Source organism: Aplidium turbinatum, chromosome 18 (assembly GCF_918807975.1).
Source record: "Aplidium turbinatum chromosome 18, kaAplTurb1.1, whole genome shotgun sequence".
Classification (NCBI taxonomy): Eukaryota; Metazoa; Chordata; class Ascidiacea; order Aplousobranchia; family Polyclinidae; genus Aplidium; species Aplidium turbinatum.
The window spans coordinates 15,094,237-15,221,631 of NC_137489.1; the positions used below are offsets into that span (position 1 = coordinate 15,094,237).

At 38.2% G+C, this 127,395-nt stretch overlaps 6 protein-coding genes and 1 non-coding gene across 9 annotated transcripts; 4 read left to right on the top strand and 3 right to left on the bottom strand.

The window, feature by feature from the left end:
* The first annotated feature begins 12,128 nt into the window (after positions 1 to 12,128).
* LOC145788013 (U6 spliceosomal RNA) lies at positions 12,129 to 12,240 on the top strand. Its single transcript, XR_014291475.1, has one exon. It is a non-coding gene; the product is annotated as a U6 spliceosomal RNA (small nuclear RNA).
* A 10,021-nt stretch (positions 12,241 to 22,261) lies between these two features.
* LOC145787635 (calmodulin-like protein 6) lies at positions 22,262 to 33,483 on the bottom strand. Its single transcript, XM_082599416.1, has 5 exons — positions 33,331 to 33,483; positions 31,034 to 31,211; positions 26,875 to 26,990; positions 25,262 to 25,397; positions 22,262 to 22,665 (listed from the first exon to the last, which is right to left on the bottom strand). Exons 2-5 carry the CDS (start codon positions 31,203 to 31,205, stop codon positions 22,625 to 22,627), a joined length of 465 nt encoding a protein of 154 aa, XP_082455542.1. The 5' UTR covers positions 31,206 to 31,211; positions 33,331 to 33,483; the 3' UTR covers positions 22,262 to 22,624.
* Positions 33,484 to 39,100: 5,617 nt separating this feature from the next.
* On the top strand, positions 39,101 to 57,319 carry LOC145787526 (troponin C, skeletal muscle-like). Its single transcript, XM_082599284.1, has 6 exons — positions 39,101 to 39,220; positions 44,181 to 44,232; positions 44,767 to 44,910; positions 49,010 to 49,124; positions 52,363 to 52,505; positions 55,103 to 57,319. Exons 1-6 carry the CDS (start codon positions 39,218 to 39,220, stop codon positions 55,138 to 55,140), a joined length of 495 nt encoding a protein of 164 aa, XP_082455410.1. The 5' UTR covers positions 39,101 to 39,217; the 3' UTR covers positions 55,141 to 57,319.
* An 8,246-nt stretch (positions 57,320 to 65,565) lies between these two features.
* LOC145787641 (uncharacterized) lies at positions 65,566 to 70,159 on the top strand. Its single transcript, XM_082599423.1, has 3 exons — positions 65,566 to 65,663; positions 68,629 to 68,844; positions 69,232 to 70,159. The coding sequence occupies exons 1-3, from the start codon at positions 65,628 to 65,630 to the stop codon at positions 69,550 to 69,552; spliced, it is 573 nt and encodes a 190-aa protein (XP_082455549.1). The 5' UTR covers positions 65,566 to 65,627; the 3' UTR covers positions 69,553 to 70,159.
* An 8,997-nt stretch (positions 70,160 to 79,156) lies between these two features.
* LOC145787204 (zinc finger BED domain-containing protein 5-like) lies at positions 79,157 to 79,648 on the top strand. The gene has a single exon (XM_082598927.1). The coding sequence runs from the start codon at positions 79,157 to 79,159 to the stop codon at positions 79,646 to 79,648; it is 492 nt and encodes a 163-aa protein (XP_082455053.1).
* A 2,714-nt stretch (positions 79,649 to 82,362) lies between these two features.
* On the bottom strand, positions 82,363 to 86,725 carry LOC145787600 (uncharacterized). Its single transcript, XM_082599371.1, has 3 exons — positions 86,505 to 86,725; positions 85,607 to 85,760; positions 82,363 to 84,036 (listed from the first exon to the last, which is right to left on the bottom strand). The coding sequence occupies exons 1-3, from the start codon at positions 86,684 to 86,686 to the stop codon at positions 83,785 to 83,787; spliced, it is 588 nt and encodes a 195-aa protein (XP_082455497.1). The 5' UTR covers positions 86,687 to 86,725; the 3' UTR covers positions 82,363 to 83,784.
* Positions 86,726 to 99,947: 13,222 nt separating this feature from the next.
* Positions 99,948 to 119,893, bottom strand: LOC145787689 (heterogeneous nuclear ribonucleoprotein A/B-like). Of its 3 annotated transcripts, XR_014291430.1 has the most exons (11): positions 119,606 to 119,892; positions 114,363 to 114,514; positions 107,331 to 107,371; positions 104,984 to 105,111; positions 104,601 to 104,753; positions 103,885 to 104,019; positions 103,733 to 103,796; positions 102,963 to 103,211; positions 102,547 to 102,653; positions 101,494 to 101,794; positions 99,948 to 100,291 (listed from the first exon to the last, which is right to left on the bottom strand). XR_014291430.1 is itself a non-coding variant. In XM_082599488.1 (10 exons), exons 2-9 carry the CDS (start codon positions 114,458 to 114,460, stop codon positions 102,553 to 102,555), a joined length of 966 nt encoding a protein of 321 aa, XP_082455614.1. In that variant the 5' UTR covers positions 114,461 to 114,514; positions 119,606 to 119,893; the 3' UTR covers positions 99,948 to 100,291; positions 102,547 to 102,552. The 3 variants fall into 3 exon arrangements, 2 of the variants coding, with proteins under 2 accessions (XP_082455614.1, XP_082455613.1); XM_082599488.1 differs by lacking the exon at positions 101,494 to 101,794 and having other exon boundaries at positions 102,547 to 102,650; positions 119,606 to 119,893; XM_082599487.1 differs by lacking the exon at positions 101,494 to 101,794 and having other exon boundaries at positions 119,606 to 119,882.
* Positions 119,894 to 127,395: the final 7,502 nt, after the last annotated feature.

Below are 127,395 nucleotides of genomic sequence, written 5' to 3' on the forward strand. Positions count from 1 at the left end.
CAAACGAGTCACATTTTTGAACATGATAGATTTTAGACTTAGAGCGACTGCTTTGTTTTCAGCGTAGGTTATGGTTTCCATGCATTGCAAATCTGACTTGTAAATTGAAAATATTATTAAACAAAACAAAGTTTTTGGAAATTTAATCTAGCCTAAGCAAACATTCAACCTAAAAAAGATTAAAAAATGCATTGAAGGAATAACAATCTAGAAAGCAAAATTTGTCATTTTTATATTAATTCAGCCTCTGTAGACGTTGAATCAATGTAAAAATGAAGGACTTTGTTGTCTAAGAATCAGTTTACATACAACTGATCGCATTTATAAAACTTGCACACACACGAACACCTTGAATTTGCTCAAGCTGTTCATTTATGTTTCGTTGCTAACAGACCTACTGCTTGAAACAAAAATATTTTTCAAAGTATTTTTAAATTTCTAAATGTTTCGTTTCGAAGTGAAATTGGTTATCTTGATTTCGTTTCATCTCGACAAAAAATTCTTAGTGAAAGTATTGCTCCATTTCGAAATTCAAACAATTTTCTTGTGATGCTTTCCAAACAAAACATAATTAAAGAAACAATACCAGTTTCAAAAGGCAAAAAATACCGAAAATTTATATTTGAAGTAATCGTGCACATTGATCTTTCAGATTCAGCAATTTAGTTATCACTCAATACAGTAGTAGAATATATGTTCACATGAACCTCTTTCAATAATCATAGGTTTGTCGCTCTGATATCGTTTCCTACCCGCAAAGCGGATACATAAAAATTCTGCGTTAGTTAACCTACATCAGTTGTAGCCAAGACCACAACATATTATCCAGTGGCGTATGCATTGAGCCACGGGGGAGGGCATTGAGCCATGAATTTAGTATTTGCTTAGTTTAAACACCATTTTTATTTGCCACACTCTACTTCGTTAAATTATTGAAACTTTTTCAAAGCGGGGAGCAACGTCCAATACCTCTCCCTGCGTACGTCACTGATCTCATCCTTTCATTGATCTTCAACAATTCAATGGTAATCTCAGTTTGTTACTTTTGATAGGGTTTGTTGACCACACGGACTGTTGATTGAGAGCCTTGCCACTTGGGTAGCGAGCGCCGAGCAGAATAAACCTGGAGATGAACCAAAACGCAAAAATGTTGTTTTTTTATTGATAATATGGTCCAGAAGAATTGTCTAGCTTGAAGTGACCGTAGCAGAGAATATTGCAGTGGAAAAGCTGATTTAGTAAAATAGTCAGATTTATTTTATAATTCTCAGTTTTTGTATTGCAGATTTATAGTAATTTTTGTAATTTCTGATGAGGACACGAGTACGTGTCGAAAACGTTGAGTTTATTTTAGTTATGTTATATTTCTTTGTGTAATAAAATATGTTGAACTCATTGAAGTTACTTTGGTTTGTCTGTCTGTGGTTCAACAAAGCAAACTCTTTACCAAAGCTTTAGTTTTCTTTTACTTTTTAAACTTATTTTTCTTTGAATAAAAATGTCGTTGTGTTTCAAATATTGTCATACGAACTGTAGGCTTATACTTTACAAGATGATAAAGGAGAAAGTTGCCCTGATGCATTAAAACCGCAAGTTTGATGAGCTCATCTGGAAATACGGACTTGTATTTGCAAAGCCGTCAGAAGAGCTGGAGATTGTTGCAATTTTTGCAAAATGTCATTGCAATCAAGCAGGTACATTAACACCAATGAGTTGAGCTGTGACCTAACAGCAATAGGCTACAAAATTCTCAAAATCTATGATAGGCCTACCGTTACCTGAAGATGTGCTATTGTTTTCAGTGCAATGAAAACTTTCAGACAATATCCAAATGCTTTATAGATTTGCATATTTCACTGACGCTTTCAATATCCGTGGCAAGCCCTGAGTCTTTCAAAACTGAAACTCATCAAAATGACAGTACGCTCTACGATGGTTCAGGATAGGCTTACCTAGTCAGAAAATCAGTTGTTTTTTTACGCTGATTCAACGTCAACAGAGTGAACAAATGAAAAAAATCCAAGGTCTCTGCTCTTCCAAACGAGCACTCCTTAGGCCTTATGACTAAATCAATACACCCATTCGTGCCAGCACTTAACTTTTGATCAACTAAGTTGATAGACAAAACATCTCTGCGGCTAATTGGGCGAACCATAAATCTGAATGACGCTAGCAAACTTACCAGTTTTCTCCCACTGCGTTTAAGCTGCAGAAAGTCATGCAGAGAAGCTGTGAAAGCCATTTGTAAAGTCTTTGGTATGAAATGGCCTAACATTAAACGTTTACTCCAACAACGTGCTATTAGGTGAAAGATCGTTGGTCTGCCACGGGGGTGCCAGAAAATATTTTTCTCTTCTGTAGGGTGCCGTAAACCAAAAGTGTTGGGAACCACTGGATTAATGGATTGTGGAATAGGCCTATAGCAATTGTAATAACAAGTTTAAATACAGCAGCAATACGTGTAGCCTAATTAGCCTACAATACAGTATATGCAGCACTGCGTATATAACTGGTTTGATTTTGTAAATGTTGAATGTGGAAGGATGTATAGAGGCTAAGCAATATTTTCTCTGATCATCTCCACAAATTCTGAAACATAAAAACAAGCAATTAGTTAGACCATGGGTTCTTAACCTGGGCGTTACCACCTTTTAAGGGGCGTTGTGGACTTCTAGAGCGGCGGAAATACTCGAGGGACACTATATTCAGAATGTGTAACGATTTTTTTCCTCAACTGCAAATGTGATTTAATGCGATAGTTCTTCTAGAATAAATCAAGATCAATGCATAGGCTAATTAGAATAACAAACTGGTACCGGTACATAAAAACATACGATCGACTGGATTGGCAGGAAAAGGGGAAGGCTTTCGCTCAGCAATGAGCTACCACAGGTAGAAAATGATGATGATGTATACGCCTGTTAGCCCTATGGTAACTGGATAGATCTCGCTAGTAGATCTAGAAGCTATAAGAAGTATTTTTTTATCTTTATCTATTATTGTCGCACTTGATTCCAAACATTGACTGCCTTTTGCATGAAAAGTTTCCAAGATTTTCATGTAAACTTTTCATCGAGGTATATGTGGCCACTGTAGCGCACCCAGCATGGGGCTAAGGGGGATCAAGCCCCCCCCCCCAAAACCAGCCACTAAAAATAAAGTTTTTGTATGCTTCTCATTATACATTTTGCTTACAGGTTAGGTATGAATAAGACACAACAATACAACAGGGCTGAGCATTATAACAATATACTTTACATATTTAACTTACAAATAGTTTTAACAAACGTTTTCGGTTTAACTTTAGCCCTCATCAGGAATCTAAAAATATTTATAAAAATGCAGTAAATTTCAACTTCTTGAAGGTAAAATTACATTAGGAAAAGGCAACTACATAAATAACTACGAAAAAATTTGCTTCACAGGGAAGGTGATACATCAAGTAAATGTTAGACTCGCTCTCCAGCAAATAATTGTTTGTTTAAATTTGAGTTATAGCGTTTGATTAACAGTGCTTCTTAAGTTTTGGTGTCAAATTGGGATTTGTCTTTGCGTAAAATTTTAAATGAGTCGGCAGAGAATTTTCGATCAAAGCAAAAAGAACACTATATGATATCTTTAATGGCACTTTTCTTTAACTTCCTAAAGTTCAGATGCTCCTGTACTCTCGTGGTCAAATGTCTGGTGAACATACGTAGGCTACCGATGTAGGCTACCGTACGTCAATACCGAATCACTCGGATATGTAAAACGGTATACGACGTTTGAGCAGAGAGACAAAGGCGTCTGGAACTTTAGTTGAAAATACAAACTAAATTTGAATGTTTTGTAAGTAGAATAAACGTCCACATCAAATTTATTGTTTACAAAATTAGTGTCTTGTTTTAAACTGTTTTCGTGCTAGTTGTTGTTTTCGCACTTATTTGTGTTGGCAAACGGAAAGCTAATTCTATTTTGTCATACATGACGAAAAAGTCGAGATCTACAGAAGATTGCAAGAGTAGACGTAGGGACAAGGAAGCTGATGGGGCCAATAGCATGGAGCTCACTAGAACGAATCCAGATGTACCGGCAACCGGTGGGTTGTGGGCTGTGAACAGTGGCGTAGCCAAGGGGGAGGGGTTGGGGGTTTCAACACCCCCCCCTTTGGCACGCGTGCTACGTCACGATATTAAAAATGATGCTTTGGTGTCCGACGTTTTTTTCGTAAACAGGTGTTCGTAAAGCAATTGTTCGTAAGCAATTGTTCGTAAAACAATTGTTCGTAAAATTAATTCTTCGTAAAACAATTCTTCCTAAAGCATTTTTTCGTGCATGCAGTTAAAATTTGATGTATACGAAGAAATGCTTTACGAAGAATTGTTTTACGGATTTCATTTTACGAAAAACAGTTTACGAACAATTGTTTTACGAACAATTGCTTACGAACAATTGCTTTACGAATAATTGCTTACGAACAATTTGCCTATAACCGATGCTTTCAGTCTCTTTATATCCCTAAAACAAAGTTTTCCTAGTTTTGCCAATACCAAACATTCAAATATCTCAGCTTGGAATTAGCAACAACAAAACATGGAGACTTAGCTTTATTTCGGAAAAATGCCGAAGAAAACATGATCTTATCCTTTTGTTATGCCAACAGACAAGCACCATTTTACAGGAATATTCATACCCACATTTTTGTTGAAAATGCTCTTAGAATGCACCAAATTCAAAGTAATTTTTCAAAATTTTCTGCGGGAGACCCCCCAGACCCCCGCCGCTAGGTGTCCTTTTAGGCGAACACACCATCGGCCTTCGCCCGCTGGCCGTCAACTCCCCCTTTCAAAATTTCTGGCTACGCCACTGGCTGTGAGTGCCTTTTATTGTCACTGTCACTATTGTGGCAAATCACTCGGCCGACATTTCTGAATTATAGCCCCCCTAACTTTTTTTCTGGGTGCGCTACTGTGTGGCCAAGAGTTTACTGTAGAAGGTCGGCCAGTCCTGATCTATAGTGTCTGACCATCTTGGCTGCTTCGGGTTAATCCTCAGCATTATTAGTTCCGCAGTTGGTATAGAGGCTATATGGTGTTGGACTTCGGGAACCTTATTTTTTATAGAATGTTTATAATTTGATGTTTGGCGAGGCTCATCTGATGTAATGTTTATATAGTTATGTCATAATCCGATACAACTTCATTGTATCATTCGGTAGGCACTTTAACATCCTAATATCCAATTCAGCCACGAACCATCAGATGTTACGTTCTCCGTCCAATTGTGACCATTCCAGCATTCAGCCAGAGAGTTGATTATTACTTTGAACTTTGTTTGGTAATTACAAAAGAAAAAAGAGCAATAGCAATGGTTGGAAGTTGCGTTTTTCTTTTTTTTTCCGAGAAACGCAACCTTGATGACGTCATGAATAGCGTAGCTTCTGATTGGTTGATGGTTTGTGATTAAATTGGATATCTGCATGTTATAGTGCCTACCGTACTACTCATCATCTTTAGTAGAATCCTTACGTTATGGAGGGCGCCAGACTATGGAAATCTCTGAAAAGGGGCGCTGGAGAAACAAGAGTTAAGAACCACTGGATTAGGTCTTTTGTAAAAAGTGTAGGTTAGCCTACATAGGCTACAGGGGGTGTTGGAAACATTTCTTTTTGAGGCGAAATTCATTATTTCTTTGAAAATCTATTTCTTAAATTTCATTCGGTTGTTCGGACAAAAAAATACCGTTTTAAATAGCCCTAGTAGGCTATATACAGTAGCGTCGAAAGGGGGGTCAGGGTCAGCTTACAGGGGGTCCAGGAGGTACTTTTGGTTTTGGATCCGGCCCAAGATAATTTTAGGGGCCTGGAACCTTTTGAAGGGGCCTGGAAACATGAAGAAACCACAACGTATTCTTTGGATACAGTGCATTTTTGTTATTAGCAACCTGCACAAAATCTTTCCTATAGCCTATACCAGTGATGCCAGTTGCTCATTAGATTTCCAGCAAAAATCCTAAAATCTAGTTGAACATTGGCATGGTAACAGTATCACAAAATAGCTTAAAGTCACGTAACTGACATATAGATACTTTTTATGAATTAACCTACTACTCAGGTTATGATTTTATACTGGCGATTTTGAAGACCACCAAGCAGATTAGCTTCCAGTCAAAATTAAAGCTTGCACCTTGACACGGCTTGGGTATGTGGGTCATTATGCTTTCATAAGACCAAATGATTTTGACAAATAGAGAGTAAGAATGTGAATAAGAAATTACAAGCCGACATCGCGTCCCAATACAACAAACCAGACCAAAAAATCAGGCCAAAAACATGCTCCAGACTCTGGACGTTCACCTGAACTACATCCTGGAAGAGTGTCGACCAGAGTACCTGGAAAAAATCAATAATTTCTACAATTACAAAGCAAGCGGATTTCAAATCAGATCCAGAACTACTCCAGTAAGCGATGAAGAACCATCCAAAAACTTCTTCAAAGCAGACGAAAAATACTGTGAAAGCAGCTCTATCACTGAGATACACGACAACTCTCACCAAGAAAGACGACATTCTCAAAGAAGTAGCCTACACAGTACACAGCTTTATCACTTCTTATGGGGTGTAGAAGACGACATCAACCTTGTCAGAATCAATGTGCGAGGTCTCACGACGGGCTGCTGTGTATCTTGATCGAGCGTGCTGTTTTGTTTGTGAATTCTTATGCTATAGGTTATTGTCGGTTATTGTCCTGTAGTAACCTTTGATTGCGAGATCTTTATTATGCGACGTGTTTCTACGTGCGAATCTGGAATGTTCTTTTGTTTTTCACAATTGCCAAATGTCGTTTGTCATGACGTCATAAGGATGTTTACCAGTAGATCTGTGATTGCAAAATCTTTATTATGTAACGTAATTTCTAGAACCTTCTACCCTACGTGACAATCTGAAAGCTTCTTTAAACTTGCTTGTTTGCGTTTAGTGCAACTCAACAGAACAATGAGTCCTTATGATGTAACATTACGTAACCTTCTCGAAGTTACTAGACCGAACAACTTTCTATAAATAGTGGTGTAATTTGCGTAATCATTATTATTATTAGTTTATTATGAGAGTTGTGTTATGAGTTGTAGATTGGTAATAATAGGTGCAGAGATTATTGCTGATTGAGAGTTGAAGTAATTGAATACAAGTAGATGAAAATTGGTGCTGATATAAATTGCGTTTGAAATTAGAGTTATTTGAGAAACCGTTCGTTAAAGTCCTTCAAGAATTTTCATTATCATTTCACCAGTAGAAATATTCTACATTTAATTGACTGCCTTTCGGTAATATCCCATTAAACTACGTCATTGAACCTTTCCAAGTCTCTTTCCTGGTAAGAGATAGAAAGAAACCGTGACATTCTGGGGGCTCGTCCGGGAACAGAACAACAGAACAACCGAAAGAACAATAAATCAGCAACAAGCTGTCAAAATGGCGGATACTGTCAAAAATGAGATGATCGAAAACTTACGGAGCATGGCTGAACGAATGGGGCTGAGTGGAAGTGAGAGGTCTCAGTTTGTGATGGAAGAGTATCACAAGATAATGGACCAAAAATCTCAGCAAGAAGCTGACGAAAGAGAAGAAAAAAGAGCTGCTCGTGAAATAAGGAAAGCAGAACTTGAAGCTGAAGAGAAACAACGGGTACAACTTGAAGCTGAAGAAAAGAGAGCAGAGCGTGAAGCCGAAGAGAAATGAGCACAACGCGAAGCAGAAGCTGAAGAGAAACGGGCACAGTGCGAAGCTGAAGAGAAACGGGCGCAGCGAGAAGCAGAAGCTGAAAAAAGAAGAGCGCAATATGAATTGGAAAAGTTAAGACGTGATTTAGAAAGACAAAAACTGGACATTGGTGAGCGATCTAATTCTACTAACGATGATGTTCGAGATGTTATTGTGGCGCAAGTTAGACGTCCAGACTTGCCATCATTTGTTGAAGAAAAATATGATTTGGATAGTTATTTGTTAAAATTTGAAAGATATGCTGCAATAGAAAAATTAGAGAAGTCGACGTGGGCTACCCAGTTAAGCATGTTGTCATCGGGACAAGCTCTTGATGTATATTCAAGACTTTCACAAGAAGATGCGATGGACTACGACAGATTGAAGTTAGCTTTGTTAAAGTGCCCCTGACAGGTTGGACCCAAGTATAGTAACTTTTGTAAGCATTTTCTAGCGCAGAACTATGCTTAGCAAACTTTTTAATCTTAACCTCGAAGCTCGACTGGTTAGGGCGAAATTTATACAAAACGACAGTTCCGCAGCGCCACCACAGACGAAACTCCATATTTCACTGCTCTGGGACGACTTTGGTGGTGTTACGTCATCCTGGGTGGGCGTCGTTAGCGACGGATAAAACAAATGCTTTCGAGATGTAATTGGTGGATCACAGTTTGGTCGGAGTTGGTACAAGCGGTTGCTTTTTTCGAAGATTTATTGCTTTTTGCAGTTTAATAAAACTGTACTGGATACGTTCCTACAAAACCTAAAATATACTTGAAGTGAAAAATGAAGAAATCGTACGAATCATCATTCATATTCACTATTAATAAATAAATAAAAGTTCTCTCTCTCTCTCATAATGTGCCTTTAGTTGGGTTGGCCATTGAAATCCGGTGTAACGGCCATCTGGACTTTAAAATTGTTTCGGATTCGCCAAACAATGCATGACGGCAGCACAATCCGATTGTTGCTTCCGAGAGCACCACCTTGTAGTATCCACTCCAATACATGCCTGTAAGCGACTAATTACCGATAGGCTACTGCCTGCAAGGAAATAAAATTACTTCATTTAGTGTGCATTCTTTTGCGTTTAGGGTATTTTTAGCCTAATGAAGCATCCTTACTCTTTTGATAGGTCTCTGTTTTCTCCTTTTGGTTTATTGCTTTTTCTCCAGTTCTTCCTGCTCCTCATAAAAAAAGTCCTCAGAACTGCAGGATGTAAATGTGCCTCAAAATCGGTCAAATTGGTAACACAGCTAGATGCGTCTTTCTTCAAAAGTTTTTTCGTCTGTGGCACTTCATGGCAACATACACATTCATTGGGCTGGGACATAGACTCGCACTTGTGACAAACGCACCACCTACAGTTTCCAGCACGCCAATCATTGCTGAGAAGATCCAAATCGGGTTGGTGGTGTTAACAAAATCATCTCCATTGAAGTGAAGAGAACATATACGACTGGTTTTGTATGGTCCATCCCACTTTCGAACACTTGAAGAAAACCTTGACTATTTTTTTCTCAGCACCTTGTTTTGTTTGAAAGCATGAAAAGATAGCACACGTCTTTGTCACTGATTCTGTCACATAAACAGGAATTTCCAGGCATTACCTCAACCATAAATTAAGGGTACTGTCTGAGATACTGCTGTTACACTGCAAATGGCTATAGCCAGATTAGGACAAATAAAAAATTATCCAAATTGTAGCCCTACAAGAGTTTAGAAAAACTGCAATTTCAATTGAATTGAGATGCTGTTTGATAAAAATAAACTCAATCTATTTGATCTAAACCTGATAGTAATAATAAGTTGACTTTTTCTTTTCGGTAATTCTCATTTTGCACATGCTTTAAACCAATAGAGCCCCACACATTGACGTTTTGGAGCAGTCGTACCATACCTTACCAACTCACCACAGAGAAAGAATGTATCCTTCCCACCCATGGTGACGTCACAGCGAGGTTGCCGTTTTTATTTTCGCAATTGAATGAGTGCCAGATTTGCCGAAAGTGAACGAAAGTTTGCAAGCGTGTAACTTAGTAGCCTGTTGATATTTTTTACTATTTGCTGGTCAGGGAAGTTTGTTAGTGTCATCTCTTTGGTATCTTAGGTAAATTTAGCAAATTTATTTTCCTGTCAGAGGCACTTTAAAGCGATACAATTTTACCGAGCATGGATACCGTCAAAGATTCCGTGAGGCAAAGCCTGAACGACACGAAAGCTCAGGTCAATTTATTGAACGTCTAAGAAACCCTTTGTTAAAATGGTTTGAACTTTCTGGGGCCAAACAATCATTGGACGGATTGGCAAGCCTTATAGTTAAGGAACAATTCACAGATTCATGTTCAAAAAAGATCTGTCTGTTTATTTAATGGAGAGAAGTCCAAAGACTCTAGAACAGGGGTCACCAACCTTTTTTGCATACGGGCCACTTTGGCACTTAGGAGAGCTGTGGTGGGCCGCACTAATAAAATTTTAGGTAGGTTGACTCTTATGATGCAGCTTCGGTAGAGAGTTTGTCTTGTTGAACCATAGGCATACGAAGCCGAGCAACGTTATCAAGTTTAACATATTAAAGATTATTATATTTACAAAAAACACAAAACTACGCAACAATTAAATATCGAACGTTTTCGACATCACACGATGTCCTCTTCAGGAATAACATATAAACAATTTTTACTACATCTGAATAAAATACATTGGTTATTATAACTATAAACAGGAAAAAACAAAAACTGCAGAGTACTTCTGACTAGCTCAAACTCAACGATATAGGCTTTGCGAGTATGTCAACAAGACATTTATCGACTAGAGCTGGGGAACACTTGAATTCCATACAGAAAAGTGCCATTAAAGATCACATTTTCTCGTGTACAGTATGCAAAAACAACGTTTCTATAAAACAATTTGAGATCATGTCCAGAGGCAGGTCTGAGTATCAAACTAAAATCTTAGAAGCCTTGTAGCCTACATAAAACGTAACAAGCCACCTTTGAACAGACAATTGTATGCTTGCGGCTCATCTTTCTTGCTCTCTGTATTTTAAAATTAGTTTTTTCGCACCTTACCTTTCTACCACATCATGTGATCTGTTCAACACCTTTTGATGCAGTTACCTTGGATTTTCGCAAAGCCTATATCGTTGAGTTTGAGCGGTAGGCACTTTTACATCACCCACTCGTCGAAGAGCGCCTGCTTTTCAATGTGAAATTGCTTTGTGTTTTGTTTAGTCACAATTTTCCTTATAAACTCCATTGATTGCAGCCATTAAGATCCTTCTTGCACTCAGTTCAGTTGCAGAAGAAAAAATAGTATTAGCAGAGGGTGGGAATCGAACCCACAAAATCGAAATTACTACTCCTCTGCCCTAACCATTAGGCAACGGTGGTTGTGGGAAAGCATTGACTTAAATTTCTTTGTATCAAAATTTTTCGATCAGAATATCACGTGTCGAGTCACATGACTGAAATCAGCTGAATCGCGAGTGAACATGTCACGCATGATTGCGTACCTCTTCGACGAGTGGGTAATGTTAAAGTGCCTACCAGTTTGAGCTAGTCAGAAGTACTCTGCAGTTTTTGTTTTTTCCTGTTTATAGTTATAATAACCATTGTATTTTATTCAGATGTAGTAAAAATTGTTTATATGTTATTCCTGAAGAGGACATCGTGTGATGTCGAAAACGTTCGATATTTAATTGTTGCGTAGTTTTGTGTTTTTTGTAAATATAATAATCTTTAATATGTTAAACTTGATAACGTTGCTCGGCTTCGTATGCCTATGGTTGACTCTTATGCTAGAAAAGAACGCATTCCGTACCCAGTATAGGCTATCCAGCGTTACATGTCGTTCATATTTGTGTTAGAATACCGCAGCAACAAAATTAATCGAACAACGCTACTGCCAGGCCAAGCTCTTTTCACAACACTTTTGACTTTTTTAACAATGCCTAATAAACGAGGCCACTTGTTTTGCGCACTTTTAGCGAGGCGAGCGGTTTTATCAGAATATTTATCGCCAAGCAAGAGTGGTGTTGTCACTTCGCTTCACAAAAGATATCTTGCAATTAACAATTTCAGTAAACAAGGAAATGTTTGACACATCGCAATACAGGCAACAATAGTGACCTGCAAACATATCATCCAAAAATAGGCTCCAATCACAAGGAAAAAGAAACCAGGCACCATGAAACAAACGCTTGTGGAAATCACCGAAAAATCGTAATTCTATCGGAATTCATGAACAGTCTTCCCTCTAAAAAAGCAATGAGTTGGTTTTTCATCCTTTTTGTGAGAGTCTATAAAACCGTCTTTTTTTTATTATAGACAACTGTCACTTGCGGTGCTTATCAGCGTTGCAAGAATTTGTTGATGAACAACATTTTGCAGTACTTGCTTCGGCAGTAGGCTACATATACTAAAATTGGAACGATACAGAGAAGATTAGCGTGGTCCCTGCGCAAAGATGACACGCAAAATCGTGAAGCGTTCCATATTTCTTAAAAAAAACATTTTGCAGTAGGCTACTAAGCTAAATATTTTCATAATAGCCTACAATCAGAAAAAGTCTTTAAATTTAGATGCAATATTTTGCCAATTTATTATAAATTGAGTAGACACACTAACCTATTTTGCCAAGAAAAACTTGCATAAAGAGAACTCCGCTCGTGAAACACAATAACGGTGAAACGCACACTAGTGTTCACATGACATTTGTAAACTTAAAATAAGCAATCCTATGCTCACAGACAATTTCGAAATTCGAAAACAGACGTTTTAATCAACCACTGGGACAGTGTGGCTGGACATCGCATTGGAATACCTTTAAGCGACCCCCACCTAGAACTATAATCTGATTGGTCGGTCGGTGGAATCGTATGCAAAGCGAAAATATGCTTCCCGGAAAGTATTTTTTGCTTTCGTGTTCTTTAAATCCTCAAGAAAAGTATTTTTGGTTATACTTGTACGCTGATACCTTCCGCGGGCCGCAACGATACAGCGTGACGGGCCGCATGCGGCCCGCGGGCCGCCAGTTGGTGACCCCTGCTCTAGAAGATATAGCCAGTGTGGCGGAACAGTATTTAGTTGCCCATGATGAGAAGTTGTCGATCGAAGAGACGTTGTCATGCGATAATGACGAGGAGCAAACAAATAATTTTAAAGGAGGTGCTGTTCCAAGAGAAGTAGGGGAAGACGGGGCAAAGCGGGACGTGGGGCAAAGCGGGACATCGTGATTTCTCACGTTTTGTATTCTTTGGCTCCCTCTAACCGGAAGCACTAGTTAGGCAACTATAAACTGTATTTGGTGTGTAAAAATTGCGACTGGCAGAGCACAACGCGTGTCGTGAGGAAGTAAAATGTGTTTTGGCATGGTTTGTTATAAGAAAGAGATGGAAAAGTAGCTACCACATTCGTTAGCATAAGCGAATTTGTTGGTAGCTTTGTTTTTATCTTAGACATTGAGACAGTATTTGTTGGTAACAAAAGCAACTTTTACCTAAAACTTAACAGGTTTCAGCAGAGATGTTATTTTTCAAAGGCCATACTTTGGGGCAAAGTGGGACAGCTGTATTAGGGCAAAGTGGGACAGTGCATTAGGGCAACATGAAACTCTAGAAGTCTAGATTGTATCTGTGGTTCTTCTGTTGACTGAATTTTTGTTTATAACTCTTTTAGCCTTCAAGATTGTAAAATATTTATCAGCATTCATTTATATTTTACCGGTAGGGCTACACAATTTAATTCTGACAATGGTTCGTCGCTATAAGAGAAAAACTGCAATAGGTAAATGGACGGATAGGCCATCAATATTAAGAATGCAATAGAAGATGTGAAAAGCAAGAAATTGTCTTTGAGAGAAGCGGCTAAACAGTACCAAATCAAGCAAAAATGAAGTGTCCCGCTTTGCCCCACGGCTGGGGCAAAGCGGGACATTCAAAAACAATTTTCTTTTTGGATTTGTAGGCCTACTATAACAGTAGAAAGATTCCGCTTGATCTTCGAACCAAATATGCTGACCAACTAAGGCTTTCGATTAAAAAAGAAATTAACTAATCCAACCATCACTGTTGCTGAAATTACGTTTTTACGAAAAGTGTCCCGCTTTGCCCCGTCTTTCCCTAAGTTGTTTTAACTGTAATGGCGTAGGTCATAAGGCTGTTAACTGCCGGAGTAAGACTAACAGATATCATCAAGATGCAAAGAAGTGGTGCAATCGTTGCAGTAGGCAAGGACACGAAGCGAAGGAATGCAAGGACAAGTCGTTTTCCCTATCCAATCAGTCTGGGAAGAACGAAAAAAACACAGACGTTTATCGAGGCGGTTGTGCGATAATGATTCATGAACCACAGCTTGAGGAGAGACCGGATGAAGATGATCAGTTGGAGAAGAAAACGGGAAAGAAGACAAAAAAAGATGCTTGCGAAAAAATAATACCTGAAGATTTCCTGCCAGTAGTGAATGGAACAGTTGGAAACAAAAAGGTAAAAGTTTTACGTGATTCTGGTTCTACGGGTATAATGGTGAGGAGAGATTTAGTAGAAGACAGTCAGTTAACGAGAAAAACTGGCCATGGGATGTCGATAAATAATACTTCAATCCAAGGACCGTTAGCGAAATTATATATCGAAACTCCGTATTGTAGTGGGACTGTGAAAGCGTTATGTTTACAAAATCCTTTAGTTGATCTTATAATCGGAAATGTTACTGAGAGAGATTCTGAAGTTAGGCTACTTGTTATTCTTGTGGCAAGAATGGTCACTTTGCTCGAGATTGTTGTGCAGATAATCAGCGACGATCTCACGATCACGGATACAAAGAGCGCGAAGAACCGAGGAGAGGAGGCAGGCAACGACCATTTGAGGATTGCTATAGATGCGGTAGACGCAGACACTTCGCCAAGGAGTGCGTTGCTGACGGAGGACATTTGGAAAACAAGCGTTGCCGTGACAACCACTGCTACCGATGTGGGGAGATTGGACACATAGCCAGGAGCTGCCCTTTTGATGAAAAGGCTTGCTACAACTGTCACAGAGAAGGTCATCTGGCCAAGGACTATCCGGAGAGGAAGTGTTTCCGATATAAGAAGATGGGTCATCTTGCTCGCCGGTGCAATGAAGACATTGAGGACGTTGGAAACTCACAGTAAACGTGATAATTATTGTTTTGAGAAACGCTGTCGTTGGTAGATCATGCAACGATGGACTAATGAGAACTGTTTTATTGAGTAATTAATTGTTTTTGTAATGTTGGTCACAGCGGTAAACCATAATCTCTTCTTGGGAAAATTTTAACATAAAGTTCCCTAATCCGTTCGTCTGTATATAATGACCGAAGAAACACACACTTGAACTTCTTTTCAAACAGTGTATTCCTGTAAAATTAGCCCGAGGCTACCGAAAACGAGGGGGTGCAACGCGTACACCACTTAAACTGTCACTACACAACAGATTACTTGGATAAAAGACGGAACTTTTGTCCAGCTAGCAAGCACTAAGCCAACAGTTAAATGTACGGCCAACTTTCAAACAATCATTTTACGAATGACCAGAATAGATATCAATATCTCAAATTCACGTAGAAAGTAACTGTGACGCAATAAATGAAAGACAATTATGAAGTCATTCCAACAGGTGTTTAAAGCTGATGTAATATTTCCTGTTTAAACAGGCCCAAACAAGTTTGACACAAGTCTATGAACGATGGTGCAATTTTGGCACATTTTCTAGCAACTTCCATGACGTAATATTCAGTAGACTTGAACGGTTTTATATGACGTTTGATTTGTACAGAGATTGGCCGTAACAAATGTGTTTTGTATTTATTGTGCTGTTACATTGTTTGCAACAATATTCTAGGGGGGGGGGGGGGGGACATATGTCACAATCAATGTGCGAGGTCTCGCGACGGGCTGCTGTGTATCTTGATCGAGCGTGCTGTTTTGTTTGTGGAATTCTTATACTATAAGTTATTATCGGTTATTGTCCTGTAGTCCCCTTTGATTGCGAGATCTTTATTATGCGACGTGTTTTTGGAACATTTTGCCCTACGTGCGAATCTGGAATGTTCTTTTGTTTTTCACAATTGCCAAATGTCGTTTGTCATGACGTCATAAGGATGTTTACCAGTAGATCTGTGATTGCGAAATCTTTATTATGTAACGTAATTTCTAGAACCTTCTACCCTACGTGACAATCTGAAAGCTTCTTTAAACTTGCTTGTTTGCGTTTAGTGCAACTCGACAGAACAATGAATCCTTATGATGTAACATTACGTAACCTTCTCGAAGTTACTAGACCGAACAACTTTCTATAAATAGTGGTGTAATTTGCGTAATCATTATTATTATTATTGTGAGTTTATTATGAGAGTTGTGTTATGAGTTGTGGATTGGTAATAGGTGCAGAGATTATTGTTGATTGAGAGTTGAAGTAATTGAATACAAGTAGATGAGAATTGGTGCTGATATAAGTTGCGTTTGAAATTAGAGTTATTTGAGAAACCGTTCGTTAAAGTCCTTCAAGAATTTTCATTATCGTTTTACCAGTAGAAATATTTTACATTTAATTGACTGCCTTTCGGTAATATCCCATTAAACTACGTCATTGAACCTTTCCAAGTCTCTTTCCTGGTAATAGATAGAAAGAAACTGTGACAAACCTTCAAGAACAGGACAGATACCTGAACATTCTGGGAGAGGCCAAAACTGAGGAAGACACAGCTGATAACTCTAAAAGAAGTAAAAACCGCCATCAAATCTCTAAACAAAGATTCTGCACCCGGATCCGATGGTCCGGTGCATTGTTTCACCAAAAATGCTGGCATTTCCTGAAACACGACATTTTGAAAATGCTTATAAATTGCTATTTGAGAAAAAAAATGACCCCTTCCATGAGAGAAGCAAAATTGAAGCTGATCTTTAAAAAAGGCTTAAAAGAAAAGCTCAAAAACTGGAGACCGATCTCTCTCCTCGTCATCGTCGTCTGAGCTTCTGTGGCCGAGAGTCTATCCTTTTACCACCCCAGATTCACGATGTTCCCGGACTACACTGGAAGATTGCTAGAGAGCAGCCAGTCTTTAGTTTCATCATCCATGACGCGCAGACCTTCCACTCCGTTAGGTGGCTTGAAGATGGTACAGTCATTGATGATGTGGTCTGCGGTCTGTTCCTCGGCACCACATTCACAGGAGGAGGAAGAAGCCATTCCCCATTGGTGCATGGTTGAGCGGAAAGCTCGACGCCCGTACGGAGACGGTTGAGGCGCACCCATGCCTGTCTCTGTAGTGTCAGGTTGACACCCCGTCGCATCTCTCTCCTCAACACAGACTACAAGATTTTGAGTAAAATCCTCTCCAACAGATTCACACCCATGATCACAAACCTGATTTGTCCAAATCAGGAGTGTGGATTGCCAAACCGCAGAATAGAGCATGTCACAATGAACATACAAGCCGCCCTAGAAGCATCCCAAACTCAACACAAGGACTTGTACATCACGTTAACTAACTTTGAAAAAGCCTTCAATAAAGTAAGTCATTCATTTCTCTATGGAATGTTGAAGAAACTCAGCGTGAAACCAAACTACCTGTCTTTGGTTTACAACAAAACAAAAAGCAAGATAGAAATAAACGGAGATCTAACCAAACTAATCAACATCAAAAGGGGCATTCGACAGGTATGTCCCCTCAGCATGCTCTATCCTATTTCATAATCTGTGCCGACGTGCTCACCCGTCGCATAGAGAAAAAACAACTGATCAACGGTTTTCGCTTTTCCAAGCTGACAATCAAAATACAACAATATGCGGACGACACCACATTCATAACAAGAGACATTCCATCTCTCAAAGAAATCAACAAAGAACTAGCCTTGTACCAGACCATGTCTGGCTAAAAAGTAAACAGGGAAAAGACCCAGATCTTGGCATCCAAACCTGATCTGGCCCATAAAGCTCAGCAGCTATTTCCTGAAGCTGCGTTCTTGAACAACATCAAGATCCTGGGCACTTGGCTACGAACAAACAAAACAGAACTGGATAAAATGAACTGACAGATGGCCATCAGAAAAACCCAGACGATCGCCAATATCCACAAGCCACGAAGACTCTCCCTCTACAGAAATATCTCCATCATCAACACTCTCATTGTACCCGTCACTTTGCATCTGAGTAGAGTGCTGATGCCAACAAAACAACACATCAAAGAACTCAACAAAATCCTCTTCAACTTCCTCTGGCATCGTTCACCATTCGAACAACTCCAGAGCAAAAAACTTCCTCTTGCCAAAGATGGAGATATCAACATGGTGGACATCCAATCCAAATTTCAAACAAGCCCCATCGACAAAATTCGTCATCTCTTCTCAATATAAGACGCCACCGAAATCTGGCACAAATGGGCCATGTTTAATCTAAGCTACAGAATGAGACACATCAATTTTTTGTTTTCCAATAGCGTTCCACATGCCCCGAATCCAAACGAAATGTATGTGGACATCTTTAAGTCCTTTTGCAAACTCAAAGGCTTGAGAAAACTATTGAATTAGTTTTTTTCACACAGGAAATCTTTTATACTTTACAAATCTTTGTATTCAATTAAATTTGTATGAGGTGTCGATTTCGACACCTCGGCTGTTGGAGGTATATCCACACATTGTAGATGGGCCTACAATAGGCTAACATAAAAAAGATTTTTTGAAAAATAATACTGAACTATAAAGTGTAAGCATAATTGGGAAGCTGCTGAAAGTTTGAAAACGTTGCGATAACAACTAAGGCCCAAAATAGTGCATTAAATTTCTAAAAGTGTCGATTTCGACACCTTGTCCGTTCTAGTGTTAATAACTAAACCAAAACAAATCAATCAAGCCATCAACATTGCATGAATATGTATTTACATGATTCAACGCAACAGATTTTTGTAGAATTGAGAATTAAATACAAAACAACGCGAGCTATTTTACACAAATAGGAATAAGAGACAAGTTTTAAAAACAAATAGACAACTTGATGCACACGACTAAGTTTCATTTTACATATCTTTAAATTCAACAGTCTTCAAATATCATTTAATTTAGTCTGCAAAAGTTGACTTTACTTTATATGATTTTTCTTGTTGCTATCTTTGAGTTTGTATTTACTACATTATGAGCATGTTGATAAATTTCAACGCAGGTTGTGTCAATATAGTCAGAGTTCTTTCTTGCGCATTGAAAATTTTGGACTTTATAAAATGATCAATTTTATCTAGAAGTTAAGCAATTAAAACTAATGTAAAATAACGTAAATAATACCCACAGAATTGTGATTTACTCGAAGGGTAATCGAGCCCATGAACACCAAATACATTTTCTGTCGCTCAAAGTTTGAGGTTTTTCTTCTTGTGTTTGAGGCGCCTTAGGCCATATTGTTAGATTCAGGTGTAGCAGCCAACGGGTTGTGTTTTCATCGAGTGTTGCAAGGTCCACATTTTTATCTTAGGGTCGGTATTTGGACGTTGGTAGATAATGTGGTGTGCAGTCTGAATGTCTAAGTCACATGCACAAGATGGTTTGGGCTTGAACAAAATCATTACGGTGATAACTAGGGAAAGCAAGTATTTATCCAAAATTGAAAAATTTAACTTCAATTTACAAACTTTGACCTTAATTATTGAGTGTTCTATCTGTAAAGCACCAAACAGGATGTAGGGCATCTTCTTCGTTTTAACCTTTCTTTGTCGTCACTTTAAGCATCGAGGGGTTCTGCTTTTTACCACTCTTGAGCAATGGCTGTGACTCTGGCTAAATATTTGGCAGGTGTCGAGCAGCCACTGAATTGACTCGTCATCCAGTTTGACATCACTATGACGTCATTCACTACCTCCCTTGCAAAATCTGTCCCATACGACAGAAAAACATATTGTACCTAACTGTAAATCGCAAAAGTATACATTTGTTTCTACAAAAACAAGAAGGCTTAGTTGATAATAGGCCTAATTGGCATGGTGATCAACTTTTATAAGGCTCGATCACACTGTGCCGTAATAGGTTGCATAATCTTTAACGGCAAACATCCGTTTTCCTGAAAGGTGACATGAGTTCTAAAATTAAACAAACAAACGGGCAAGAATTTTTTTTTACTAAAGTTGAAATAGAGTGAAAATATCCGGCAATTTTAAGTTGTAGTGTAGCCCATAGTATCCTATAATGATAAATAAAAGTAATAGTGTCCGCTTGTGATGGTCAGCCATCCTCTCGGATGTGGTCATTTTTAACTCAATAATAATCTTAAATGCTTTGATTTGCTTGAAACTGTCCAGCCAGGAAATCTAACTTGTAACTAGTTTACGTAGGCACTTGACTTTTTTTCACAAGCTGTTTGAGTAAATGATAAACCCCAGACAAGGTACTCTGAGGCAAACAACAACTTTGAAGTTTTATGTAACAAATTGATGTAAAGTCGAGGTTTATTTCTTATTTTCAGCTGATAATTTAGGATTGCAGTTTGAAAAAGAAATACAAATCATAACAATTTATGTGGGTTTAATGTGGGCAGCCTATTTGGACATTTAGTATATTCACTCGTTTGTAAGCTTCCCCGAATGTAGGTCGCTCACGTTTGTAAGCCGCATGCATTGTGGTGATAAAAACTAATTTAAGCAAGCGCCGTTTGTTAGCCGCTCCGTCATGTAATGTACATTTTCTCCCTAGATTTCACGTTCCACTGTCCTCGTAATAAAATAGACCTGAAATATAAACGTTTTGTTGATCTTAATAAAACAATCAATGCATCTTAATCAGAGCTGCCTTTCAATCACATAATTGCAGCATGATCGTGCCTTGTTTCACCTGTAACTGACAAGTAACTGCCCGTACGCAAACGGCATCGTAAACTGAATTGCCTAACTGGGTTGGCACCTGCGGACAAACTTAGCTGGAGCTCAGATATTAGCCCATATAGCCTCCACTTATGACCAAGCTGGTGATGCTACCTTCCAAGAGGGGTCTGCTACTATTCGGTGAGTCCGATTCGGTGAGTCTGATTCGGTGAGTTCCTAACCTCTAACCCCTAACCCCTAATCCTAAAACGGCAATGATAATTAGGCTACGGTACCCGATAATTTTTAAAAAAAATTGAAAAAATCCCCCGTTAAGGGATCGGACTCACCGAAACGGGCCATTCCGTTCCAAGAGAGCCTTATCAAGAAAATACAAAAGATAATTATATTTGTTTCAGTGGCGTTGGTGTGCATAGACATTTTTCACGGCTTTAGAAAAGAGTTGAAAACGTATTTTTGTGGTGATAGATAGGTGACAGGATGATATGATAATTAAACTTCTTCATTAAAACGTCCAATTCGAAAAGAATCCAACTGGCCACAAACCAACAACGATACATCAAAAATGCTCTTAAAAAATGATCGAATGAAGGAGTATGGGAAACTTGAAAAAAATGCTCTTAAAAAATGATCGAATGAAGGAGTATGGGAAACTTAAATAACTGCAAAAAAATTTAAGTAGTCTTTCGTAGTGTGGCGATGTTGGTGTCAACCACTGGCGTACGGTGAACATTTTTTGGGTACGGTACTTACTTTTTGCAGCAGACTTTAAACACACACTAGATTTGCAGTTTGCTCAATAGCTGTCCATATCAAAATAAACTGATGTGATATGATATAAAGAGTCACTGTGCAAATTAAACATGTGTTTGAAACATTCTAAAAAATATGAACACCAACAAAAAAGATCACAGTATGCCACTGGTGTCAATAAGGATAGGGATGGCTTGGAAATGGTAAACTTATTCAATATAACCTTTTTCAAGCATTCTCACAGTCACATTCTTTTAGATAATAGGCCTACATTTATTTTTTCTTGCAGGCTAATCTTTTCATGCCTTTACTCAAATGCATCGCATACAGTAACACAAATCGACACATTCTCAGATTTGAATATCAAAACACATTTCGCAGCATATCAAGACATGAAGCTTTATTTGTTGCTGATTGATTGATATGTCAGCCAACTGGATTCGTTATTCCTTTTTCCATTGGAGCCGGTAAATCAAAGCAGCTGCGTGGCAGCTCCCTAGAGGCGACAGGAAACTGAAGAAGATGAACGGTGCTATATAACCTACCAATACGAAACCATTCAGAAAGATGATCTTAGTGATGATACACTAATTATAGTTATCAGCGTTGTTATAGGGCAAAAAAATCAATGTCTCTTATGGCATAAAGCGCCATTATAGCGTTAATGTAATGTTGATTTAAAGCTCTCCTGTCATGTTATTAAAACTGCATGGGTATACATTCTTACCCAGCCAACAAAAGTTGTTCTTTTTCATCGTTTTCACGTCTGGCGACGTTGCAACAATAAAAATCAATGTTACCAATGAATATTTCCATCATGAAATCTTCATCGATCTGGAGTGTTTCCTCACCAGATGCCTAATACTAACCGCAAACTCGTCTTCTGCAAGCTAATTCCGTAAAGACACCACTTGTATTAATAAATAAACCAAAACAAATCAATCAAGCCATCCACATTGCATGAATATGTATTTACATGATTCAACGCAACAGATTTTTGTAGAATTGATAATTGAATACGAAACAACGCGAGCTATTTTACACAAATAAGAATAAGAGACAAGTTTCAAAAACAAATAGATAACTTGATGCACTAAGTTTCATTTTACATATCTTTAAATTCAACAGTCTTCAAATATCATTTAACTTAGTCCGAAAAGGTTGATTTACTTTCTATGATTTTCCTTGGTTTTCTTTGAGTTTGTATTTACTGAAATATGAGCATGTTGATCACTTTCAACGCAGGTTGTGTCAAAACAGTCAGTTTTTTCTTGAGCTTTGAAAATTTTGGACTTTATAAAATGATCAATTTTATCTAGAAGTTAATGTTGTCTCCACGCATCATTGCCACGAACTCTGGAACGTAAAACAATTGGTTAGAAACATGGTTGAAAACAAAGAATCGATTGGAAACATGGCTGAAAGAAAAAATCGATTGGAAGCATGGAAATATAAAAATTAAAGCTATATATATTTCGTAACCATTTTGTAGTAGTCTATGGCATAGCCGTAGGAGATGGGAAGAGCAGGGGGTCGCTACCCAGCTGAAAAAAAAAACGTCAAAAATTTGGCCAAAAGGTCTGTTTTTTGGGCAAACCAATCTCACCATGATATTTCGACATCTCATCAGTTTACAAACTTTACATAATTGTTATAATTTATGAGGTACATTGATATTTCTTCACACTTTATTAGTCGAAGTAGGATTCAAAAGCCTGCTGGATACTGTTAACCTTATTACATTTTTTGGTATTTTTTTCTATATCCTGCTGTTTCAGTTATAAATAAAATCACTACTCATCACCTGCCACTACATGTTAGTTCTATTAAGTGTCAAAGCATTGTATGATTCTTAGGGAAATACATTTCCAAAAATGAATCTTTCATGGCTCTCTTCTAAAAAAAGATTCCCGACCTTTATATTAGACTATCTATATTAGACTATACACCACCTCAGAGATTGCGAGTAATGCTGCGTTTTTGAAAGTATTGTTGTAAAGACAAAATTTTGGTAAATAGCCCCTCAAAATGTTTTACCCGTACGAGCCAGGGGGCAGGGGGGCAGCTGCCCCCTTGTTGTTTCAAAACGTCGCGAATTCGGGCAAAATTTTGCAATTATTAGGGCAAAAATTGCTATATGAAAAGCTTCAAAATTGCATGAATTAAGAAAAACTACAAATTAATATCTTTTACCTATCAAACTAAGTACGGTACAGCCTCTTATTTGCACAAGAAATATGCCGCAAAATTTTCATTTGGCACACCCGTATTGATGTATTGTATGGTGATCAAACTGTAGTACGAAATGCATTTAACCAACTGCATCATGCCAATTTGGGCAGCCACCAAAATATGTCTCTAATACTTTTATGAACTTGCCCAAATCAAAACACAAAATTTGCTATATAGCTAATTTTATTAATTTTCACAAATGCATCGTGTTGATTTGGGCAGCTGAAAACATGACATTATCTGATTAGTCTGTTTATGCAACTGCCCAAATTAGCATGACGCAGTTTCTCTAAAATGAACAAATTCATTAATTTTTCCCATTTACATAACTGTATCGTTTAGATTTGGGCAACAACAAAATATGATTTGTGAAGAAAGGGGCGTTCTTCCCGGCTATCAGCACAAGGCTGAGCACTCACTAGTACAGCGAGCAGCTGCGATTCGCCAACCATTGTGCTGATAGCCGGGAAGAACGCCCCTTTCTTCACAATGTCCTCTGCCCTGGCGCCTGCTGGTTTTGTTGGCTCTTTCTTTGTTTCCACAAAGATAAGAGTTAAACTGACTGGTAAAGCGGTGGTCGAATAAATTTGTGGCAGAATACGGTGCGATACTGATGAGCCCAGCCTCATGGGCGAAACACGTGTCTATCGCTGTCAATTCTTGCTACAAATCGGCTGCCGAGAAACAAAATATGAAATTATCTGATCATAGTCTATTTATAAAACTGCCCAAATTGGCATGATGCAGTTGCCTCGGCATCAAAATTTACAAAGTCTTTAATTTTTTTCATAGGCCTAATATCCATAAATGCATCATCTTGATTTGGGCAACTACAAAATATGAATTTATATAAATCTGGTGAATACTTTTATAAAACAATTCGGGTTGAGAGGTTACAGTACTTTTTCAACCATAAACGGACATAGCTAAGCAACACTACAACATTTAACGAAAAAATGTTATACTGTACCTGTTAAATGTAATGTTAATGTTGTGGTGTTTTTTAGTTTTGTTTGGTTACTTTTATAAAACTACCTAAATTAAAATGATGCAGTTGCGCCCCAAAATAAAAAATAAATCTTTAGTTTGTATATGCAACTGTGTCATGTTAATTTCACCAACATTTAAAATGCTACTGCTGAAGTATATAATACTCCTAAATGTTACTCCTACCTACCATGCCAAAGTGCAGAAGCATCGAGCAATGCACAAGCAAGGTATATTCAAAGGTGAATTCAGTTGTTCTATCTTGAATACTTGGGTAAGAAATTCTAGCTAGCTGGTGATCTTGTGATGTTAGTTTTTCACTGTTATCATGCACCGCATACATTATATTTGGGCAATTTCTATAAAAGCGTGCAGATTTAGTAAAATTTACGTTCTGCCCCCCCCCCTCCCAAATGGTTTGGTCTCGTACGGCTATGCCTGCGGCTATGGGCTACGGCTTTCGATATATAGGCTACTGTATCAGTATTTTTTAGGTAGTATCTTATTTTTCTGTGACAACACTTACAAAAACTGCATATACAGTTCCAGTCTCAATCGGGCTTACCATACTCTAAACAACTGATCTGTACACTGTACAGATACTTGACAACCAATAATGATATATAGTTGCAGAAACGACAGTTACTTTCAAACGATTAGAACAATTAAATGTTTGTGTCAAAACACCAATCAAATCTCAATAAACAAATAATTTTAAAGAAAAACGGAAAACCTTCATAATCGATTCTTCCGTCTCCATCTTTATCCGCTTCGTTCATCATTGCCGTTACTTCTTCATTGGAAAGAGGTTCACCCGTCCCCTGCATAACGTATTTCAATTCCTCCCATTCTATGTATCCGCTGCCGTCCTTGATGAGGAAAGATAACAAATGTTTTGCTTGAATCTAACTCAACGACAACGAGAATTAGAGCCGAAACTCATAACAGCTTTGCTGAGTCAGCATAGATAACATTTGTAAGCTACTGTCTCCAGGGGAACCGAAAGCGCGGGGGGGGGGCAAATTCCCCATGCCCTCAATTTCTCTGTGGATGGGGGAGCAGGGGGCAATGGTGCCCTTTCAACGTCATGTAAGCTACTGCACATTTTGCAATACGATATACCAATTTCAGCTATTCGCTTTTAGCCTTACTACAATCTTTCATTTCTGCTTCAAAATAATATTCACGACACAAAATTCTGTATCACAGTAGGTTTGCCTACATCATTATAACATAGCATGATGCTCTTCCGTGCCATTGTTCTTTGTATACCGGACAGTTGTATCATTACTCGATGATGAGCTGATGGATGAGCACTGTCGCTATATCTTATCTTAAAACTTTAAAAAATTGGCCTTTCAGCAACAAAAATGCCCATTTTTCATAATCCTGTCCCCCAGTCAAAAACCGTTCCGGCGCCCCTGACTGTCTCGTCATAATTACTTTTTCAATCTTTTTGATATTTGTAGTAGCCTAACCATCAAAGGGAAGACTACAAATGCAGCGTAATGGTATTAGTAGCGTTCAGTCCATTTTTGAAATATTGCAAATGTACATAGGCTATAGCCCCATATAAGCTATACGGAAGATCTTAAACATCATGAAGTATTCTTAGGTTATAGCCCCTAGGATTTGCTAGAAAAGTATGCTTTAGAGCGATGCTGGTTCGACTCTCCGAGTGTGTGCTTGAGCAATGTAATTCAGGACTACTCTCCATTCAACGGCACATAATGGATGGAAGAATTCCCCCGCAACAGTTCAACAATCGGAAAACTTCACTCCGTCAACCTCGGTAACCGGCCCTGCGTCAAAAGCCTCTACAAGTCCTATGGGAAACTACCATAATCTATCAAAGGCATTGTCAGTCCGAGGATAAAAATTCAAAACCAACCAACCTATTTGAGGTCAGCAACCTATTTGGGGATTCGGACAGTTTGTTTTTATACGATTGAGGTGATCAGAAAAAAAGGTTGGGGACCCATGCCTTAAAGACAAGAGTAAACAAGACGACGCTTATGCGTTTTAAAAGAAAATGACAGTCTACTTTGTCTCAGTAAATTTAAGCTAAAAGGATGTCGTTTGCTAGATAATATATTTGGTAAAATAAGTCTCAATCCATTTCAAGTAATTTGTGAAATTTTGATAACAACAATCTATAAATGTATTAAATATGAATTTACTGTGCAAAACCAAAACATTGTTAAAAATATATCTGAAACATAAAGTGAGAAATAACGCATGCTTTTTGGGTTCTAACACAAACGAACAAAATAATAACAACCATAGCACTAAACAAACAAATGTGCTCATCGGCAGACATGTGACAAGGTGTTACAGCCAACTCACTTTATCGAAAACTTGGAAAGCTTTCTTTAATTCTTCATCGCTATGTTTTGTCTGGTTTTCCTGAACCCACAAATCCATGAGATGCATGTACTCGGATTTGGTCATTTGACCAGTGTCTGAATAGAAGAATAAAGCAATCACTGAAATGGAAGAACAAAGCAAGCAGGCTCACGCAGAAGAGAAGAAAAAAAATTGTAAAACAATGACACTCTGACTGCAACACCACTCGTCGTGACATCAGCTCAGCGGCCGAGTGGTGTCGCCTTTGGCTCTGGTGCTGGTGGATCTGAGCTCGATTCCAGGTCCATTCAAACCGAAGACTTTAAAAACGGTACGGATAGTGTTCTTGCTTGCATGAGGCAGTGAGGGTAATTCTAGTATTAATGTGATGACATCATAAACCTGACATAAAGTTAAAATTGAACCCTGTCGATCTTAGCAGTTGTAAAGCGACAGTAAATAAAACCATAACATTATTAATATTACTCGTCATTGCACATGGCAAGGGAACTGTTTTCTGAAAGCCCGTGACCAACCGCTACTACCACAGCAAACTCGCAGCAAAAGGCTAAAGCAGGTCATTTGTATCTACAGTTGTGAAATAAGCAACGATCATGCTGCTGCAAGCAAATCTCAATCTGTTAAATAAGATATTTTAATTTACTAATATTAATATAATACTTAATTAATATACACGATTGCAATTAACAATCAGTTAGTTGTATCTGCAATATAATGGCAACAATGTGTGTTATTATAGGCTGCTGTATAGCGTTTTTATTTCTGTGTATTTTGGTTTTTGTGTTTTTATATATGTTTATAGCAGCGCTTTACAAAGCAGACAGTGCCACCGTAACGGTATAGAGGCACAGTCGAACACATGCTAGATGATAGTCACTGAGAGCGTTTACCAAGGATGGGGAATCGGGCAAAAAATATACGGTTTTGACTCCTCTGTTCATAACTGGCCGATTCCGACTCCGGATACGCCAAAATTCCTCCGACTCCCACTCCACGACTTCGACTCTACAGCCTGTCGCCATGAAGAACGTCCTCTTTCTACTAAAATTGTATTGGATGTGATGTTTTATTTATCTTTATAGTTAAGTTTGATTAATTATGTGTATGTTTTTTTTCAAACTTTAACTTATTTCGCAGTGTAACTGATATAACTACTGCCTCTAAACCAAACCACAAACTTAAATAATAATAATTCAAGTTTAAACTCAACTTTTCGAGTGCGAATTTCAGTTTACAACATACTTGCCAGTCCGAAAATTTCATTAAAAAAAAATAATAATTCATTTTCAACTTTTTACAAGGCCACTGGTTTTCTATCGGTTGCAACGGATTCAGAAAAATGTGAAACCTCACATATCAGTCCTAGGAGTTTTTGTGGACAGATTACTGTTTGACGTTAAATCGGAGAAAAGTATTTAAAATGTAGCAGAAAAAGAATTTTCAGTAATGGCGGGGTGAATCAGGGATGTCGGCCTATCCCTGGGGTAAAAACTGAGATGGAAATTTGTAGAAGTTTGTAAACAGATTTGTAGATATCTTTCATTTGGTTTTGTGCAGCAACGAGAATTATAGCTTGTTTGAGAAAGGCATAGCCTAGGCTATGTAGCTGAAAAAGCACCAAAAACCACAGTTGTGCAAATTTTGATACAAAATACAGTAGTGTACAGCAAAATCTAAACAGTACCGGTAGCAGTTTTTCCTAAGATACTACCTATTTGTCACAGAAGAGATGGCTATATTTGCTTCCTGCCAAAGGTGTACAGGAGCCGGAGTCGGTTTTCGGCAGGAGTCGGATTGGAGCCGGAGTCTAACTTTTTTACCAGTTAGCCTAGATACTTAACATCCAAATGTTTGCACTTTACTTGGCACAGTTGTTATTTTGTGAAGGTAGGACTTCTATGATTTATTTTCTAAAAGTAATAGTAATTTTGTATTTAAAATTATTCTTTTCATTTCATGACAGAAGCTAGGGAAGGTATAAATGTTATTCGTAGATGGCTATAAAACATCTGGATTGGAGTTTATGTTTAGCGTTTGGAGTCGGATTGGAGTTTGGAGTCAAAATTCCCAAAATATTTGGAGCAGGAGTGGATTTGCAGTCACTGATTTCGGAGTCGGAGTTAGCAGGAGTCTAGAAAGTCTCAGTACACTTCTGCTTCCTGCCTCTATGCTAGCCATTGTAGCCTACGTTTCTGGTAATTAATTAATTAATGTTAATATACTTGTCCGCCCCGTTAGCTCAGTGGTTACGCGCCCGCATCAAGATTACGCAGCGCTGTTTCGGCTCTCCGGGTGTGCGCTTGAGTAACTTATTTTTCAGTTGGTCTCCATTCAGCGGCAATTAGTGAATGGAAGATTTCAGTGTCTCGATGAGCTCTAGAGCAGGGGTGGGCGAACTATGGCCCGCGGGCCGCATGCGGCCCGAGAGACCATCTTATGCGGCCGCCGGCACTTGCAGAAACTACTACTCATCACTTATTGTTTTAATTAAACAGGTTACATGACAAAGTATTATTCCCTTTCCGAGTGTGTTTTTCTCTTCACTTTCAGTGCGTAAACACACACACGTCAGTCGCGCATGTATTGCAACATGCTCTCACGCATTGTTTGATGCAATTGTTTGATCATAAAATACAAATACGGTAGCGGCTACTGTAGGCCTACCAGTACTTCTACTTTCCTCCAAATAGCTTTTCATTGTTATTTGAGATGCACTGTTTAATGTTTTCTACTTCGACAGGATTTTTGTTAAAAAATAAAAGATTTATATTTTTACTCTGTTAAAATAATGAGTGCTGTTAAGAAGCGAAAGATTGAAGATGAAAGTCGTGTTTTCAATAAGGAATGGACTGTTAAATACTATTTTATCGAAATTGGGAATAAAGCAGTTTGCTTGTTGTGCCGTGAGTCCGTGGCTGTTTTCAAGGAGTACAATTTAAAAAGACACAACCAAACCAGAAGATTGTGAAAAACTGTGAACAGTTGCACAAGTCTCATTAACTTTTGTGATGATGATTGCATAGCTTTAAACGTAACTGAGTGTGAAATACAAAAATTGTGTTTAATATGATATGATATATATGATATAATATGTGTTTAATATGCGTTTATTTACACACCGGGTAAATTTTCCTACTTTGTAACGAGAGTGTGCGCCCCCCGGCTGCAACATTTTTTCAAATGTGGCCCTCAGTACAAAAATTTTGCTCACCCCTGCTCTAGAGCTATACTGGCGGGAGCATCTGTTCCTGGTAGGGCCACCCAGGCCAGGTCGGTCGAAAGGTAGAGGCCAGACAAAACGTAGTCCCTCGACCAGGGCAGGAGAGCCCTCTATAGTCCAGTAAGACAATCTCGTAGTGATGGTAACACAAAATCAAATCACTCTCTTCCAACCTGCCACGAGCCAGCATGAAAGCAGTATGGCTCGTAAAATCACATGGAATAATATGTCAACCAACACTACCTTCCAAAATCACATCATGAGAAGCATGACCAACAAAAGGCTACTTGGCCACACAAAAACAGAAGATCTTTTAACTATGACAAAACTACATCCAATTGCAGCAATATTAAAATCAAAAGTTTTAAAACTGTTCGGCCACAATAAAAGATCACAATTCGGAATCAGCAAAGTTTGCACAGAAGGCAAAGTAGAAGGAAAAAGAAAACGTGGCAGACAACCAAAACGATGGTATGACAACACTCAGGCATGGACCGGACTCAACTTGGCGACACTGGGCGAGTCGGCTCAAAATCGCCACTCTTGTAAGCAAATAACCCAAACAAATGTAGCAAATAAATGTTGATGCGCAATCTGCTGAAGGTGGAGATGACGACTGATGATGAGTGAAGGGAATAATCTCCCCGGCAACAACCTTCAACAATCGGAACCTTCACTCTGTCTATCTCGGTAACCGACCCTGCGTCAAAAGCCTCTACAAGCACGCGAAACAACCAGGACTCCCCTAGTCAGTCCGAGGATAAAGATTCAAAACCAATTTAACCAACCATCTTTTAGTCCAAACTTAACTTACTTTTTAGTTCAATTGGCGTCAGTGCTTCTTAATTACCATACAACTGTCACGTTCTGCTGTCATTGACCATATTTACCTCAACATAGGACCATGTACAGACTTACATGTCAGCTTTGCTTTTTTAAGAATTGCGTCAATTTCTGATTGTGAAGGGTCCCAGCCAAGCAGGGTCATCATTTTGTTTATTTCCTTGACTCTGATCTTGCCAACATCTTCTTCATCAAACATTTCAAAACATTCGGCGAAATCTTTTTTATCTTGATCTGTTAAACCCATGTTGAACTGAAATACAACAACACTTTAAACATTGGGTGATACATAAAAATGTATCATCAGAAGCGCGTTTGTTATCTGCCAAGCAATTGAGATTTGCCAACTTTACAACATGCTATTGCTATTCATCAGTAGGCTGTACTAAGTTGATAGCGAGATGTTTGATAACAAGCTTTTGCTGGAGAATAGAATCACGAAGCAAGCGTATTTTAAAGTTTACAACTGGTCCAAGAACATTCAAAGTCAAAAGTTATGAATCGAATTTTATTTGAAACATCAGATGTTTTGCAACCTAACTAATCAACTGAATTATTATATTTTGAAAGGTCGTAAGAAAACCTTAATTATTCACTGTCGCTAGCTTTTACGTGGCAACTGGGCTACTCGTGTTTATTAATTCCCCCCCCCCCCAAAATGAACGAAATGTGTCCCAATTACACTGGGCCAGTGCTTTTCAACTACTGAGCTAAGTGGTTGGCTTAGTTAGCTCAGTGGTTAAGTCCCCAACTAAAGATCAAGCGATGCTGGTTCGGCTCTAGGGGTGTGGGCTTGAGCAACGCATTTCAGATTGCCCTCCATTTAGCGACACTTAATGGATGGAATACATCACAGACAACAACAGTGCAAACAACTATAAAAACTTCACTCAGCCAATCTCGGTAACTACCCCTTCGTCAGTGGTTCAAAGCCTCTACAAGTATGCGAAATTACAAGGGATAACCTATCAAAGGCGTTTTCGGTTCGAGGATAAAGATTCAACACCAAGACCAACCAAACGCTTGTTTATTTCGCAAACTTTTCATCAAGAGCTCCGACCCAACACTCAGCGTGTTTTCCACGGGTAAAAACATCAATAGATACTAGATAGATACTTTGACCAAACTCGCAAACGTATTGCAAAACATCCACGTGCTCTTTTATAGTAGGCCTAAACTTAAACAAGTAGCATGCTTTTAAATTATAAACAAAAGAACTTTTAAGCCTAGGCCTATAGTTAAGCCAAGAAAAACAAACCCCTAAAAATTGAAACAAAACTCAAAACTAGCCCAAAAAACCGCAACTGCTGAATTTTTCCCGTGATTCCGAATTAACTAGCCTAATTTTGCTGAAAAACTGCGGAATTGGCAACCCTGTAGGAAATAAACAGCAAATCATCCTTTGAGCCTACATGCAGGAAAGTATGAGGTTATGTGTCAGTGACTAAAAATTGTGCCAACCCATTAGGCGGACAAAGAAAGTTACAATCAGTGCTATATTCGCAATAAAGAGCACAGCGTATGCTGTCAGATTTGCCAAAATGATAAATAATACACAACTTGCAAAATACTAATCTTTATTTTACCATAACATGAATTATCAACATCAAAACTGGACGAGAGGTACAAAATTGTTTATTTTTGGAATACCAGAGGACATACTATACATAGTTGCTCGAAAAAAACAGAGAGTAGCCTATACTGCCTATACCGCCGTAGACCCTCGAACACAGTACTGGATACAATATTTCAACACGGGGAGTCAAGCACATGAAAAGACTGAATTGGCATGGAAAGATTGTAGATTCAACACTGTTACTTGCAATATCTTATTAGGCTTATTTGAATTGTTTCACATAACGAAAAGTATCTACAATATTCAACCGCCTTATGCGCGGCACGTTTGTCATTCGCATTACAGTTTTTTTCATCCGCACAAGTGCATTCCATCCTTCGGGTTGAAAATCCCTGCACTAGGCCTACATGTTAACTGTTAATAGATAAATTTTGTTGTTGACTGAAAACCAACGCAGTTAAAATGAAACGATTCATTTTGGTTTGGAGTTTTCAAACAATTTAAGTTTCTTATTGTCACTTTTCAATGTAGGCTAGGCTACATTATGATTTCCCTGGAAAACTGAAATGATTTATCATTATTTTTTGTTCTTAATTTTAAATTACTCAAATCCCTGATGTGTTACTTCTTTTTCTTTGATGAAAAATACAAAATAAAAGTTGTTTAGTACTCATTTTTCTAGCAATATTGAAAAATACAGACGCAAGATCATAATTATAGCTTATTATAAGATTGGAATATACCGATGTGCTTTGACAATTTCCTAGTTGTAAAGTAAATTTTAATTTGTACTTACGTTTTTTTTTAAAAGTAGCTATCCAAGTTCTTCTGTGTAACCCAATATATACTCCTCTGCTGTACGGGCAAACGACTTCGTACCAACCGATCGACAGATAGAGTCTTTATTGCTCTTTATCTCTGCTTCTTCTACATGAATGATTGTGACGTCAGCAGAGATGAAACTTGAAACTCATCAAATGACAGCCTTTGGCATATTACGCTGAAGAGTTCATAAACCTAATAAGGTTTCACCACGACTGCTGCACATCCTCAAGGGATTCATGAGACATCCAGATATAGCTCACAATATTTCGCCTGCTTTATTTTCAACGTAAGCAATAGAAATTTCACCATGCGTTAAGCTGCTGCGTACTTCAGGAAATCGAACAGGAGCAGGACGGAAATCCCGCTTAAAAAACGCAAGAATTGAGCCAAAGACTGCTATTTTTAATTTGACCCTGGAGCCGTGACCATAATTACAACTTTTACGTAATTCAATGACTGCAGCATCGGTATTGCACAATTCAGAGTGTCAAAACGTCTTCAACTGATGCTGAATGTCAAGACGTTACTCTACAGTTTTTCTATCATTTGATTGTGCAAACTTCTTTCCATCTCGTACCCATTTTCTGACGACAAATTGATTGAAAACGCAAGAAACCTTTTTCTTTTGTGTTGCAGGTCTTAAATACTATTTACAATATGGAGTAGCTCACAACTTACTGATGTGAACTTAGTATTTTAAAAAGGCTGCTTTTGCTGGATTGCTCTGAAACTTGTTTTCGATGAAATGACTTCAAGGATTGATTTTATAAAAAATGTGATTTTTGAACTTTGAAGACAGTTTGATTACTAGGATACAACTGTGTGATTGGAGATTTCATGGCTTTCTTTTTCAGTTAAACGTCTGAAGTGCAGAAATTCTTTTGGCCGATCCACTTATTTAATGATTGATTTTAAAAAAGGCAATTTTTGTCGTATCTAGACTTAAGCTACAGTTGAAGATTTAAATTCAGAGGACCGGAAGATCCACCTTCAGAAATAGTACATTCAAAAGTCTTTCCCAAGACACTGCTACATTTTCTTGAGCGGTGTCAAGCCAGCCAGTCGGTTAGCAGCCAACTCACCAGCCGGTTATACATGCAGCTGATTCTCATTTATCATACCCAACGAAAATAAAACGCAAATGTTTTAAAAATAAACATTTTAAGCCTACTGAAGGTACCGTACTGAAATAAAAATATTTTAGAATAGATTGCCTTACGAAATGGGCACAGCACTACTCATCATAAATTGGTATTTCTAGTCTTCTTCTTGCTCTGGCTTTATTCCCACTTCAAGTGGGGTCACCGGTACAAATTGGTATTTCTAGTGTCTACGCTATATACAAAAATTAAGAGAGCTCCTCTTACCAAACCTTGTAACCCAGGACTCAACGGGTAGTTGTACCCCCGAGGAGTTTCCCTTCCATCAAAAGATTTTAATCAAACTATATCCAGTGTTCGTATTAGATAAAGTGATGAAATATACATAAACAGCATAGAAAGAATGTTTCAGTCAAACTAAAAGCGCTATGTCGCCACCTTGCGTTAAACGACAAATCTACTGTTTTGTAGACACAAGCCTGCAATATTTGTCTTTGTTAATCTTTATAGGTCGCACAAAGCAAAACCGTAGTGTGATTTATAATTGAATACTTGTAAGCTATTCTCCAAAAAATGCTTAATTGCAATGAAAAAAAACTGACAAAAGCGTTTGCCTAAAAAGTTGTTGGAAGATTAAAAAGCTGGCAACTCAAAAATATGAGAAAAACTTAGTAGGCTAGCCGAGATAGAATTTTTTTATTTTCTCCTAAAAACAAAAAACATCAATTAGTTTTAGTTTAAATACTCAAAAACATTGATTTTGAAGAAAACAAATCCTTTGTCTTATGTCAAAGAACGCAGGGTAGCCTATCTGTCTCGCCGTTTGAGCCACCGCGGCCGAGAGTATTCTTTTTTGGCATTTCAAGTAGGCAATGTTTTCCTAATGTAGGCCTATGCACGGAGAGGCTTTTATAAACCAACCAGTTTTGATCTCATTGACCAGGACACGCATAACTTGATTAATTTGTGCTTTATTAGTTTCAGAACCTGTGGTAGGCCACAAACACTTGTGATATGGTCTATGTTATGCCCGTGTCGTATAGCATTTGGAAAAGTGGAAACTTTGCTTAAAATACAGTTTTAAAAACTCACCTACGCCCTTCCCAGTTTTAAAAATTTTGGCAACTTAATTTAATTCTTTTTTCACTTCAATTTTCTTGAAATATAGGCCTAGGCTGACATGTTTTAAATAGCCTACTTTACTTTCATAAAAAATTAACAACGTTTCAAATTCCGCCCTGTTAGCTCGATCAGTGGTTACGCGCCGGGCTCAAGATCAGGCAGCGCAAGTTCGACTCTCGGGGTGTGCGCTTGAGCAACGCACATTCAGGACTGCTCTGCATTCAGCGGCACCTAGTGAATGGAATAATTCCCCGGCAACAACATTTCTACAATCGGAAAACTTCATTCTGACAATCTCGGTAACCGGCCCTGCGTCAAGAGCTTCCACAAGTATGCGAAACTACCAGGAATAACCAATCAAGGCTTTGTCAGTCCGAGGATAAAGATTCATAAACCAACCAACCAAATTTAATAATAGTTTGCTTTTCACTTGGTTATTTCTGTCATCGGAGTGATAACGAAACATATTGATTTAATAGCAAAGTGAGCAATAGGTTAAATGATAAAAGACATAGGCTACGTTACGTCAAAATGACTTTTTGTTTTGGTTGAAGTTGATAAAAAGAAGCGCAACAACGTGTAGCCTGCACTTTCTTACAACCACAGAAATATCCTTGAAAATAAAGTGGAAAGGCATATAAATTTTTTTAGTTTTTGGAATTATAGACAAGCAAAACAAAATAACCTTAGCGGGTTTAACCTAATGCATTACACACAAAACAAAATATATAACATAATGACAAGCGTTTTCGTCGCGTGCGTGTCTTCATCAAGAATTAAATTTGCAATAGGATTATAGGCTACATAAATTAAAAAATCGTAAGATAAATTTGACTTTGCACTTACAACTGTAACGACACTCTGGACTGAAAAGCACAAACTGAAAAAATGATACAAGAATGATGGCGAGTAAATTATACGGCGGGAAACACATCACATGAGGTGTAAACTACAGGCATCGGACAAACAATCAGAACACACACAAAAGGAACGATGAGCCACAGGCGAATAACTGCCGGTTGAGAGATGGATTGTTACGTTTGATTCTTAAGGCTTTCATTAAGCAGGTTAAGTAAGGCTTCTATTAAGTAATATGGAAGCCATGATCTTAGTCTGAAAATCAGATCTGCCTCGAGAGATGATTTTAAATTGGTCGATCGAGACATTGTCAGTGCACGTTTCGCAAGAGGCGATGTGCTCTTTAATTGCACTTTTGGTTGTTAGGTTTGGGTTTAAGTGCTCCCCGGCCCTTGTCAACAAATGTCTGTTTGACATACCAATGTATGTCTGGTTTGCGTAACGTAACAACTAAATTTATACACAACATTTGAAGAAAGAGTAAAGGGAGTAGGCAACTTCAGTTGAAAATATTGGTGCACTTTAAATGTTTCCTATACACATGATGAATGTCATATGAAAATTTCTTTTTTTATAAATTTAGCTAGTTTTTTTGCAAAACTTGTTGAATCTTTTCCTAAAATGGGTATACTAATAAAATAACTAAAATCTACTTCTTCAGGCATGTCTTTTGTTCATCAGCCATGAAGGTGTAAGACTTTATTGAAAACGTGAGAAGGATATCAATTTAAATAAAACATGATTTTTTTCTGAAACACCTAATCATCAGAACACACCAAACGAGCACGAGGTAACAGACACAAGATTAAACCAGATTTCCATTTGCTAGGGCAGAGAGCGTAATAATTTAAAAGCAAGCCAGCGTTAGTAGGTTTTTGCCAAGATCAGGTGTCAAAAGATTTGTGTTTAATTTCAGTTTCAACATCTAACAAAGCGATGATATCTTGGATTCTTCAAGTGTAAATTCGATAATTTTATGTTGCCAGTTTAAAAGGTTTAAAATTTTTTAGCACGATTCATCATCAAAAATGGCGAAAATGTCATCGACATAACGTAAATACAGTTTGGATTTGGAATACATATTACAATAAAATTCAAATATTTTGGTTTCGATTTGTGCCAAGAAAAAGTTTGCCAGTGTTGGGCCCAATGGGAACCCATGGTGACGCCTTCTATCTGTTGAAACAAACTATTGTTGTACAGAAACATGCCTTCTTTGGCTAAATGTAATAATTTTATGAAGTATTTTTTCGCAATGGGCGGTCGATTAGGTTGGTTTTATAATTTTGTCTAAAAATGTTTTGAATTAATTATATTAATTTGGTAAGTACGTATTTGGTAGTTTAGCTAAGTGTTATCGAGTTAGAAGGCGAGTGGCTGTGATGACGCTTCACTTGTTAATTAAATCTGCTGTGAAACGACTCTAGAGAATTGGTTGAAGTCGCAAATAAATGAACCGGTGTGGACATGGATTTGTTTGCTTCAGAAGTTTTGTCCCTACAAATTTCCACGCCGGAAATGAATCGCTTTGTCGGTGTTAATGTATATTCTCGGTTGTTGCTTTCTGAACATTTTCGAATACGGTTTTGAGTTTTTCTCTATAGTCAATAAATACTATAACTCTCAATACAAACAAAAATGTATCTTGAAGCAATTCGAACATTATGTTAAGGACATTTCAATGAAAATAAATTCAAATGAAAAAGTCATCTCAATGAAGCTGTGTCAGACTATCCGACGTCATTCTTTTGCTCTGTTTGTTTATTTTTTATTGAGCAATTAAATGATTTCAAAGCTTTCTATTTTCTTTGTAGCTTAGTATCTCGGTGATTAGCTTTTCAATAGATATCAAGAAACACAAAAACACGTAGTTTCACAGTTGCATTTTCTTAATGTAATTTTTTTCCGTCTGTCTGTATGTTTTCCACAGTATTGCTTTTAATCGCTGCGTGCTTCTTGATGCTTATAGTCATAAGTTTAAATTTATTGCAATTTTATAAATATTTTCACTAAATCATCTTCATCCAATTGTCGAGGCCTTTGGACATGTTATCAGTGGACTACCAGCAAATGTCCTTTCGTTGCACCTTTATCATTAAAGTTATCTTTTTCCATGTCAGCCGAAAAGCTATAGCTACGCGAACGCGTACATTGCTTACGAGGTGGCTAGACATGTTTTTAATATCCCTTTGGACATCTTTCTTAGAATTCAGCTTCACAAGACTCAACTTCAGGAAACCATGATGGATACTTTGGTGCGCCGATCGGCGGCAGCTCAAGACATCCTGCATCACGCAATGTTGTTTCGAAGCGCGAACAATCTTTTATCGTCAGTCCTTTCATCAAATCATTAACTATTCGTTGCACAAGTTGTAGCCTAGTCTTATTTTTCTGTTAATTACAATAAATTACACCCAAGGTCTTATTTTTCACTCTTGTGATCACCGAAAGATAAATTAAATCAATATATTAAGGCAACTTGGAAATCGAGTTATCTGAGGCCACTGGAGAGCTATATATAAATCCGCAATATGGTTACCCTTTGTTTTACCAATTACATAAGCAACTGCTGCTTAACTTTAACATGTGAATCCTCAACAGGCAGAAGACATACATATCCTGACAACCATTCCAGACTTGAAATCGCAAAGAACAAGTTATTGCATTTTTGTTGAAGCGAGTGGACATCAGTGACATCATTGCACGAATCTGTTGTGGTTGTATTCTAAAGCTAAAGTGAAAGTTCTGATAACAAAAAACAAGGCAGACTAAACGAGAATGGTAAGTCAATTAATATTCACAAAATATCTTATTGGAATAGGTTATTGGTGTCACTAAATGCTGGCTTGGTTGTGTTATAACAATAGGAAATGTTGCGTGTTAACTTTAAACGTTCATACTACAGACAATAATATTTAATAACGATTTTACAAGGAAGGTGTTGCTACCTCGCATAGGTATAGGGTGCTTAGTTAATTGGGTGGAGGTTATAAAATACTTGGATTTTAAGTAGAGTGAAAGACGGGCAAGTAGTTAAACTTCGTGTTCCCTTTTAGGCATAACATGCTTCAGTGGTGTTCTTAAATTTAACAGACAGTAGGCTTGCACAGAGACCAGAGGGTACTTTTAGAATCGCGGCCAGAATGATTTTGAGAGTTAAAAAGTTTAAGAAAACACCGTTTTTTTCTATACAGTAGTGCATTTGCATGAAACGTTTATTTTAGAGACAAATTCTTATTTTGCAAGACAACGACCTCTTTCCTCGATGATTTTAGTAACACTTTTCCTCTTTGGGTTCTTTAAAAGGTAATTTTTCCATGTTGGTGTGCATTCTAAATGCAATACTATGCTTACATTTTCGTTAGTGATTTTTTCCATGAAATTTTAAGCATTCTTCTATAAATCAACATCTCCAATGTCTCTAGTACAGTCAACCCACATCGGACCAAGCCGGACCACATCGGACCAAGCCGGACCACATCGGGACCAAGCCAAACTGGTCCGGTTAACACTTTGCTCCTCAAAGGGAGGCCAGATTTGGCCCCCCCCTCATATTTCCTTTGATTATTTGAAGCACAGTAACGCCATGCACTTGGTTTTTCTTGACTTTTCCTAAAATTGCCAGGCGGATCTGATGATATTAAATTTGATGCTAACAGTTGTGTAGTTTTCTTGTAAATTCAAGATTTTGGTGAATTTTTGCTATTTCTAGCTAACTTCCAGCAAAGCGTGAAATGGATTACATTGCGATAACAAGCCATAAGCTCATAATTGCTTCGTGCATCAATATGCGCGAGCAGAGAGAAACATCTTCTTGTTTTCCTTTGTTTGGTTTGACCTCAATAATACAAAGCGCGTTATTTCTTATGCCACAATAAAGCCAGTGATCACCAAGCTGTTAATTAGAAAAAATAATAGCAAACGTTTTTTTGCGTTATCAGCTCTACAAAGAAGAATAGCAATCCACGATCAAAATAGTAGGCCATGTAGGCCACAAACTACTCAAAACAGTTGTTTCAAGCAGATAATATTCATTGACGAATAAAAAACGTTACAAAAAGAAATCTTGTGTAAAGGCACGAAAACCTAGTTTCGAAATAAACGTTCTATGGAAATACTCTCATTGACAAGCATTGCAATTGCGGAAATGTATGACTGCAAATGCTTTTGGGAGAAGCCGGAGAAATAGCGTTTTTGCAAACAGTAATTGTGAGATACACTCAAAATTATGAGATAGGCTCCATGTACACGTAGCAGCTAACTTGATGGCGTCCCTTCCCTGCTTTATGTCGCCTACTTGTTCTTATGTCCTGCATTTTTGTTTCACCGTGCACTGTGTGTTGTTCCAAAGAGCGCAAAATAAAGATGATAATGCCTCATCTACATTACAAAATATTTTGTAATATAGATAAGGCATAAAGTTAGGCGTCACATTAGACAAAAAACAAATCAGCTTTCTTGATCATTGATTCAACATCTGAATACGTTGCGCCAATGTACAGTATAAGAGGCCGGCTATTGTGAAGACCGCCATTTATAAACGATCCGATTATACCAAAAGTGAGACAAACTAGTGGATCAAAGAATGAATAAACAATGCTGAGAAAACTAAATCTAAGTGACGAACAATACCGATGTCTTCATTTATCTTGGAAAAATGCTGCCTAAACTTATCAACAAAAAATACCGTAAATAACGGCAAGCATCCCGAAAGCAGAATTTGCTCGACTTTGGCATGAATTTAGTCAGACATCTACAGTAATAATTCCACACATACAATAACAGGCTCTCAACGGCTGTAAGATACATAATAATCAACCTGGTTCTGGGCGGTTTGTGTAACAGCTTAGGGGAAGACACTACTTGAAATGATGCACCACACAAAACATTTTCAATGAAGACTGAGTCTAAAAACCGATGTAGATTGTGCTTCACAATGACTTCAAGTTTAGTACAGAAAAGGCACAAAATATCACGATGAAAATAAAGACCTTGTGGGAAATTTTCAAGAATCATAACACGATGCAAATACCAAAAACGCGTAGTTTGCATGCTGGTCTAAGCTGGCCGGCAAGCACAAAGGTAGACAATACAAGCAGTTTATAATTCGATAACAGCGCAATAAACATTATAAATACGTAAACCGACAATTTTCTTTTACAAACATTTTACGTCTAATAGTAAATTTTACCCCAACAATTTTTTGTGAAGCGCTTGCAAACCACGGTTTTGTAAAATAATTCATCATTATTATTTTTTACTTCTCGGACATTGTAAAACGTCATCAGCAAAATCACAAAAAAAATTTCATTGCTTCAATGTTGTAGGCCTAAGAATTTTTTATAGAATTGTAGCCACGTTTTTCAACGAAGAAGCCATTTTTTGGCAATATGAAGTTATAGAAAATAATTTGCAATCATGCAAATGTTTGGAAAGAATCTAGGAAGTCTTCTCACAATCTGGCACAAAATGATTATGTTTATTGTATCTCTGCAATATTTTTTACTACAAACTTTGAAGCTTCGTTATAATCATTTTTATCTTTGAAGTCAAAAGTTAATTCTTTTTTTGGCCAGAAACATAATCGCTGCCTTGCTGATGTTGTCGCCTTTACGCGTATTTTTTGTACTTCAAACAATAAGGACCCAGTCAGCAATCGAGTCCTTTTACATTGATTCAACATTTGTAAACGTTAAATTTATGTAGATTTGCTGACTGTGGGTTATTTCACATTTTCTTTGTTTACGCATGTTTCTCAATTCGCTGTTGCATTGTTTCGACGCTGGCGGACTAAAAATGTTATTTCAAATTGATTGACACAATCTTCAATAAAAAGTGAGCTTCGAACTTAGCTTTGTTGATGTAAATGCTTTATTTTTTGTGGATGTAATTTATGAGTCATGTTTATAAACACACGTAAGCGAAATGACTTATGATGTGGCCTGTATGATATTTGTGTTGCGACTTGACACAAATCCACAATTTCAAAAGCACCTAATTTGAACTTAGAAATTTCAGATAATTTCAACAACTTGTTCAATTGTCTTCTCTCTACTAAAAATATTCAATTACAAACTCAATTGTAGACCTAAAATACACAAACGAAGATGTAAACAGCTATTCAAGCAGGCTAAGGTGTTACTTATGAGAAATTTGGTTCCATAAAACTAGAAGCTAACCATGAGTTTCGGAATGCATTAGTTTAGGATAAAAATGTAAGACAACAAACGCAGTTTTGTTTTTTTTCAAATTCGTGTCACAATGTTACTCTGATTGTAACTATTTTAGAATCAGTGAGTAGCTTACAATAAGATTTGCTCGCAAGTCGTAAATTCTGATCAATGCAATGATTCGGCACACCGCACACACACTTCGTGCGTTCGATCGAGCTCTTTGTTTATCAGAAGTTTGCATGAAATCAGATTAGCACGGTAATTAAATAGCGGCAAGATAAATCAAAATTGTCGTTTTTGGGTACCTTTGCAAAAATTGAAATATCAAGTTTAACATATAAAATTTTAAAATAATGACTTTTCTAAACTTATAAACAAATGATTTGCTTTCACACCAGTGCAACTTCTGTTGAAATAGCATCAGCGGATAACACGTAACAGCTGATTGAATTTGATCCAAAAACGGCCCCCCCTTGAGCAGTTAACTTCCAAAAAAACGTTGAAAAGCAAAGGGTTAAGAGAGTCGTCCGATTAAGTGGATAAAACAAATCACCCTACTTATGCGCCCTGTAACATTTTCGTTTAGCTTCCATTTCTCTGTGTAGTGCTGCTTAATCTCCTGTCCCGCGTTTCTCTGTGTTGCTTAATCTGCACAAGATAAAATAAAATGAAATAAACCAGCAGTTATATTTAGCCACTGATGTTACTTTTTAATGCTAGAAAGTTTTGCATAAGCCTTCGTTAAGCCCAAGCTTTATATACAGTACGTAGTTGGTAGGCTACTGTTTTATTTTATTGTCTTAAAATTGTTTGATTGCGCCAAATATAATCACTTGCGATAAAATAAGTAGTCAATGACATTAATGTGTCTATTTCTATACTTGAGTCTATTTTTCCCTCGAGAATAACAAATTAGTATGCGGATGTTGTAACACCTTATAAGTAGCCCATTTAGACAAATAACCGATTGTATTGTGAGCTTCTTGAATACGCCACAAGATTTTCGTTTCTTTGTTTGTTCTTATAGTTTATTCTTTGAAAGATCAGTAATGTAGATTGCACAAAAATAGAAAATCATAATGTAAAGTGAGACATTGAGATTATCGCGGTGTTGAAGCTTGTGTACTACAAAGACCCAAGAAGCTGTACTGAACACGTTCGACGAAATCAGAGAGGTTCTTGGCGAGTAATCAGACTAACATCACCCTCCCACCTTCCAACCTGCACTGGGCCAGCATGAAAGGCCATGGCCCAACACCCCCCAATGAAAAAGGGGAAGGCTTACGCTCTGCAGTGGGCTCTCACAGGCTGACAATGATGATGATGATGATTACAAAGCCAAGTCAAATGCAAATGATTTTGATAAACCAAACACGCCAAGTGTGTTTTGTTGTTAAACGTCAGTTAAACACATTATTATTTTATTATTAGTACTTGTTAAAAAAAAGGAATCAGCGCAATAGGAAAATTTTTGTGGCTCTTTTCTCACGCGTGAGTAGCCCCATTGTTTATGCTGTGAGACAGACAAGACACATCTAACTTGTACTGACAAGCGCTTTTCTTTGCAGTCTCTAACTGCAGAAGAAGCCAGAAATTCTTTATCGAAAGAACAGATATCAGGTAAAATTTTCTGCATTTCAAATTTCGTAATTTTTGTTTTACAAAATATCATTTTTTGCATTTTTTTCAAGTCTTTTTAATAAAATAGAATATTTTTAAAAATAGACCTATCGTTGTTTGTGTTTACATTTTAGGCTAGTGGTATGAATACTTGAATTAATAAAATTGAATAAAGAATACGACTACTGTACTCGTTTCTGCAAATCCAAGAACAACAATAAATGCACTGTAGTTGAAAAATACAGAAACAGGAAAGTTACGAAAGCTAGAATTGTGGCTATGTTGCGCAAATGCATTGTGCATCAAAAGCAGCTGCACATTTTGCAGTGACTATGCTTCATTGTCTATTAAATAGACAATGAAGCATAGTCAAAGCATAGTCAAACGACAAAGGTTTGGCCTTCGCAGTGACTATGCTTCATTTGCAGTGACTATGCTTCATTGTCTATATCAAACGACAAAAGTTTGGCCATATTGTTTTCGCATTGACGGCGAAAAACAAAATCAAGCCAAATTAATTCATTTTAACACCAGAGTTCCAGCAAGCCTTCAATATCTTCGACCAGGATGGTGGCGGTGACATCAGTACCCACGAATTAGGAAGAGTGATGAAGTTACTGGGACAAAACCCTAATCCAGAAGAATTGCAAAAAATTATTGAGGAAGTAGACGTGGATGGTGGGTGCAAATATTATTTTCAATAGACTGGAAAAAAAAACTTTCTTTTTAATCGTAACATTATAATTGTAGCCTACAATTGATTGAGTTTCGCTTTTAGCAGCATGATCGTTGCTTGCTTTACAATGTAGATTCTAACGATCTGTTTTAGCCTGATGCTGCGAGTACGTTGTGGCAATATCGAATTACACCAGCTTTCGGAACACAGTTCCCTAGTCATGTGCCATAACGTTATAGCACATGATTGTCATAGCACATGACTAGGGAACTGTGTTCCGAAAGCTAGTGTAATTCGATATTGCCACAACGTAATCGCAGCATCAGGCTAAAACAGATCGTTAGAATCTACACTGTGAATTATAATTGTTTGTTTTTGTTTGTTTGTTTTATCTTTATCCTGCATTGCGGGAAAGCGGACTTGAGTGCTATGCATCAGTGTACGCCTTCCGACATACACTTGACCCACGCTGCAGCCGACTGCAATGTCTGTTTCCGGTTGTCTACTCTACTTATGACTTAAATTTGGTACTACCCATTACTCGAAATCGATCACTGGGTAGAGGCAATTATTGTAAAGTTTCTTGCCCAGAGAAACAACAGCAAGTGCTGGTGGCTGGAGTCGAACATGCAGGCTCTCGACTGCGAGCCCAACGCGCTAACCACTCGGCCACTGCTGCCGACCCTATTGTAAGCTACATATCAGCCTGTTACCTGGTATACAGGGCCGGATTTACCAATAGGCTAAGCAGGCTGAAGCCTAGGGCCTCAACGTCCAGGGGCCTCGAAATTCGGTTTCGAAGTTTGTAATTCTTTTAAAAACTTGACAAGTTTAAACCCTACCTAAAGTATATATATATCAAGCTGTTCAGAGTAGAAAATACTATACACAACTGGTTGCAACCACGTAGTAAACAGTCATTATTACGTCGTTTGCATTGATCATAAAAAAGGCAATTATTACGCGCATTCTCCTGGAAGCTTCTATGTTAAAGTACCGTAGTCTTCTCTGCAAAAAAACAGTGGCCTATCGGTAGTTGACATCAGGGCTGCCACTCCTAGTCAGTGGACTAGCCAGGAATATTGAAAGGGGGGGTTTTGACGAAGACGAAGCCGAAGACGACGAAGACAAAGACAGTGCCGAAGACGAAGACAGTGGCGGGGAGTCTGGGGGCTTCCCCCAGAAATTTTTGAAAAATTAATTTGAATTTGATGCATTCTGAGAGCATTTTCAATAAAAATGTGGGTATGAATATTCCTGTAAAATGGTGCTATCCGGTCGCCCAGCAAAGGGATAAGATTATGTTTTCTTCTGCATTTTTCGGAAATGAAGCTAAGTCTCTATGTTTTCTTGTTGCTAATTCCTAGCTGTGATATTTGAATATTAGGTATTGGCAAAAGTCGCTCTTTTAATGCAGTTTCGTTTGAATTTAGGCAACCTTTGTTTTAGAGACATAAAGAGACTGAAAGCATCATTTTCAATATCGTGACGTCACACGCGTGCTAAAGTGGGGGGGTTGAAACCCCCCCTTTGGCTACGCCACTGCTCCTAGTGGTTTTCCACTAGATCTAGTGGTTTTTGAAATAATATAGTAGTCTAGTGGTTTTCTTGGAGAATCTAGTGTTTATTTTTTTAATTTTGAGAGTGGTAGCATCAACTTTTCGTCTGTTATTAACCAAGAAGATTTAGATGATTTGCAAGAAGAATAGAGAGCATTGCACGCTTGATACAAAGCTCTCTGCACACTCGATGCAAAGTACTTGTGCCGAATTGTACAAGTTCACTTGTAGACTTTCAAGCAAAATTAGAGATGAGTTTGACGAGTTTGATCAGCAAGAAAAAGCAACCTTGCCGAATATTAACTACAGAGCTGTCACTAGGAGACAAAGAAATGCACCTGACGCTTTAAGTGAACTCTCTTCAAAGGAAAGGTTTAAAAGAAATTCCTTTATCTTTATGCTCGACGCACTTGAAGCCAATTTAAGAAGAAGAGCTAATGTGTACATTGACATTGCAGAAATGTTCCTCTTTCTTGCTAATCTGAAAGCAACTAAGGTAGAAATTGTAGGCTACGAGGCGTAGAACTTTTAAAGGAAGCGTATCCAGAAGATGTTGACCCGAAACTTACTGATGAACGTCTGCATTTTTATTTGTACGTGAGACAAACACAAAACCAAGGGCATACCGGTACAGAAAAGCAATCTATTTCCTTGTCTCATGGGAACCTTTATGAAATTATGTGCAAGAAAAAAATTAACACTGCCTTTCCTAGTGTGGAAGCAATATTAAGACTGTTTCTGGCTTAATGGTCTCTAACTGCTCAGGAAAGAGATCTTTCTCAAGGCTCAAAAGCACCAAAAATAAACTGAGATTGACAATGTCTCAAGAAAGGTTGTCCGCACTGAGCGTTCTGTGCATTGAGAGTGACAAACTTAAACAGATAAATTTTGATGAACCTTTGCATGATTTAGCTTTGACAAAAGCTAGAAAAAAAAAATTGGTAACCTAGTCTTACTTTATTTAATGGCTGTAACTATTTCTTATGTCCTCGTAAATAAACTTTACAATTATTGTATCAGTTGTTTGATCAAAGAAATTAAAATTAAAAGCAAAAGTGCCTTAACTAAATTTTTATTCTTTTAATTAAAAATTTGCACCCATGAATGTGGAAAATGAAAAGAACGAAGACTTTAATGCACTCATATGTTTAACATTAAGCAATGACATGTGATGTTGTTTAGAGAGAAATTCTGAGCTCAAAAATTGGGAAGGGCCTCACAAATTGATTAGCCTAGGGCCTCTCATGGTCTAAATCCGGCCCTGCTGGTATACATGTATTTCCACTAACCAACTGGTTGTCGGGCCCCAGCTCGGGCCAGTGCGGAGGGTTGGCGGAAGGAAGGGCCTCTGACTGAAAATCGTTTCTAAAACCAAAATCTGGATGCAGATTCAACTATTTAACAAATGTATGATCTGCACCGACGTTCTCACTTTGGTGGAAATAAAAACAGAAGAAAAAGATTTTTGCATAGACCAACCGAGCCTACATTTCAATTCTGGATATTAATGACCTTATTATATCAAAATTCTTTTGATGACCCATCGACAAGATGTACACAAATTGTAAACGACTTTCCATTTTTTTAGACCGTTATTAAAGTTTTATTAAATCAAGCACAAATCGTCTTATTAGTTATCTTATTTATTAGCAAACAAAAAAGGTTTGTTATCAGAATCTTATTGGGATTTATTTAAGACTTGTTTAGCTTCATTAATGAGCAAATGCTTTGAACATTTTTGTAGTGTAAATTCAAAAATCTAAGCCTCATTATCTAAATTTTTAACAGACATCGTGTTAAATTTGGTTGTATAGCATATACCAAGAGTAAGCTAAGCCATAAGCAAACACAAATTTAAACTGGAGCTTGGGCCATATATAAACAACGATATTTTTTTAAAACAACTCAGCTAGCTAAGGTAATTAGAATCCAATTCCAAGACAGCTGGAATGTCCTATCTTATGTTCAACTCATTCAATAAATCTTTAAATGTCCAGTGAAGTTGATGACAATACGCAACAGAGGTTCAACTTCTCACATGCAGTGGAACATCTCACTTACAAAAGTGCTATCGATATAACGGTATCTATATGCGGTGCCTAATTTCTAAATTCTGTTATTCTCCTTTCGGCTTGTAAGAGGATCTGAGATAAAATATTTCCCAAAGCCTAATTGTTGAAAAGTTTTTAAAAAAGCAGGCCTGTGACTGATACTGATACTTGAGAGGTTAACTGTTATTTTTTTATTCACTGTGACTGATAGGCTAACCTATATTTTTCAATAAACTAAATGCGTATTTACCATTAGTCTATGCTTGAGCATTGCTAACTATGTAATAAATTGAGTGTCGCTTTTAGCAGCATAATCGTTGTTTACTTTTACTTCACAAATGTACAGTAGAGACAAACGATCTGTTTTAGCCTGTTGCTGCAAGTTAGCTGTGGTGGTAGCGGTTTGTCACAAGCTTTCGGAACACTGTTCCCAAGTCATGGCCAACAGTGCAATGACGAGACGAACTCCTAACTATTTCATATCTTCATAGAGAGTGGAACCATCGACTTCGATGAGTTTCTGATCATGATGGTGATGCAAATTGCAGAGGAAGGAAAAGCAGTCAGCGAGAATGAACTTAGAGAACTGTTTGCACTGTTGGACAGGTAAGAAATATTCATGAAATATTTGATCTAAGAAAACAGCACGCGACCTATGTTCATACCAACTGCTTTTATTATTGACCAAATCCTTATTTTCTTGTATCCAAATATTATTTTATGCTACATTTTCTTTTTTTTTTCATTCTTAAATATTTGAAAACTTGTAATGACTAAATGCTAAATTGTTTAACCTATTAGGCTACCTACCCTATTTTGGTCTCAAGCATGCGTAAACCTTTGCATTTTGTCCGTTTTTTAGTCAAGATCACTGCTTACGTGATACTATACTGTTGCTGTGATGGTTATAAGTAGAAACAAACAGATCAACTGGCAATGAACATGCATTTGTTGAAAATTTAAATCTGAATCATTTATTATTTAAGTTGGGTGGCTTTTGCTTTGGAAAACCTACAAAGCGGAAAATAAATGATAAACATAAAAAATATTTAACCAACAACACTGTACACTCACAAATTCACCTTTTTTTCTTTATGAAAAATGAAATTATTTATTTGTTATTCAGTAAGGCCTATATGTGTTCTTTATGACACTAAATCCAAAACTTTAGTTCAAGAAAGGCATATTTCGACAGTAGTCTTACACCATTTTTAATGCGTCAGGCACCTTTAGTAGCCTATTTAGGTAACCTACATCCTTTATTCAAGAAGATTAGCAGCTACTAAGCCATTTCAGAGTTCTGACAATCGTCAATCTAATATAGCATATAGGCAGTGGCGCCGCCAGACCTTCAACATTGGGGGGGCAAAATATTGACAGTGCAAGACAGTAGCATAGTCCAAAATTTTGAAAGGGGGGGTGTTGACAGCCGGCGGGCGAAGCCCGATGGCGTGTTCGCCGAAGGCGACACTTAGCGGCGGGGGGTCTGGGGGGCCTCCCCCAGAAATTTTTGAAAAATTACTTTCCGTTTGGTGCATTCTGAGAGCATTTTCAACAAAATTGTGGGTATGAATATTTCTGTAAAATGGTGCTGTCCAGTGGCATAGCAAAAGGATCTTCGGCATTTTTCGGAAATAAAGCTAAGTCTCTATGTTTTCTTGTTGCTAATTCAAGACTGAGATATTTGAATGTTTGGTATTGGCAAAACTCGCTCTTTTAATACAGTTTGGTTTAAAATTAGGCAAACTTTGTTTTAGAGACATAGATTGATTGCTTTTTTTTTGCGAGATTATTACAGTTTTTTTATTTATCAATTTTCTCTTTGGTTGATTCAAAAAACGATCTTATTCCGGTAAGTCACTAACTTTTATGCTCTGAAGTCAACCCAAAGTTTAGAAAACGTAACGTCATAGAGATCATACATCTTGATGAGTGTCAAACAAAAAGCTTTGAGACAATGAAGTTACTTTAGGTTATTTCTGATATATTCAAGTTTTGTATAACGAATAGCTGTTTAGATGTTAATCTAGATCGAACAAGCGATCTCAGCAGTTGCAGATGGCTTGCATCCTTGCACAGTTTGACGACAAATTACATCATAGGCTAAAACTTTTCTTGTAAACAATGTATTAACATCCGTAAATTCAATTTGAAGGGTTGAAACCCCCGAACCCCCTCCCTTGGCTACGCCACTGGTGCAAGACAATGGTATATTATTTAATTTCTCTTGTTTTCGACCAGGGCTGGAAAAAATGTTTAGCTTCCCGGGAATCTATTTTTTAGAGAAAAACCGCGGCTTACAATCACGATAATGAGAACCTTATATTTTACTGATCTACGGAGCTGACGTAAACCTTAAAAGTTATGTCGACATATTCTTGATGCCCCCCTTATCGATAATTGTTCTTTGTAGTACCGCTTTGAAGGTGAATTACGACTATGAACAAAAGAATAAATTTTAAACTTCATATTTGTATTGAAAATACATGACGTAATGTCTTCCAACCTTATCACATTTTTTTCATTACGTAATATTTACCACCACCAAACCACTTTTGACGATCGAATTTGTTAATTTATTATTCGGTAAAATGTTTAGATGATGTTACGTCATTACGCCGATTTGAGATATAATTTCATTCATGACGTCGTATGGATGAAAAACTTTTACAAGTTTTATACTCTGCTGAGATTAAAGAAGAAACATAAATGATAAATATTGGAGAAATTGAGTCTCCTTTACAACTTAAGAATCGAACAACTCAAAACTGCTGAAACAAAACGTTTTGTTTAAGTGAAAGAATCACTGCAAGCAACCAATGCTAAAATGCGCGCGGAAGAAGTCATGGGAGTGTGATGTATCAAAAATTTAACAGGTTGTTATTTTTCTACATCAATGTGACGTTAGTTAAAACTTTAAAAAGTCTATATCTTTGCTTCTGTAGAAAATCTTTTTATCTACTGTACAATTTAGTCATCAAGGTTTTCCATACTTTCTTTTAAGAGAGAGCTTTTACCTCCCCCCTCCCCCCCCCCCCCCCTTGCAACTTGAGTTGACTTACTTGAGGTTGGGATCCAAATATTAAAAAAATAATATTAATATGTATTAATAAAAAAAAAAAAAAAAGATAATGCCCAAAACATTGGGGGGGCAGCTGCCCCGCCTGCCCCCCCCCTGCCGGCGCCACTGCATATAGGCTAGGCCAAGCCTACCTATCAAAAATGTTTGCTGAAGCAGTAAACAAAGATTGATATATCGGAAGAATTGTAAGCTACTTTTTGTAAAAAACGGTTGTTAAACATATGATTTCTACACCGATGATATTGAAACAAGAAATTTTTAGTAGTGTAAACATTGTGCATCTACCCGCTTCTCCTCAGGTCTTTGTTGTTTTTATCGAGAAACTACACAAGTCACCGATATCGTTGACAAGTATATATTGGTTGTTTGGTTAATGGTTACTTTGTTTTTATTTTTGTTTGACTTTTAAAATTGGTAGCCTACACCTGTTGTTGTTGTTGGAAAGATACCTTCGGGTTTAGCTTGTTTCTAGCACAGTTGCTTTATTAGCCGATTTTAACCCACTGTAAATAATATAGGTTACTGCAGATAACTTTCACAACACAAAATGCCTCCAACGCCACATGTTCTTTTATATTATATGACTTTCTGTAAAATTGTATAAGAAGGAAAATACACAAACGCTTCAGCAGGCTGGACTAATTTTGGTTGCAAACAGAGCAAGAATTCCCTGCAAAGTAACCTATCCAAATGAAACGTTGCAACGTTATTTTGATGCGCAAAACATTGCAAAAACGTATTGAAACGGCCATATTTATTTAGAAATGGAGATGGCTACATTGATTGGAATGAACTTAAAGATTTAATGGATACTTGCGCAGCTGACCCGGCCGTAGAAAAATGGGAAATTGATGAACTATTTACAGAAGCTGATAAAGATGGAGATGGTTTTATTGATGTTGAAGGTTTGAATCTTTTAAGACTTTTTTAAAAAGAAAAATTCTATTCGATGAGGCGTTAGCCTAGGCCAGGGATGTCCAACCTGCGGCCCGCCTGAGATTTTTGTGCGGCCCTCTAATCATTTTCACTCCAAGTAGTATTTTGAACTTTGAATCTTAGCCTAATTAAAATGTTCCAGTCAGTTTTTATGGGCGTAATAGTAATAGTATAGTAGGCTATGGGAGCAACAGGATTATAAGTCCGACTATATCTAAAGTCCGATGGCTCAGTAGAGCAGCCACCTTAAAAAGATTTCAATGACTGTTGGCCGAAATAAAACAGTTCATGGAGAAAAACAAACAAAATGTGAACTTGATAGAAAAGGAAGAATGGTTGAATAATTTGTCTTTCTTAGTTGACATCACAGAAATGCTAGCTGAGCTCAATTTGCATTTACAAGGGAAAGGTCAGTTGTGTACGACTGTACGTAGTTCAATGTTCGAGCGAATAAGTAGCTTTACCAGGAAATTAAAACTTATTATAGCACAACTGAAAGCTGGCGCAATTGTATACTTTCGTAGTTTATCTGAAAGAGCTCAAAGACTGTTGTGTAACTATGAAAAGTATGCTAAGTTATGTGAATTTCTGGTTTGTCCTGCAGAATTGAAGATTTGCTTAAATAATTTACAGTCAGATTTTCTGACTTCAAAAAGATTGAAATTGAATTCAAATTATTCAGTGACCCAGTTTCATTTCAGTGTGATAAAGCGCCACCAAAATTCCAACTTGAACTGGTTGAACTGCGAAGTCGAGAAAGTTTGAAAACCTTCCACAGATAACACACTCTTCCTTTATTTTATAAAGATTGCATTCATGTATGGAATTTAATAAATTAGTTAGTTTGTCCAGAAAGTTATTGTGCATGTAGGGCAGCAGTAAGCAGTGGCGTAGCTAGGGGGAGGGGGGCGATGGGGGCGGACCACCCCGGGCGGCACGTCTGGGGGCGGCACTTTCAGACAGGACGTTTTTTTTTTCTTTTTGTTGATAATGCAAAAGTACACGAAAAATAAAAGCAAACAGAATGGCAACGTTCAAAACATAGAATAATTCCACGTTAAGTCAGTTAAGACAATGAAATTATCTATTGCAAATGTCTTGAAACTATTGTTAACTGATACCATGCCCCATTGGATTTCACTTTTGGCCACATAAACCGGCCTTGTATCCTGAATTATATATTTTAAATACAGGGAGGGGGGAGTACAACACTATGTTTATTAACTGTTGCAATAAATAACTTTGCTACCGTCACTAGAATGTGGCTGTTAAATTGCGAAAAGTGAAAACATTGCGCAGTAGCATGGCTAAAGTCTACTTATAGATGATTTTGCTGCATTTGCAACCTTGTAATTTGTGCGCTTGCTCATTTTGCATTCGTTTTACAGTGGATAGGAATAAGCTTCTATATGATTCTGTTCATATTTTATTTTAAAGTATTGTAAGTAGGCTATATAAAAATTGATGGAAAAATTATTAAACTTACGTTGCGAATAAATAAAGAATGTTTAATGAGCAAAAGAAGAAAACGTCTATATCATTACATTGGTAAGCAACTATTCACAGGGCCGGATTTAGCTGATGGGGAGCCCGGGGCACTTTTAGATCGGGGAGCCCGTGCAAAAAAATCTTTCGCGCCTACGACGCGAAAAACCACCGCTACGTCTGCATTAGCATTAATCCAGCACTGCACAGCATTTTGAGGAAACTTCAAAGGCTGAAAGAAAAAAAAAAACACAAAACCATATTTTGTCCATGTAGGAGGCTCTTCAAAAGCCGGGGGGGGCCGAGGAACCTGCACCCTCTGCCCCCAACTAAATCCGGGCCTGACTATTCATATTACACTATATTACACAGTCTAGTAGAAATGAATGAATTTTTTTGCTGTTATGTTTTTACTACGTTAAAAAATTCCTACTAGCCTTTATTAAGCAGAGGCGGAAACATGCTCTTCAAATTTGGATAGCCTTCTGCGGTTCTGCGGCCCATTGAATTATTTCAAGTGACAATGCGGCCCACTATAATAAAAGGTTGGACATCCCTGGCATAAGCTTACTGAAAAACACAAAGTTAATCTTATCCTGCATGACATTGTTAACTTTATTAATTCACGTTCCGTAGGTTACATACCGTATTCAAAAATGTAAGTGTAAATTAATCAATCAAATATGACAACTGAATTAATGTGTTGTGAGCTCATTTACAGCAGTCTATCTTACTTGACATTTTGTTTCTACAAGAATATATTGAATAGACCAGCCCACACAATAGCCTAGCCATTTATAACATCATGCCGTATTGCTAAGTCTATTAGGCTATTTTGCGTTTAAACGTCAATGCCCAATTTGCATATCGTGTGTACACATTGAGAGGAGCATAGGCTAAGTTGCTGATAAACTGTCTATTGAAATTCACTAAGAACATAAAAAAATCACAAGCCTGAATTTTGCAATGCATGCTTTGAACGGGTAATGTAGGCTTGCTCACCATAACATCTTTACAGGGTCGATATTACATCAAGGCATCTTCAAACAAAAAATAAATTTGTGCTTATTTGTCTTTTCAGAATGGACTGCATGGATGGAAGGAGTGCAATCAAAGTAACTCAACAGACGCATCACTGCAATCAGCATGAAAACAAGAAAGAATATTTGTTTGAATTTAACTGTAAACCACCAGCGTTAGGCTACTACTTCATACTACAGAACACTTAGCATGTTTCAAGTACGGTATTCTTTCTTCAAGCAATCTGATTGCTTGGATAGGAACTTTTCAAAAATATAGCCTACAAGTTATCTTGTATTGCATTACTCGTCGTCGTCGTGTGAGCGTCTGGGGCCGAGGGTCTATCCTTTTACCACCCCAGATTCACGATGTTCCCGGACTACACTGGAAGGCTACTAAAGAGCAGCCAGTCTTTGGTTTCATCATCCATGACACGCAGACCTTCTGCGCCCATTGCATTACTGAGAACATACAAAATAAAGTAACTTCAACGGGTTTAACATAGCCTATTTTATTTTTATCATACAAAAAATATCTATTTTGTATTTTCTTTGTGTGATAAAAATAAAATATGTTAAACCCATTAAAGTTACTTTGGTTTGTATGTCTATGGTAGCCTACAATAAAGCGAACTCTCTACAAAATTTTTATCATGACTGAGAAATAGACAAACACGTTTACAGCAGTGGCGTATGCAGGGGAGGAACATTGGGCCATGGCAAACCTCCTCTGCAAAAACATGTTTTTTTAGCGTTGTTGTGATTGTGTAATGCAAACAGGTTATTTTTTAATAATGGTCTTGGCTAACAGGGCCATATCAACTGGCCTCTTTACTTCTCGACAGGGAGAGAGGTGGACAAGGCTTTTTAGGGGTCCACTCATATCAGTTTGTTTAATATTTTTTCTGTTTGAAATGAATAAATGTTTTAAATACTGTTACGGAAGCTCGACATTTATCTTAAATCACGTAAGGCCGCATTTACCACTTTCAAAACTTTCGGTTGTAGGACCCATCGTCTGGTTAGCGGCCCATCCATACTCATACTTAGTTGGTACAATGTTTTTCGGGTATTTGAAATAAAAAGTATGACAAAACAGATACAAAAGCTCGACATTTCATAGCTTAGAATGCATCCATCAGATTTTGTATAATTGATCACTATTTGGAATTATTTTAAATCAGCGAAACCAGTAAATTTATTTTACTTTGTGGAAGTTTATAGAAAATATGATAAACTATTCTATAGCTTTCTTGAAAAATGTTTTTCAATGGTTGATGGCAAATACGACTTGTCCAACATTAAATGTTCGTGAATCTTTTGAATCCAAGATAATTTTATTAATTCAAAAAACTTTTAAGGAGGATTCAGAAGCTTGAAATTGAAGGAAACTCTGCAACGCCAAATGTATTAGAGCTACGTTGTTATGTTGAAGTATTTTACATTTAACCCAACGTCTTATTTTATTAATTTTTTTTTTTCAAGACAAACACTGCGTTGTTTTTTCTCTGTGTTAAGTTTTTGTATCTATTTCAAGAGTAATGCATTTGTAAGTTTTAAAGATGGTCTTTTTCATTGGCACCAGGCACGAGTTGTCTTTTACAAAATGCCCTGTAAGGTCTTGTAGTTTTTTTTAGTTAAACTCCATAGCCCTTTGCATTGTTGTGTAGTCAAAAATGAAGTCTGTCTGGTGTTTTTGATCCGAATTCACAATCCGTAGTTTGAAACACTCACCGTCACTAAAGCATATGGAGACCTACTATAGTGAATTTTGGGGCACGGAAGCGAGATGGTGTTCACACGACCCTGTGTTGTATAAGTTTTCGTTTTTGTTATATATGTTTAGACTTTAGAGTGAGGAGATTCTTTTTAATTACGGTAATAAATTGCATTTGATACTCAAACTTGGACAGAGAAGTTGTATTTACACTTTAATTAAACTAATGACATCGCCTGTCAATCGAACTATTACGATTTTTACTTATCCGTTTAGGTCTACTATCATGCTTTTCATACAGGCCTACTGTATCTAATATTTCAATCCGTAAATGCAGTGTCATACGCATACACCGAAAGAGTTTATATATAACACCAACAAGTATAGGCCTAAGCCTAGGATACCTTAAACCTTGATCAGATTATAAAGTAGTAGGCCTATTAGGCTATTGTTGATCAAAAAAATATCAAATTATATCGAATGCACCCCTATCTCCCAGTAACAAAATCTTGCGTAGGCTACGCTACTGAACATGCTCTCAATACGCGTGGTTCACTGGGTTGAGTAAGCCAACTACGTGACTATACGTAGTCACGTAAAGCATTCTGTGCGACGTCAAAACTGTTGGCCTGTATATCACATTGCTTCATTTCGATATAAAATCTATTCAAAGGAGTATAGCTCAGCTGCAAACTAAAAAAAATGTTGTCAATGCAAGCTGAGTATGGTAGACTAATCTTATAAGATATAACTTAACAATATATTATAAGCAGAGGGCGTTTTTTAATCAACTTTTGTTTCGCTTCAAAAAGCATTTTGAATTCTACTCCTCTTAAGAAAATCCTGCCTATACCACTATTTGCAGGCTTTTGATAAAAAAAGAAAAGAAAAAGGAAAACTATATTCACCTGCAAAACCCAAAGGCGATGAAATAGCGGAAAATGAAATTAAACGCATTCATTCTATTGACCTAAGGCCTAGGCCTATATAAAAAAAATTACAAGAAGTCTATATGCCTGTCGGGGTAGGCTACAGCCTGCATGACAAAATCCACCAATTTGTGCACTCCACTTTCTTCGCTGAGATCACTTTGAGTGTGATCTGTTGTTAATTGTTGACAACGTTTGAGGTTTTACGATTTTAAATGACTAATTTACAATGTTATAGCCTATGTGAGTCGTTGTGAATATGCAACTAATCGAAATAAAAATGTTGCCCGTGTTCGTCTTTTTGTCATGAAGGGTTAATGAGGGCTTTTCTAATTTGGATCCATCTCAAACTAAAACTTTCAAATTATGCACTAGGTGTTGCGACCGTGCCATATTTAAACCTGATTGTCCTGTTTTGGTATCAGGCATGTTATAATGTCCGTGTTTTGTCGCTTCCATCATTTTCTAGATCTCTGCGATATTTGGCGCATACATTGTTTTTTGTTGGGATGGTCAGAAATAAGAATCGGCAGCCGTGGCCGAATCGGCAGCCGTGGCCGAGTGGTTAGTGCGTTGGGCTCGCAGTCGAGAGCCTGCATGTTCGACTCCAGCCACCAGCACTTGCTGTTGTTTCTCTGGGCAAGAAACTTAACGATAATTGCCTCTACCTAGTGATCGATTTCGAGTAATGGGTAGTACCAAATTTAAGTCATAAGTAAAGTAGACAACCGGAAAACAGACATTGCAGTCGGCTGCAGCGTGGGTCAGGTGTACGTCGGAAGGCGTACACCGATGCATAGCGCTCAAGTTCGCTTTCCCGCAATGCAGGATAAAGATAAACAAACAAACAAGAACAAACTAAACACTGATGAAAAAAATATGTCATGCTTGAGTGGACGTGTGCAGCAAAGTTGTACAGCAGAGATGAGCAGGAGCCGGATTTTCGGAGTAACCAAAGCAGAAGTCGGACTGTTTTTAACCGGAGCTGGAGCCTTAGTATTCGTTTGAAAACCGGAGCTAGAGCGGATGCAAAGTTTAGTGTTGAATAAAAATATGTTTCTTGGAGAAACAGACAATAAATTCGTAATCTTAATCTTTGTAATTTACAAATTTCCCTGTTTACTGCATTAAATTTTACTGCATTAAAAACATTTTCTAATTTTTCGGTATGGATCGAAGCACCGTAGGCTAAGCTAAAGACCATACCTTAAAAAATAATGCCTGCTGTCGCCTATAGTGCCTGGTCAAGTGGTCAAGGCCAAGTTCCTTTTCTAAGTCAATATCGTTTTCTTAAGTTGTTAGTTACTGTGTAATCGTAGGTAAAGGTTAGTTTTTGTTTTGCTGAGATTTCGTTTAGTCTCCTTGCTTGGTTAAATCGGTGGACTGTTAGTAAACGTATTTCTCCAGTATGTGAGTATTTCGACTTGCAGCTTTTCAATGAGATTGTGGCTCCTGTGGCTTTTTTTTACGACATTATCGTGCTCCCTTGTGTCTTATTGATGTCATGAAAACCTGGAAGCCTTTAGTCCCTGTAGTCAAGTCAAGTGTGTCATGATTAGGAATTTGAAACGCTAGCTAGATATTTGTGTGCTTCTTAGGAATTGTTAGCTCAGTGGTTAAACGTCTGTCCGTTAGCTCAGTGGTTATGCGCCCGGTTCAAAAGCAAGCGGTGCTGGTTCGACTCTCGGGGTGTGCGCTTTAGCAACGCATTTCAGAACTGCTCTCCAATCAGCGGCACCTAGTGAATGGAACAATTCCCCGGCAACAACACTTCAACAATCGAAAACTTCACTCTGCCATTCTCGGTATCCGACCTGCGTCAAGAGCCCCTACATGTGTACGAAACTACCAGGAATAGTCAGTCAGATAATGATAAAGATTCAAAACCAACCAATTGGGAACACTAATTAATAATTTAAGTGCATTCTTGCAACTGGTAGTTTGATACATATCGACCTACGGACACGGTACACGTAGTTTTACGTCTTTTTAGCGTTATACATCTGCTGCATGCCACAAGGCGTTTGTGTGTCGTGATATAGCCTAATGCTTCGCTCGGAGCATTCCAACTACACTTGGTTTTCTCGCGCGTCTACCAACTACCAACGCGTCTAGCGTTGATCTTCATTATTATGATCTTTTTCAGTCATCGAGTAATGTCATCTTTCAATCAGTTCACCACGCTTTGTTTGCAGTTATGTCTACTACTTGTCTACTAGGCTACTATGTCTATCTACTACTTATGTCTATGTAGCCTAGGCTACCACCCCTTCAGTTGTGGTATCGGTTTAATTTCTGTTACAAGTCATGATTTGATTCGTTTCACCAGGTTCTGCTGGTTAGGCATTTTTCGGTTGCAACCTTTTGAGTTAATGCATCCTGCCTGATGGTTTGAAGATTTGTTATCTTCAATAAAGTTATGCATGTAGAGTAGACATGCAGACATCATTCTCGGATCATCCCCACCACCGGATTTGTTCGGGAAGTTGCTGCAATAATTTACAGCTATAGGTATGAGGGGATGCTTTGGAATACTCGACGTCTGCTGCATAAATTGGTGATTCCGACGTGATCTCTTTCTTTAATCATATTGCCCTTGAATTATATCGCTTTGAATTAGACTTGACTCTTCGGATTTACCTTGACGCGACTGCCTTCGAGTTAGACTGCTTTCGGATACAAGTTAAGTGTTGTTAAGTTGATTGATCATAATGATCGACTACTACTTTTACGCTATGTTTGCGGCTATAAGCCATATAGGCAGAGATGGGCAAGATCACCAGTAGGCTATTGTTGATCTTGAAGATCAAGATCAAAATCACCAAGAATAGGTAATCTTGAAGATTAAGATCACCAAACTATGTGACCTTGAAGATCAAGATCGTGATCTTGAAGATCAAAATCACTTTCAAGATCACTTTTTGTGTAGGCCTACTTGAAAGAAAAAATAAAGTTTTTGATCAATGATGTTGCAAAAAATATTTAACCTACTATAAGCAACCTGGGTAAAGGTATATAGTTGGTATTGCTAACTTTTACTTTTAACTACTCGATCGCTGGCCTAAGATTGTAATAAGTTAGTGACTGTTGCTATTAGGCCTATCAATTGCTGACGTAGTTTGCAGAATCGCAACGTCACACCCACGGCCGAGGTTAATTACAGTAGTAGGCTACGGGACTGAAAAAGTCGCAAAATTTGCAATTAGTTTTATACTTTTTATTTATAATAAATAAATAAAAATAAACTTTGAACTGCATCATTTTTTACCAAATTTTTGTCTGGTTCATGTGGTAGTTTTTATTCGTGTTACTAAGTAGTTTTAACTTTCACTGTATCATGTCAATGTTTATTGCACCATTTACCCATCTGGCAACTTTGACACTGTTGTCTGCTACCGGTATCAAAAAAGTTCAGAAGTTATTGCGGTCAGACAAACCGCTCCATACTCAGACCCTAAACAAGTCTTGGTCTGGTTGATTTGCTGCAATAAACCACTTTACATGACCAAAGTCGGCTAGAATCCAGGTTTTTTTAACACCGCCATTCTAGACTTTTAAAACATCTAAAATTGGGTCAAAGAAAGCAATCATTTCTTTAAAATTCACACATGGAAATTGTAATCAAAGGTAAATCATTTTTGATTATACGTCAACAGTGGCAAACGCAGGATTTTCTGAATGGGGGGGAGGCATTGACAGTAGCGTAGCCAGGAATTTTGAAAGGGAGGGGGTTGACGACCGGCGGGCGAAGCCCGACGCCGTTTTTGCCTAAGACGACACCCAGCGGCGGGGGTCTGGGGGTCCTCCCCCAGAAAATTTTGAAAAATTATTTTGAATTTGGTGCATTCTGAGAGCATTGTCAACAAAAATGTGAGTATGAATATTTTTGTAAAATGGTGCTGTCAGGTGGCATAGCAAAAGGATAAGATTATGTTTTTTTGGGCATTTTTCGGAAATAAAGCTAAGTGTCTATGTTTTGTTATTGCCAGTGACGATCGGTGAGGGAAAGCAAGGAAAGCAGTGCTTACCTTAGCAAAAACTATGCAAAATATAATGACTGAATTCTAGGTTTAACTTCTTATTACTTTTATCACGTCTATTTTAACTTGAAAATTACTGTAGCCTATTCGTGACTAGAATTACTCGTAACGCTTGTGAGTAGTCTAAGTCCTCACCAAACCGCATGTCTTACCTATAAATGCCAATTGACGCAAACGCTTCTGTCAGAAACAATCACTGAGGCTCCAGGTAAGCAACTATCAAACTTGCTTTCCCAGATTCAAAAATGTCAAAAAACACCTTCGTTTCATCCAATCTTCACTCGTTTTGCAAAACGTCACCAGCTGCTTAGCCAATCAGATGTGTTATGGTTATGGTAGGTTAGTTGTGCTTTCCCGGTGACGTCAATGCGTACATTCGCTAGAGCGACTAGACTTACTCTTCAGAATGGTCTCTCGTCACGGTACACGCACATCATCATAATGCCGAAATAATTGTTGCTGTTTTTTAATGCCTCCTCGCCATGTACTTTAGCCTACTGTAGCCTACTAGCTTTCATAGCCATGCCTTTGCCCTTTTTACAGCGTTGATATAACGTTACTTCGCCAATGAACGTTCAGGTGCGGATGCAATATTTAGTTTGTTAAGCTTCTATACGCAGGAGGCAAACTTATCCAGCTTTTTGTACAAATTGCTTGCGGTTGTAATGTGTAGGCCTAAGTGTTAGTTTTTGTAGTGTAGGCTTAACTGAATATCTGAGAATGAACATTCATGACGAATTAAACATTTAGACAACTATTATTCTATGTCTAACACATGATTTTGGTCCTGCAACGTTAAAATTAAGATTGTTCATGACTTCTAAACATTAAATGGATGTATGATCACGACATAGGCGAAGCACAATTTGACAGATTTTTATTTTTGATTTGTTTTGGAAATGCTCTCAGAGCGCACCAAACTGGAAGTGTTTTTCAAAAATTTCTGGGGGAGGCCCCCCAGACCCCCCGCTGGAAGTGTTGCCCTCGGCAACACGCCTTCGGGCTTCGCCCGACGGTTACGCCCTTCGTGCCTACTACCTTGCTGCAGCATATTTCCAAGTTGCTTTCCCAACGGTTTAAGCCACCGAACGTCACTGGTTATTGCTAATTCCTGGCTGAGATGTTTGAATGTTTGGTATTGGCAAAACTCGCTCTTTTAATGCAGTTTTGTTTAAAATTAGGCAAGTTTTTTTTTAGATTGAAAGCATCATTCCCAAGCATAAAAAGACTGAAAGCATGATTCTCAATATCGTGACGTCACACGCGTGCCAAAGGGGTTTGTAACCCCCAAGCCCCCCTGGCTACGTCACTGGCTATTGATATCCCAGACGTCTTCATGATATCCTATAGTATGGTTTTAGTTTAGACTGTATCCATTTCTTTCTCACTATAATAGGCTTACAGAACACTATACTACATTGGCATACCTGGGGTGGGGTAGGTGGATTCGGCCATGTATTTCGTATTGGCTTGGTCTATAGAACAACATTGCTTTGACAGTGCAATCCAAAACATATTAAATGCTTTAATCTACGTCGTAACTAGGCTACTAAAACATTTTTAAAGGGGGGGCATGGTTCAATGGCCTCCCCCCTGCGTACGCTAGTGTAGGCTACGTCAACATAAAGTACCGTACACGGAAGTTGACTTCTTTATTATGACCAACACAGAAAACTTTTTCAATTTTGAAATGGAAACACTGACCAGATTAGATGGAGACTTTAAATCGTCTTTTGTTGGGCACATATCATATTAACAGTGGCTTAATGTTAGTAGTTGCCACCAACTAGCCTACTTTGTAGGCTACAGTAAGTACGAGTTCTAAAAAAATGCCTCTATCTAGGAAGTAAAATTCAAGTTTAAAGTGATCTTGATCTTATTGTTCTTTAAGATCAAGATCACACAAAAAAGTGATCTTCAAGATCAAGATCACGCCCATCTCTGCTTGTAGGCTACCGGTATATCTCTCTGTCATTATTTCTCGCAACGTATTCATCATTATTTTTCGTGAATTTGTTGAAGTGGACTATATCGGATTTCAGCTGTTGCTTCCATTTGACTTAGATTAAGTATACTTATAGTTAGGTTATCTGTAGGTTACCACGTCTGATAACTTTTGCTTGTGGCCTCTGTGCCGGACCGTTGTGGTCGTCAGATATCAATAGCCTATCAATCATATTATACCATAGGGCCATAGGCGTTTATTACGGGCTTCTGGAATTTTGTACTGATGTAATCCGGCAAGTTACTTGCATTCCATAGTCCGCCGCTTTCTGCCTTATTGGTCATGTTGCTCATTAACTTGCTGCCTTGTTTCCTATAGTAGGCTAATCGACATGTCTTACATCCCTTCATTTTCGTATTTCGTCTGGTCGATTGTAGGCTACATAGGCGTAGGCTACTCTACTTGACATAGCATGTAAAGCGTTTTCTATTCAATATTTCATCCTTCAATTTACGATTATCATGGTGTCCGATTCAGCGTTTCATTTATTGCACCTTTAATATCATAGCCGTGTTCATCCTGTCCCGAACATAGGCTTTGTGGTAAGTAGCCTAAGCTATTGCATTTCGTTCCCTTCAATTGTAACCTTATATTTTTTGTTCTGTAGAATATCCTTCTTGATGGCCGGATGTCAGCGGCTGCACGAGACCTCTGCCTTACTCGACTGTCGGAGCTAACCAGCCGCTCCCTGGGAACAGAAGAACCGATAGCTCTCACGCCGTAGGGAAACAATGCGACCCGCCTTTCTGCTCACCGTGTTTACCGTGACTACTCGTCGTCCGTTATAATATCAATACTACATCAGTACATCACACTATAGAATTAAAAGTTACTGTACCGAAGTGGATGCGAAGGTAAATTTTGCCCCAAACAACAGGATGCTAGCGGATCCAGAGTGAGCTTAACTCGGAAGTGGAGTGGACCTTGAAAATCCAGAATCCGATCATCTCTCTAGTGTACAGACACCGGATCCAAATACTAAGTTACTGTGATTCATCTGATCTGGAATTAAAAAAAAAAAAAAACAGGATCCGGATCCTGAATTTTCTTAATTTTTATTGTCAATTATTACAAAAAGGTACGAATCTTTCATGGGCTCCTGGCAACATTTCCAAACCCGGAGAAAGTTTTGAACCATTGCGTTTCTGGCAACACTGAAATTTTAGTCAGATGCCATACCGCAAAATTTGTCATTTTTAATTTTTTACATAATAATTCAACGCCTGCAGACTTTGATTCAAAGTAAAAATGGCTGATTTTGCTGTCTGGGCAAACCTCGAAGTTGATGTAACATCATGGATTATAGTGTCCAATATGTAGCGCATAGTTTTTCAAATTGTATTCATTGGTTTTGGTTGTTGCATGTTTACTGCAATACGGTACAGTATATACGTGTTGAAAATGTTAATGTTGGAGAGATGAACATGCATAGATTACAAAGTAGGCTACTGGGCCTACATTAAGTTGACAAATGAAGATAAAGTTTATTTCATTATTAAGCCTACAACTAACATCTTTTACTGTAGTGGTGAGAGCGTCTGCGTGACATTTGAAAAGATATTGGTTTGATACCACCCCAGAGCACTCGCCTCAGAGGTGTCTTGGCTAAGACACTTAATAGAATACTGTATTATAATAAGGGTAGCAGCTGACTCAAAGGCTATATGTCACTACGCTGCTTCCTTATGTCTGTTATATTGCATCTGTGATTGCAGTGCACTGTAAGTTGTCACAATGAGTGTAAAATACAACATGATTATTATTCTTGCTTTTTTTGTTATAAAAATAACTGCAAAGACAAAAATTAGTAAACCAGCTATAACTAACAACCTGCAGGCACACCAATGAACTAGGTTAAGAAAATTTATTGCTGCTTAGATTTAGTTTATTACAAGGATGAATCAAAGACAACCTTCCCCTCATTATTTCAATGTAAGTAAATTAAAATTTGTAGCAGCCAAGTTTTGACATTGTGTACTGTATTTCTTTTTGTTGGTGGTCAAGGTTATATTCCCACTATCATACACTATATTATATAGTTTCTTCTGCATTCCGACAAAGAAAAATAAATTGGATTGAATAGGCTAGTGTTTCAAAATGAATAAGTTTGCAGATATTTTTTGTTGTAATTGCATTTGAAGGAATCTGAACAGGTTTTGAAATGAAATTCTAAAGTACATTTTTAATGACCTAATTAGGTTTAAAAACTAGCTTATCCATGTGTGCATGGATAAGCTAGATAAGCTAAGACAGTCTTTCAAAACTTCCAACCGGCATGGTGGGTAGTATTCTTTTTTCTATCAAAAAAAGTGCTTTTGTGAATCATGATAATATTGATTCTGAAGATGTTCAGCAACCATTTAAAATTGCACAAAAGCATGATTGTTGTTATTAAGAGTTCAAAGGCTTGTATTGTAAAGTACAAAGTTGCAGCCATGCAACACATTGCATGAAAGCTGCATAAACCTTGGCTTTTGCTACAAGAATCTTTGGAGCTGGTATACAAGTCCCCCCCTTGGTAAATCATGACAACAAGAATTGACCAAAACATGTGGATTGAAGTGTGTGAACAGTAAAGCAAAGGTAAAGTAGTTTCACCCTATATGTTTGGTCGATTCCTGTCTTTATCATGATTTACCAGGGGGGGACTTGTATAGCCTACCAGCTCCCAATTTTTATATGACCCATAATAAACAATCACGAAATGTTGGAAGCTTTGGTTCAAGAGCTGCTTTTGTCCAAGTATTATAAAATATTGCACAGCAATTATCTTCATAGCTCACAAAAAGGACTAAAATGGACTATTTATATGTTACTTCACAAAGCTCATACAGTCATATCATTCTAATACAGCTGTTCTTAAACTGGGGGTGGGGGCAAGGATTATCCAAGGGTGCGCAAAGGTGATAAGCTGTTGCAATAGTATACTACTGTACTGCACAAGTCGTAAACTGAAATGTTGGTAACACCTTACCTGGTTATACGATTATTGACTGGTGATTAGGGATGCCCAAAGTAGAATTTCGAATCCTTAAGATTCCATCCAGAATCGAATCTAAAAACCGCTTTTCTATCGGGTAATTGGATTCGAAAATAACACGGAGAAAAAAAATTTGAAAAATGCTCCGTCGATTCACAAAACGCCTGCATGTCATGTGCGTCGTGCATGCCAATCCGTTTCTGCATGTGATTAACAGAGGTCCCTTACGTGTATGTGCGCGCGTGTGTCATCTGGAGGAGATAAACATTCTACATTTGAAATTCGTCTCTGTTGTGAACGATTGAGAACTTGTTAAGATGATGGCTTTTGTAAAGCTTCTTTTTCATGCCGTTATGTGTATTTTCTCAATGAAAAGAAAAGGTTAAAAATTTAGGCCGAGGATTCTAGAATAGGATTCAAAATTCTAGATCTGAAAATGAATTCTAGAATAGGCAATTATTCTACTTTGGGCATCCCTACTGGTGATGTGACCTAGTTTTGACTTTAGTTCCCAGTACTTGTTCTTTCAATTGTTGTTTAGTCCATTGTTCCATAACAATGGCTGATAGCAATGATATTTTGTGTGAAAACGACGTTTCTGCACTTGCAAGTGTGATCAAGACAGAACTCAGAACAAACTTCTAAACTGTGAACCTGACATGCGGTGTGCAATTGTGCACTGTCTTCAACTAAGCCAAAAATTACACTGGCCTCAAAAAGGCAGCTACATCTTTCTCAGTAGTACAGGAAAAAGTAAATTGTGTTCCACTTAATCTTTTGATTTATATGTATGTTATAAGAGAAATGAAGTTTAATTAAAGTCTGTTTAAAAATTCAACATATGCAACTTGAAGACATGTTTACCAACATCACCAACTCAAGTTAACTAAGTGAAACTATTTTATGCAAGCTTTTAAGCTGTAACAAATGAGCCTAAAAATTCTAGAAAGGTACACAAACTAAGTAATGGCAACATACCTTTTTTTTAAAAACAAAAGGGCGATTACTTTAAACCCATATCAACGTAAAGTCAATCGAGGATCCGTGTAAAGCAGATACAAAAGCATCAATAAATTTGAGAAAAATGCGAACAATGTAATATAAACAACGACCTTTTAGAGTACATGTTAATTTAAACATAAAATGATTGGTAGTGTCTGTTAAGCCAGGACCTTTGAAATTCTTGATTTGAAACAGAAGAATTTCAAAGGTCTCAAATCAAGAATTTCAAAGGTCCTGGCTTAACAGACACTACCAATCATTTTATGTTTTAATTGACATGTATTATACTCTAAGTCTAAAAGGTCGCCGTTTATATTACAGTGTTTGCATTTTTCTCAAATACCTTTTTTGTAAGTTTTTTAAGAAAGGCTTGTTCTGAAATTGAATCATCGCAATTTTGCATACTTCACTCATAACAAACACGGAATGGCCCGTTTCGGTGAGTCTGATTCGGTGAGTTCCCTATTCGGTGAGAGCCCTATTCGGTGATTTTTTTTTTAATTATTGGGTACCGTAGCCTAATTATCATTGCCGTTATAGGGTTAAGGGTTAGGGTCTTATTTTAACATTTAGCGACGTTAAAACGATGTAAAAGCAGCAATGATAATGAGGGTACGGTATACGGTACCCAATAATCTTCAAAAAAAGAATTCAAAAAAATCACCGAATAGGGCTCTCACCGAAAAAGGCTCTCACCGAATAGTAGCAGACCCTAACAAACATGACGTATTGGTACAGGCACAGCCTTGAGATTGGTAGTTTATAGTTTTCACTTTAAATTGCCATATTGAGTTTCATCCACCGTCCTTTTACCTAATTCCAGACAAACTACGGTAATCTTTAGTTTAGTGTGACATATGGATACTTACTAACTTATGTGTGATGTGAAATAACATTTTTTATGCATATTCATAGAATCGAGATCAAACCCCAAGGCCAAATCACGGCGACAGAGGTAGCATGAATAGTCCATCTAACAACTGGCAGTCACCTTGGAGAAGGCAACCTAATTTTCCACAAAGCAACAGGTTTCCAAGTAATGGCGGGCCTGCAAGAAATAACTGGAGAGGCAATAATAATTCTCCTTACCACAGTTTCAATTCACCAAATCGAAATAGCTTTTCACCTCAGGTAATACTATTGCTACCTATTTGTTGGTGTTCTTTCCTTTTTTTAATTTTTTGTCTGGTTTACTTTTTGAAACCGAGTAATACATCATGTGCTAAGGTATACTATTGTTATACTATTTTTAGTCCTCATTAAATGTACATTTGGCAAACGTATCAAAGAAAAACATTTGAGTTAAATGGTAATTTGCCGATAATTTTACCTAAATCAATCTTATTTACATTGATGCAACGCCTGCAGACGTGAAAAAGCGGTGGCTTAACTGTCGGGGCGAAACCACGGTGATAAACTCAACTTTCTTATAAAACGTTTTTTTTTTTTTTTTTGACTCATGTCTGCATTGTAGTTGTACAAAGATTAGTCGTAATAAAACTTGTATTTTTGCTGTAGGTTCGTAGCAGCAATTCAACTCCTTCACGATATTCCTCGGGACATAATAGTTCCTCTGACAATTCTGGCTTTTTACCATTCACTCCTAGCCCGAGAAGACATTGGTCACCATATCCTCGAAGAGGACACCACTCACAAGGCAGAAAGTCTTTTGACCGTTCTTTTCCCCAGCAAAACCAGCCCCAAGAGCCAATCGAAGCTTATTTTAAGCCTTCAATGTTGCGTGACCCATGGGAGAATTGTCAACTGTCTTCAATTGCCGACACAGAAGCGAAAAAGAATTCAGTCAGTTCAAAATCTCGGCGTTACTTCACAGATTAGATGCTAGTTATTACACATGGTGTGCTAAGCCTCCACAGTATTTGTAATTCCGGACAATTGAAGCAGCAGAGATACAGACCAAGAGTAGATGTGATCTTAGGAAGAATCAAAGATTTGTGCCACTTGTGATGATGTTGAACATTTTCCACCTGAACGAAAGAAAGAGGCGTTTTTCACCTGAAGGCTCGTTGTGGAGTCTCAGTAGCTATTGACGCTACGAATGAAGTCGTGGTAAAAACTTCTGTAGAGAGTTCGCTTTGATATATTCTTGAGTCATTTCTTGGTCCAATATTTCAACTTAATTGCTCTTTCACCATCTCAAATGATGACAAAACTGCTATTACTATCATTGCCTCTTTTTGTATTACTTGGGAGGCCCAAACCGAAATCGTCTATGAAACATTTTCTCATACTTTTGTTTTATGTCTTTCGTATTAATGATTGTTTGATTTACCAAAAGCCGGGACTTTACTAGCAAAGCCCTGAACAAGGTCGACGTGTATACTTGATTGCTAATGCTATATATCTGCGCACGACCGCAGTATTTTGAATCAGTAATGATGCAACTTGTGAATTTATTAAAAGCAAAATTCTTTGTATATTCCAAGACGAAAGTTGCTAAATGAAATTGAAATTCTCGTTTTTACAGTCTATATAATCAGTTTGAACAAAGAGTTTCAAAGCTTATCGCAACTCATGCGGAACATCAATGTTTGAAACTAGATAATATCTAGTACAGCGGTTCTCAACCAGTGGGCCAGAGAGCATTTTGAATTGGCCCACAGACCAATATAAAAACCTATATTTATTTAAGAATTTACTTTCATTTGTGTCACTATACTTAATTTTACAGGAATAATGGCTTAAGGAGAACTAATGGCTTCCAGGTTCGATTCCTGTAGATTACAGTGTTAGATCAACGTTGACGGTAGCCTATTAAGTTATTTATGACGTAACATTAGAGCACAGCGTTACATCAACGTTGAGTTTTTACGGAGTTGCCAGTTTTAATGCCAAATTTCAGAAATTTGGCCTTTTTTTAGGTGGTTTGGCCGGAAAAAATGTTTTGGCAGTTAATTACAATTTTTTGGCATTTTTCATGATAAGTTAGCTGGAAAACTATTGTGTGGCAGTTATGCCATTGATTGACATTTTTTTTTGCTTTTTATGATTTGAAAAGAAGAAATAAATGGTTTTACTAATCACATTCTTTTAAATTTCACTGCGCCATTTAATTATAAAACTATCCTTTTCGTATCTATAGGTAAAAGATTTTCGGAAAATTATGTTAAAAACAGAACTTTTTGCCGTATGCTGCTTTTACAACCAGCCGTATTTCAGTACCTTAGTAGGCTAAATGATGTATAACATTAAAAGTGTCGATCAGCTTAAATTTGGCAATTTTTTTTTAGCTGTTTGGCAGATTTTTAACGTTGGTTTGGCAGTTTTTTTCAAATTCCACCTGACAACCCTGCCAGATAACTTCTGCAGGTGCGTGTGCTGTTTGGTTCAGTTGCTGTTAAAGAGTTTAAATTTAGGTTCAGAACCTAAGACTTAGTTAAAATGTCAAAACGAAAGTTTAATGAAAATTACATTAAGTATATATGGATTTACACCAATTTTTGACAACAGAGAAGAAAAAGGACAATGCGTTTTATGTTAGGCCAATAAATTTTTTGGTCGTCATTCATTGAGGCCATCAAAACTGAAACTTCACCTGGAAAAAGCTCATCCAAATTACAAGGATAAAGATGAGAACTTTTTTAAATTAAAGGAAGGTAGTTTGAAACGTCAGCGCTTGGATTCAAAAGAGGAATTCCAGCAACAATCCAAAAGCATTGTAAAAGCATCTTATGTAGTCAGTTTTATGATCGCAAAGCAATGCAAATCGTACACAATTGGCTAGACTCTCATTAAACCATGAGCTGCAGAAATGGCTAGAATTGTACTTGGTGAAAAAAGCAAAATAAAATTACTGCAAATTCCTCTTTCAAACGATACTGTACAGCGTAAAATTGCTGATTTGTCCGAAAATATAAAAGACTAGGTAATTACAGAAATAAAAAATTCTCAATTTGGATTGTTCTCAGTTCAACTTGATAAAACTACCGACGTTGCCTCTTGCTCCCAGCTCTTGGTGTTTTGCAGATACATGTCAGAAAAGGACATAAAAAGCAACTTGCTGTTTTGTTCTGCGTTAGAGGCCAATACGAGAGCTGTTGATGTGATGGAAAAGTTGGAAGCGTTTTTTGATCAAGAAGGACTTGAGTGGGAAAATGTTTGTGGTAAGGCACCTGCAGCTAATAGGGCCCGCTAATTTTCAAACCTCAATATTTTTCTAAATACTGCATAGTTTTGAACGAAACTTGGAATGAGGATACTTTAGGTCTATCTAAACGACATATCTATGAAACAAGTTTCTAAGTAAAAGGAGTTGTAAAATATTAAAAAAATCTCAAGCGGGCCTTATTAGATGCACGTGTTGTGAATAAGACCCGGTTTGAATTAGCACCAAAAGTGATGGAAAAGGTGTATTTTCACTATAACAACACCACAAAACAAATTCTAATCGACAACACAGGCACATAACTAATAATTAAATACACAGAGACAACTATTTCCTCCCCCGCCCAATGCTCCATTTTTTAAAAAAGCGACATGGTGTTTTTAGATATGGTAGTAGTCCGGTTGCCAAATCCAATTTTTTGGCTGAACCTGGAAATTTTATGCAAAGTTTTTTTTTTTATTGATTTTGGTAGCCTAGAGTCTACTCTTTCAGAATCTGCCGGGTGCACTCCGCGCACCCTTGAGCGTTTTGAGAAATTCAAGATGGCGTCCAAAATGGCTGCCGTTTCAGATAACTCCCTATAACTCAGTTAGTATTTGACCTAGGATGATAATTTTGGTGTCTAACCATATGTTTTGAGGGGCAAAGAATACATTGAAACTATTTATTTGACTGGTTGGGGATTGCATCATGTAGAAATGCAATAATGCCGCCAATAGGGCTGCCATATTACAAATTTCAAACAAAAACAAACAAATTCACTTGTATTTGGTCTAGAATGATAATTTTGGTGTCTATCCATATGTTTCGTTGACAAGGAATCCCTTTAAGGGATTAAAACATTTGCATATAAATTATATCAAAGCAAAATCCAAAATGGCTGCTGATATATTTGCCAAATACTTACTGTAAATTTCCTTATCTCGAACTCCCACTATGCTACGTAATCACTTTGCTTTCTGACTGATAATCGCGAACTTGCGTCTCAGCAGGCTTGTAAGAAATATCGTAAAATAAGTATAAAGAAATAAGTATAAGAAAAGTAAGTAGAGAAGTAAGAAAGTGTTCTTATAACGAGGTATTACGCTTTAAGCGTTCAGCTGTAAAAGCTGCAACAATGGAGCGATCCTGTCTTGGCATATCTCATGCATCAGACGGTTTGGTACAAGTAGTTGTCGATACTTTTGATGCTGAAATCTCGTCGCAAAATGGAAAACTTTCCACCCACTCGTTAGCTGTTCTGGTTACACATCCTGAATCACCATCTGATGCCGATCGATACCATAGAGAGACAATCCCACGAATTTCAAAGGAGGAGATGTCGGAGGCAATAGAATGTGATGTCACTATACAGAGATACAACGGTTCCAAGAAACCAAAAATGCCAGAGAGTGTTGCTGTTAGAACAGTTCTCTCACTCAAGTTACTTGCGCAACAGGCTACTCTAAAACAAAGAGCGGACGAAACTGACTTCGCCTTCTTTCAGGATGTTCAGAAACAGAATTGTCCCGAGTACAATGGCTACAACACAGCTCTTACACGCAATCAAGGCCAAACAGAACAACCTAAGACGGCATACCTGCCTTTGATTGATCCTGTGCCATCCCACCCAGATACAATAATGACAACAATGGTGGAAGCTCAAAAGGTGACACATAATGCTGACCAAAAGTTTGTGTTATTTACCTGTGACTTACAACTATATAAAGTTGCATTACATGTGAAGTGGGCTTACCCAGAAAGGTTTTCAGATGTCATCCCGCGCTTGGGTGGTATGCACTTTTTGATGAGTTTCATAGACTGCATCGGGGCTCTGATCGGCTGTTGGATCTTGAGGCATGCAAACAAATGTTTCCTATTTCTTTGCCGCTGGTCATGTGCATTATGCAAGGTATAGGATGTGCTACCTTAGGGCAATGGAAGCCCTCCCAGAAGAGGTACTAGTCCGGTTCATGAAAGGGGAGCATGTGATGAGGCACCTGCGCGGACTATGGAATGGCCTATGGAGTAATATGTTTATAGAAACTACTTTCATGAGATATGGCCATGCCCCAAATGGCATCATAGGAATAACCTTGAAGCCGGATACGCTCAAGATCTGGGCATTGAGTCTTTATACATGTAGTACTGTGGAGGCTGCTCTGGGCGAAATGCTTGGAGATTCTGGAGACCAGGGAAGTGGGCATAAGGAAGAAAAGAAGGCACGGATAAAGAATGACAACAAGGACCGAGAAGCCATAAGGACGAAGCTTCAAAAATGTATGGATCCACCTGATCCCAAGAAACATCCAGAGGATCTAGTGAACATTGCAACTGGTCAACATGGAACCCCGGCAGTGAATGTGCAGGAGGCTGTGCAGAAAGGATTCAAACAGATGTGAGAATTTGGAGAGAATTTACCTGATGGCTTACATGAAACAATTCGTAAGACCGTGACTACCATGGTGGATACAAAGAAACATGTGAATGTGGGAGGTAGTAAAGTGTACGACATGAATGTCATCTACTCCAGGGTCATAGGCCAACAGGCTAGTGGGCGTGATGTTGACATAAAAGATGTCCTATCCTACGAAGTGGCCCCAGTACCAACGTCTATGTTTGACCCCACAGAAGAAATAAGAGCTGCAAGATCAAAGTCTTCCTTAAAGCGACAGCTTCAGGTTGAGGTATCTGCTCGGACAACAGCAAGTGACACTTCAGTACTTGTGATTGATGGTTCAGCCCTACTCTTTGTGATTTCTTGACCTGCAGAGGGCACCACTACAGACTACGCAAACAACTTGAAACACGCCATTACCAAGAGACTAAAAGTTGGGGACGTTCACCTAGTGTTCGATCGGTACTACGATTACAGTACTAAGAGTGTCACCAGAAGTGCTAGGGCCACTGGAGTTAGCCGAGTCCACGAGCTGCAGTTGAACACCAAGTTACCACCTCAAAAGACTGCATTGACGATGACCGAAAACAAGAAGCAGTTGATAAACCTGATTGTCAAACTTCTGATTGAAGACGAGTCATTCCATGAATACACTCAAACTCACAAGTTGATAGTGATTGTTGAGGACGTTGCCCGATTTGAGATCAGCCATGGTGGTGTAGTGATCAGAAGGACAGACCGTTCAAGTAGTCATGAGGAGGCGGACAATATCATTGTCCAACAGGTGATGCTGTCTGCTCGAAATAATGAAGAGAGTGATATAACTGTGATATCTGATGACACTGACGTTTTCATTTTCTTGCTTCATTATTATCACGTTGGAAGCATGAAAAATCGTATCACCATGGAATCACCAATTAAGGAACGAACAATCATTGACATTGGAAAAACTGTAGAGAAGCATGTGTCTTTTGTGAATGAACTCCTGCCAGCCCATGCTCTTACTGGGTGTGATACGGTAGCATGCTGCTATGGGGTTGGAAAAGGTACTGCATTGAAGGTTCTGAAAGATGGTCACTCACTGTCACTTTTAGGGGTCATTGATTCTCCCATAGAATCAGTGATTGCGCAGGCAAGCACATTCATGTCAGCCTGTTACGGTCAATATACTACGAGTAAATCAATGTCCGAAGCACGCTGGAGGGCATGGGCATTCAAAACGGGTCGGGCCTCCGCGGTACCACCAAAACTTTGTTCCCTTCCTCCTACAAGTGAGACCTTTAAAGAGAATGTAAGAAGGGCCCATCACCAAGCCATTATGTGGCGTTCAATGGAAGACAGCAATTCGTCTGAACTTGATGCAGAAATGTACGGATGGGTGAAAGGCTCGAAACTTAAAACGCTACAACCGGTCCTCCTTCCCGCAAATGTTGAACTCACCCCAGAAACTGTCATGATCAGATGTGGATGCAAGAGTGACAACCCCTGCAAAACGCTTTCTTGCAGCTGCACAAGGGATGGTTTGAAATGTGCAATATTCTGTGCGTGTTATGCTGCAGGTTTCAGCCAGACTCTTACTTAGCATTTTAATTCAATTGGACAACATCACAGATTTATGGACTAGGTGACTTAATGACGAGATGATAACCACAACTGACTGTCCCGTGACTGTGAGAGAGGCTTGTACATTACTAATGATAACATTTGTGATAACTAATGGTTACATTTGTGAGTGATGTTATATGTTAGATGGTGTTTCACAAGCAAAAGTCGCAGAAATAATGATTTTCTATAAGTATTCAGCAAATATATCAGCAGCCATTTTGGATTTTCCTGCGATGTAATTCATATGCAGCTGTCTTAATCCCTTAAATGGATTCCTTGTCAACAAAACATATGGATAGACACCAAAATTATTATTCTAGACCAAATACAAGTGAATTTGTTTGTTTTTGTTTGAATTTTGTAATATGGCAGCCCTATTGGCGGCATTATTGCATTTCTACATAATGCAATCCCCAACCAGTCAAATAAATAGTTTCAATGTATTCCTTGCCCCTCAAAACATATGGTTAGACACCAAAATTATCATCCTAGGTCAAATACTAACTGAGTTATAGGGAGTTATCTGAATCGGCAGCCATTTTGGACGCCATCTTGGATTTCTCAAAACGCTCAAGGGTGCGCGGAGTGCACCCGGCAGATTCTGAAAGAGTAGACTCTAGGCTACCAAAATCAATAAAAAAAAAAACTTTGCATAAAATTTCCAGGTTCAGTCATACTTCTGCCGGACTATAGGGATGATAAAGTATTTTGATTCTGAAAATGATATTTCCATTGCAATAACAAATTGGATTAATGGTGTAACAAGAATTGTTTAGGTCACTCAAGCCTTTAACCCTCACTTTCTTAACCAGGGATGCACAACGTTACCCCAGGGGCCCATGGGCCTCATTACCAAAATTAGCCTATAGTCTGATCATCATTATCAGTCTTGCTTTAATTAGAAAAAAAGTTCAAATTTATTGGTTTTACTGCATCAGCATGCACATATCTTTCACATAAAATGCAAAAAAAACGGAAGTCAAAGCGGTTTGTTAACTGCAGAACAGTCTAAAATATGTGAAAATTAATAAAACCACTCAATTTCAGTCCCCCCAAACTTCAACTTTCCATAACTCAAAAAGTTCTCAACTTTAGGCTTTGAAACTTTACCAGTTAGTCTCAATTCACCATAGTAGCAATCAGAGCTTCCAATTTTGTTTAAAAGATTTGTGACAACGGAGATCCAGAGGGTGGGCCTTATTACTGGCCGGGCCTTATTAGCTGCATATGCCTTATATGCACTGACGGTGCTCCTGCCATGTTAGGAGCCAGAAGTGGTTTACAAACATTAGTTCGTAGTCGTTCGCCTAATGCCGTCTCAATGCATTGCATGATACACAGACAAGCCCTTGCATCGAAAACTCTTTCAGAATCTCTTCAAGATGTTCTGAACACAGTTATCAAGGCAGTAAACTTTGTTAAGAATGGAGCATTAAACACACGCCTATTCAGAAAATTATGCTCTGAAATGAATGCTGAACACTTGAATTTACTTTATCATACTCGGGTCCGTTGGCTGTCCAAAGGTAATGTTTTGGTAAGAGTTTTTGTCGTTGAACTACGTGAAGAATTGAAAGAATTTCTTAACCGGCAAGGAAAGGACGAATTGGAATCTTGCTTTGGTGATATTAGGCCTACCCATAGGTGTAGGCTACGAGACGGGGGTGCAATCGCACCCCCAATCTGTCGAGAATTTGGGCAAGATTTCATATTTGGGCAAGAATTCATACATATCTACCTGTTAATTTTATAATCGCCTTGAATATCAAGGCAAGTATCAGAAGACCAAGCGATGCATATTGTTTCTAAAAAAGCGTCTAACAAGCCAATCGTGTTTTTGTGTAATAGATTATTACGTTACATTTACAGACATAAAGCTTGCGTTTATTTGAATTCATATCCCTCTTTGGTGGTCCATCGCATTGTACAAAAACAATTACATTTTAGAAATCCTTTGTTTTTTCCAAAAAGCAAGTTTAAATAATAGATTGCTGTCAGTTTTGATACAAGAGACTGGGTTTGCAAAGGCCTGACTCATAAAAAGGCGCCAGAATCTGTATTTTGTTGTTTCAGAAACGCTATTTTTAACTGCTACTGTAGGCCTACTTCTATAAAAAAACAATTTATGTCATTGTGCGGGCTGAAAATTGATTGGCATCTGTTATCATCCATTTAAAGTTTTAAACGTTGGCATAGTATGGCCAACGTTAATTCAACGTCTAAATGACATTTGTCTGTGTGTGACTGTGAATACCGGCGCAGCGCGTTATCTCTTCGAAGCCTTTGTCGCATGTTGAAAGATGCAATATCAACCTTAGCGAACAATTGTTATCCGCTTGCTTGCTTCAACCAAGGCATATTATTTGAAGTTATTTTTTCTACACTTTTTCTTTAAATAACAAGGCCTCTCTGTGTTTTGCTACATCAGCATGATAGTTCAGCGAAGTGAACATTTATACACTCATGAAAGTATAGACGAATTTCTCTTCAGTTTATATTAACTGCATTTTGTAAAGTGAGCTGTTTAATGTTAATCCTTTAAGCATAAATTGAGAAAGGTTATGCTAAATATTTCTTGACGATTTGCTCATAGTAAATTTTGTATTATATTTGAATAAGGATGCACTAGTTGAATTATTGGCTGTATGACTGTTACGACTATTCATTTGGATTATTGTTTGTACGGATTTATCACTTCAAGCCCTGCTTTGGTGAGTCGACTGAACTGTCCCTTACACCAGCTCTACTTAGGATATCTGCACGCTAAATTTGTTAAACAAACTTGTGACCTTGTGGCCAACTTGCGACCTGTGACCTTGCAACCTTTCTGCCACAATAAACTAACAGAACTCAAGACCGTGTTTAAATTCAATCTACTTGGCTTGTGTCTCTGTCTTAATTGTTGGAGGTCTCAAAACCGTACAACCAAGCGACGCATATAATAATCCGATCCACTGTTTGGCGCCAGTGAGAAAGATATTCTCTATGGTAGCCTACAATTTGCGTCAAAATTCAACACCACCCTCCTTAGTCTTCAAAAAGAGAATTTTCGGAAGATACAAATAATGCCAACCAACAAAAGTGGATTATATTTGGGCATCAATTTTTTCGCACCCCCAAAAAATATGCTTCCCGTACACCTATGGGCCTACCTTCATATCTAAACTTGCTTATCTAGTTGATATTTTTGAACAATTGAACCGAATTGAACGCTTAAATCTCAAGCTACAAGGAAGAGATACAACTGTAGGCTACTTGATTTTATCGACACCTTAAATGCGTTTGTGCAAAAGCTTGAAAACTGGAAACGAAAAGCTGAGAAAGGAAATTTTGCAATGTTTGAGACCCTTTCATCTGTGATTGAAGGCAACATGGACATGAATCTATCGTCTGAAATATTGCAACATCTTGTCAATCTTCGGAAAGAATTTTTGACCTACTTTCCCGAAATACTTGCTTTAGATTTGGAGCTGGTGGGAAAGCCTTTTGCAATACCAATAGAAAAAGTTGCTGATGATTCTCAGGATGAGCTCATGGACTTCAGAAACGACTCTGCCTGTAAAGACATGTTTGAGACTTTATCGACCTGTGAGTTTTGGCCAAAGGTGTGTGTTTTGTACCCACGTATCAGTAAAGAATGCATCAAAGTGCTGTTGCCTTTCAGCAGTACGTATTTATGTGAAGCAGGCTTTTCCACTTTGTTGCAGATGAAAACAAAGGCTCGAAACCGATTAAATGTGGAAGATGGTATGCGTTGTGCGCTCTCTTCAACCTCACCAAACATTAATGTATTGGTCGATAATGTTCAGCAGCAAGTATCTCACTAATGCACGGTTGAATAAACAATCTATCTTGAAATATGTTCTGCTGTTTTTTGTTCCAACTAAACCTATTTTATACTTTTTTCTTTCATAAAAATTTATTGGGCCACAGAACTTTTATGGCCATGAAAATGGGCCACGTAAGAAAAAAGCTTGAGAACCACTGATCTAGTAGATATACTGACCTAACTGGGATAGAAATCCTGGGTAGGCTACACCTGTGTTTTAAGTGATAGTACACCGAGTTGATTTCACGCAGCAACGCGTCATTAATAGGCCAAACCTATGCTATGTTAATTCCGAATCTGCGTCCATAGGTCAAAGTCTTTGTAGACCTATCTGTGCAAATCTACAATGACTAAAATGCCAGAACTGTCCTACTAGAGCCCACTACGTTCTGCTGTATGGCATAAAACATCATGCTTGGTTTGGAACGTCGTGACTAGAGATGTAAATGCAAAAAAAACACTCGTTTTTTGTTTTTTTTTTGGTTTTTTTTGGTTTTTTTCATATTTTTCTGGAAAAGTTGCAATTTTTTTGCAATTTACAGCTTAGTTTCATTATAGTGCTCTTGAAAAACATTAAATTACTAAAAATAGTTTTATTGGTGTGCTGAAATTCCTAAGTGTTTGTGTTTGGCAGCATATGTTCTTGCATAGTCCTATGAGGACCTATGTTGTTTCGCTTTCTTCTTCATTCTCTGGCATGTTTGTGGCAGTAGACCTGACAAACATTGAATTAATGAAATTTGATACATGACATAATGTAGATGAGTTAATTTCTTTTTCCTTTAATGGAAGTTAGCCTATGATGTTAGTATACTGTGGTACTGGTTATTCTTGTACACACTCAATGGGTTGACGAAACTTTGACAAAACAAGGTGGCAGTATTCAGTACACACATTTACCTTGTTTGTGGACGTGGTAATTTACTAATGCAAGCTATTGCCAATAGCTTGTTTAAACATGTTTTGTAACCGATAGCTTGCCAACGATGTATATGCTTTATAAATGTTGAAACAGAAGTATTCTTTTCGTGTGTTCTAAGATCTTGGATTGGACACTTCGTCATTGATGCTTCTTGCAGATTATTTGGGACATATAATGCAAGAGACCTTATCACTGATATTTTTAGCTGTCAAAAGTTAGTGCATTTGTCAGAAAAGGTTTAGGTTAATGTTCCTTTCAAATGCCCACCACCCATGTTGACTATTGCTAGTAACTACCATTCTACCAACCTTGAATGAAGAAATTTTTCCTTTAAAGTGGGGTTTTTCAGCACTGCTCAGTGCTCAGTGTTCACATAGTGAATAAATGCTTTATAATGCTTTTCCTGACAAGAATAAAGTTTTACCCATATTCCCACAATGCAGGATAAAGATACAAAACAAACATCAAAGATGAAAACTTATTTTATTTGAGAACTAGGCCTACTGTTTTTTGAGATAAAAAGAAATTGACCTCTTGTCGTTACGCACCAATAAAACCATGATGCAAACTTTAATTTTTTTTATTGGGCAGAGGAAAGATTGACGAAAAGTTAGACAAAAACAAAAAAAGTGCTTAAGTCTCAAAGTTCTGCAAACTAGTTCAAATTGGATGGATTAAGTGCAACTAATAACCATACTTCTTTTAAACATGTCTATGACAGCACAATGGTGTGATTAAGGGAAAACAAACATGACTATGACGTCACAAAGGATTATGGAATCTCTTCAGGGAAAATAAAAAAACATCAAAACGTTTCCATCTTTCACTACATTTAAATATGATTTGGGCTAAAAGTTGGGACTTTAGCACTACACTGCTTTTGCCAAACTTGTCATCAATCTTTCTTCTACCCAATTATTTTTTTTTAAATTTACGCACCATGGTTTTATTGGTGCGTAACGACAAGAGGTTAATTTCTTTTTAGCTCAAAAAGTAGTAGCCAAAACTTGTTTTAATATTCATAAACAGATAGCCCACCCCATAAAACATGGGGGTAGAGCTAAAACTTATGTAAATATGTTGAGCGGTTCTTGAGGTATTGCCGTTTTTCTATTGCTCCTTATCTATAAAGCCACTTAGTGGCTAAGGTTATTTCACTTATAACTCGAGAACCGCTTGTGTGATTTTCATCACGTTTGCACCAAATGCACATCAACTGGAACAACTCTTGACGTTGTACTGGTAATGGTGTGGTGTGCTGGTGAAAAGTGCCTTTGTGAAGTAGAGAAACAGGACCCTTACCACCTGGTCCTAACGTAACATGCCCATTAACCAAAATCCCAGGTGGCTTCGAAACTGTACACGAGTGCGGTACTGCATTTAACAACTGGCTGAACCAAATTACAGACAATACTTGAGATGTGCCAACCATAGGACACTGTGTTACTATTTGAGACGATGAGAAACCTTTATGGCTCGTGTGTTGAGACTTGAGAGACATATTGTCTCATTTGAAAGATGTTATACGAGTTATGAGACTATTTTTTTGTTGAAAGAGACGCTATTGCAATGAGTTTACCCTAATTGCTGCATATTGTGACATTTATTAAAAAAATAGGTAAAAAAAACAAAAAAAACAAAAAAAACGAATAAAAAACAAAAAAAACGATAAAAAACAAAAAAAACGAGCTCGTTTTTTTTAAAAACAAAAAAAACCGTTTTTTTACATCTCTAGTCGTGACCGAAGAGATGTCTTCAGAATAAATCTTCTGTAAATTGATGTATTGTCGTAGCTATGTTGAACATGAAACATGATTTGTAGGCTATGTGGCATTGTCAGTGATACTAGCCAATGCGCATGACACGAAATTTCTCAGGGTTCAAAAACGTTTGTCTACTTCAATAGCATGTAGCCTAAATGTTTTCAGTGGCGCACACGTACAAGCATTTTAACGCTTGGTCGAAACTTGTAGGGACAGTTTTTTTTTCCAACAGAGCTGTGCATAACTTGTTGATTGGACTAAAATGAAAAGTTACTGAACCAAATCCACTACGAAACTTTTGTGAAAAATAAAACTCCGAATCCACTCCATTTTCTGAAAATCGGGCAAACTCCACTCCATTATCAACTGTAATCCATTACTCACAAAACTGTTTCCACATAATTTTAGTGAACTAGGTGGAAACAATATATATATTTTAAGCACAACGTAACAGTTTATTTCTCGCTTTTTAAGCACAAAAATATAAGCATCATCATTATTTTGTGACTTGCATTTTTAAATCAAGCCCGAACACATCAGTCACAACAAAATTGCACTTGATGAAAAGAAAGTCAGTTTGACAAGAATTTGTCAATAGCCTACCAGATAGCAAAATCCGTCATTTTTACATTGATTCAACTGCAGACGTCTGGAATCCTGGTAAAAGTGACAGATTTTGTTGGCTTTTGCTGCTCTAAGCTAATTTTTAAAACTTCAATGGAACATTGTTTGTCAATCAAATGAGTTGTTTTTTCACTCGAAACGTAGACTACCGGTACTGTAAATGAGTTAGCCAACTGTACATGACATAATCAACAGCAATCTCACAATTTTCAAAGATACTGACTCGGGCAACACAAGAAGATAGCGTATTACGTTATAGGCCTACCAGTGGTTCTCAAATCTTTTTTAGTGCGACGCACGCAAATACCTTTGAAGGCCTTACCTGCAACGCACCCATACTGAATTCAAGATGGCGCGTAGTGTACTTGCAAAGTTCTAGTTGTGACTATTGATGCAAGTAGCCAACAGCAACAATAACCAAACGTACTGCATACCGGTACCGAATTTGTAGCCTACGTCACCAGTCTTGTGCATAGTGAAGAAGATTGAACAAAATCAAATTTGTTGAAGGGGAACATAAAGCAGGCAGGCTAATCTGATTTTCATTATCGGTCTTTGAGGCACGTAAAAAATTTTAAAGATCGCCTACAATATCAATTAGGCCTACATTGAAAAAAACTACGACAATTTTTAAATTAGACTATTACAAAATTTCTTTAAGAAATCAAATTATTATCTTTCAGCTTTTAGAAATTTTAAACTAGCGATGTTTACCACCTTAAAATTATTAAACCATGCACACGCAAGAGATCGTCGCGATAAACAGTTTGAGAACAACTGAGAAATTTATAAAACATGGGCAGCCCAATGTACATTGAAGTCTTTTCATGGTCCACCGCTTGTCGCAGTCTCACTTTCGCCGGAGGGGTTCTTTGTGTTTCGAACAGAATTCAGAATTATCACATGGGGCCAATCTCCTTTTGATCTTTGCACCAAAGCACACATATGAACAGTGAAACAAAATATAGCCAACCATCCAAATATCATCGCAACCAAGAAGATTGTATTGGAAAGGTGTATTGTTACTATGATCACAGCAGCCACAAGCAAAGGTGTTATCACAATGTAGACGATGTACTAAAAACAAAACAAACAGGTAAAGTTGTAACCAACGTCTACTGATGCTCTTTTCCGTGTTTAACATTAATTCCTAACATAACATATTGCAATAATTGAACGTAGGCTTGTAGCTTAGACGTAGGCTACCTATCGATAATCATCTTGCTCATCGCTATTGTCGTCAAACTCAACTCTGAGTCACATGGTGTCCACATCTCATATAGGTATGAGGATTGCTTATTAATTTTTGTTAGCTAAGGTAACATTTCTTGGTGTCGTCGATTCTTTTGAGGTAGCCTAAAACCTTTAGTTTTCTGATGGAAAAGCAAGTAGCCTGGCTCAGCCCTCAGAATTCACTCTAGAGACACCGATGTAAAGCCTACTCTCTATTTATCGGCACGGAGTGGATGAAATGGTTTAGGCCTACAGTACAAACAACATTTGAACAAGTGGAACAGCATTAGGCGACTAGTCCTTGACAAGTAGCAAAGCAAAGAAGAAGAGAAGTGGTTCAAAGCTTTCACAATTACGCAAAACTACCAGGATTAGCACACGCTTTCAAAGAAACTTTTTCAGTCCGAAAAATAAGATTCTCACAATTTATTAATTGGTGACTTTATTGGAGATAGAACTGCAAAAGGCGTGGAAAAACTTCTAGGAATACCTTTGTCATGGAGGTGCTATTAGGTCGAGGTGCTATTAGTCTTAGGTGCTATTAGGTCGAGGTGTAAATAGGCTATTCGTAGCCTACATGCAATAATGTTAAACTCATGTCTCGCAGCAAAACAGGTCTACCAATGTTAGGCTATGCAACTTTGTGAAGATACATGCTTTGAGGCTATTGTTAATATACTGTAGGCAATCTGTCTATATATGCAAAGCTAAAATAAGGTCTACGTGCAATGAATGCTAAGCCTACGTAACACATAGCCTTGGTATTTTACAGATACTTTTAAAAAGTGTCGTTACAGAAAAAGGTGAATTGACAATATACCGAAAGCGCATTTTATTGCTCACCATTTATTTCTGTGTCCAGAGCTATTGAGAATACATGGCTGGCCGGAAACCTTAGGCTTATGTTTTGTTAGAAAGGGCCCAGATATTCACTAAAAGTAGCCTATTTGTTTGCCCTATAGCTCTGTGGTTACACGATCGATTTAAGATTTAGCGGCACTGGTTTGGCTCTCGGGGTGAGCGCTTGAGCAACGCATGTCAGGACTGCTCTCCATTTAGCGTCACTTAGTGGATGGAATAGCTCACAACAACACTTTAACAATTATGGAAACTTTATTCAGCCGATCTCGGTAACCGGCCCTGGGTCTGTGCTTCAAAACCTCTACAACAATGCAAAACAGCCAGGAATAATCTATCCATCAAAGGATATAGATTCTAAACCAAACCATTTGGAGCAGTTCTGTGTGTCTCACTTGGTCAAGAAAACACACTTCAGCTGCAATAAAGCATCAATAATGGTGCGTTTTATTACATCCCCACCTCTCAAACGTCCCCCCCCCCTAAAGCATTCCTGCTAACTTTAGTGGTACAATGTTAAGTTACTTGTAGGCTTACATCTCTTTTATTTCCGTACCTCAATTTCTGTCCAATAACTTCCATACCTCATAGGCGTTTCTTTCAAAAGTCCTGTGGATTCGGCAGATGATTCCGGCCGACTTTGTGAGTTCTCAACGTCGTTAGTTGAAGTCTCGCAGCATGATCCCGTGATGTAGCAGGTAAAGTACAATCTAAAATTTGTGTAGTTTGGCTTTAATTAATACCCGGCGGTATTATGAAAGTGATATCAGTAGCCTACTTTGCGTGTTGCATGCAATATCACTTCTGGAATATTATTATTTAACAGCGAAACCGTCCCTATGAATAAGTGGATATTTAGTGCCTATGGATAAGCGGTTAGACTAGGCTGCTTTTCCTTATTCAAGGTTGTGCTACACGCTATCACATATTGCTTGACTGGAGTGTCAACTATATTAAGCTACAAACGTGTCTTCTCAATTCCGCAAACGGGATACGTGATTTGCATGCTCTTGTCGACGGCAAGAAAGGGATTTGTGTGCAAGAAAATACACTCGCTGTTCTTGTAAACATTCATCATATATGATTCAACAACGATAGGTCAAAAACAGAGCATTCATAACAAGAAGAATCCATGCCACCAACTCTTCTGTACTTCATTCAACAACACATAACTTACTCCATAAATAAAACAATAGATAAGTTATTCAATGGGTTATCAGAGAAAATCAACAGCCTTGATGCTAGCATGAGCATTCAATGCTAAACTGAATCAAGGCCAACCGTATCGTAAATGTAGCCTAAAGTGTAGGCTACTAAAGTGTTAGTGGTCCCAATTAAAGTCTGCATTTTATAGTCTTGAATAATAAGCTAAATAAACAAATAGCCTACCAGCATCATTTTTTTAAATTTATTGTTAGTTTCTTGTTTGTTATTTAATGCAATAGGTTACTTACATTGTTACGAGCCAAATCATAACAAAAACAACAACCGCAAAAATCATGGCTGGAAACAGGAAGAGGGGTTGGCTAAATATTAATGTGAAGATAAGGAGCAGAAGCACCAACTCGATTATTTGAAATGAGGCCTGGTAAGTCTTAAAATAACCGATCCTCGTTGGGTAGCTTTCGGTTGACATTTTTCTGCAGTCAAATCGTTTTTATTTCAATATAAATTATAGCCTGCAATAAAGTAATAAAAGTGTCATAAAATTTTTTTAACCATACCGGTGAAGAAAATATTATTTCCACCTACACATTTTTAACTACTTTATTTTAAGCGTTTTTAGACTTACACAGTCTAAATTTGTTTGATATAGGCTACCGTATGCTTTAGGCTATAGGCTACAATTCTCTTTTGCAGTGACACAACAAAACTTCAGTAAACTTACTTTATTAAAAACTAGTTAATATGTTTTTCTCAAGAGCTTAACACTTCACTTGTGGACCTTTTTTGTCTGATACAGCTCACTAAGCTAATTTCCTCAAAAATCTAAAGCAAACACCCAGATTCTGAAAACTTATTATCCGGTTTGTTAAGTCCAAAGTTGGTTTTAGAAAATAAACAAAAAAGGAGCTGCAACACTTGAATAGGCTGTTGCAAAACACCGCAATCATATTTCATAAATTTTCAACCTCAATTATGTTTCACTGAAGATAAAAACAGTAGATCTGTAGTTATCAAGTTTTCTGTGAGTAGGTAGCCTACTAGGTAGTTGGTAGGTATCGTAGCCTACCCTACATCAACTTAGTTCATGAACTTTAAGGATCCATATTCGGTTTAGCGACAAAATATTCCAAGCATCTTGCTTTTCACAATTGCGATAATTAACTCCGACGTTTAAGCAAATCGTTGAGGGGGACTGAGCATTTCAAACAAGATTTGCCAAAATAGCACAAACCTTTTGAACTGATAACACTGGGCCTACACGGAATTTAGATTCACTCAAAATGCCCGAAGGAGTTATTTGAATCCAAAGATATTTTGTGCCTAATTGATACTGCGAGTTATCTCAAGATAAAAGCTTGTAAGTTAGCTAAATTTTTCTGACAATGCATTTTTAAATGGCCATCAGACAACAAGCTTGTTCATGTCGACAATGATTCAACGTCTGCCGAAGTTGAATCATTGTGAAAATGACGAGTTTTCTGCCTGAGTAGGCCTATTGCATCTAAAGCAGGCCTGCACAACTCAAAAATGGCTCAGTCAAGATCACAGTCAGGGCCGTGTGAGCACCATCTTGCCCCCCCCCTCCGAAATTGCCCCCCCCCCCCCGAAGTCCACCAGTTGGCCTCTATGTTCAGTGATGGCTCTTAAAAATAAGACGAGTGTTAGGTTGTGACCACAAATTCTTTCAATGTTGGAGAAAATTCACATTCATCATTTCAGCAAAGAGTAAACAACTCTAAGATTTTGTAGAAAAAAAATCAATAAATTTGCCGACAACGCAGCAGTTCTGGAAAAAAGTTAGAAAAGGACCATAGTTTAACAAAGCAAAATTTTAAGATAAATGAACAATGCAAAATCAATGTTCTAAAACAGGGGTGTGCAACCTTTATTACAGGAGGGCCAGATATAAATAACTGAGTGAAACCGCGGGGCGCACGTTTATTTAACATAGCCTATGATTTCTAGTAGTTGCTGGTACGAAAAAGTATTTTGGTTTATTCATGTTATTCAAGTTTGCAGCTATAGCTTCTTTTCCTAACGGCTTTGTCCAAACTTACTTTACCGTAATGGAAGTTCTCGCAATTCGAAGTCCATTTTCCAAGTGTTCGTCTGTCAGAATCGATCGATAGGGAGATTTCATGACACCCATTTAAGAAAAAATAATGTTCGAACAAATACGTTGAGCCAAAAAGAGCCATTTTTGAGCAATGGATTTTTTCAAATGTGGAAAGTCATCATTGTTTTCGATAAAAATCGCCGAGATTCATTTCTAAATACTTTGCTTTCAAATCCGTTATCTCTTGAAGATCAATCAGTTCAAGTTGGATATCAGCTGGTGCTTTGGTAATGTCTGTGTCGAATGGCGAAAAGAATATACCAAACAAATATTCATGAGATTTGAAGTCCTTGAAACAAGCCAAAAATTCATACAACAATTTTTCAAATTTAGTTTTCTTCTCTGGATGCATTCCACAGTCTCTCAAAGTTGGAAAGTGGAAAAGATTTCCTATCTGTAGCCTATGTGGGTGTAGCGCCAGAGAGCTCTGTCGTCTCTGACGTCACACGTACACGTCACTAGAATCTTCCAGAAGACTCCGCCTTGAGCGCATAACTGCACGTCTCGGGAATTCAATTCAGCAATCGGGAATTCAACTTCTGTAATCAACGTCACTATGCCGAATTCCTACCTTGGTTCATGGTTATGTAGAATTGCAGTCGTGTTGCGTTGTGTGATCATATGTAAAACTCGCAATCTCACACTAGTACCTTCTTAAAGAAGTTAAGCTCATGATTTTAAATCAATCAATCAGTTTTTGTTAAGTTCTTGCAATATGTAAAATCAGTTCTTGCTATAAAATCAGTCAGTCGTTTGCTACGTGAAATTTAGTCTTTTGTAGAGTTCTGCAACATGTAAAATTCAGAGTGTGTTAAGTTTTTACTATGTGAAAATCAATAGTTTGTTGAGTTTTTGTTCAATATGAAAAGTCGGTTCTTTCAATATGGAAATCAGTTGAATGCAATATCAAAAGTCAGAACTTAAAACCAGTATCAAGAAATCAGTCTTGGTAATTCTAAGGCAATATATCAGTTTCGTTGTTGCTACCGTTTTCTATTTTTGGCACTGCCAGGATGACGTTTGGATCAGTTTATTGTTAATGTAGCAGCGACGATATTTCGTATCCAGTTGTTGAGTTAGTAAACAATACAGCAGCGTAATCGACCTCGTGTCCTATCATTCCTTGCCGACTTTGCCCAGGAATTCCAAAGTCGTAATTTGTTCATAAAGCCATTTATGTGACCATACATTTTTACGTTCCAAATAATTAAACACAATGTATAATTAGCGGTAGCCGGTGGGAGATTTCTAAAATGGTTAACAAAAGGTGCGAAATCTATAATAATCCACTCCACAATGAATTTTTTACAAATACCGGACTAAACTAAATTATAAACATGTTTCGCGGGCCGCACAAAATTCAAAATTAGCACATCTTTGCGGGCCGCACAATTTTTCTTCGCGGGCCGCATTTGGCCCACGGGCCGCACGTTGCACATCCCTGTTCTAAAAAGTACAGTTGGCTAGGGGTGTGGGGGCTCGCCCGCCGGAATTCTTTTACAAATAGCCAAAGTTATAAACTTGTTTTGCTCACTTTTTAGCCATTTTTGGCGCAATACTGTTTTTTTTTTCATCCAAGATGCACACTTTGTGTGGAACCATAGCTGTAGGCTAACAAAAGGTCGCTTTGTATGTAACAAAATTTATAAAACTAACATTGGATTTGGGTAGAAGATTTGGTTTAAAATTTAATTTAGCCTACTATTTCAAAAACATTTATTCACGACCGCAGAAGACTTTCAATAATATATTTCTTGAAAAGTGTTATAGCCTAGTAGCCTATGGTGTAGCCTTTCAGTAGGACAGAACTTCAAGAATGTATCTGAGGTGTCCTCCCTTCGCTTCTCTAACAGTGTATAGTATAGTATTTTTTTATTTCAGTTTATAGTCTATCACCTTTAATACTGAAATTTAATACTGACAATAAATTTAATACTTAATACTGATAGAAAAAAACTTTTTACTCCCGTAATAACCATCTGAATCTATGCATGCCCAATGTCACCAGTTGGGTAGGCGAAATAAAATGTGGTTGAGCGAGCAAAGCAAGCGACAAAATTTTGCAAAATTGAAGAAAAGTTGCATATTAAATGTTTTCGGTAAAATTACAAGCTGAAAAACGCTGCACGAACTAAATATGCGTGGGCCCCCAGCCGGAGGTTTGAGAAACAGTAAACACTGCCTTGCGTGATTTAAGCTATTAATTATCGAGCTTCTGCAGCATCTTTCTATTTTTATAAACAGTCAAAAAGCATTAAACAAATTAAAGTAAGTGCTGGACCCTTAAACAGCCGCGGCCCTCCAGACCGGGGTACGAGAGGCGGTTGACACGGCCCTGATGGTCACAGTGGCAGTAAAAAAGTTGTCAAGGTCTGCATAAGCATTATTTTTGCGTTAAATCGCTGGATGGTGGCGTACGGTAGGTAGCCTATATCGTGTTATTACCAGGGCTATGGAGTCGAGCAAAAAATACGATTTTGATTCCTCGGTTCATAACTGGCCGATTCCGACCTTGGACGCGCCTAAATCCCTCCGACTACACGACTCCGACTCTGCAGCTCTCGTTATTACTGCGTTGTAATAACAACTTAATACTCAGCAGAAACTGAGGCACCAATTAATTACAAATAGGCTACTGCGTAGCCGAATGGTGAGAGCCGTGGTACGACACTCCAAAGAACGCCGGTTTGATACAGCTCAAGAACATGCGGCTGTGTCTTTGGTAGGACACTAAAATTCTTGTTTGAAGGTGGATAGGAAGATTGGCTTTCTTGCCTTCAAACCCACTTAATCATAATCTTCAACCACCAAATGCAAGCTTGAATAGCCTACGACAAAAGAAATCACATATTACACTAATGTGAAACATTTCATCGCTTTCTGCCAGTAACACTCAGCGTTTTATTTGCAAGTCCTTGCAACCAATTTGGACATGGTTTTGCACGCTGCTTTCTCTGTGTTTAGTCTGGTGCACAAACGCGTCTTGTATTTCGATAACCTCCTACTGAAATTGAATGGGAACTTCTCTTAGATCCACACAAAATATTTTTTAATTTTTTAAACTTGCTTGAACTTAAAAATCTCTTCTTGAAACAAAGTAAGCTAAGTTGTCGATCAAACTCTTGCATCAGGTTCTCAATTTGCTGTGCATATGCTTCTCCTAGCTTAACATATTGGCGTTGAGAAATATGTTGTGTACAGGCAGAAAAGTGAGCTATTCAACTTTTTAATAACTGGCTTCTGAAACGTTGTAGCTTCTAAAGTCTCCTTCTGTAAAATATTTTGTAGAAGCAGCAATTTCGTTTGAAATTTGGATGCTCCAAATTGTAGTTCTTGCACTATCATTGCTAAATACTTGGAAGAGTTGCTACTCCTGGCCAATGCTTTTCGTTTGGCAAGCTGCTTAAGTTCGTTTCATGTCGATCTAATTTAGCGGTAGGAAGATGCTGAGTTTCGAATTGGGAACGGCTACCATTCCTTGACACACTGAAATGAAATTATTCTGTACATTGTATTTGCTTTATTAAAAGCTTAAACTAACTTATAAGGAAAGCTAAGCCAATTGGTTTGTCCTTGTAATTTAAATTACCACAAATAGACTACGGTACTTGTTCTTTCACTCAGAGACGCTCTGTACTCCGCGGTCTCTTGTCCTTCTCAATTTAGACTTGGTTAACCAGTATAGCCTACAAAACACAGTTCAACTACAGGCTAGAACCCAAAGCATTATATTGATAGACTACTATAACAATAACTATTAACTAATGATACTAACAATTGAGAAATTATTGGCAACATTTAGTCATGATGCCTTATTGCCTTCTATCACATAAACTCTGCACGTGAAATAGATTATGCAGAAGATAGACAGACGTCAGCTGTTGGAGGATTTTAAAATGCTTTCCCCGACGCGCAAAATATCCTTTTCGGGCCGCGGCCGTATGTTGCACGGCCTGTTCTAAAAACATAAGCCTCTCAATAAAACCTAATGCAAGCGACAAAGACAATATGGTGAAGAACGAAAAACACCCGAATACATATTTCCACAATTTGTGTTGTAAACTATGCTACTAGGCTACATTTCAAGCTAACCGGATGTATTCAGCAGCACATTTTTGCACTGTGATTTCTATCATCCTGCGATTCGTCTGGTATACTACTGTATCTTATCACTTTATCACATTTTATCATTTTTTTATGTCTCCGATCTAAAATTATTTTTTGCCACTGTCTTTTATTGTTTTTTGCTTCTGCGCAAGGATCCAGCAGCTTTTATATTTCAACAAACTTCTAAAAAACGGTTTTTATCGGAATGGCATCGTTATTTCTTAACCAATCCATTTTTAAGCACATTAAATGGAGCTTTAACCACCTGTTGTTATTTGATTAACAATATCAACATCACACTTAGTGTTATTGCAAGCCCTGACACTTTTTGGTGTATTTTTTACATTATTCATTTATTTACACAAGACCAGTAGGTCCATCGGCAATGACAAGCTAATACCCTACTTGACTAAATAAAGGTACATAAGAATATCACACTTCTCTTCCTTTTAGTATTGATTGATTCTTCTTCTTCGTTTGAACCTTCTTCGCCACTCCAAGGGTCGAGGGGCTCTGCCTTTTACCACCCCTGGGCAGTGGCGGCGACGCGGTCTAGATGTTTGGGCAGGTGTCGAGCAGCCATTCAATTGATTTGTCATCCAGTTCACGCAGACCACTCACACCATTTGGTGCATGGTAGATGGTGCAATTACATATGATGTGGTCTACGGTTTGTTCCTCCTTGCCACACTCACAAATTGCGGATGGAGCCATCCCCCATTTGTGCATGTTGGAGCGGAATAGTCCGACGCCAGTACGCAGGCGGTTGAGCCGCACCCAGGCCTTCCTTGGCAAATGCATTCCGGTTGGGTGGTTGCTGGTGTTGGAGATGAAACTTTGGAGTCTTGAGGAGTTCTTCTTCCACTCCGAGCTCCATTGGTGGTCCGCCCAGGTAGCCGCACTGATAGATTGGACTTCAGCGATTTTATTGATTGATTGATTGATTGAATCTTTATCCTCGGACTGGGAAAGCTTCTTGCAGAGCTTAATCCTGGCAGTTTCGCATACTTGTAGAGGCTTTGAATCACTGACGCAGGCCCGGTCACCGAGATTGACAAAGTGAAGTTTCCGATGGTGGAAGTCTTGTTGCCGGGGAACTCTTCCATCCATTGGATGCCACTGAATGGAGAGCAATCCTTAACGTGCGTTGCTCAAGCACACACCCCGACAGTCGAACCAGCGCCGCTTGATCTTGAAGCTTCTTCTTTCCAGAAGTGACGCAAGACTTTTTCACATGCTTCACTTCTGAAGGGACGTTTTTGAATTTTATGCTCAGTTTTCAGTAAGCTTGTTTCATTTAGGCTATCTTATTTAAATGTCTCATCGTTCAATAGTTTCATCTTCATCAAGATGAGAAAGGTCATTAATGATGTAGCCCACTTACATTTTTGTTTAGCCTACTGCTTATCAATATTTTGAACCATTATACTTGGCAAGCTTTTATGCCATGAGCTGTGTAAATGGGTAGGCTATAGGCTATCTACATTTCCTGGCAAAAAGTTGTTCATCTAGATTAGAATAATAAAAATCATGGGTAGGCTGTATAGTGTCTATGTTAAACTGTAACTCTATAAATCTATTTCAAAACACAATAAGAGAAACTTTGTCTGTTTGCGCTATTTGCGGTGAGTTGGCTTTTTGTCGAATTTGGGAAAAGTTAGTACGGTAGCCTATCTCGTCATAACAATTTCTTGATATAGCTAGCTTGCACAATAACAAGCTCCAATTCCTTGTCTAACACAGTGATAGGCTATGGCATTTTATGATTTTACGCTAATTACTCCTGCTGCCACCCTCGCGCACAGGCCTACACCACTGCAATAACGGCAAGTAGGCTATAGCTCATCTTTTTAAGAGAAAACAACTCATTTCCGGTTTGTCTGCGCTGCAACGATGCTGCACTTCCTGCTGCGTTCAAGTATGAAGATATCAACAAACAATTGCTACATGCTGTTGCTACTCCAATCTGTGGGTGTCTATGTAGGCTACACACTACACAGTACACACCTTATTGTAAGGCCTGGGTGTTTCCTACGGGTATGGGTGTACAATTTGCGTCCCACAGGCCAGATGTGGCCTGCAAAGCGAAAATATATGGGCGAGACCGGATATAAGGTTTGGTTTGTGGCCCTCGCCACGAATACTCTAAAATTAAACATATTAATCTCATAAATTTGTTTAGCTTTATGATCGCATAACGTATTTCTATTTAGGATTTTTTCATGATCTTAACTGCGTAGATCTGTTGTAGGCGATTTTACTGAAGTGCCTTGGAAAAGCAAAGGTCGCATGTTCAGAGGATTTTTTGATCTGGTAGTACAAGTCAAATACTTTTTAAAAATTAAAAGACAACCACTTCATGAAATGAAAAACGGAAGTTGTTCGGGGGGGGGGGGTGTTTAGGTTTCTTGGTTAGTATGAAAAATGGCAAGTTGGCTATCACACATCTGTTTTGGCAGCTCGATTGACTTCTCTTGGATTTTTAATTGTGCTACCGTTGATTTTACGTTATTTCGCCTTTGATTTCAACGACGTGGCTTGTCTGCAGACGGCAGGCGTTTTTACTCTATCATCGCTTATGCAGCCAGCCAAAGGCCGTTATGTGGAGCCAAGTACCTTTTTGAGTATAACTGTATTGAAGTTCTTAAGTTCAAACAAAAAATCAGATTTTTATTCAACTGGTAGACTTAATTAAATTGTCGTCAAAAAATGAAGGATTCCAAAGTATGCATGTGGCAGTAGAGCGAGCGAGGCAAGGATAGCAGGAAGGCATCAAGCTTCTGCTCTTTACAACAACCAACACCTGAAAAATGGCCAGTGTGCAAATGACATGCATGGGCACATAAAAGTGTTTTAAAACAAGTTAACATTTCGGAAACCTCACATACGAAAAGAGAATTTATGCCACTTTCAAATTCTGAGAGACACTCCACTGCTTACTGAGAAGAAAATTCGCTGACCAATTTCAAAGTGTTTTGAATAATTTTTTGAGCCGCTGCAAAGACTTAAATCTTACGAACATTTCTTTGAAATATTGTACTAGCTATTTCACACGTTAGTTAGCCTACATTGACAAAGCATCAATTGATAGTCAAATGAAACTGACTGAACCAAGCGAGAACTGATCCAAAGGCTAAGTAGGCTAGATGAAATTGGTCAATCTGGATAGGATGGTTAGGATTTAGGAAGGCAAGACTTTTTGTTGTAAGTCAGATTTAAAGCTCAAATTCAAATCGGTTTTAAAAACTTTGATGTTGATTGAAAATTGACTTAATTGTTTTCTTTTTGTGAAATGGATAGTTGATGAGAAATGCAACTTCAACCTGGGTCTAACCTGGATACACATAATTGACCCAGCAGTATAAAAGTTGCACACCTCTGCCTCAGAGTATATATAGGGCGGCTATGAGTCATATGACCTGCGCTGCAAGTCTTTTTGTGGAATGTCCTCCGACTACTGTATTACCCTATACTTCATTCATTTTTACTGTCCACACTTCACAGTCATTCTAATTTGTTTCTGAATCATTTTTCTAACGACGTATAAAATTTATGTTAATTTTAATAACAAATTTATATAAGGAATGAAAAAAACACCTTCAGGCATTAGGCATAATTATGCTGCAATGTAAACATAGGGAAAATAATTATTCACACGTTGTGTACACGCTTGCTATTTTCTCCTTGTAGCAAGTCCTAAAAGTATAGGCTACTTTGAAACACCCAGAGAAGTTATTTTGATTCCTTCAGGCAGTTAGTGCTTACTGAGCGACTCGAAATAGTTTGAAATCAAGAATAAAACTTTACATACCACTGCTCCACCAAAAGTTCTAAAGCTTTACGATAAACTTTCAATCGCTAAATAATATTAATATGACTTTGGTGGCTATTATAGGTTTACTACATTCATCAATGTAGCATTGTACCAGGAAGCTATTCTATGCTTCCTTTTCAATTCGAACTCCATGTGAATAACGTAAAAAGATTGATTAATACGTCGACTATTATTTCACCAATGCAGTTGACCGAATAGGCTATGATAAATCTAACTGCAAACGCAGAAAAACATTTACAACCAACTATTTGTATTATTTCTCAAGTTTCAGTTATGTTTGTTAATTTTGTGTTTGAAACACTTAACAATCATTTTATATCTATATTGCTTTATTGTTTGGATCTGGCCTGTCTGTTTAAAACAAACTTTTTTCGATTGGAGATAAGCGTAGATGGCAGCCTGGGCTACTGTTTTTTCGTCAAAAATATTAATTCGAAACCAAACGTCATCGAAAATTGCGCTGTAAAAAAACAAAGTATAGGCTAAATTCTAATACTTTAATAAGGCAGCAACCCCAAGTTTCGTCACCTGCAGTAAGCCTAAATTCATATAACTTATAAAAGAATATGGCTAGTTAGCTCCCTGTTATTCTTGTTTGCCTCTTTCCATTAGCATAGGGCTGTCGTTGCACCTCTAACTACTGTAAACCTAGGCCATGTAGCTTCATCCATCCTATAATATATAGGATTCTACAGCACAAGATGTTCATTGATGAGGTTTTTACTTTTGAGTTTTAGTGTAGGCTTAATATATAGCTTAATTAAGGTTATAGCTTCACTACCTTTGTTTGATTGATTTATTGTAGGAATCTTTATCCTCGGACTGAGACAGCTTCTTTGAGAGCTTAATCTTGGCAGTTTTGCATAGGCTACTTACTGAAGTTTGCATTCGGTCACTCCACACAAGGTGTCCACCTACACACCCGCAGTGATGGAAAACTGTTCAACCTGGCCCGACTGCGAGCCAAGACAAAGGTTCGCACAGTGCTGATCAGAGAACTGCTGTTTGCCGACGACGCAGCACTGTCAGCAGTCAGCACACGCCGAGCACGACCTGCAGCAGTTGCTCAACCAGTTTGCACACGCCTGCAGGGAATTCGCACTGACCATCAGCATCAAGAAAACAGTAGTCATGGGCCAAGATGTCCCCAAGCCACCTGTCATCACCATAGGACCAGAAGTGCTCGAAGTGACAGACCACTTCACCTACCTTGGTTCAACGGTCACCAGCAACTTGTCCTTAGATAAGGAAATCGACAGACGGATAGCCAGGGCTGCAGGAGTGATGACTCAACTCGGGAGGAGAGTGTGGGACAATAATCTTTTGACACTTAACACAAAACTCAAAGTGTAGGCTACCGTGCGTGTGTTCTTAGTACTCTGCTGTACGGTAGTGAGTCCTGGACCACTTACGCCAGACAAGAAAACCGCCTTGAAAGCTTTCACCTTCGTTGCTTGAGGCGCATTCTTGGTATTTCCTGGAAGGACAGAATACCCAACACCACTGTTCTGGAACGTTCTTGCTCCCTGAGCATACACCTTCTCCTCTGCCAGCGACGTCTACGCTGGTTGGGGCATGTATCCAGAATGAAGGATGGGCGCATTCCAAAGGACATTCTGTACAGTGAACTTGCCACAGGGAAACGCCCAGTAGGACGACCCGCACTGCGTTACAGAGACGTTTGCAAACTGACATAGACCCTGCCGGCTGGGAACTGATCGCAGCAAATCGCAACAGATGGCGCTACGAACTCAGTGCGGGTCTAGCAAAGGGTCAGTCGAGGCGGAGGAAGCAACTAGAGGAATGAAGACAAAGAAGAGACAGCAGCCTCAGAACTCCTCTGATTTCATATGTCCAAACTGTGGCGAGACTGCCACGCCAGGATTGGACTTCAGAGCCATATGAGAAGCTGCCGTACCCAGAGTGCTACCATCATCTGAAAAGATGCCTAGCCTGCTACTTATAAAGGCTTTGAACTACTGACGCCGACCCGGTCACCGAAATTGACAGAGTGAAGTTTCCATAGTTGTTGTGAGCTATTCCATCCACCTGGTGCCACTGAATGGAGAGAAGTCCTGAAATGCGTTGCTCAAGCGCACACCCCGAGTGTCGAACCAGCACTGCTTGATCTTGAGTCGATCGCTTAACCACTGGGCTATCAGGGCGGACTACCTGTCTCATTGTTTCTATTTGCAAACGGTTGTTTCTTGTATCCCATAGGTCTATTAATTGTTGTACAAATGGTTTATATTAAATAAAAGCTCGGTAAGCTAAAGCTACAAACCCAAATGCTACAATGCAAATAGCTTCCGTGTTGCAAAATAGGATGTTACCGTTAGACTTCCTCCAACGGGTGTAGGAATATCGTAAGGTTGTTTTCTTTCTGCAATACCCCGTATTTGTCTTTAAGCAGCAACAAAGTTATTTTAGCTGATGCAGCTTAAAACTCGTTGAAGCTACTGTATAGAACTAGCTATAAATTCTTCTTGTCAATAAGGCCGTTTGTTTAGTCTTTCCTCTGCGCCTGGCACGAAATCTAAACAATTTGCCGGTAAAACATGTTTCCTGTCCTAACGGAGGCGAAGCCTTTAATTGTAGAAATTGTGTTCAGTTGGTTTTCGGTGACGGTATTGATGTAGCCTATATCTAAAAGCAATCAATTTGAGTATTTGCTTGATGGTTTTGTTTTGAGAGGCTAAAATTTAAAAAAAGTTAAATTGGAAGTTCATGGCCAATAAAAATTAGCATGCCATGTGGGATTAAAGAGTTTCAAAATAGGCTACAGTTAGCTATGGCTATTTGAAATATCAATTTGAATAGCATAGCTAACACATAAAACCCTTCAGTTCCGTTAAACGATGTACCACTCTAATCGTGCTAGCCTATATCTGTAAGACTGTAAGTACCGGTAGCCTATACACAACCACTACGTATTTTCTTAAGTCTGTAATTAAGATTGTAGTGACGCTAATATCTAATACGTGACAAGGTTTCGAAACAATAGTTTTAAAGGAAAAAATATTGCATTATTTGTTAGTTCTTTTTTAGACACAAAAACCTCCCCTCTCTTATCCCCCAACTATGCTTGCCCCATTTCGCCGAAATATGTTTGAGCAAGCAAAGCAAGTGAGAATGAGAAAATGTTACCCAAATGAAAAAAATTGTAAAATTACAAGTTTGGTCGCTGTCACAATCATTTAAGCTGTGCCTTGTCGAATAATATTCATTTTATGTTGCGTTGATTGCATGCAGTTATGGCTATTTTTTGGTATTTAAATGATACACTTGCGGTCTCTTAAAACTACTTAGCGGTCACCCAAACCAAACCTTAAAAAAAACTGTATCTGGGACATCCAAATTTTACCTTTTAATAATTACACGAAGGGATTTCTAGTCGATGCAAAATAGATTTAGTTTTTTTTAGATCAGACTAGCAAGCATTGGCTGATTTTTGAGCTACGCAATGAATAGCATTTTGTCTAGAAATGAACAAGATCTGGCAGTACTTTCAAAACTTGGCGTTGGCAAAGCTTCTGCCATAACTTCATAATCATCCAGGGTGATTGAGGTCGCAACCTCAGCTATTTCAAACAGAATTGCATTTTCTTTTTATAAGACTAAGCTGCATCAGCCGGCTGAAACGCTATGTTTCGCATAAGGTGAACAGAAAAGTTAAAATGAAAACAGATTTATTCGTACAAACAGCTGATTTCGCCATAATGAAGTTATTACGTACAATGTTAAGCACAAAAGTAATGCGCCGCTCGTGTTTTAATCCGCTGATGAGCGATGAAATAAAATTGCAGTGTAAAAGGCCCAACACAACTTGCGATTACCATCGGTGTTGCAACAGATTGGGTTGAATAAAAGAATTCCATCTCAAGCGAAACGTAGCCAACAAGGCTTGCTAAGATGATTCAAGTCCAGGCAGAAGACATTTCCACGCCAGTAAATGGATCGCAAAGAAACTTTTCACAAGTTGTTGATGCCTGATGTTTTCCAAAGATGCTTCTCCACTGAAAAAACAGTCAACTGATGAGCACACATTACAGACATACTATTGTGAAAGCTTATTGACAATTGCAATTCACATAACAAGATTTAGACGTTTTTGAAAGGTCCGCAACTCCAGAGCCGCATATCAAATGAAGTTGGTTGGAATTAGTTTTCTTTTTTTGAATTATTTTTTTAACTCTTTCGCGCCCAGCATCATTTTAAAATGATTTGCGGTTTAATGCGAAACGCCCAGCATCATTTTAAAATGATTTGAGGTTTAATGCTAAACGCCCAGCATCATTTTAAAATGATGCTGTTTGAAGCGTGATATAAAACTTTTTCTTTGTAGCAGAATATCTATAAATTTACAGGTCCCTTTTAAAATGCTTATTTTATTGATATTCTCGTATTTAAAAAAAAAAAAAAATGCTCAAATTTGACAAAGTGTGGTTACTTTTAGCCAACAGTTAAAAGAAAAGTGTGTACTAAAGAAACAAGGCATGTTTGATTTTTCCTTGATACTTTATATCATTAGAAAGTCCACTGAAGAAAAAAAATCCTTTTAGGTTCTACAGAAAAGGTGGGAGTATTTTTTTTGTAAGATCCTTCATTTTAACAAAATTTGTAACAAAAAAAAAGTTAAAAAACTACACATTTTGAAAATACTGCATCTTCAAATGTGTTGTATTAGGAAAGTAGGTTCTTACATTTATAGTCAGAACTTGAAATTATCTTTACAATGAGATATTCCATGTCAAAATACGCAATCGGTATCACGCGTGTCAACTCGTTAAAGTTAGAGAAAAAATAGTAAAAATGCCTGGGTTTTGCGGTCAAACCGTGCAAAATCGCTGGGCGCGAAAGAGTTCATTCAACAGAAAATTCGAAAAGTATGAAAAGCTTGCTTACAATTAACAAATAAGCTTTCACAATCTAAACACTTTAATCAGAGACTTAATAAACTATAAATGCAACTAAAAGTCTCATTCCGTGCATGGGTTGCGAACTGGCCTAGTCAAATCGCTCAAAAATTAATTCTTTTTCACAAACTGTGAAAATTTGTGGAGAAAATATCAATGCTGCAATAATGTTGAGACAAAGATTTACCAACCCATGCACACTTTCGCATTTAAAAACACCGTTAACACAGTCTAAAAACTGCTGAAAACTCAAAGTATTTCTGCTATAAAATTGTTTCTTTATCTTCACTTTCAGCGATTACCGCATTTGAAGACTTCACAGCCAACTCCAGCAGACCTTCCATTGCCATTTTCGTCCACATTTCTCTCGACGACAAAGGAATAACTCTCACTTAACCACTACAAACCACTATCTACTATCCAAAGCTTATTTCACTATAAACTTCGACTATACACTTTTACAGGACACTACCCAAGACAAAAATTACGTAAAGCTGCTAAGATCACAGTTAGAGTCATTGACTCATACCCAGAAGGCAAATACCAGTGTTTCCCACACTTGTTTTCGGGAAGTGGACCATTTTAATGGAGCTGGCGTTTCACCTAACAGATCAAACCACGATTGAGATTGTAACTTGAAACCGGTAAAAGCTGTCTGATGGGATGTACTAACATCACTACACACTCCAAACACGTTACTTTGCTAACCTTATTTTAACACATGACACCAACCATTATTCCATTTATAACAACGCTATTTGACAAAATAGTTCCTTTTTTATCTCAACCATTTTCACGATGCAATTTAAAGTAAGACTGCTTCACTTACGGAATGGCTTGTTTCGGAGAAATCCAATTCGGAGACAGTCATTCTCGGAGAAAACCTATTCGGTGATTTAAATTCAGCGACGGCTTCTGTTTATTTAGATAATTTATAGGGATCATTTGGGTAGGCGGTTTTCGTGTTTACCTTCCCATACCCATGCAAACGAGAAAGTTATTGTTTCAGTAAGGTAGGTGTAAATTAGCTGATATCTTGCGAGCATAAGCTGTAGCGATATCTAGCAACTTTAGTTGAGGCGTTTTTGATGAGACTTCATTTGATTAACCACTATTGGTAATCACGAAACGTCGTTTGACAACTGTTTTATTTTTTCGCTGAAACTTTAGTTGAAACTTTTTCGCTGAGACTTTATTCGATTAACTTCCATTATAAGCCAATTCCTTTGAATAAACAAATGCCGCTGTGGGAATTTATAAATCTCCGAAAAACTGTCTCCGCATTGGGCTTCTCCGAATAGTAGCAGACCGCTTCACTTACGTGCTCTTCAAGGATATATGCAACAAGCACGTACCTGTTCTCAGTATGGTTTGTAGTTGTTCTGTCCTCCTCGGCCAGCTGTTTTAGTTTTTCCGCCGGTGTTCTGTTGCCCTTGTTGCATCTGCTGTCCGCCGTAGCCTTCTAAACAATCAAAGTGATTAATGCACAAAGCATGATGTAGCGGTAGCCACCTACTGTGAAAAGTCTGGGAAAGACTGTACTAAAAAGTCGTGTAAAGTTAGATGAGCATTTTTAGATTGTTAGAGCAATTTTAGAGGTTATTTTTCCTTTCTAAATATGTATATAGCTAAATATGTAGAGTAATTGTAATTATTTCGAAAAAAACATCAACCGGTTACAAATTGTTGATAACGCTTGTAGCGGGTAGGTGCCTAGGTGGACCCTTTTCAGATTGATCTTAATTCAACAATTTCATATCAAATTACTTACCTCCACCATAACCAGGGTACCCGTAACTCCCATAACCTCCGTATCCGCCGTAACCCCCATATCCCGCCGCTGTTCCTCCAGCGTATCCTCCGTAACCGCCATAGCCACCATATCCTCCGTAACCACTATAGTCGTATCCTCCTGCTGCTGCAGGACCTCCATAGCCACCAGCAGCTCCACCACCATATCCCCATTGTTGAGGCTGGCCCCACTGCCCTGCACCCGGCTGCCCTCCAAATCCCATACCACCTAAAAACATAAACAATCCCTTTGAAAATACATTCCAGTTCAAAGCAATTTTCATGTTTCTTGAATCCAACAAAACGTTGCATCTGCAGACGTTGAATCAATGTAAAAAAAGACGAATTTTGCTGTCTGGGTAATTGGTGTTAAGAAAAGAATCAAATCTTGGAAGACAAAGCAAGAACTTCAAAATAGTATTATGCACTATGCAGTTATTAGTACTATCAGTGCAAGATGAACATATAAGAGCTTTCAAAAGTAGCTTGGAAATGCAAGGGAATTTACAATACTAATGACGACGTTCAGCGATCATGCAATGAAAGCTTGCACAAATACAGCCAAATCCGGTTGATCACACCAGCTCAAAAACGCACTAAGCCGATTCGAACATGGTCAGAATAAGTGGCAACTGAACGCAGGAACTTATGAAAGTATATTTGAAACCAGCAGAGAAAATGTTCTACAATGGTAGTCCGATTAAAAGGTTAATAACTGGGGTTGACTGCGGCAGAAATAACCCATCTTACCATCATTTTCCCGGCCTCTGCCTCGTCCGCCTTGTTTCTTAGCAGCGCCATCTTTGCATTCGCACTGTGGACAGACAAACATGGTTATGACATGCAAATATTGAAAGCAGTACCGTAGTCACTGAAAGAAAGGTAGCGCGGTTTCAACATACCTGTCGACCGTCAATCTGGTGAAATTTGGCACGGTTGATGACCTCACTGATAATACCATCCTTGACAAACGTGATGAAGCAAAAACCTCTTGCCTTGTTTGTCGTCCTGTCTATTGGCCTTTCGATGGTGTCAATCTGCAACAAAAAAACGATCAAAAAATCTCGGCAATGCCATTCCACCGTGGCCGCATTCAACCGATACTAAACATGTCAAAATATGTCACTCATTGCAAACTTTGACTTTTAGTTTCAGCCTCCAAACGCTACCCTGTGTTAACACTAGCAATGGTTTCTATACTACTTTCAATCGTTTAATACACTTTTTCAAGTAACAACTGTGTTCATTTATCATAGCAAGAACTAAAAAGAAACCGTAAAATTATCGCTTCTGAATAAATAATTATAAATCAGTTTACTGCAGTTTTGACTACGTTTTGTAAGTCCTTAGAAAGTGGTACCAATGAACCACCCTATTTTTAAGTGCTACCAATGATGAGGACTGTTCGTATGATGAACCCTGGAAAATAGAGTACCACAATAAATGGGCAACTCCTTGAACTGGGGGTCGCAACTACAAAAAATTGGAAACCACAAATAACAAATCTATAGGTTTGATCACAAAATCTTGCATTCACATTTTAATACTTCAAAAAGAGCTTTGTGGCGGTCAAATCAATAAAAAACCAAAAGTGATAAATTAATAAACAAAGCCTTACTTCACCAAATTGCTTGAAGTATGTTTTTATACAATCTTCAGTTGTGTCAGGATTTAGGCCTCCAACAAATAATTTATGGTCTTTTCTTAAAGCCTTTGCTCGCTTTGGGTCAATGGTTCTACCATCAAGTGTGTGAGGCATTTTAGCAAGTACCTTTAAAAAATACATAAAATAAGCTTTGTCATAAGTGAATACTTTGTAAACAATAGTCATTCTTTAAACAATCGTAACTGGCACCTAATTAGAAGTAAACTAAAATCTAAAAACAAAAATTTCATAAAATTTTGTATAAACAAAACCTTTGCTCCATAAAATCAACCTGACACTTCAGTGTTTAAATTGATAAAGTTCAGAAACATTAACTCCACACCACTTAGCATTACCTCATTGACACTTGCAACATCGCTGAAAAGAACAAAACCAAATCCTCTGGAGCGCTTGGTTTCATTATCTCGTTTAATTACACAATCTCGTACTGTTCCAAATTTTTCAAAATAGTTTCTTAGTTTTTCTGGAAACAAAAAGCAAAATTAACTGCGATCTTGGAGAGTTGAAAATAATAAGCTTTTTTGCTATTTTAAACTCAGACAGCAAAATCAACCGTTTTCACGTTTACATCAATGTAAATAAAGCGTATAAACGCGAGTGGAGAAAAAAGTTTGAAATGCAAACTGGGTGGATAAATATTGGCTTGTGGAAGTCTGCGACCAAACATGGCCTACCGGCGCGGTAGTTTCGGGGGTCATTTAACGACTTCTCGCCGTTCTCGGCAGTCATGGTCGCCGAGAGCTTAGAGGCTTGCCTTCAAAGGTAAGCGCTAACCGGTCAACATTTTTTAAAAACTGGAGAAGTGCCACGTTGAAAAAAGATCAAAACCATTGAATTCAAACAAAACTAGGCCTGCAAAATGTGCGATTAAGACTCCCCATGACATTTTTAATGCAAAGATAACTTGTATTGTGTAAGAATTACAACGAGAAATAATAAAAGGATGTTCAATGGTTTTGGTCGCTAATATAAATACTTCCGCTATGACGTTCTTAACATTAGCTTTTTCCATGTTTATGCTGATAAGTAAACGTTACAAGACACAGTAATATGCAAGTTACTGGAGAAGAATGAACAATTGAACATTGCTGTCAGTGATAGAAATTTTCTACATTATTGTCTCGTGTTTTTATTTTGTTGTATTGTTTTTTTGTGTGATTAAAAACGACGCATTAATGCCATCTATTAATACCAAGCCAATCTGACATCCTCGTTTATGTGGCTGCTAAGGTTTCAGATCGACTGCAACGATCACAGAATTTTAGACTATGATGAGTATTATACAGAACACTATACAGGCCTCGAAATTCACGGCAGACACGTCCGCCATCACAGCATGTGATGTCCGCGGGAAGTACTATCTAGAACGGTCCTATTTGTCAGCCGAGAGAGAACACAGAAGCTAGCGATACAAATCTTCATTGCATAGCACGAACATTGTTGCGAGAATATCATTTTCCGCGCATCTAGAAAATGTGAATACTTTATCCCTTAGCTTCCATTCAAGCATGAAAACTTTCGATTTTTACGTTGCTTCAACGATTGATGAAATTGAATCAGCTCAACAAAGGTGAATTCTTCGCTAAGAATCGATGGGAGCACAACTGAGTTCAAGTCTTAGTTCTTACGTCACAATGTCTGGCTTTGATCTCCGAGTACTATTGATAAATCAAAGGTTGGTTACAAAATTAGATTATACGAGTAGGCCATTACAGCAAGATACAGCAAAATTTGTTAAGTTTTGATATTACAGTATTAAGCAAGAAAAGGCCCGGGGAAAATTCACTTTTGCTCACATGACACGCAAAAAGTGAAACTTTGCACAGCAGAAAATAGTAGCGTTAGTGTAGAAGTTTTCCAACTCGTGCCCAGAGCATGGTGATGCAAGAAGCCACACGACCTCGCTCAATGGAAGTTAATCAGTTATGCGGCGTATTAAGCAGCTACACGGCGCTTTGACTCTTCAAGCGCACGTCGTTGGTCTGATGACAGCCTTTCAGAGTAACTTCGCTGAAATTTAAAAAACCTTCTAAACCGTAGCTATAGTTCTCAAATGACGAAGAATTATCAAGATAAAGTAATTAAGCATGATGATCGACACAAAAACTGGTGTGTCCGCCGTGAGATTTAATTTGTCCGCCGAGATAGCTGCTCAGACCGGACACGTTTGTCCGCCGTCAACAAAAACGAATTTCGAGGCCTGCTATATACAGATACCGTACACAACTTTATACCACAGTCCTTAGGCCTCAAGGCATGAATGATGCAAGCCCAGAACGAAATGGCCGGTTTGGGAGAGGCCGATTCAGAAAGTCTTTTTGGGAGAAAACCGATTTCTTAAATTCAGTGACGGCTTCTGTTTATTTAGAGAATTTGTACGAATCATTTGGGTAAGCGGATTTTGTGTTTACCTTAGCATACCCATGCAAACAAGAAACTTTTTGTTTCAGTGAAGTAGATGTAAATTAGCGGATATCTTGCGAGTATAGGCTACAGAGTATATCTAGCAAGTTTAGTTGACATGTCCAAATCCTTTTATAGCCTTTTCAACCTATCAATGTACAAAACATCCACCAGTTGAAGTTTCAGTATAAGCGCTTTACATTATGATACTCTTTAACACTCTCATTGCTCCTACAAATAAAGCAAGGTATTTCCTACTTAACAAAACATGCACCATACCTTCATCCGTTTCCCATGATAAACCTCCAACAAACATTTTTCTGAAATGCACAAAACAACATGTTAAACTTTTTTCACCTCCCCTATATTTCCATGGATTGCTTGGAATAGGCTAGTATTTATCATCATGTTCTTTGTGTTGAGGGTTGGAGGCACCAATGCTCCTCATAAACAAGATTTTTTCACAACATCTTTATCATTACATTGTGTTTATTGTCCAACTGATTCTTATCCTGCCTTTGTTTTCGTATTAAGGGAACAACCCAAATGAAAAAAAAAAATTTTGAAAAAAATTATATTTTGGATTGAAAAGATAATGAATTTCATCAGGATTCTGAATATATGGAAGTTTCTCCACAATTCCAATTCTTTCCCTGTTAAATTTTAGAACTAGTGGAGCTACCAAGCGACCCAAAAGTCTAAATCATACCAGAACGATGATATGATATGCTGAAAATATACTAATAGTAGCAACAGAAAAGCCCTTTCTGGTTTTATATATTTGTGGTATTTGTAGCTGTTGTTTTGGTCATGCCTTCCAGCATGCAGATTAGACCGCCGAGAAGGAGCTCTTGGTAGGCCATGATGGCTGCCGGATAAAATAACGAGTTTTAAGGCTTGAATATTGGTGCAGAAGATTTCCGGCTCGTGCCCAGAGCATTGTAACGCAAGAAGCCACACGACCTCGTTCGATGGAAGTTAATCAGTTATGTGATGTAACTGATGTATTGGGCAGCTACAGGGCGCTTTGGCTCTTCAAGTCTTCAATGGTCTAGTCTGATGAAAGCCTTTTAGAGTGACTGTGCTGAAATTTTAAAAAGCCTTCTAAACTGTAGCTATAGTTCTCAAAGAAAAGTGATTAAGTATGACGATAAACGTTAAATCTGGTGTGTCCGCTGTGAGACTCAATTTGTCCGCCGGGATAGCTGCTCAGACTGAACATGTTTGTCCGCTGTCAAGATAATCGAATTTCAACCTATTTCGACCCCTGAAAAGATCAAGAGAAACTTTGAAATACTTCAGCTCTGTTGTATTTTTTTTGGCAGTGGCTATTTGACCAGCTCCGGTCTTTGAATCTGAAACACCATTGACCAGTCACGACGTCACCTTACACTCATACATGCACTTTTTTCTTTTTCTCTTTCAAAGCAAAAGACGAGAAGAGAACAAAAAAGTCCCTATATAAGTTCTAAATTCGACAATCATATTCAACTCGAGGATGTGACCGTTAGGGTGGCTCTTATTTGGCAAAAAATGAAAAAAATTTGAATTTTGTGTGGGACACCCTTTTGAAAGGTGAGGTTGTCAGAAAAAATAACTCCTGCAAAAAATTTTTGAATTTGATTTAGAGGTGTCCCAGGCCCTCTCCCCTTAAAGTTTTGCGCCCTCCTCCAAAATACCAAATCTGCAAATCTCAAAAACTGCTTGAGCTAGAGATACGGTTTTTGTGGCAAAAGATGCAGAAAGCATGATTTCCTATCTGCTTTCTAAACAGTGAGTGCGTCTATCTTGAGTGGAAAAGCAGTTATTTAGAAAAAACCTGTTTTCGGTATTCTAGCACAAAACAGTGCTAGACAAGTATTGTGGCCCAAGCTATTCAATAAACAAAGTTCATAAACTAACCTGTAAAACTGGTAAAGCAATGAACGAAATAAGTATTCCTAAACTTTTATGCATTCATGCATAGCTAAATGCCCGTTTTTTATCATATTCCTTGGAGAAACTCTTGAGCGTGGAATCCGCTTTCAAGCTTCAGGTGCTATGCATCGCACTTGTTGGATGGCGAAGGCGATTTATGCAAAAAGCTTGGTCTGCATTTATGGTATCTGTCTGAAGAGATGGTTGGACTAGCCTTGTTTGACTCTCGATTGTCTGTGGAAAGTAAAAAGCTAATGGTGGCAACCATGTTAGATGAAACAGGAGAACGTCCACCAAGGAGACCAAGCATCAAAGTAGATGCGTTTCTTAGCAATAAGGGTCTAGAACGGGTCTGCTACTATTCGGTGAGTCCAATTCGGTGAGTTCCTAACCTCTAACCCTAACCCCTAACCCTAAAACGGCAATGATAATTAGACTACGGTACCCGATAATTAAAAAAAAATTGAAAAAATCCCACGTTAAGGGATCGGACTCACCGAATCGGACTCACCGAAATGGGCCATTCCGTCTAGAACAGTATTGTACCTCTAATTCAAAATGGCTTCCTCAGCTGTTGGGTGAAGATGAAGCAATAATTATACTTTCAAAGTATTCTGCTCAATGCTCATTGGACTGAAGATGGTGCATTAATTCAAGCTTTACACATGGCGAAGGGACTTTCAGTAGTGAATGACAGAGCAGAGAGAGGAGTTGCTCTAAGTGTAACCAGGATTTTAACAAAATCTTAACTGAAGATGAGTACCAACTTCAGTTTCTTTTGCAAGTTGTTACTGAACACAAGAAACTGTTTCCAAATTCCAACAAGAACAATATTGTCGATTCTTCTCCGTTTAAACCTTCTTTGTTACTCCAGGGGTCAAGGGCTCTGTCTTTTACCACTCTGGGGCAGTGGCGATGCGGTTTAGATGCTTGAGCAGATGTCGAGCAGCAATCCTTTGATTCGTCCATTGATTCGTCATCCAGTTCAAGCAGACCACGCACACCATTTGGCGCAGTTACAGATGGTGTGGTCTGTGGTTTGTGCCTCTTTGCCACACTCACAGATTGCGGATGGAGCCATCCCCCATTTGTGCATGTTGGAGCGGAATATTCTGACTCTAGTAGGCTAGCCCGGTATGCAGGCGGTTGAGCCGCACCCAGGCCTTCCTTGGCAAAATATGCCTTCCGGTTGGATGGGGGCTGGTGTTGGAGATACAACTTTAGAGTCTTGAGGAGTTCTTCTTCCACTCTGAGCTCCATTTGTTGTCCTCCCAGGTAGCCGCGCTGATGGATTGGTCTTCAGCGGTTTTCATCAGGAGTTGTGTGTCACATACAAATGGGTGTCTCGATTTCAGTTGCCGAGGATGCTCGATTGCTCGCTTACAGACTCGTAGAGACTTGAGTGGAGCAAGTGGTTGGGGTTCGTAGTGCGGCGAGAAAGAGACAGGATGGCTTCTTCGCGACGAAACTCAGCTGGTTGGTTGCCTGCAAGGACAGGGAAAGTGTCCGATGGTGTAGGTCGCAGACATCCTGTCACGATACGCAACTAACGCAAGGCAATATGTACATAAAATATTGTCGATAATATTGCTTCTTCCAGTACTGACCAGAATTACATTTTGAAATGAATATCGTTACCAGTGTTCCCTCTAAAGTGCAAAAATTAAGACAAAAAAACGAAATTTTGCAGATGGTTTCGTGGTCACAAAAAAGGTTGTAAAATCAAAGTTTGGTCAAATGCGTTTATTCTAAATAACTGCTTTTCTACTCAAGTTCAGAAAGCATTCAATGTTCAGAAAGCAGATAGAAAACCATGTTTTCTGCATCTTTTAACACAAAAACTGTATCTCTAGCTCAAGTAGTTTTCGAGACACGCAGATTTGGTATTTCGAGGGAGGGCACAGAACTTTAGGGGGGGAGGGCCACCTCTAAATCAACTTCAAATTTAAAAAAAATTTGCAAGAGTTATTTTTTCTGACAACCTCACCATTTGAAAGGGTGTCCCTGAACTTGTCCCTTTGCTGAACGGAACAACACATTACATTTTTGCTCTCAACAAGTTAGAAATTGAATAGTTTTATTTAACTGAATCAGCGGCGCGTATGATGTTTCTCGGGCTGGTATCCCCAAGGGTATGAGTTAGATCAGTGATTCCCAAACTGTGTGCCGCGGCACACTAGTGTGCCGCCAGAGATTTTCAAGTGTGCCGCGAATCTTTTTGGAATTTTGGAAAAGAACTGTATAAATATTTAAAATAAGCCATACAGACAAGCATATGCGACTTAAAAGCGCTCTAACTGCTTTAATAAATGATAAATAAGCACATATGACGATGAAACCAATAATGGAATTTCCGATACAGTAGGGTAATTGCGACGTCATAAGTTGGGTTTCTAATAGACTACTGTGGTTCCCAAACTGTAAAGAATGTTTTACTATTTTAAGGGTTTTATTTATATAGATCTCAGTTTATAATCCTAAATACCAAGTTATTTATGGAAAAATATTTTGATTAAGTCAGTACATCCAAACAGAAAGAGACAGCACAGCAAAAGCCTAAGCATAAATATAAAAAAGAATACGTTCAGTAGGCCTACGGGTTTATTGCTTCAGGACCCGAAGAAAACCAACAACCTTTCCGCATTATCTGCAATAAAGCCTTATCTAATGAGTCGCTTGTTCCCACTAAGCTTAGCAGACATTTGGAGAAAAATCTTCCAACATTGAAGGATAAACCAAAAGAATATTTTGCGAACCTGAAGTCCCAAACAACTAGGCAAAGATCATGAATAGCTACCTCAAGTTGCAGGAAAAAGGATTGATTGCAAGTTACAAAGTGGTACACTTGTTGGCGAAATGTAAAAAATCAAACACGGAAGCAGAATCAATAATTGGACCAGCATTAGCCATTATTGTCGAAGAAATGTTTGGTAGTGCTACCCCGGAAAAAGTTGGTGTTCTGTTGTTAAATAACACAATTTCACGAAGCATAGAAGAGCTATCCTCAGATTTAAAGGATCAAGTTCGCGACCGCTTTGTTGCTACAGACAAACAGCTGTCTGCACTATAGTTTTTAAAAGTTAACGAATCTACTGACAGAACTGGGAAATCTCATCTGCTGGCTTTTATTCGTTTCATAAACTATGAAACATTGGTAAATGAATGTTTGTTTTGCAAAGAAATGAAGGGCACAACCAAAGGAGAAGACATATTCAAATTGGTAGATGAAAATCTTTTGCTTTCTGAATTGTTTTTGATTGTAGAAGAAGTCTTTAATTCGCTTCCTGCTCTTAATGAATCAATTCATAAACAAGAAATCATTCCGCCAATCATGAACACATTGTCTGGACTTCAGCTTACACTGCAACAATTACTTCCCACCATTTGAAAGCAATGAATCAAGCAATCTTTCTGCAGAAGAACAGCTCATTGATTTACAAAACAACCCGTTTTTTCAAACGCTGTTTCCACAAAAAAAAACTTGGATGAGTTTTGGCTGTCAGCTTCCAAATCCTATTCCATGATCGGTGCAAAAGCAATCAAAGTTATATGCCATTTGCATCTTCATGGCTATTTGAACATGGCTTTTCTGTTTTGACTGAAATTAAAAGCTGTAAACGAGAGAGACTGCTTGGAATTGACGATGAAATGCGAGTATATTTGTCAACAATGCAACCTCGTTTCAGTCATATAAACAAGCACATCCATCCCATCATCACGTGAAAATATTTTATTTTAAAGCAACTTTTCTTCTCTTGTAAGTGTGTCGCGAGCATTTTATAATTTTTCTAGTGTGTCACAAGCTGAAAAAGTTTGGGAACCACTGAGTTAGATACTACCCTGAAGCATTTTACCAGACTTCAAACAAAAATGCCTGCTGAAAAACACTGCCTAAAAGTAAACTTGACATTGATGAAACCATTTTTTTAAAGAAGTATATATATAACTTTTTACAGCCACCAAACTAACTTGTTGTGAGCAAAAATGTAATGTGTCGTTCCGTTCAGCAAACACGATCACATCCTCTTACGACGAACGGAAAATTACCCAGAAAAATTCTCAAATTCCAACAAATTAAAAAAAACTCTAACTTTATTACTCATATTTGAAAAGACATAAAAAATTGGGCTGTAGGCTACGGTACTGAAATAAAAAATTGACCACAAAAATGCAGCAGCCTAACAATTTTTCCGTTCATTAACGTGCTGGTAGGTCTATATCGATTTTTGTAGTTACTATCTTTTTCGTCCCAGACGTGTTAATGACGAAAAATAAAATGATTTTATGAGTCACTTCTTATTAACTTAGGTAATTTATGTATCACTTGTGTACATAAATTACCGTACCTGGTTAATTCTTCATGGATTGAATTATTTTTCTTTTCTTCTTTTTAAAAACACTTAAGGCACATATAAGTGCATTGCAACTGACTAGGGTTGACATGTCTGTATTTCTATGCTGTTTTAATAATATCTACTGTATCGTTTTTTGTTATTCTTGCAAGACCTGGTGCGTTGCGTTCTGAAATGGCCCTAACCCTAATCCTTGCTTTATGTGATAACTAACACATCAAGAGTGTTCCCCTCAAGACCATCAACACTTTTGATAACCCACCAAGGTCGATCAACATAGCAACTGTCTTGTTTTGTTTATTTTTTTTTCTCATATAAATTGTTAAAAAAAAAAAATTCAAAAAAAATCTATTTTTTTTCTCTTTTTTTAAAATTTATAAAAATTTTAATAAGGTGTTGCGACCGTGCCATATTTTAAACTAATTGTCCTGCTTTGGTATCATGCACGCTATAGCCTAACGTCCGCGTTTTGTCGCTTCTACCTTTTTCTGGACCTCTGTTATGTTTGTCATATATTGTTGTTTTTCTCGTTGTGATGGTCAGAAATAAAAACAAACTGAACTGAACTTTGGGTCAAAACCAAATTTAAAAAAAAAAGAACGCTTCCGGGTAGTATCGAACTCATGCCCTCTAGAACACCAGCCCAAGAACTATCGTCCGCGCCACTGACTGAGTTGAACATGATTGTCAAATTTAGAACTTATATAGGGACTTTTTTCTTCTCTTCTCGTCTTATGCTTTGAAAACGAAAAATGTGCATGTATAGTGACGTCATGACCAGTTTTTTTTTTCGATCTTATCAGGGACGAAATTGGGGTACGAAGTGTTCAGGGGACGAAATAGGTTGCACCCGACTAAAATTACAGCTCATGCGGTATAATAATAATAATAATGTATTCTGGTCCAGTACACATGGTACTACAGAGAAAAACATTAACATACTCGCAAATAACAATTGATAAGAAAACATAAATAAATAAAAATAAGAAATTTTTGAAGAAAACAAAAATCACATATATACAGTATGTTAAAATTTTCTCACCCATCCTCATCACCAGCAGCTTTTATTAAGCTTCCGTCATCACGTCCTTCACCAGGTCGGTTATCTGAAGCACCATTATTCCTGTAGTCTTGTTGCATGATGTGATTGTTTATGTTAATGCAGACAAAAAGTAAAAATTTAATTACACGTTTCTGAAACAACATTGAACAAAACCTTTTATGAAATAATGCAAGAAAAATGTGCTAAAATAAAAATACAAGCAAACTTTTATCCGTTTGGCCCCAGCCTTGCCACAATCCTGGATTAGAAATAACTATGACCCTGCTAGCAAGTAGCACCGCACTCAGTGCTTCCACTTTTACAAAGCTGGATTACCACTTGTATTACCACATTTGTCTTCAGATTACCACATTTTTTACTGTGATTTTCTTCCCGATCTTAACCGTATTTCGACTTAATTTTACTTACATTAACACAGTGGTTATTTTTACCCACTTGTTTCCATAGTTACTATCAGGTGTTGTCAGAGTTAGGATTAAAGTTAGTAAGGGTTAAGGTAAGACTTAGGAATAAGGCTAGGGTTTTGATCTTTACCCAGAACTAAAAATGTTTCTAAAATGCAAGTTTTTGTTTTCAACAGCTTTAAACTTTTCTCAAATTACGACAGAAGGGTCCCACGAATTACCCATAAGCCCCATAAGTACCCATAAGTACCCATAAGCACCATAAGTCGCGTCGAATTACCCATAAGTCGCGTCGAATTACCCATAAGCCCCATAAGTCGCGTCGAATTACCCATAAGCCCCATAAGTAGCGTCGAATTACCCATAAGCCCCATAAGTCGCGTCGAATTACCCATAAGCCCCATAAGTCGCGTCGAATTACCCATAAGCCCCGTAAGTCGAGTCGAATTACCCATAAGCCCCGTAAGTCGCGTCGAATTACCCATAAGCCCCATAAGTCGCGTCGAATTACCCATAAGCCTGTATAGTGTAGAGTGTAGTCTATAGCCGTCTAGAAGCCTAGTAGTCGGCTGCATAGCCGAGTGGTGAGGAGCACGGGCTGGACGTTCCAAAATATAGTTCGACACCGCTCAAGAGCAGGACACTTGAAGGCATGCCTAAAGGTGGACACAAAGATTGGCTTCGTTGCCTTCCCGTCCGCTTATGTGTAATCTGCAGTTTGCTGCAGCAGATGGAGTGTTTTGTCCGATAAAACACCTTAACATTGGAAAATTTTCCCTATGAACCAGGTGACTGCAGCATAGCAATCGTTCTCGCACTCAGCTAGAGACTTAATTCTTGCTTTGAACTTGATAATAAAGAAAAAAAAGAATAATGGCAAGGGTGGGAATCAAACCCGTGTCACCAAATTCAATAACCTTTGCCTTAACCACTCAGCCACGCAAGAGCTCGTGAAATTTTCGCTTAATTTGTTTATATGGGTAATGTTTCGAGAACGCTCACAATATTATCAGTTTAGTTTGTTTTTATTTCTGACCATCACAACGAAAAAACAATACACGACAAACTTAGCACAGATCTATAAAAGGTAGAAGCGACAAAACGCGGACGTTATAACGTGCACAATACCAAAGCCTGCAGATTACATATACGCTGACATGACGCGTAAGTAATTCCACGTTGCTTATGGGTAATTCGACGCGACTTATGCGTAGGGTTGCCAGATGTTCACTATTTTAGTGAACAAATCACTATTTTAAGAAAATGTTCACTGTAAACTATTTTGCTAATAGTGATAGTGAACATGTTCACTATTTTGACAATTAATTTTTGTCTACAATTCTGTCAATATATTTTAGCCAATAGCCATGGATTAACCAGTGACTATACACTTCTGCTGCTTAGAAAGTAAAAGCACATGAGTCTGGTGCTTTGAGGAAAAACCCCTAATATGCTACCCCAGTGTAATTTCGCCAAAGCCAGGCTTGGCCAGCACGAAGTCCAACAGTGGAGTGTACACTGTACAGCCTAGGTAGCTGACAAACTGAAAGCCACTAGCCTGAGCAACTAACAGCCTAGAAGTTTGGCCATTTAACTGTTTGTTTATAGAGTGTGTAGGCCAGCTACTCAATCATGTGTGATGTGGCTAATAAGTTAAGAATTAAGATCATCGCTGGAAAAGTGGACTAACTTCTTTCAGAAAGAAACTGTACCTAAATTGTTAAAATTTGTCCAGTATACAATGTCTATCCCTGTATTTAATGCCAATGTTGAGAGAATTTTCAGTGTTATGGATAACATATGGACAGATGAGCGCAGTGGCGTAGCCAAGGGGGAGTGTTTTGGGGGTTACTACCCCCCCCCCCCCCTTTGTCACGCGTGTGACATATTGAGAATGATGCTTTCAGTCTCTATGCCTCAAAACAAAGTTTGCCTAATTTTAAACGAAACTGCATTAAAAGAACGAGTTTTGCCAATACCAAACATTTAAATATCTCAGCTGGGAATTAGCAACAAGAAAACATAGAGACATAGCTCTATTACCGAAAAATGCCCAAGAAGTAATGATCTTATCCTTTTGCTATGCCACCAGACAGCACCATTTTACAGGAATATTTATACCCACATTTTGGTTGAAAATGCTCTCAGAATGCACCAAATTCAAAGTCATTTTTCAAAATTTTCTGGGGGAGGCCCCCCAGACCCCCCGCCACTGGGTGTCGCCTTTGGCGGAGACGCCGTCGGGCCTCGCCCGCCGGCCGTCAACCCCTCCCCCTTTCACAATTCCTGGCTACGCCACTGCTTTGAGAACACTGAGGATGCGGTCACGCGCTTTCAAAATGTTCACTATTTTGAGGAAAAATATCTGGCAACCCTACTTATGGGGCATTTGGGTAATTCGACACGACTTATGGAGCTTATGGGTAATTCGACTCGCGTCGAATTACCCATAAGTCGCGTCGAATTACCCATAAGCAACGTGGAATTACTTACGCTTTCATGTCAGCGTATATGTAATTTGCAAGTCGCTGTTGCGACTTGCGATCGTGTCACTTGTTTGTTTGTTTGTTTGTCTTAAACTGATTGTCCTGCTTTGGTATCATGCACGTTATAACGTCCGCGTTTTGTCGCTTCTACCTTTTATAGACCTATGAACCAGGTGACTGCAGCATAGCAATCGTTCTCGCACTCAGCTAGAGACTTAATTCTTGCTTTGAACTTGATAATTAAAGAAAAAAAGAATAATGGCAAGGGTGGGAATCAAACCCGTGTCACCAAATTCAATAGCCTTTGCCTTAACCACTCAGCCACGCAAGAGCTCGTGAAATCTTCGCTTAATTTGGTTTATATGGGTAATGTTTCGAGAACGTTCACAATATTATCAGTTTAGTTTGTTTTTATTTCTGACCATCACAACGAAAAAGCAATATACGACAAACTTAGCAGAGGTCTATAAAAGGTAGAAGCGACAAACGCGGACGTTAAAACGTGCATGATACCAAAGCAGGACAATCAGTTTAAGTGACACGATCGCAAGTCGCAACAGCGACTTGCAGATTGCATATACGCTGACATGAAGGCGTAAGTAATTCCACGTTGCTTATGGGTAATTCGACGCGACTTATGGGTAATTCAACGCGAGTCGAATTACCCATAAGCCCCATAAGTCGCGTCGAATTACCCATAAGCCCCGTAAGTCGCGTCGAATTACCCAAATGCCCCATAAGTCGCGTCGAATTACCCATAAGCAACGTGGAATTACTTACGCCTCATGTCAGCGTATATGTAATCTGCAGGCTTTGGTATTGTGCACGTTATAACGTCCGCGTTTTGTCGCTTCTACCTTTTATAGATCTGTGCTAAGTTTGTCGTGTATTGTTTTTTCGTTGTGATGGTCAGAAATAAAAACAAACTCAACTGATAATATTGTGAGCGTTCTCGAAACATTACCCATATAAACAAATTAAGCGAAGATTTCACGAGCTCTTGCGTGGCTGAGTGGTTAAGGCAAAGGCTATTGAATTTGATTCCCACCCTTGCCATTATTCTTTTTTTTCTTTAATTATCAAGTTTAAAGCAAGAATTAAGTCTTTGGCTGAGTGCGAGAACGATTGCTATGCTGCAGTCACCTGGTTCATAGGGAAAATTGTCCAATGTTAAGGTGTTTTATCGGACAAAACACTCCATCTGCTGCAGCAAACTGCAGATTACACATAAGCGGACGGGAAGGCAACGAAGCCAATCTTTGTGTCCACCTTTAGGCATGCCTTCAAGTGTCCTGCTCTTGAGCGGTGTAGAACTATATTTTGGAACGCCCAGCCAGTGCTCCTCACCACTCGGCTATGCAACCGACTACTAGGCTTCTAGACGGCTATAGACTACACTCTACACTATACAGGCTTATGGGTAATTCGACGTTACTTCTAGGTAATTCAATGCTACTTATGGTGCCTATGGGTAATTCGACGCGACTTATGGGGCTTATGGGTAATTCGACGCGACTTACGGGGCATTTGGGTAATTCGACGCGACTTATGGGGCTTATGGGTAATTCGACGCGACTTATGGGGCGTATGGGTAATTCGACGCGACTTATGGGTACTTATGGGTAATTCGACGCGACTTATGGGGCTTATGGTGCTTATGGGTACTTATGGGTAATTCGTGGGACCGCGACAGAATTCCTTATCCGGCAACGCTATTATTTGGTTATATTTACACTATATAGTGTAAAATAAGGCCTAAAACACCTACTCAGTTTATTAACAGAACGTCCGAAATAAGAAAGCAAAGTACCAGTAGCTAAGCCAGGAATTTTGAAAGGGGGGGATTTGACGGCCGCCGGGCTTCGCCCGCCCAGCGGCAGGGGAGCCTCCCCAGAAAATTTTGAAAAATTACTTTAAATTTGGTGCATTCTGAGAGCATTTTCAACAAAAATGTGGGTATAAATATTCCTGTAAAATGGTGCTGTCTGGTGGCATAGCAAAAGAATAAGATCATGTTTTCTCGGGCATTTTTCGGTAATAAAGCTACGTCTCTATGTTCTCTTGTTATTAATTACTGGCTGAGATATTTGAATGTTTAGTATTCGAAAAACTCGCTCTTTTAATGCGGTTTCGTTTAAAATTAGACAAACTTTGTTTTAGAGACATAGAGACTGAAAGCATCATTCTCAATATCGTGACGTCACACGTGTGCCAAAGGGGGGTTGTAACCCCCCCCCCCCCTGGCTACGCCACTGCAAAGTACTGTACTTGACACCGCAGCTAGAGTCTGAATAACATATTGACTATGAATATGATCACATGGTCACCCTACCTTCAAAGTCAAAAGTCAGGACGCATTCCAAAATCAAACCGAAAACAGCGTAACATGCTATTATAAGTAGTTTTTTGCATATCTGTTCGATTTTGGAAGACAACAGTTTTAATGCTCTTATTTATTGATAGTATTTTATGTCAAATTTTCAAAATTTATAATTTCCACATTTTGGCAACATTTCCACACAAAATTTCCATATTACTACATTTTTACCACAAATTTTTCATTACCACATTTTTACCACAAGCATGATGAAAATTCCACAATTGTGGTAATTACCACAAAAGTGGAAGCGCTGACCGCACTCTCCGCACTACCTCAAAATACCAGATTCTGAAAAATAGAAAAATAGAAATCGAAAAAAAGAGAATTGTGGGTAATTCTCAATCTGTCACGTGACAATATTTCTTTTGAATAATAGCTGTTTTTGGAAAGGTAGATTCATTTTGAAAGGTTGATTTTGATTTGATTGAATCTTTATCCTTGGACTGGGAAAGCTTCATGCAGAGCTTAATCCTGGCAGTTTCGCATACTTGTAGAGGCTTGGAATCACTGACGAAAGCCCGGTCACCGAGATTGACAGAGTGAACTTCCGATTGTTGAAGTCTTGTTGTCGGGGAATTATTCAATCTATAAGATGCCGCTGAATGGAGAGCAGTCCTTAACGTGCGTTTAATTGCTCAAGCGCACACTCCGAGAGTCGAGCCAGAGCCGCTTGATGTTAAAGCTTCTTAGTTCCAATAGTTACGCGCTAACCAACTGAGCTATCGTGGCAAGTATATGGTTTAAGTTATTTGTCAGAAACAAGAGCATTACAGTGACGTACGCGCATACAAAAAATATTCAATTCAATTCAATTCAATTTTTTTTTTTTTTTCTTTGTCAGAATACAAAAAATATTGACGCCGTCAGCGTAAACGCAAACGCTCAAAAAAACATACGCCGTATGCGTCAACGTAACTTGTAAAAAAAGTTGGCGGCGTCAGCGCATACACTAGCGTAAACTCATTTTGTTTGCTAGGTGCCAAACATTCACACGGTATAAACCACTCGAAACAAACAAGTTTTATTTTGAATTTCCACGAAGAAACACAAGCATCTGAAAGTGTTCATCTGACATTTTGCTGTGTTTTGGTTCCAATATGTCTTTGCCCATTGAAAACATTCTTTCAACTGCAGCGCTGGAAGGTATTGGCGTGTTGTAGCAAAAAATACATTAAAAATTATGCGTTGACGCTACGCGCTACAGCCGTGGCCGAGTGGTTAGCGCGTTGGGCTCGCAGTCGAGAGCCTGCATGTTCGACTCCAGCCACTCGCACGTGCTGTTGTTTCTCTGGGCAAAAAACTTAACGATAATTGCCTCTACCTAGTGATCGATTTCGAGTATTGGGTAGTACCAAATTTAAGATAAGTAAAGTAGACAACCGGAAAACAGACATTGCCGTCGGCTGCAGCGTGGGTCAGGTGTATGTCGGAAGGCGTACACCGATGCATAGCGCTCAAGTCCGCTTTCCCGCAATGCAGGATAAAGATATACAAACAAACAAACAAAACCGCGAAAACTTTACGGCGTAGCCTCAAGCGCAAACTACCAGCGTTAGCGCAAACAAAAAGTCTACGCCCCAAGTATGCGGCATAGAATTTGCCGCGTAAACGTACATCTCTGTCATTGTATATGTTTAAAATATGCAAGTAATATACACATAGCCCAACAGTGCTTCCCAACCTTTTTCAGTTCGCGACCCACTTTTAATGCAAGTTTTATTGTGCGACCCATAACGAGAACAGGGGTCACCAAACTACGGCCCGCGGGACGGAACCGGCCCGCGAACTGATTCCTTCCGGCCCGCCACGTGCTGTGGAAATTACAGCTGCACTACAATTCTGTACATGTGCTTTCCTTGGCACCGTCTTTGGATTTGCATTTTGTGTAATAGAGACTTCTTTGTTAAAATTGTTCGTTCTTATAGTTCGTTGTTGTATGTTGAATTTGTATATTTTTCCACCAGGCAGCCTACATGTTCGTGTTCTGTTTTTATCATTAGGCCACCACAAATAGGGACAGTCTAGGCCAAATTTGGAAAGATGTAATGTTTTTTCAAGAGCAAGATGCCCTGTAGTGTATCACAGCAGGGGATAACTTTTGTAATATCCATAAAGCGACCGCGTCGCCCCTTTTTGTTTTTATTCATAATTTTCTCTTGACGTCACAACCACGTTTTCTTATGACGTCACAATCAATTGCTTTGCCGGTTTTTCAGTTCATTGCTTACCAGCAACTGGGTAGCCGTAACTCAGATTAAGTAGCTGGCATAATATTTAGTAGTTGAGATTGTGTTCATCAAGGTTTGTAGTGAATTGCCGTTTCTATTTCTAACTGTTTGTTAATTATGCAGAAAATCTAAATTAAGCTTAAGTCAATAATTAATTGTGTCGGTTAAAAAACTAGTTTAACCGCTAGCATTTGGACCTGTTCTGTGTGTTGAATACATTTTATTAAAGTCACAGCAACCGAGTGCAAAGCGCGTTGGCAGTGTATTACCGACAGAAAGTACAAGCTGTTTCAAGAAATAGAAAAACCTGTGTTTGGATTGCCAAACTAAAACAAACATCTATGTCAATCTTCGGGTCTGACCGACACCCTAATAGAAGACTACAACTTTTCTAGCAACCTTTCGATTTTTATCACAACTTTGCTATTCCACCGCTGACTTTGTTATTTATTGTGCTCAATTCAAGTCAATGGAGATTCTAAATAGTTGTATATCTTTTTTGCAACTTGCATCCGGCCCGCAGCTGCTAATCTCGCAGCAATCCGGCCCTGAGAGAAAAAAGTTTGGTGACCCCTGGTCTAGCTTACTAGTCGCAATTGCCGTCCTACGGAAATGACGATTTTGCCATTTAAAATACAAGAGAAAAAAATGAAACGTTAAAACGTTCCCCCGCTTTAACATACGCACCAAAAATACATATTTAAGATAACGTAAACATAAAAATTCAAAAACCAAGCAGTTCTAGTTGTGAGATGATAGATGAAAATTTTCTAACTGACGAAATGTGCACCACTTCCAGCACATAAAAAATCAAATTCTGAAAAGCAAACGTTTTTGTCGATTCCAAAATAAATAGGTCTATAGGCTACACTAGGGGAAGGTGGGGTTAGTTGAGTCATGTTTCAGATTTTTCCTTATATTTTTTTACTTATTATAGATACACCTATGAAAATCTAAGTGAAACAAAGGTAACAAAGTATGCTTGCTGCTACCCATTTATGAAAATGCTATCTCACATTTATTTGCCATTTTTATTACCTCGAACACAGAGCACCGTTTGACTCAACCAACCCCGCAGGCAGGATTAGTTGAGTCAGTGGGTGGGGTTAGTTGAAACGCAATGGCATTCATGAGATGCATAATTTTTTGAGGCTATATTGGGCACCGCCCCCATCCAGCACCTCTGATCTGTACCATCAATGAACATTTATTGTATCTAGGAGTTGAGAATAACCTACTTTGTACTGTGTGCCACAGGAAATATTAAAAATACCAAGCGGGCCACATGGCTCCAAATTTGCCCGTTTTCCCAGTCCTTCCCTAGAAAAAGAGTCTTCACTGCAACCACACCCAAATTTTCTTCGATTTTGCCCGACGTCATGTCATTTATCTAAGAAAATAAAAAAAGTCTTCACCGCAACCAGGCCTAAATTTTCCTTGATTTCGCTCGACTTCATGCCATTTCTCTAAAAAAGGTTTTCATACCGCCCAGACCCAAAGTTCACACGTTCTATCGAAAGTGACGTGAAATCTAATACTTTTCATGCTCCCGCGGGCCACATTAGCCTATATTGCTTCGCGAATCAAATTTGGCACGTGGGCCGCAGGTTCCCCACCTCTCAATTAATCACAAGTAGGAGATATAAAAACAGCACTGTTGTCGGTGCAGGCCAAATGTGCCTAACTGTTGCATTGGAAACATGTAGAACTACTACTTCCATTACGACGGCACGAGTTGCATCCAGTGCAGCAACAACGAATCGAGCAATTCCCAGAGCATTGATGATGCCGATCATAGTCACCAAATCTCTATCCATAGAAACAACAGACCCAGCTTGTTTTATGCCTTTCAAAGCCATTGCCTTGGATGAAGTCTGCACTGTGAAACACCCAGTTTCATCCATGTTGTAAATACATTCGGGACTGAACTAATGCCGATCCATGACGTTGCACAAATTATCAAAAAAGCTATTAACATTCACTTTATTAAACGCATAAGCCCTTGAAGTTGCTTAAGTTTTCGTACGGTAGTGCAAGATTGTATTTATTTTGAAAATCATAGAGCCAATCTTTTACAACAACAAGTCCACTCTTCCAATTTTCAGGCTATCTACGTTGTTGCGCGAAGCAAACTCTACCGCTAACCGGCGTACTTTTTCAGGTGTTAGGCCACAATACACAAATCGACAATATGAGCTGCTAAAACTCTTTCCATTACATCAGTTAGTAGCCTACTTGTTTGTGGTTTGAGTATCCCATCTTTACTTTCGAAGCATCAGCCCCAGTTTAATTTTCCTTCTTCATATATCTACGAAACATTTCTTTGTCCACACCAACTCCTTTCTGCTGCCTTTCTCAACGACACACCATCTTGCACTAACTTCAAACCAGCTTCAAAAGCAGGGATAAAAGTCTCCATAGGCACTTGGCAGCCGTCTACGACCAGTTTTTCTAAGTTTTTTCCATGACTTTTAAGACTTAATTTGAAAATATCTTAAAACTAAACAGAAAAGGAATACGGTAGATAATAAGTAATAAAATAATAGCACAGGCTGTCCAATTAACTGATTTAATAATGCGCGTTTAGCTATACAAATTCAGAAATAAGATTTCAGCAGCCTGCAACTTGAGGTAGGGTAAGTTGAGTCACTGCCTCAACTAGCCCTGCAGCTATTGACTCAACCAACCCCAATCAATCTTCGTGACAAATATTGAACGTATTATTTATACGTAAAGCTTTATCAGTTTTACACAAATGCAATGTGCATAAGATAGCTATAAACAGTGATGGGCATTATCGGCGATAAATTTTTATCGCTTATCGTTATCGCTTAATTATTTTTTCAGTTATCGTTTATCGTTATCGCCAAAGGCAATATTTGATTATCGCCGATAATTAATCGTCGATAAATTTTATTTCGGATCAACACACAAGTGGAAAGAACATGAAAAGTAATATTTTTACTAGCCACCTACGTAGTTCATGAAACTAAAATTAAAACCAGTTCTTCTTCAGTGCCTGAAGTGTGTGTGCACAGGTCGTTGTCATGGGAGGGGCACGCCCCTGCAGCGACGGCCCTGACAACACAATAATTTTTAGAGTTGCAAATTGCAATGCAATGATATGCATGCCACAAGTCTCTTGTTGTTTTGCTGCAATCGGCAATCGCGAGTGAATTTTACAATTAAAATGTAAGCGCACAGGCCATACAGATTCCTTTGAAGCGAAGCGAAAGAATCAATCAATCAATCAATCGTTTATTTATCAAAAAACAAAACACAAAAGTGACATAAAACAATAATACATACAATGTTGAGGTTTTGTTATTGATAGGGAGACAACGAAACGACCATACGGTCAACTAGTCAGTTGCCACCCTGGAAAGAATAATTTGAGTTATGAAACTAATCAACAATTAAGAAAGAAAGTGGTTTAGAGAAGAAATTAGCAAGAAAGAAATTAGCAAGTGGTTTATGAAAGTGGCGCAATACGAGGCCGCTTTTACATTGGAAACATGGTCTTTCTCGCCACCATCACTGAAATAAGTCATTGCAGAATATGATATTGCTTGAAGCATTTGACATGCAGACCGACATCACACTTTTTGCATCTTGTAGTAGTTTTTGCATGACAATAGGCGCATCGAGTTGCGTGGTAAAATTATGCTAAATACAGTAGGCTATAACCTTTCTCATTTACCAATGCTGCTTAGCCGAGTGGTGAGAGCGCTGGAACGGCAATCGAAAGGGCGCCGGTTCGACACCGCTCATGAGCATACAGTTGCGCATCGAGTTGCGTGGTAAAATTATGCTAAATACAGGTGGTGAGAGCGCTGGAACGACAATCGAAAGGGCAGGACACTTAAAGGCATGCCTGAAGGTGGACATGAAGATTGGCTTCCTTCCCTTCCACTTAATCTAAATCTTCAACCACCGGGCGTAAGCCTGGATACGACGACGATTTACCTATGCGACATAGCCAACGCTCAATCAAATATTTTTATTCACACTAAAAATACAGTAATTCTTATCTCAACAACTCAGAGTTCTGCCATTGCTTTAATGATGGTGTTCACAAAGAAAACAGAAAAATTTATCTGAAATTATCAGTAAATTACGATAATTATGTTATTGTTCTTGAACAAACACGACTAATTTGACAAGCTTGATGGATTTTACAGTATGCACATTTTTACTACCCGGTACCAATAACGGTTAAGATTACTGATAAATTTTCAAGCATTTTGCGTTTTTTGGAATTTTTTCAATTATTGCTGACTTTGCTGTAAACAGCCCGTAGAAAGCAAAATACAAAGTTTGGAATTTTTTATGGTATTTTCATTTGATTTAATTATTTTGCCTACTGCACGTAAGCGGCAGTGTAACTCAATTGATAAAAGCATCCAACTGGTATCTGAAGGTATAATTATAAGCACGGCGGTTACCTCAGTAGTTTGATTCTGGATCAAGAGGTTGAAGATTCGATACCTACTGCCGCTGTTGCGATTCTATTCATGCATAACTTACAAAAAGTTTTGTCCCTTTACAGTACATTATGTTCGATTTTTCGTCATGTTGATGAAAACAGTTCGTGCTGCATGGGATGGGGCAGCGCTAATCAAGAAAAAAAAAATTATCGTTATCGGACATTATCGGCGATAATTTATCGTTATCGCTTAACTTTTTTGGTAGGCACTTTAACATGCAGATATCTAATCCAGCACGAACCAATTAGAAGCTACGCTTTTCATGACGTCATCAAGATTGCGTTTGGGAAGAATAAAGGAAAAACGCAAATTCTAGCTAAATTAAATCATCGCTTTGCCATCGGTTGGCTTGGCGCATTGGGTTAGGGCGGTAGTAGTCATTACAATGACGTGGGTTTGACTCCTACCTCTGCTATAGCTATTTTTTCTTCTGTAATTACCAAACAAAGTTCAAAGTAATTATTAATTCTCTGGCTGAATGCTGGAATGGTCACAATAGCAGATAACGTAGATAAAGTACAGATAACGTAGCATCTCATTGGTTCGTGGTTGGATTGGATACGCGCGTGGATTATTAGAAATCTGCTTGTTAAAGTGCCTACCAACTTTTTTTTGATTTATCGTTTATCGTTATCGCTTTAGGCATTTTTCGTTTATCGATTATCGCTTAACTGAAAAATGAGTCCAAAAAAAGAAAAAAAGCGACCAAGCAAAAACAAAATCTATTCTGAACAATATAATTCTGTGAGGATTGATTGATTGAATCTTTATCCTCGGACTGGGAAAGCTTCTTGCAGAGCTTAATCCTGGCAGTTTCGCATACTTGTAGAGGCTTTGAATCACTGACGCAGGCCCGGTCACCGAGATTGACAGAGTGAAGTTTCCGATTGTTGAAGTCTTGTTGCCAGGGAATTATTCCATCCATTAGATGCCGCTGAATGGAGAGCAGTCCTTAACGTGCGTTGCTCAAGCGCACACCCCGAGAGTCGAACCAGCGGCGCTTGATCTTGAAGCTTCTTCGTTCCAG

What these genes read in the sequence shown, in the direction of transcription:
- LOC145787641 (XM_082599423.1), top strand. Translation starts at nt 65,628, where the DNA reads ATGAATCAAAGACAACCTTCCCCTCATTATTTCAAT. An exon ending in CTTCCCCTCATTATTTCAAT is followed by an intron (nt 65,664 to 68,628) that starts GTAAGTAAATTA and finishes GCATATTCATAG; the next exon opens with AATCGAGATCAAACCCCAAG. An exon ending in GAAATAGCTTTTCACCTCAG is followed by an intron (nt 68,845 to 69,231) that starts GTAATACTATTG and finishes TTTTTGCTGTAG; the next exon opens with GTTCGTAGCAGCAATTCAAC.
- LOC145787600 (XM_082599371.1), bottom strand. Translation starts at nt 86,686, where the DNA reads ATGTCAACCGAAAGCTACCCAACGAGGATCGGTTATTTTAAGACTTAC. An exon ending in ATGATTTGGCTCGTAACAAT is followed by an intron (nt 85,761 to 86,504) that starts GTAAGTAACCTA and finishes CACAAATTTTAG; the next exon opens with ATTGTACTTTACCTGCTACA. An exon ending in GTTATTGGACAGAAATTGAG is followed by an intron (nt 84,037 to 85,606) that starts GTACGGAAATAA and finishes TTTTGTTTTTAG; the next exon opens with TACATCGTCTACATTGTGAT.
- LOC145787635 (XM_082599416.1), bottom strand. Translation starts at nt 31,205, where the DNA reads ATGGGTTTAACAGATCAAGATAAAAAAGATTTCGCCGAATGTTTTGAA. An exon ending in CTTTCCAAGTTTTCGATAAA is followed by an intron (nt 25,398 to 26,874) that starts GTGAGTTGGCTG and finishes TTCCTCATCAAG; the next exon opens with GACGGCAGCGGATACATAGA. An exon ending in CGGAAGAATCGATTATGAAG is followed by an intron (nt 22,666 to 25,261) that starts GTTTTCCGTTTT and finishes TTTACGTTCCAG; the next exon opens with AGTTCGTGGCAATGATGCGT.
- LOC145787204 (XM_082598927.1), top strand. Translation starts at nt 79,157, where the DNA reads ATGTTTGAGACCCTTTCATCTGTGATTGAAGGCAACATGGACATGAAT.
- LOC145787526 (XM_082599284.1), top strand. An exon ending in ATCGAAAGAACAGATATCAG is followed by an intron (nt 44,233 to 44,766) that starts GTAAAATTTTCT and finishes TTTTAACACCAG; the next exon opens with AGTTCCAGCAAGCCTTCAAT. An exon ending in CTGTTTGCACTGTTGGACAG is followed by an intron (nt 49,125 to 52,362) that starts GTAAGAAATATT and finishes ATATTTATTTAG; the next exon opens with AAATGGAGATGGCTACATTG.
- LOC145787689 (XM_082599487.1), bottom strand. Translation starts at nt 114,460, where the DNA reads ATGCAACAAGACTACAGGAATAATGGTGCTTCAGATAACCGACCTGGT. An exon ending in ACTTCAAGCAATTTGGTGAA is followed by an intron (nt 104,020 to 104,600) that starts GTAAGGCTTTGT and finishes TTTTTGTTGCAG; the next exon opens with ATTGACACCATCGAAAGGCC. An exon ending in ACCAGATTGACGGTCGACAG is followed by an intron (nt 103,797 to 103,884) that starts GTATGTTGAAAC and finishes GTCTGTCCACAG; the next exon opens with TGCGAATGCAAAGATGGCGC.